The 121,896-nt window shown below is 39.3% G+C and overlaps 6 protein-coding genes across 11 annotated transcripts; 3 read left to right on the top strand and 3 right to left on the bottom strand.

The window, feature by feature from the left end:
• The first annotated feature begins 397 nt into the window (after window positions 1-397).
• On the top strand, window positions 398-43,180 carry adamtsl5 (ADAMTS like 5). 4 transcript variants are annotated; one of them, XM_088414033.1, is made up of 14 exons: window positions 4,064-4,093; window positions 7,317-7,407; window positions 16,986-17,058; window positions 23,242-23,414; window positions 24,151-24,211; window positions 26,255-26,360; window positions 27,428-27,555; window positions 30,229-30,352; window positions 33,290-33,376; window positions 33,938-34,101; window positions 34,212-34,419; window positions 38,551-38,658; window positions 39,523-39,594; window positions 39,698-43,180. In XM_088414033.1, the coding sequence occupies exons 2-14, from the start codon at window positions 7,385-7,387 to the stop codon at window positions 40,030-40,032; spliced, it is 1,662 nt and encodes a 553-aa protein (XP_088270159.1). In that variant the 5' UTR covers window positions 4,064-4,093; window positions 7,317-7,384; the 3' UTR covers window positions 40,033-43,180. The 4 variants fall into 4 exon arrangements, with proteins under 4 accessions (XP_088270158.1, XP_088270159.1, XP_088270160.1 ...); XM_088414032.1 differs by lacking the exons at window positions 4,064-4,093; window positions 7,317-7,407 and adding an exon at window positions 398-947; XM_088414034.1 differs by lacking the exons at window positions 4,064-4,093; window positions 7,317-7,407 and adding an exon at window positions 8,728-8,760.
• A 4,358-nt stretch (window positions 43,181-47,538) lies between these two features.
• serinc4 (serine incorporator 4) lies at window positions 47,539-76,263 on the bottom strand. Of its 2 annotated transcripts, none has more exons than XM_088414016.1 (11): window positions 76,050-76,263; window positions 60,793-60,960; window positions 59,690-59,868; window positions 56,843-56,922; window positions 56,583-56,676; window positions 54,820-55,031; window positions 53,938-54,033; window positions 50,979-51,105; window positions 50,746-50,858; window positions 50,411-50,564; window positions 47,539-48,749 (listed from the first exon to the last, which is right to left on the bottom strand). In XM_088414016.1, exons 1-11 carry the CDS (start codon window positions 76,095-76,097, stop codon window positions 48,542-48,544), a joined length of 1,479 nt encoding a protein of 492 aa, XP_088270142.1. In that variant the 5' UTR covers window positions 76,098-76,263; the 3' UTR covers window positions 47,539-48,541. The 2 variants fall into 2 exon arrangements, with proteins under 2 accessions (XP_088270142.1, XP_088270141.1); XM_088414015.1 differs by lacking the exon at window positions 76,050-76,263 and adding an exon at window positions 67,311-67,856.
• Window positions 76,264-79,573: 3,310 nt separating this feature from the next.
• Window positions 79,574-81,663, top strand: hypk (huntingtin interacting protein K). Its single transcript, XM_088413737.1, has 4 exons — window positions 79,574-79,764; window positions 80,229-80,284; window positions 80,589-80,640; window positions 81,436-81,663. The coding sequence occupies exons 1-4, from the start codon at window positions 79,603-79,605 to the stop codon at window positions 81,529-81,531; spliced, it is 366 nt and encodes a 121-aa protein (XP_088269863.1). The 5' UTR covers window positions 79,574-79,602; the 3' UTR covers window positions 81,532-81,663.
• Window positions 81,664-83,204: 1,541 nt separating this feature from the next.
• Window positions 83,205-87,737, bottom strand: mfap1 (microfibril associated protein 1). The gene is made up of 8 exons (XM_088413734.1): window positions 86,780-87,737; window positions 86,186-86,402; window positions 85,963-86,101; window positions 85,639-85,826; window positions 85,225-85,494; window positions 84,910-85,069; window positions 83,929-84,018; window positions 83,205-83,788 (listed from the first exon to the last, which is right to left on the bottom strand). The coding sequence occupies exons 1-8, from the start codon at window positions 86,859-86,861 to the stop codon at window positions 83,609-83,611; spliced, it is 1,326 nt and encodes a 441-aa protein (XP_088269860.1). The 5' UTR covers window positions 86,862-87,737; the 3' UTR covers window positions 83,205-83,608.
• A 145-nt stretch (window positions 87,738-87,882) lies between these two features.
• On the bottom strand, window positions 87,883-90,487 carry hddc3 (HD domain containing 3). 2 transcript variants are annotated; one of them, XM_088413735.1, is made up of 4 exons: window positions 90,278-90,487; window positions 88,666-88,721; window positions 88,331-88,571; window positions 87,883-88,101 (listed from the first exon to the last, which is right to left on the bottom strand). In XM_088413735.1, exons 1-4 carry the CDS (start codon window positions 90,387-90,389, stop codon window positions 87,971-87,973), a joined length of 540 nt encoding a protein of 179 aa, XP_088269861.1. In that variant the 5' UTR covers window positions 90,390-90,487; the 3' UTR covers window positions 87,883-87,970. The 2 variants fall into 2 exon arrangements, with proteins under 2 accessions (XP_088269861.1, XP_088269862.1); XM_088413736.1 differs by having other exon boundaries at window positions 88,335-88,571.
• A 1,933-nt stretch (window positions 90,488-92,420) lies between these two features.
• Window positions 92,421-119,537, top strand: efl1 (elongation factor like GTPase 1). The gene is made up of 23 exons (XM_088413935.1): window positions 92,421-92,462; window positions 92,741-92,839; window positions 93,183-93,250; window positions 93,744-93,828; window positions 94,769-94,902; window positions 95,622-95,759; window positions 96,068-96,276; window positions 99,473-99,596; window positions 100,438-100,517; window positions 100,616-100,752; window positions 100,833-100,955; window positions 102,639-102,738; window positions 103,560-103,690; window positions 105,066-105,211; window positions 107,019-107,154; window positions 108,288-108,419; window positions 108,499-108,646; window positions 112,039-112,168; window positions 114,110-114,236; window positions 115,761-115,965; window positions 117,216-117,721; window positions 117,818-118,002; window positions 119,187-119,537. Exons 2-23 carry the CDS (start codon window positions 92,749-92,751, stop codon window positions 119,373-119,375), a joined length of 3,324 nt encoding a protein of 1,107 aa, XP_088270061.1. The 5' UTR covers window positions 92,421-92,462; window positions 92,741-92,748; the 3' UTR covers window positions 119,376-119,537.
• The last annotated feature ends 2,359 nt before the right edge of the window (window positions 119,538-121,896 follow it).

Below are 121,896 nucleotides of genomic sequence, written 5' to 3'. Positions count from 1 at the left end.
CCACAGTCACACCCAAAGGCAATTTAGAGTGTCCAGTATTGCTGCCGTGCATGTTTTCAGAATGTGGGAGGAAGGTATCTGGAGAAAACCAGCACAGTTATGGGGATAACATGCGAACTCCACACTGGACGGCCGGATCTGGAAATTCTGCACTGTGAGGTGGACGTACGTCCAGGTTTGCCACCATTCAGACAATTTTATGATAGACCGTAAAAAAAACAAAAACAATCTTACTGGAGCCAACAGAAAAAAAGTATGGCAGAGGAGTGCCGAGCTGTGATTGGAAGGAAGACTCAGGAATGTAGCTCAGGTAGAGAGAACGAGGGGGAGAGAGAGAGAGAGACAGAGAAAGAGAGAGAGAGAGAGAGAGAGAGAGAGAGAGAGAGAGACGCGAACACCCTCGTGAGAGAGACGCGAACACCCTCGTACACGAGACAGGCGGAGGTGTCTGCGCAAACTTGTTGCTGACGGACGGTCCGTGTGCTTACAGACTTTTTTTTTGCGTGGAGCGCGTTTGACTTGTTTGGAGTGACGGAGAAAGACACAAAGATAAGTACCTTTAAAGACCGCTCTGATTAAAGAGAGAAAGACATTTACCTGGAAGCGAAAGTCTCAAAGTGCTCTCTTTAGCCTCCGAGCTTTGTTTGTTATTTACTCACATAACATCACTTTTTATTTTGATTTTTTCCCCAAACGTGGCGGTTTCAAATGTAATTTTGACATCTGAAAGTAGTACTCGAGAGTTTTGATTGCGTTCTGCATGAAGCCGGCGCCAGGAGGAGGCTGCCATGGAAGACTGTGAAATCCGACTGAGGACGCGGTCAGCTGGGATGCAAAGTGCATCTGAGTCTCGCTGTTTGACACCATGAGAAGACAAGCGAAGAGCACGTGACTGCTAGACTGCTCGTGTCCACCATCATGTCCTCCTCCTTTTCCTTCTCTGCAAGGTAATAAACTACACCCTTACTTCAAGAACGCCTTTTCATGTACAGAAGCTGCATCAAGATGATTTTCTAGCCAGGCATTCACTTTGTCACGTGCATGCTAATTAGACACTAATTAGGCATTTCAAAGGACACGATGAGCATCGTCAAATTCAAATATTTACTTGAGTCCCTTTCCTTGCAAGGAGTCGCAAAGCCATGAGCGCCTGATGGATGGGAGGTGATAAATTCCTGGGAAACTTGTGTATTTTTACCCCCATTAGTGAAGCTGCTGTGGTTATGAGCTGCCATTCTGACAAAAGATCTTACGAGAAATGAGAAGTGGTATGACATATAAATAAACAAATAAACGTCAAGGTTTTTGCCCTAAATTGCAAATCACACTAACAAAAAAACTAAGCAAAAAAACAGATAATTGCAAACCAAAAAAAAGAGTAAAGTACACAAGAAAAAAGAAGTGCACAATAAAAAAGAGCACACAAGAAAAAAAAGCATGAAAAAAGTCACATGCAAGAAAAAAGACAAATGAAAGAAAATAGACACAAGTGAAAAGAAGCAATCAAAAGTCTTTTTTCTTGTTGTTTTTTCTTTCGTGCTTTTTAAATGAAAGCTTTTAAAAGTTTTTCATTTATTATTTTATTTTATAACTAATCAGTTAAATCAGTTAAGATGGTTTGATTGCACAAAAACCACCCAAGTGTTTTTCTTCGGCATTTGCGCATCGCTGAGTACTCCATGCTCATTGGTGAGCTCTCAGTACCCACCGCTACCAATCAAAGAAAATGACACGGTACTCATTTTTTTCCACGTCACTAATTGAGTAACACCCCCGTAACACCCATGCAGACTAAACACACGTCCAGATTGTATTAGCAGTCAGTAATGCACTGGGGCTTGGCAGCCACACAGTGAGAGGCATGGTTTTTAGGAGCCAGGCGCTAATGCTTCTGTAATATATGATGTAAAATAATCATAATATATATGATGTGAATATACCGTAGCCACCAAAATAACACAAATTTTAGAAGAAATTCAGGTGAAAATCATGTAAAAACACCCTTTTATACTCGGGGAAATTTTGACCCAACTTGGGCTTTTTGAGGTTTTTGATGTGTGATATCAAAGGAAAAGCATCCAAAAACACTAGGAGACTATATAATATTGCAAAGATTGTAAAAACATGACAACTTTTGATATGCCACACTGCCGTCCTTTTGAAATGCTTGCAAACCGGAAGTTGAGAGGTACACCCTATAGGTGTCAAATTTAGCCCATGACGGGCTCATTTGCTGCCATTCAAAATTGAAAATATTGTCCATTTTGGACATAATGAAATAGTAATATTTATTATGTTAGAATTAGGGTGTTATGATTTATTATGGGAGTCCAGGCTAAGCCAACCGAAGTCATTGAAATGCAATGCAAATGTCATAAGTTGACTGCTGGCGCCACCCAGTGGTTTTGGGGTGTCGACCCAAAAATATTCTATTGCTCCCCATTTACGAGTTGCCGTTGAAAGGATTAATGCAAAAATCAGCGCAAATGTTTCTGGAACCAAACAAACAAAAAAATAATTTAAGCGAAACGCGAGTGCCCTTTTAATTCAGCAACATATTCAATTTGACAACAAGTGTATTTGTTACTTTTCAGCTCTACTGAAGTTTTGAAAACAAAAATGGCAAATTGCACACCTCCTTGTAACAAACCAGTTCAGTTCCCCCCTCAAAATGTTGCTGCCAATTATAAAATCAAATTCCGCTTTAGCTTTGCTGGCTTCATCGCTTCGTTAGCAAGCAATTGTTGACACGTTGTTGACAAATTGCAAAATGATCACATTTTAAAAAAAAATATTAAACAAAGAGCATTGTATTGGTTGCTTTATTGAAGAGTCATAAATACTTTCACAATTTAATATGAAATACAATTCAATGAACACTATTCTAAAAATGTATTTTATCTGATTCTTTTACTTTTGTTTTTCTTTAACTCTTTTGTCTGATGAGACATCATCTCGCGATACCTACAGTTACCCGGAAAGTATAACATACCAGGATACGGGCCCTATGAAGCGAAATGAGCGAATTTTCCGTAGCACGCCTGCTGATATCTCGCTGCACATTACGTGCCTTGAAGGACCTTGGCAATGAGATAATTCTGCAGTTGCCCATGCAGCATGCATGTTCACTCCCATCAATGAGGTCATGCGCCTGCCACTTTTAGGTTATTGCAACTCTTGGCTCTACCTTCCACTTATTCTGCCACATGGTGTTTATCTCCTAAATGTCACCGGCTATAAATATCACGTTCATTTTTTGACGTAAGCCCCGCAACAGTGGACACAAACGCAAAGTCAGATCCTCCGGTCCAACTGTGTATACAAACTGTGTTACTCTTTAATCTGACCTTGAATCCACCTTGGCTGCACTGCGTCCTCTTCTCTACTGTCAGTGGAAACAAAACAGGAATTTGTCTGCACTTTAAGCCTTTAAGGTGCAACATCTGATGTGATGTGTCAGAAAGAATTATTGGGGCCGTCTGCCCGATGGACGGCGCGACGTCAAAGCGATTGGTCTGCAGAGTGAAGTCGATGAGACGATAGGGTAGGATTTGGCTGGGGGCAACTTTTCTGTCTGTGATGACTCTGTGGAGGAATGTTTGTTTGGGAAACAGCCACCAGGCCCCTGAGCGCATTTAATCAACCTAGTGTGGAACAATGAGCAAACACAGTATGCGGCTTCAAAAGGGCGACTCTAATTTGGGTGACGGTGATGTCGATTTTGTTTCATGTTTTGACATGAGTCCTTTTTTCTCCTCAGGAAACAAACACACGCATTCAAAAGGGAATGCGATACATTTGACACATACACTGTATAGAGCAGGGTTCCCCAACCGCCGGTCCGCGGCCCGGTAGTGGTACCAACTGGTACCGTTACTGGTTCCGGGCCGCACCCCAAATAATGATGTTTGGAACTGATTTAGTTTCACTTTTAATAGTTCATTTATTTGTGCTTTGCTTGGCTTGGTCTTTGATTTTTGGCGCCACCTCTGGCCGCTCTTGATATTACATTTTGTGGTGAGGGAGAACAGTGTGGCTTCAGTTGAGGAGTCACTGTTTTCTGTTTCCCTGTGAAATCTGGCCACGAATGTCTGTAAGTTGTACTTTCTTTGTAGTCATTTGTGATAATATGCCCAATATTAGTGTGTTGGGTGATCCAACAACTTGTGACTGTGGATGACATGGTAGCGAATATTCTTATCTTCAGCATGTTATTTAGTCCTGCCTTTTTATACGTTTAGCTCGTTAGCATTTTCGTTTGTGCCAGGTATTTCCCTTTGGTATTTGTTAGCATATGCAAATGTTTTGCATTGATAAGAATGCATTTGCCTCTAATTAACCTTTTGTATTGAAATTAATAGCATTTGTACTTCAGTTATAGTATATGATTGATCTAATCAATGTGATTTGTGTACATTTTTGTAAGATACAGTAGAACTCCTCGACAACAAAATCATGTTTGCAGCCAGAAATCTTTTCACTACAGGAGACTTTTCACTATAGCAAATCTATGTCTCGGACGTAAACATTAAAAAAACGCGTTGTGCACTCTAAAATGTGACTGATGTTAAAAACAAAACCATCCAACATTTAAAAAAAGAAAAAAGAAAGAAGTTGCCAAATCTACAACAAGCATTCATTTTCATACTTACATCAATTTCTTGCATCATGTCTTTCACTTTGCTTCATCCATCTTTCCTCTTTATTACTTTTATCCTGTCTTCAAGTGTTGGTTCGGTTTAACCTCCACGTGGGTGCATGTGTCAAAATGATGTTATTTTGGCATCTTTGCACAGAACAGATTTTGCGCGATGCGTATTTTCCAGAATTTTTTTTAATGAATGGACAACATGGTGGATGAACTATTGCTTATGGAAGTTTGCCCCTAAAAACACCTTTATGCTTCATCTGAGAAGTAATACCGCGATCTAAATACCTTAACCACTTCTGGCTGGTTGGGTAGAAATGAGGAGTCTATTTAGACTGTTTGAATCGACTGGGATTCTCTACCTCCGTGAGAGAGTAGTGTTGTTTGTATGCTATAGACTCCATTTACTGCCACCTAGTGTATGAGAGGATATCAGCAGACTGCGGGGGAAAGCCACACCGAGTATACGGTGCTTCAAAAGGCGTGCCGGCGCATCAAATATAAACCAAGTTAGACTTTTCTTGCAGACTAATTTTCGCCGTAGTGCAACGCAAATGTAGAAATAAAAACATTTTGTACTATGCAAAAGAGGGATTTTTCCTTGCCGGGGGAAATAAGAAATGCATGAAAATTATTTCACATTGGGGAATTTTTTTGCACACGCAGGCTTCATTGTACAGGAGTTTTACTGTATATAATTCTTGCTTATGGGACTTACCTGAGAAACTGCGTACGAGGAATGTTTGGTATTGAAGAGAGAGACACTGACAGTCTTTCTTTAGAGTGTTTTCTTTTCTTTACTGTTTTACAATATAAATTATGTGTACTTTATATTTGTCATTCGCGAATTATTACTGCCACAACTAAAATTTAAATTACATGATCATTTAATATGGTAAGCCGGTGGTGAACATGAGCAATATTAAAGTGAAAAACTATAAAATTTACAATACAGTGTATTAAATTTGGACACGAGAGTTACAATGTTGTTACAAATCCTTAGGTGTGACTCGGTGCGTGAATGGCTGTTCGTCTCTGTGTGCCCTGCAATTGGCCACCAGTTCAGGGTGTCCCCCTGCCTATTGCTCGAAGCCAGCTGGGATAGGCGATAGATATTTATTACTGTTGCAAAACACAACACATATGGCCGGTTGGGTTTCTGACTATCAAGTGATTGTTAGCTTAAAACGCAAAGAGCTATTTGTTGCGTGTCAAAGCGGTGCCATGTGGTTGATGCTTGTACATGAATATTTGTCTGCTCGTTTGCAATATACTCCGTCCACATTTGTGGTTTATCTATTTAACAGAGAGGATCAAAACAGGAGTAAACACATTATTATTTATAACAACAATAATAATACAAATAATACATTTAAAATACTAACCACCATAACTCTCCAAATATAAAACACATTTTTTTCCTCAAAAATTAAGGCCAAAAGTATGGGCGCATCACATAAACAGTAACTTCATTTTTTTATTTTAACTTTTTTTTCCGACCATTCGAGGAAGATTGATCCGTCAGCCGCATTTGCTGAGTTTTGACACACAAATGTGCATTTTGATATTGGCCTTACTCTTACTTACAATGATTACCGTGAGGGGTGGATGTCAGTTGGCTGTTAGCTGCCAGTGCCTGTTACGGCAAACAGCACTTTGTGTTAGCTTAGGTTGTTACGCCATTATTTTTAATAAAAAAGAAGCGCATTGACTGAACCACCATCCAAGTTCATCTTTGTTCACAAACAGGAATATTACTAAGACAGAGAGGATCATGTAAAAGTATTGATGTCTCCAGCCGATTCAATTAAGAGTGGCAAGGTCTGGACTCTGTGTGTATCGGTTGGAGAACATAGAAAGGTATTTTGTTCGACCTGCCATAAAAACGCTACGTATGTCATCATTTAAAAACTCTTCTCATGCAAGAAATTTAAAAGAATTTCTTGATGAAAAATAAAAAGAAGGAGAAAACAAACAGAATCTAACTGGTACCATGTGTCGAATGATACAGTATGCACACAGGTCTACTTGTTATTGACCTCTGTCCAACAACCTGAAGAGGTTCCAGTCCTCTGAGCTTCAGTCATGAATTTTAAAACAAAACATAAAAACCTTCAACTCCACAGGGGAAAGTCCAAAGAAAAATATATTCTGAACTCGTCAACACCTCTGTCGTGACCCCTTCTAATCTCGTCTTTCTGCCATGTTTGTATCGCGCTTACTCGAATGAGACTACGTTCACTAGTGCACATTGGTGTCGCAGAAGATACTGACAATATTGGCTTGTGACAAGGTTCAGTCAGATAAGTGTTTACAACTTTGGCCATGTGTGTTCATAGCTTGCCTTCTCAGCAAGTTATTCTATTGTTTCAGAATGGCAAAAACAAAGTAAAGTTTATCGAGTTTTTTCCCCCCCTCATTTTCAGCCCCCATATCGAGGGGGGGGGGGGGGTCTCGACTTCCCCCCGCATAACTCAAAAGAAGACCATTTTTTTTCCACATATCTGTGTTTGAATAACATTTATTTGAATGCGGAATATGTAATATCATAACATTTTCAAGACTTAAAATGATTATTATATATCTCTAATTTGATAAATGGACTTTCGTCAAGGCCCTATTGCCTTTTTGGTGTCAACAACAAGGCTGACTGGATCTTTTTTTTCAGGAGACTTGGACCCATTATGAAAAAGAAAATACTGCTTGACTTCAAGACAAAAATGCGAGAGTAGTGGCATGGCACGCGTGGATAACAGCAGGTAGGGGGAGAAATACAGCGATGAGCAATCGATCCACGCTGACATTTCGCCACAATCGTCACTTGGGTCAAGAAGGCTTCAGCAAAGCATTTCCGGAGACCACCGTTTTAGACGGTTCCAAAGATGCCTACCCGCGGAAGAGTAGCGAGGATCTGGTGCAAATGACGATGAAATAGGAGATGGCGTTCCGGGATTTAAATGGGAGAAGCTATTTGGCGTGTTTTTAGAGCTTTTTGACAAGACACAATATCCAGCTCTGTCAAAAAATGAAGCATTGAAACTCCAATTTGTTTTATTGTTGCAGCATTAATTTCAGCATTGCGTCTTCGCGCATGCGTACATTGCCTCACGCTCGTTTCGTTTCCGCCTCCTCCCCTCCCCCATAACCGCAACAGTATGTTATTCGATACACAATGAAAAAATGCGTCTAAAAGTACTGTGACTTTGACATTTTAATAACATACACCGTGAGTTTTAATTGCACAGCCATGATATGTGTAACCACTAAAGTCAGGGGTAGACTTATACTCGCGTATTTGTATAACTCAACCAAATTGGGGTAAAAAAAAGGGCGGGGGCGTTAACTTATTCACAAGGTCAACTTGTACGTTGAGAAATACGGTACTTATCAGAGGATGGTGCAAGACAATTTTGTCAAATATTCAACACTTAAGTTACCCAGTCAAGGGTTACAGCTTTAATATCTTTTCTTTCAAAAGGAGTGGTCATTGACATGTTTGGTCAAAGTATGAATGCTTTCTCCGTGTCTTCACCTTGTGTGTTCAGATGCCTCTTGGTGCTCTGTCTCAGTCCGAGTGGCTGTAAAAAGATAATCTTATAATCCCTTAGGTATGACGGTGTGCTAACTTTGTTCTTTCTGTCGTGGAAGCAGCCAAGGAAGTCAAGTGAAGCAAAACAAAGTGAAGGGAAGGGATTGTCACTGAGCAAGAGTTTGAGTCTGGACTTTTGTTCAGCAGCAAAACCAGCAGCATGATATCGTTTCTCTTTTAATCAACTAATCGATCACAATCAAACGGTTAACCAATAAATCATGGAAAAATGGCTCGTATTATTATTTTTTTAACGTAGGCATTGTTTCATCTATTTAGTGCCTTGTAGCTTTTTCATTCTGTTGTGCACGGCAACAGCTAAAGGGAAATTCAAGAAGGCAGTCTAAACCAGTGGTTTTCAAAGTGGGCTTCATGGCTTGACTGGAGGAGATCTGTGAAATAATCTGGGAGTTGATTCAGTATATCTTTGAACAGTTACAGATGAGTTTTTTGGCGCCGCCTCTGGCCCATGTTGATTGTGCATTTTTTGGTGGGGGAAGATGGCGTGGAGCAGTTGCTGTTGGTGCGTTATTCCTTATCTTTGTGAGATCTGACCCACTAGTGTCTGTGAGTTGTTTTTTCTTCGTTGGAATGTTGTCATTTATGCTAATATGCCCAAAATTGTTTGGTGGGCCAACTTGTGACTGTAGAATACATGCTAGCTAATGTTGGTTATCTTCAGCACATACTGTATGTAGTGTTGGCTTGTATGTGTTTAGCTCGTTAGCATTTTTGATTTTGATAGGTACTGTATTTGCTTTTGGTAAATGTTAGTGTATACAAATGTTTTTGCAATGATAATCATACACTCTAATTAAAGTTTTGTATTGAAAGGAATATCATTTTTAGTTCTGTCGTATGTTTAGTTTATGCTACACAATTTGTGTACATTTAGTAAGATATATAACCTTTGCATATGGGACTTACAGTACCTGAATTATGTTTGGTGTTCTTTTCTTTGGTGTTCTTTTCTTTACAGTTTTATTATATAAATGAGTGAGGGCTGTACTTCTGGCACAATGGCACAACTGAATTAAAAAAAAAAAAGAGTTTCACTCATTTGGTGTTTGCTCTCTGTTTACCTGGAAAGAAGCCATTGGAATATCGAGGAGAGAGAGAGAATTTGTGTACATTTCATTTTATATTAAATTGTGAACGTATTTATGGCTATTCATAAAGCAATCTAGTCAAGCAGTTCACTATATTTAAAAAAATGTAATAACTTTGAAATTTGTCAAAATGAGTCTTGCGTCTACAATTGCTTGCTAATGAGGCGATGAAGCCAGCAAAGCAAAAGCTAGGTATTTTTTATATTTTATATTATAATGCTGTTTTTGACTAAATAGTTGGCAGCGACTTTTTGAGGGAAATCAACCCGGTTTGTTCTAAGGTAGGGTGCAATTTGCACTAATGATTTTCTTTCAGAAGTCCTGGTCTAGACAACAATCTTCATTCACCTACAAAATAGGACTAGAGCAGAAGGGTAGGTTTATTTTTCTTCTCATAATGACACCTCGTTTCATTAGGTAGCAGCTGCCGAAGCACAAAAAGCTTCTAATAGCACTCAACGAAGCTCATTTCATGAATACGTGCAGAGTTGGACCACAGCGAGCTCAATTGTTATTGCTTCATTCATAGTCACCACACATTCAGGGGTCAGAGTTGACCAAAGGCCCCCAGACTGAACATCTGTTAAAGGTTGTGTCAGTCCATTCAGCGGTCTACTCCTTATAACGATCAGACCCTCCACCCAGCTATCCCAAACACTGCTTGTGTCTTTGCTCCATTTCAAGTGTTGGGGTGGGGGTCAAAGGTTAAGATCTGCTCCGTAGTTGGCAGACTGCTTTCTGAACTGCCACGTTTTAGGCCGATGCCCATCGGTCTCCGTGCAGAAACACCAAAAGAACTTCAGTCAGGTGTCGAAAGTCAGGACACGTTTTTACTTGCTGTCTGCTTTTTCCTTTTCACCTCAATAGAATCTATGTATGTAATTGCATGAAAGCGGCACGTGGAGAGTCACCCATCTGGAGAGCAATCCGGATATTTTTTGCTTATTGACGAATCAGGTTAAGCAAGCAAATGTGCATATTAAGATAGATGTGTACAATTGGTAAAACATAAGCTCATAGATCCATAGATTGAAGATCAAAATCCAGCGTCATAAAAAGGATACGGTTGCATTTTTTTACTTGGTGAAAAGTCCCATTAAGGCATTTGCTCTACAGTAAATGTTTATTTTTAGCCAGTTTGGCTGCTATTTTGTTGCAAGAGTTGGGTAACTTACTTCAAAACTGTAATGCCTTATTTATTACTTATTACTGCAATTTCAAAGTAATGAGTTACATTGCAATATTACTGTATTTGAAATGTGATGCATTACAGTACTGTTACATTACTTTTGTATTACTCTCAGCATCATAACTGCAAATATGGATTTGCCATTCTAAATGTAGCTCATTATGCTAATAAACAACCAGTGAAAGGTTGGCTTAAGCATAAAATCAGTACAAATAATTTATTTTGTATGATACTGTAAACCTTTAAAGACAAGCTACAAAATCTTTTTTTGTATTTCAATCCCTTTATTACTTAGCTTCACAGCATTGTGGTGCATAGTTTATGCTGTAGGCAAAAACAGTTAGTGCGTTTCACAATTTCAAGGTTATTCAAATTCAAGCTCAGTCGGCTAGGTTAGGGACAGATGTTGCAAAAAATGGGGCTAACTTTCCCAGCTTGCCTACAGTACATCATTGTTATTGTGATTAACGTACTGTTTAAACTTTAACATGAGTTTTGTATGCTTCATCTTGATACATATTGACCGGAACTATTTATAAACTATTATTAATAGCAAGTGTACAGTGAAAATTAGCGTTAGCTTACCTTGTCATTATTGCCAGTTGTGACAAGGATCTTATTGACAAGGTTTCCAAATGCTGGTGAATCCACTGTGGAAAGCGCCAGCATATCTCCTAACTAAGCTCCTGACCTCTTGAGGTGGAAGTGGCATCCCTCAGTGAGAGTGAGCAATCCTCTGCGTGTTTTTTTTTTCCGCTAACTTCACGTTACTTCAGCACCGCTCTAAATGGTTTGTCAAATTACTGGTCCCATTTGGTGAAAGTGGACAGTCTTTTGGTGTCGCGCACAAAGTGCACCTGTATATTCTTCTTGTGTTTATCTCTCAGGAACTGAAAGTAATGGTTGTATGTCCATCTTGTGTACGTATTGTCCATTATCCTGTCGAATGCAACTGCTGCATTCCTGTCTGCTGTAGTAGATGCTAACAGCAAGTAAACATTTTACCCCACTTTCAAGCTTAAAATGCATTGTAATGCTTTGCGATACTCCGATTTGTAACAGGTACAAGATTACTATTTTTTTTCGCGGGTTTTTCCAGGAAAAATATTAATATAATATTTCAAAATAAAAAAAATGTGAAAAACCCGCAAAAATGGAAAAAAAAAAAATTTAAAAATTGAAAAAAGCAAAATAGTACATTATACATTACTTTATTCATCAAATAACAAAGTAATATTAGTTAATAACTACGTTAAGAATTCTTCAAGCGTTAAGAGTTCGTGACGTTTTTTTACATCTTATTTTGAAATGAATGCTTTTAATTTGTCGGGTCGCGTTGCATTTCCGTTTCCTTTTTTACGTTTTCTGTGCGTCATTCGGCTCGTTACGGTGACGTAGTGAATGACAACGTCAGCTCATATTTATAGTTTATTGTCATTTATGTTGATAACGCACGCTACTGCCTATGTTTAGTAGGCGATGAGTGTTTATTCTGTTTATGGGTTCTTTTGTGTAGAGGTTGCACTTTATAGTTAGTAGTTGCTGTTAGTTGTTGCTAACCCGCTAATGTCGGCTAAAAATACAGTAAATTCATAGATTAAGTGTTTATATATTAGTTGACTAAGATTGTTGTTGATTTATTATTCAACAAATACTACATGATACAGCATACATGAGCCAAAATAAATGTGAAGTTCAACGTGATGACTTGCGTACTCTCACCATCTGAACAAATTCTCAACAAACTAAAAAATATTACTTATTTAATGAATATACAATAATGTTAATAGGGATAATGTAATGTTAATAATAGGAGAAAGGAAATAAAATACGCAAAAAATACCAAAAAAAAAAAAAAAAAAGATTGTTTATGGTTACTAGGGCTATATTGGGGCCTACATAGAAATCTAGGAACTGATACCCTACTTCGCGAAGGGGGTTGACACCCCCCATTAACCGCGAAGTAAGGGGATCACTGTATTGAAGTATTGATTTCGAGTTTCAACTGCTATTTAACTGCAGTTAACTGTTAGTGTTATGTTGAAAATATCCATCCATTTATCCATCCATTTTCTATAAATATGTTGGGACTAAACATGCAAGCATGTCTATTAAAGACAGTATGGTGCTGTTGGTAGGCAATTAAAAATGATAATAATAATATTATTAATAATAATACTAAATTATAAAAAATTCATATACTTTTTGGTTAAATATCTGATTGTACTGTATGACCTGCAGCATGTAGTTCAGTGTGACATATCATCCAGTGCAGCTTATCCATGACAAAAATTGTTGTTTTTTTGCTCAATTTTTGCTGCCGCAGCATATATACTGGTGTGAAAAAAATACAGAAAATACAGTATGTACTGCATGCCTTGTAGTTGTTCTTTTTGGTGACGGAGACAGCTCTACAGCAAGCCTTTATACCAAAAAAAAAAAAAGCACAGAGCGTCTGATAAAACCCACAAATATTACTATAAAACTCAATAAGCACTATTTGCAAGTTATGTGTTTCCCGCTTCTTTTTATTTGCCATTGCTGCGGCCATTGTGTGCTGCAGAGGGGGTGTATGTTGATTCTAGGGAGGCCGTTGTCTGTCTCGGTGCTTGAAGGACATAGACCCTTATCTGCAGCCCTACCCTTAACATTCACAGAGAAGCGGGACATCTTGTTTCTCATGAAGACGCAAATCGAGGCGTAAATGAAAAGACAAAACGTAAAGGGTATTGAGATTAAGCCTTACTGTGGCATGATCAGACATTTTACATCGATAACAAAAGACTAAAGGGGCATCGGCTATAAAAATCCATAAAAAAAAATCCATAAAAATCTTTACCTATGGTTGGGAGGCTCGTCTGTACTTTGTACTGCAAAATACAATGAATGAGAATTTCATCATTATACTGGGTATCATACAGTATACTAACAAACTATTTTTTAAAATCACAACATATACTCACAAACTATTTTTTAAAATCACCACATTAAAATGAGGAAAGTAACTGTCCTAAACAACCAACCGGGCGATTCAAGTGTTTACCATTGCCTATGTTTAAGTGTAATAGAGTGTTATTTAGGAGGGTGTTTCCCACCCACGCTCTTGTCATGTGTGTAGCGAACGTCAGTTAAAATAAACAACATTGATTAAAGTCACTTCCCTCTCCCTGGCCTGGAGCTATGCACTAATGTGCTGCTATAAGCTTAATGAGAGCAAGAGGAGGCAGGCTCAGCCCTCTCACCTCTTGAAGGGCCCCTGTGGTTGGGGTGGGGGGCAATCACTCACTGTCTAAAACTGCAGTCTTTCAATCTTCAAATATAACCAAAATGAAGATCAGACCCACCCCCAAAAAATTCATCTTTACAATGATTGCATGCTTTTTTTTTTAATCCTCATCAAAATCATTGTTTCATCATGTTTTGAAGGTGGACGCTGCTCTTCAATTTGCAGCTGCTGTAGCCCTCAAACATCGGCTCGTTTACCTCGTGACCCTACTCTGACAGCTTGATTTCACAACAAATATGGCTCTTTAAAAAAAAAACAACAACATTATTTTGGAGCCCTGTTTGTGGACACCTGCTTAATACAAGTGCACAAGTGAGCCCACTACAGATTTGTTCCGATTCGGACATCTGGCTCATAAATTGATAAATGTTCACGCATGCTCAGCAGCTCATGGGGTTGAAACGGTGCACAGTACTAATTAGACAATATGTTTAGCGTTAGTTTGCCCTTTTCTTCTATTAGTTGTACAGTAGACAGTTTGGAATATCATTTGACAAACTCTTAAAAAAGAATGTTTGTACTGATTTGTTCTTCTATGTATATGAGTGGTTTTTAGATTACCCTTCGTTATGGGGTCGGATTCTGGTGTTTTCTATGTTACTGTGAATAAGAAGCACCAAGACTTTGGCAACAATGCAAAAACTATAGCAAAACTGAACAAATCTCATCTTTTGTATACTCTTCACAATTTCTTGTGTTCATGTCCGTAATCTGTTTTTATTTTTTACGGGTTTGGTGTGTTTCAGATTTCTCACATTGTGAATGGTCAGTGAACGCCTCACCAGTCCGGTTAATATGCTCCAAGCTGTTGTTTTTTTACGGTGGCCCTGAAGTGTAAATTACACAAACAAAAAACTGAGCAAAAAAAAAAAAAAAAAGATTATCCCAAATGAAAAAAAAACCCAAAACCTTACAAGAGGGACAAGAAAAATATATATGCAAGAAAATGTCTTTTTTTTTCTTGTTTGCGTCCTTTTTCCTGCATGTGTCTTTTTGCGCTTCTGAATCAGCTGGAGACATCATAACTTTAACATGATCCTCTCCATTTTAGTAATATTCCTATGCGTGAACAAGAAAGGACTGAGATGTTGGTTCAGTCTGCTCGCTTCTTTTAGTGAAAATAATGCCGCAACAACCTCAGCTAACACAAGCTGCTGTTAGCTGCATAAGGCACTGGTTGCTAACAGCCACCATTACGGTAATTATTGTAAGTAAGAATATGGCCGATATAAAAATGCACATCCAAGCATCAACACTTAGCTTATGTGACTGATGGATCCATCTTCCTCAAAAGGTGTTTAATAAAAAAAATCTGAATTTTAATTTACCGTTTATAGGAGGCATCCATACTTTTGGGGGCCTTCATTTTGGGGAAAAAAGTGCATCTTATATTTGGGGAATTACGGTAATTACATCATGTGTGGAAAATACACACCCAAAACTCCAAACCATATCTTCTGCATTTGCTGAAACGGTACAGTTGCAAAAGAAATGTGAAACGTGGTTTCCTTCCACCATGATGATTTATCCTTGGCGCTGTTTTGGTTAACGTGACCTTCCTCTTATGAATTCCCATGCTAGTCGAAGATAGGAGCTGAAGGCTCCAAAGGGAGGGCCTGCTCAGCCAAGTGTGAGCGAGATGTTTATCGTTTAATTAGACTGGCCAACTACTGACCTGGGATAGGGCCAAAAGACATCTACAAAAGCTTTGACTTTGCACCATGTTGATGGTGCAAGGACAGACAAAAGAGTCTGAGTGATGGACGACAGCCTGACTTCATACAGGATGAAAAGGAAAAAAAAAAAAAAAGAAGCTGAAATGGGCAGCTTTCCAACGCTCTTACGTCTACACTTTGTCCAAAGAGTGTGAGCCTGACATGGCGAAGAGGAGACACTCTGTCTGACAGCAGAGCACAGCCAGGAAGTGTTTAAAAAGGAGGCTGGGGGCTGTTCTTTCCAGGATCGCTGTATCACTTCTGAGAAAATACACTTGTCTTTTGATTAGTCACAGGGAGGCGTGTTTGCCCGCTGGTAAAGTGCAGCTTAACTACTCTGCTGAGTTGAGCGAAAGAATGACATTAAAAACAACATGAGTAGAGGTCTTATCTGGAAGCCCCTCAAGTGTCTCACTGTGCTGGTCTACCATAACCCATTGTTAAGTGCCTACAGTGTACGCTGTAAATAGAATAAAATTTCAAAGGGAACATTCAGTATTATGCTTTTTTTTTTTTTTTTTAAATTGGTCATGTACTTTGGTTACCATGGATATCTAGCTAGCTACTCTCCACTGGAACATCTTTATTCGCCGTACTCTCCTCTCACATTCTGAATAAATGTGTTTCTTTCTAAAAAGTGAACACTCTAAACTGTCAATGTGAAGCATGAACAACTGTTTGCTACATGCTGTAGTATGTTGCCTGCTACTGACTGAGGATATATACAGGTTGTACCTCATGGCTCTCACTTAAAATCATTTGGGACACAAATAAATAAAAATGATACAACTTTCAGCTTTTTTTTCATGGATGTAGCACCTGTGATTTTTTTTTTTTTTTTAGGCAGTTACCCTCTAACCAGGGTGAAGTATTTTTGGAATTTAAATAAACAACACTGAAATTTGCACTCATATTTATAGAATTACTTTTGCATGTAATAATGTCAACAATTTTCTTTTTCCAGAAAATTCAACTTATGGCGTATGTTACTTGCTTCTAAGTCTAGGATACTTGAAAATCAGTTTAAAAATGCCCACTTCCATGTTATCAATATACATGAAAATATCATTGGAAATATTGTTTTGGCAAGGATTACCTCAAACGTTTTTACGTACTTTAATTTGAAAATTTGCCCTAATAACTGCATATCCAAATAATCGGGTGCTTGGAATGGTTACCGATTCATCACGAATGAATTTAAATAATTATTTGCATTAGGTGATTTGTTATGGTACTTTTAGACCAAGTTTTTCAAGTCTCATGGTGGCGTGACAGCTAATTTGGGGATCGTGCCGTTGCTCTGAAAACCTCTGAGGCCAAAAACTATTGAATCAACTTTTAGCTTTCTTTGTATCACTTCACTGTTTTCGATCACCATCTCATCTGCTATTGCACCTTCACCTCTGTGTTTGTCTAACATTAGTCCATGTCCACTGTTTGTGTCTGCAGGAAGCTGACTCTGTGCGAGGCCCTGACCTTTGTCCTGCTAGTGGCTCCCGCCTGCCTGTCCTCCATGCAGAGTGTAAGTCATCAAGACAAGTCACTGCACGGCAACATCTGAAAACTCTCTGCTCATTTTCAGCGCCTCTCAGGAGCTGATTATATAATGACGTAAGCCTGAAAAGAGTACTGTAATTACACGGAGCAGACTTTTTTTTTTCCCAATACCCAAAAGAGGTAGAAAATCTACACCAACAAAAAAACAAAAATACATGTCACTTTACATTACATCGAAAAGAAACATTTTATTGTCAGCCGTCTAAGTTCAACCACTCAACCACTTGATTGTCACAAAAGGAACCTGCAGCCTATCTCTACTCTGAAAATATGTCGACTGTTGTTTGGCCTAACAGAACCTCACGTCATTATCATAATAATAATAAAAATCTATTTCATATAGAATCATTCTCCATATTCTGTTCTCTTTGTGTCATATATCCATTTGGTTACGCTCTTCCAGTGTTATAGTTTTTATCCAATCAGAATTCAGCTGACTTGTGTCGCCAGGCTGTATGAAATTTGCCGGAGGCCTTCAGAAACAACAGTGCGGACGTCCGTGCACTGTAATTGAACGGGCACATATAGTTAATAGACAATTGCGCTAGCCAATCAGATCACGAGTTGGCGACATTAAGGCCAGCTAGAAGGCCTCCCATTGAACGTGGCGTGTTTGGCTGTGACTGGATGGGAGGCAGCGCTATGAGATCAACCAAGTTAAATGATGTAGCTTGGTTGATCTGCATTAACGGTGTAGCCTATAACAGAGCCAGAGCTGAGGACCTTTAGCTGGAAAATCAAATATACGTACTGGCTTTTTCAACTCCCAATGGCTGAAGGAGAAGAAAACGTTAACCAAGTCATTGAAGTCTCCTTGAATAAAGAAAGAAGAATGGATTATGAGTTGAAATAAATGTTTTGGGGCACGGCTCTTTTGGTGAGTATTTTTAAATGTTTAATATGTTTTTGAAATGCGCCAGAAAATAGCTTGCTTCGGTATAGGATTTCTCCAGCTGTAGTGTCATAAATGATGGTATTATGAGGGGTATTTATTTGGGTTGGACTAAGACACCACCAAAGGCCTAAATGTGAAATGACCGCGACTGTAATGAATCAAAGTGAGACCAAGGTTGCCGCGCATATAATGTTCACAGAATGTTGCTGACTGTCCCTATTTTTTTATGAGTAGTGGACATGGTTGCCCCAAACAGCCCTCCGTCTCATAAATCCCTCAAATATTCCTTTTGCTTGTTTTTTTTTTCCTATTTGCCCTGCCCTTATGTCTCCATTTCTCTTGTTTGACACACATAACTGCTGCCATTTTGGTAATTTGTGCTCTCCGGTTTCAAAGGGAAAAATTCAGCTCATTTTGATAATGGACCTAATCACAGCCTCTTCACCAGATGATGTGAGCATGTCTTTCAGGTCTTTGAGTCTGCTAATCAGATTGTTATTGAATGTTTGTGTTCTGATGGTTTCTTGCACCTTGTGACCGACTTTTGAGAAGCAATACTGTTCTTCCTGTCCGTGATATTTCTTTCGTTGTTTTGCTCTGCCTTAGACCCACAGTTGTGCCAACAATTTCTGTCTTTGAATTAAATAAACCCAATAAACAGTTTGCGTGAGAGGCTGAAAGGTTCAGGGTTCCAGGCTCCAATCTGTGTTTGCTTCGTGGCAAGGCCACGCCTGGATTTACCCCATCCCTTGAAGTTAGCTACATGGCCCAGCCACTTATAAACTCGTAGATGATGCCAATAAGTGCGAAAGAAAATGAATGGATGGATAAATACGGTATTTTGTTCTTTTGCAAGTTTGTCAAGGGAAATTGAAGTTGAATTCCAAATTCTACTAACCAAATACGTTCCACTTCAGAGAATCCACTGCGCTGATTTGCATTATTTTTGTACATAACAGTAGCCTATTATTGATTAATTATCAACATTTTTCTTCTCAGTTATAATTTCTTCCAGCTGCCGACATTTACAATGACACCGGAATACTATTTATTTGCAGACAAAGGAGAGGATCTGATCTTGTGTGAGATTGCGCCTGACTCTTTTTCTGTTTCCCTTGGACCACATCTTCCATGTGCTGGTTCTAATGATTACAGTCATTTCATTTCCATTTAATTATAATGCCTATTCCAGCTAATATCAACACAAATCTGACGGGCCATTACACTAATGAGGGCAACCTCAGGTCATGGAGAATGATGAAGAGTCAACTTACTGGTTGCTCTCAGTTTGTGTGTGGTTATGAGGAGGACTCATGTTGAGACAAACATTTATTCCTTTTTTGTTTTGTTTTTGCTTAAATGTATCTCCGTTGTTTTTTCAAAGGGTTGTTTACCTTTAAACACACTTAAAAATTCTGCTTGGACTCTAGTCACTCAAGTCTCTTGGGTCCATCAGATTAAATGTTGATCAAAGAGGTTAAAGTATGGCATGTACCGATCTCCGGCAAATGAGCTCACGTCACCTCAATGTTGTGATGAAACCACGACCGCGTATACGTTTGTATGAGGCTGTCGGATTCTATTTTATGAGCCACAAAATCAAATAACTCCAGTGAACTATAGGCGCTTTTTTGTTGTTTTTTGTCCTTGGGCATTCTACTGTGACAAAAAATCAATTCGCCTAATAACTGGGATATTCATTAACTACAGTCTAAAATCTCATTTACTACCATCTCATTTACTACATTTCATAATCAGTTTAAAATGTCCCAGATATAAAGAAATGGATCCTATTCTTGTCGGTTTCCGGACAAAGTCAGAGGTGCACACTGCGTCATGATGATGTGATAACGCAGCCCGTTCTGAAAAGTCAAAATTACGTAGCAGGTGGCACGAAAACAAATGATGCAGGAAATTCAACTGGCCTCGTCCTGATTGAAGTCAAGGATTTACATCGCTTCAGTGTCATAGAAAATGATGGATTTATGTAAATGTTGCAGACAGCGGAGCCAAGGTACGCTCACAAAAGGCCTGAAAGAAAAGTTGCTATTGCCTTGACCGATATGAAGAGTGGCACTTACAGGTGTTGCATGGACGTCAAAAGCAACGGTGTCTTTTCGCGTTTTTCTAATTTGTGTGACTCGCAAAAGCCACACCACTGCAGATGTGAATGCAAGATTTCAATCAGCTGCTAACGAATGGAGTTTGACCGTCACGGATCTGGTGACTGTATAGTATAAGCCTTAAAAATCGCTTTTCTTTATTGAGGGTCCCAATCAACTTGAAGCAATGATACAGTAGATATTTCCACTGCCTTCCTTCTGAATAGATCTGATTTGTTTCTCTTGTGGGTTTGTGTCGGTTTCTCTGGTGTTGTTTTTTTTCTTCCAAGTAGTGGCTTTTTTTAGTTCTTGTGTCTTGTTCCTTTTTGGTTTCTCTCGCATCGGTCCTCGTCAGCGTGATTTGTTTCCACCTGTCTGTGTACCTGCTCTTCATGTGTCAGCCAATCAGCTTCCTCTGCCTTTTGTTCCTGTCCAGCTCTTTGGTGTTTCCTTGTTAAGTGTGGAGTCTGTTTAAGTCCCAGTTTGCCATAGTTCTCGGGTCATTGTCTGATGTCGTTGCCTTTTTCTGTCCATAGCATTCCATTGCCTCCCAGTTGCTCTTTCCCCATAAGTTTGGTTTCTGTTTTGTCTGTAACTTTACCTCAGTTTTGCTTTTTTTGGATTTTCATCTGAGTATTATTAAACCTTTATTTTTTAGCACCTCATCTTCTGACATCCCTGCATTTTTGGCTCCACCCTGCCCCCACCCTTTATCCAGCATGCCAAGCGATCATGACAAGATCAACAATGACGGGAATAGCGATCAGTCATGTCTTCTTCCGTTTTCCCTCACACCCGACAATCCTCGCTCTTTCACTCGTGCACGTGATTTAAATGAGCTTTCGAGGAACAAATGTTCATAGAGAACAGAAATAAAATGGCCCGCAATCAACGCAACACAAAACTTCAACATTTCCAGAAAAAAAAAATAAAAAATACAAAGAAATGTGTGCAAACATACATTGTTTGCTGATCGGATCAATATGCAAACATATGCTATTCACAAAAATGTAAATGAATAAAAACACTGTCTATACCAGAAGTCCCTGACTGCTGGTCCGCGGCCCGGTACCGGTCCATGGATCAACTGGTACCGGGCCGTTTGGGCTGCACCCAAAATAACAATGTTTTGGAACTGATTTAGTTTATCCTTTAACAGTTGTACATCTGTGCTTTATTTTTTTGGAACTTTGTTTTTGGTGCCACCTCTGACCGCTGTTGATATTACATTTTGTAGTGAGGAAGTATGGCGTGTATGGTGTCAGAATTGTAGCAAATATATTCACAAGTGAAACAGACGTCTTGTCAAGAGACAGGTGACGAGCCTACAACTTTGAAGAAAAAGAAAACTTTTAACAGGCAATACTAGGAGTCTTACTTGAAATAATGACTTCTTCATGGTAAGGACTAGCAAAGAGAACCTACAAAGAGACAAGGAATGGATTCTCTTCATTTTTGTTTCCCAACCAGATGAGCTTGCAAATGACGGCAGCCTCAAAAGTATTTTTCAGATTCCCGACATCGCATCTAAAAGAGAAACAAACTGAGGGCTCCCATTAGTTTGTCATTAATGGTGAGCTCATATTTTATGTGCACTATGTGTCACATTTGTGAATGAATGCTCCTGACAGGCTTGCAGTTACACAGATTAACAAACTGGCACGCGTTTCATGCTTTGCCCATATGCTCATATTTAGTTGCTCACTTGAAAAACAGTTTCACATATTTTAGCACTGCAATTTCCTGTGAAATTACTATGTATCTTGTTTTACCGCTTTTTATGATACAGATGCTCTTTATACTGTAAAAATTATTCAATTTATAGCTAGCTTCATAGAGAAGCAGTAAAAGAAAAAGACCATGTTCCTTCCAAATGAAAACTTTACATTTAAAAGTACATTTAAAAGACACTTTGTCTCATATTGCTATTCTGTCTTGCAAAGCAGAATGAAGTAATATGACGATTTTTTGCACATCTATAGATTAAAGCGGAAATCATTTTTAATTGAGAGGAAGAAAGAGGGAGAGAGAGAGACTTAAATGTACATCATTGTTAATGCAACATATTTTATCTGATGCTTCATCTTTTGCACAGTGGTGAATACATGAGACACACATCTACTTGACACAAATTTTTCACAGATTTTCAGCTTGCACATCATTCTGGGCCCATTCACCGCAGCTGACGCTGACAGACACACAGCTGTTGAGTGTGTGTGCGAAAGAAGAGTTAAGTAGGTGTGAGTCAGCTCCTGAATGAGAAACTGGTGGGAACTTTGCCAGTTTCACTGCTCCTCCAGGGTACAAGCTCTGGAATGTGTTTCGGGAACACCTCTGGGATTTCTTTAATCACTTTTATTGTTTGGTTGTGATGGTCCTTTTCCGTGAGGCTAACAAGGTTGTGCATTTTCTGGATAGTTTCTTGGCAATACAGTACTTTCCATGAGGAATCGTAAATAACTCTCCATACTCATCTTTTAGCCTCTTTTGTTCACACGCACACACACACGCACACACACACACGCACGCACACACACACGCAAACACACACGCACACAGCGGAAATGCTAAAAATGCTTCGTTTTATCTGGGCTATCAGATGAAATTAAGTTTCTACTTTCTACTTTCTACATATTTTTTGTTAATGGAACTACTCTTTTAATTTTTTTTTTTTGGGCAGGAAATCAGTTCCAAAATAAAAACTATTAATAAATATTAACCCGGGCGGCATGGAGATTCTCCCCGTGCCCGCATGGGTTTTCACCAGGTACTTCGATTTCCTCCCACAATTTTAAAAGCATGCATGGTACTGAAGGTGTGTTGGATTTTTCAAAAACATGGCTGTCTTGTCATTTTTTTGTGTAAATATGCAATGAATAAAAATGAACTAATACAATTTATGCCATGCTATGAATACTATAGAAAGTGAATCGTATTACATTGGCATTCGTCCTCTGCATTTAACTTGTCACAGTAGTGAACAGCAAACAAAACACACACCGGAGCAGGAGTGACTGAATACATACTCTCCAGCTACAGTATGTCTATCAACATTGACACATATGATGTGTTTTGCAATCATTCTTCACACCAACTTGTCCACAATTAGCCCTCAGTGCATGTAATCGCCCATTTTCATTTTCTGTCTCAGGCTTCCTGGGCTTCTGCATGGGATGCTGATAGAGAAGGCTTGTCGGGTCGTTCCACGCGAACCCAACGCCAACTACACTATAGGAACGAATGGGCTAGCTGGAGCGGCTGGTCCGTGTGCTCACGAAGTTGTGGAGCTGGTGCCGCTGTGCGCACACGAACCTGCATCACCAGGTTCTAAATATTTTATGACATATTGGGCTGTATGGGCATCGATATTCAAAGCGTTGCATGATGGAATCATTTCATCTCTTTTGGTTTGACCTTTTACATCAAAGGCATTTCACTTAACACTAGGGAGCTGAAATTTCACCCAGATGGTGACAACATGTCAAAGTTTGAATGGCATGACTACTTGATTATCACACTACCAGAAGCGTGCCATCCATTGGCCAAAAGATCAAAAGACTGCACAAGGGGTAACGGTTAGGACATTGTTGATCATGTTCAAAATCACATGTTTCCTTATCTTATATAGACAGGAAAAAAGGGGAGAATCCTGACTCTTACAAGGATTTGATGGTCAATATGATGACCAACTAGAGCAGGAGTGGGCAGTTCCGGCCCTCGAGTGCCGGTGTCCACACAATGTTTTCAAGTTTTCCCTCTCCAACACATCAGGTCATCAACAAGATCTGCTGGAGCTTGAAAATAATCCTAATCATTTGAATCAGGTGTGGTGGAGAGAGAAAACTGGAAAAAAGGCAGGACATCGGCCCTCGATGATCGGAACCGCCCACCCCTGATCTCGAGTGACTGTTCATTATCTACAGTATATTATATTTCTAGATCAACAATAGTAACTGATGCCGGAGTCTGGGAAAACAAATAAATATTTCAGGAGTCAATAGCCATTTCTGAATGAACACACACCTTCAATTTTGTCTCTTTTATGTTTTGTGTTTGTCAGAAACCCAGTGGGTGGACCATGTGCAGGTGATCCAAGGCAATACAAGATCTGCAACACTAAGGTCATTCAGCATAAAGGTTTCCTACTGTACAAAAGTGTTACAGGATTTTCAATGCAAATATTTTGAACAATGACCGATGTTTGCTCTTGACGTTAAGCATGTGGGTGTGTTCGCTGATACTGTAGCGGCTGAGATATTTCAGGGTGTGAACAGGAATTTTCCGGCCGTATTAACCTTTGCCTTCACTGCTCCACTTTGAGCGCTGACATTTCATGTAGCCGTGCTTCAGTCAGGTGCCGGGGTTGCTACCGCATAAGATGTGTTACGGGTTGTATGTGGGTGTGTTTGAGCAGGCAATCGCCACAGCCCATACTTGCATGTAGACGAGCTCAGAGATGAGTTGAAGCTTGTTTCAAGATGAATGTGACTGCATGTTGCACTTTGTACCTAGAGATTTGATCCAAGTCTCTAGTACAGTAGTAAATAGCCACACTTCCCAGACATGTTTTCTGCATTCTGATGGGAGCACACATCTGTGCAGGTTTGGTGTCTTTTTTTTCCTGGCGGCTTCATTTGCGAGCGAGCGTATTTTTCGGGGTTTGGTTTAAAATATCCCCGGTTGGGAAATAAATACTGTATCATCTTCAGCATGGGCGGAAGAGCGGTTAGTACATACGCCTCACAGTTCTGAGGTCCGCTTCCGGCACCGACCTTCCTGTGCAGAGTTTGAATGTTCACCCTGTGCCTGAGTGGATTTACTCAAGTTACTCTGGTTTCCCCCCACAATACCAGGAGGGTCGGCAACCTCTTATATTCAACGAGCCATTTTGACCCGATTTCCATCGATAAGAAAACACTGGAAGCAAGCGGACTGAATCAGTTAGGTGTTAGCAGTAGTGCTTGGAGTTTACTGCATATTGATATTATCAATATATTGTGATATGAAGTGACGCAATATGCGTATTGCATTCAGTTTCCAATATATCGCGTATCGCTTATTTTTGTGAAATTTAGTTTTTTACATCAATCCGCTCCGAAGTGGCTTTCATATCATTCTTTTTGTCATATTATGAATTGTGTTTTCCATGTAAATCATTTCAAGCACTTCAAAAACACCACATTAAATGTTACAATACATTACCTTTGGACTGAGGCCATGTTCCAAAGCAAAAGTGGTGGCAGAGGAGGAGGGCAAACAACAGACCAAAAAAAAACTTTATGATATGAAGATAGCGTTTCCTTCGTTTCTGCTTTTGTAGTCATATGTCCTCACGAGCACAGTGTTCACGTCGTCCATAGTAAGCTCCTGTATGTGTTCCCGAGAAGCGCAATAATTTCAGACTCCTACTCCTCCTCCACAGGGAACTATATTAACGAGCAGTAGAATCTCATGTAGCTTTTATTTTGAAGTTTTTTTTTAATTTAATTATTTTTCTTCTATATGCTGAGTCATTTTCGTAATATGAAGAAAACAAACCATGCAGAAGCGACTGCATCTCAAGGTTTCACTGCATTTGATCATTTATAACAATAGATTTCTCCTTGGCTTTTGCCGTATTTATTGTTTGAATCTAGAAGGCCGCGCTATATTTACATTTCCTGTTTTTATGTTTCCGAAATTGATTGGTTGTCTCGCGTCGCATTTTGTGTCCCATTGCTCCGAACACGTACAATAGATGTCACCTTGTTACCCAATCGAGCAAACTTCATTGACCGTAATTCAAATTCATCGCTTGTTATTCCATCCACGTAGTCGATCCGAACCAAGCATTATTTATTTTCTCAAACCACGGAGAATCGCAACCTAAGGATGAATGAGCCGCATGCGGCCCCAGAGCCGCAAGTTGCCCACCAAACACCATGCACGATAGGTTTATTGGGCTCTCCAAATTGTGTGTTTGTATGAATGGTTGTTCATCTCTGTGTGCCCTGTGATTGGCTGGCCGCCAGTTCAGGGCGTTCCCCGCTTACTGCCCAAAGACAATTGGGATAGGCACCAGAAAACCTGTGACCCTTGTGAGGACATGCGGTCAAGAAGATGGATGGATGGGTGGATATTCAGCAATTCAATGGTACTATCTAATGCCCATCTATTTTGTGCAGGAGTGCCCTCCCGGCTCACAAGATTTCAGAGAAATGCAGTGTGCTGCTTTTAATGACAGACAGTTGTTGACAGGAAACTCCTTCAGATGGACAACCTTTCATGGAGGTCAGTGAGACAATCACCGTACTTTATATCACGAGCAATAGATGTGAACCAAACAAAGCTATCACCTGATTGTTTTTGTACCACGAAAATAAATATGATCAAACTCTCTAATGGAAAATCCTCAAATCCTCAATCACGTTACTTTACATTGTAACTTGTTTTTTATTCATTAACTTTAGTTTAAGATCATTAATTCTCTTTTGGTGTGATGAGGACGAGTAAGAGGAATATTTCATTTGCTTAATCATTAGGGTAAAGATTTTGTCATCATAACTTGTATTGCAATGGATGTTCTTTTAACTTTTTGAACATTAAAACTTATTTTAGCTGAAGCATTCTGTGTTTCATGTTTTTCAAAATAATAAGATGAGAACTATGAAGTTGATGATGAAAAGAAAGAACTGCTTCATAAAGTAAGTGAAAGGATAACAACCAATTAATTTCTCAACATTGTTATATATAAATCAAGCACAATCCTAAGCCCCAGGAGAGAAAAAAATGTAAGCGCTGTGCCTGACGGCTGTTCAGTCGTACAGAAGAAAGGCCAGCCATTTGAGGATTATAGTTTGTTTCCACAATTATAAAATACTTATGACCTTTTTCCTGCTATCTTATACAAGACAAACATTGTTTAGCAACCCCCCCCCCCCCCCCACTAAAACTAATTTAAAAATACATGCTCGAAAAAAACTCATCAAAATGAAATGCGTTTAATAAAAAAATTAAATTAAAATAATACTCTGCCATAATGAAAAAGTATTATAATGCTGGTATGGTGCCAAAGGAATATGAAGAAATCTTTCGTTTATGAGCTTGCATTAAAAACAAAACATTTCCCGTTAAGAAATGACATACTCTATAAGTTATGTTTACCTTTAATTTATTTCTGTTGGGTTGTTAAAAGACTTGTAATATTAAAGACCACATACAGTATAAAAGTAATGACTTACCTCGCCATGCTATAGTTTGATGATGTTTTGTATTTTTGACTTCAAACACAACTTATGGCATTTTACTGCAACCCAATTAAAAGCAACAAGCCAATGACTGAACATCTCCCCTACCAGGCTCCAACCCCTGTGAGCTCAGCTGCCTGGCCTTGGGTCATAACTTCTACTACAACTTTGGACGTGTGCTTGATGGCACAGCCTGTGACAAAGTACCTGGAGCGCTGTGCGTCAACGGACGCTGTCTGGTGAGCGCAAAATAAAAGTGTCTGCTTTCCAAGGACAATTTATGGGTATTTAAATTTGTTTAACACTCATTGAATCACTAGATGGCAAAATGGGGAAAATGACAGGTGATCCCTCTGAGTGGTTTGTCCAACCCCTAGGGTTAGGAGTTAGGGGGTTAGTATTCCAGGATGGGTTAAAGTTAGGTTTCAGGTAAGGGTTAGGTTAGTGTTAGAGGGTTAGGGTTAGAGTTAGGAGGTTAGGGTTAGAGGGTTATGACTGGGGTTTGGGTTGAGGTTTGGGGTTAGGGTTGCATCTGTCACATCAGGTTTGGGGTTAGGGTTTCATCTGTCACATTGTTCTTACTCTGCTGGTATACGTGATGAGCATAACAGTCTTTGTTTATCCTTTACATCTGTTTTGGTGAAAGGTCTGCAGCTGCAACTATCTTCGGGCTTCCTCTTGATCACATTTGTGGGATGCAGTAACGGAATTTATGCGCCATAGCCCATAGAGTATCTGAGGAACATAAACAGGAACTGCAGCTTCTGGAAGATGCTGCACTTCTTTACCTGAGGTCCATATGAAAACCATATGGGTGTGTGCATGCTTATGTTGTTCTGAACATAACTACAGTTCAGTGAACAATTCTTAAATAAAACCTGGGGTGGTAGATTACTGACTTACATTTTAGCAGAGTATGTGTGGAACAGGAGTTTGACCAATCATGGAGTCTTGGAGAAAGGAAAAAGGAAACTTTTAAAAAAATGTGGAGAAAGAGATCCCTCTTTCCATCCATTCTCTTAGCCGCTTATCCTTACTAGGGTCGTGAGCCTGCTGTCTCCAGGCAGTAGGGGGGTAATGCCCTGAACTGGCTGCCAGCCAAGCGCAGGGCACACATAGAGAAAAAAACATTCACAAAAACACCAACGGGCGATTCAGAGATATGGAGATATCATCCATATCATATTAGTATACATACATATCATATTAGGAATGTGGGATGAAATTGGAGTACCTGGTGAAATCCCACATGGGTACGGGGCGAACATGTAAAAAGCATACAGAAAGGGCAGAGCCGGAATCGAATCCACGACCCCTTAACTGTGAGGCATACGCGCTAACCACTCATCCGCTGTGTGAATTAATCTAGAAGTATGTTTAATCGCTGTATGGGAAACTGGGCAACACGGTTTTGAAACACTCATGAGTATGCAGGTAATTAATGTCCTTAATGCGTTTAAGTATTGATTTTCTGAACTCTTAAAAAACAGGAAAATACGTCACTGGCATTGAATGAGTTGATATATTTCATTAAATTAAATAATTTTGAAAATTTATCAAACTTTGTTTTGTGTCTACAATTGCTTGCTAATGAGGCATTTTCTTTCGCAATGCTGTTTTTGACTAAATAATTGGGGGGCTCAGAAGCCTTGCTTTCCCTGACCCCAAAAAGTTTGAGAACCCTTTACAACCCTTTATTTAGAGAGAAAGATTAAAATTGGATAAAATAAAAGGTTGGAGCCAGCAAGGAAGTAGAAAATTTCCCCTGTTCTTAAGTTACACAAGAAAAATATATTCAGAGTCCTCTTCCAAGTTTCACAAGCTGTCCTTTGCCTGCATTAACTCATGCCAGGTGGAAAATGAAAATGGTGGAACTAGCCAAAACATCTACTGGATACTGACCAGCATGAACTAACCAATATGAACAATAAATGCCTATTTTATTACTTTATTTATTTTGTCTAATTTTTTTCATCACTTTGTTTTTTTGTTGAACATAATTATTCCCAAAAGCCAAAACAGGTGCAAAAAAGTTAAGCGGATGCCTGTGATTTACGTCATGGCCAGCTGATGGTGTCGTGTGCACACGAAGCTGCAAGAAATGAACCCCCTCCAGCCAAGTGGAGGCTCTCGAGGCTTCACCTGCAATGCATGCGTGCCAATTAAAGATATTAAAAATTATGATGAACGAAGTTGACTCAAATTGAGCACCTCTCACTTCTGTGTTCACTGCTAAATGTCACACATCATCGATGGGTGAGCGTTAGTATGTAGTGATTGTTTTCATTTTCGCACTTGTACGAAAAAAAATGTTAAAATGTCAATTTAAACTATAAACTGTTAAGAAAGAAGCTGTACAATGAATTATTTCATTTTTCCACCAGCAATATGAAACATTTTGTGTTCTTTTGGAAGTTCAAGAGAGAACTTCATTTTTTCAGAGATAGTAATATTTCGAGACATTTGATTCCTACAGATGTTTCTTCTCGATATTGTGATTTGCTGGGCCATGTTCACCCTCTCAGGGGCTTGCGCACTATATACTGTACCTTCACGCCAGGGATTCATTTCCTGTAAGGCACATAACCTGCTTGGTATGTTTTTAAAGGGGTCTAGGGGTTGATTATAGGTCTGCTAGAAGATTGCCCTGCATCACTGAAGATGAAGGCTCAAGTAAAATGCATTCACTGTAATCCATCCAGCAGCGAGGTGCTCCATGCATCTATTAACACGTCTTGCTGCAAGTAGTCTAAATGTTTCAAAGACAAGAAAATGACAGGGAGAAGAAACAGAAGGTGTGTGTGTCATCTCAAGTCAAAATTTGGTTGCAGTTGACTTCACAACATGAAGTAAAAGGGTGATTATAATCTTTTCTTGTATAGTAAACATTTCAATATTTCTGTGCTTCATAGAAGCCTGGCTGTGATTCCATCTTGGGTTCAAAGGAGCAAGAGGACGCCTGCATGGTCTGCGGAGGGAAAAACACCACCTGCCTTCACCACAGGAGTGTTTACCAGAGCAACGGCCTGGAGGCAGGTAGGATATGCACACAAACACCTACACACATCCAATAATCACCATGAGGAATCACTTTCAGACCTACTTGATGTCAAGATAATAGTGTGATTCCTCATCACTGATGTTTAGTCATCAGAGGCTTTTGTGAAACTGTTATGCCAAGAAATAACTTGGCTACCCTCCGCATCAAAATTAAACCAACAACCGGTAGTCACAATTAAGGTTTGAAAGAAAAGGCATCTGCAAAGGCAATCAATAAGACTTGGACTTATTACCATATAAACATGCACCTGTGATGGCACAAACTATCTGAATGTGGACACATACACAAGTTCATGTAAATTAATTCTGTTATTGTAATTACACGCAAAGTACTGTAAATACTGAATATTGGAACAACAATTTGGATTTGGAAACGGTTTTTCCCTTGGGAACCAATGGAAGATGTGAGACTGATGTAGGCATCATCACAATGGAAAAGCATGCGACCTTTATTCATTTTCATTGTTTGAAAAAAAAAAAAAAAAGGAGTCCATACTGTTTTACCATTGTTAAACGTGACCTAAATGATAACAATAAAAGATTTTTAAATATGAAATCCATCCATCACTTAACATTAACAATATATGTATTATTATGTGTTGCCAAAACACATATAAGCATAAAAAGATGTTAAACAACCCACAACTTAATTTAGATAAAAAGGACCTAATTTGCTCACACAGAGCAGTAGATGACTGAACATCAATGGAAAACATTGACAGATGGATCCAATAACATCATACTGTATAATAATAGTAAATTATGTTCAAATGGGTCAGAAGGTCAGACCACATTAATAGTTCCCAAACCCAAAACAATGGGTAGGGGCAAGGTGGATATTTTTTCTTTTCAAAATATTAAATCAACTGCTAAAGGAGACTATTTAAACCTGATTTGATTGTACAGTATTGTTGAACAAATTCAAATATGCCATGTGAAATATACTGTATACATTTTAGACACCAACAAGCAACTCTAGTGAGGATAAGCAGGTATAGATAATGGATAGTTTGTTGTTTTCATAGCTTTATTTCAAATGTATAAAATAAGGGAACAAATATACTCGAAGTACATACACTTGTGAAAAAAGAAAAAAGATGAACAAAAAACAATTCAAACTACATACAATAAACTCAACCATAAATGAAAACAAGTTAGAATCTTGAAAGATGTTCATCGCGGTCATTTTTATTAATATAAAGATACAGAACATGTTTGAACAGCAGTAGGAAGAAGTATGATCCTTGATGTCATCCATCCATCCATCCATGCATCCTTCCAGGCAGCAGCTTGAGCAGGGAAGCCCGGAGTTCCCTCTCCCCAGCCACTTTGTCCACTTTGTCTTTCACCATTTAATTCACAAGAGCAACCGCTATTCAATCTGCAATTGGATGATTAAGGATGCGAAGGTTGAACTTCTGCCTGCGTATGTGACAGATTACCACTTTACATCTCAGAAGGATACACCACGTTTTCAGTTAACACCAATAAGATATGCGTGTTGAATGATGAAGAAACTCAACGGACTGTAGATCCAGCCTGGATAAAAGTATAGAAATAAAGATTATTTTTCTTGAAAATTTTGTATAGCTCATAAAAAGGGACATTTGTAACATCAAGTTCCACCGTAACCCTTATCCTCAGGAAAATTAAGAACATTATTAGAATTCTATAGGCATTGACAGACCATTTCTTTCCACATAAATAATAAGATGCAAATTGTTGCTAGATAGCATCCCAATCTAACGGTTTCACAACAGCTCTGGCGTGAAACTGTGGCCTCTGCACCGTGTGTGTGAACAGGCAGGGCCAGGCTACAAGCCATAATGGGTCAAAGTGAGCAAGGAGAAAAGGAGCTGATAATTTCTCCTTTGTTTGGGTGACTCTAATTCCTGGGAACTTTTCTCCCCACCAGCAGCCGTGCTTCCAAATAGAGTCGATGGAGGGTGGTGACACAAAACGCTTCCTCAAGGTCGGTTGCTTGAGAGTTCATCAGGGCCTTTCTGGAATTCTGGCATTGGAAGCTTACGGAATATTGTGCTTCCATCCATCCATTTATTATGACCAATTTTTAGCAAGGAACCCCGACTTCCCTCTCCCCGGCCACTTCGAACAGCTCCTCTGGGGGTCCCTAGCCATCCCCATGCTAGCCGAGAGGCATAGTTTCTCCCGCGTCCTGGGTCGTCCCCGGGGCCTCCTCTCTGTGGAACATGCCCGGAACACCTCACCAGGGAGGCGTCTGGGAGGCATCCTAACCAGATGCCTGAGCCACCTCAACTGGGTCCTCTCAACGGGGACCGCTTGTACATGGGAAGTCATTCTTTCAGTCAGGAACCACAGCTTGAGGGTTGGAAATATAGATCAACGGGTAAATCGGGAGCTTTTTCTTTACCGCGACAGACCGGTACAAAGTCCGCATTGCAGCAGACGCTTCAACGATCAGCCTGTCGATTTCCCGCTTCACCTTACCCTCATTCGTGAACTCCTCCACTTCAAGCCAAACTGTAATTGAGCATCTCTTTGGCAACAGCAACAGCTCATTAAAGTTAAGTGATAACTTATGCTTCAGCGGCCCTCAAGGTCTCCAGTGGCAAAGTAAAATCTTTTTTGCGGCCCACTAGTTGAAGCACATAGCCTGCCCCATGGTTAAAAATCTCTTCCCTAGACTGAAGTCATTACCTGACATCTATGAAGGTAGCAAAGGTTCAACTCCCATTCAGTGACCTTGTGAGTGTAAATTGTTTTCCATTTGTACAAGGGATTGACTTGGTGATAAGTCCAGGATGCAGTCAGCCTCTCACCCAAAGTTAGCTGCAATACCCCAGAATTCCATTCAAACGGTATTATATACTACAATGTGATAATAGCATGAGTGGATTCAAGACTCATTGGAGTGTGTATTGTGTTGGCTAGGAGGACCTTTTGGATACAACGAAGTAGCCAAGATTCCAGCCGGAGCCACTCACATCCGAGTCACGGATAACAGCAGGAATTATCTTGGTAAGATCACCGACGCACGCATAGACCACCTGGTCTGTTTGTGCATCTATTTCAGGTTCGTGCTTTGTCGCTGGCTCCATGGCTACGCTTGTAAAGGCAACATGTCAAATAACCTCCTGGCCTTGCTTTAACTTCCTCTCCCCCAGAGACAGTCGGGGCTCAGCAGTCCTGTCTGTTCACTGGATGTTTGCTAGTTTTTCCAGGCAACATACAGTAGTAACCACAACATCTATTCTCATCTTGTTTATGAGACCAAAATAAAAGTGGCCTAGTAGTGGCACACACTGTGGCACACTTGAGATGGACACATGAAGGCTTTGTCCGGTTAACAGGGCAAAGCAGGTTAATGTGCTTGTTTCCATTATATGTCATGGAAAATCCCTTCCAGCACTTAGTCCATACAGCTGCCTTATATGGTCATCTGGCTCGTTTCTTTCTTGATTGTGCCCCTAAACCCACCCACTGGTCTGCTTCTTTGTGATCCACCCATACAGAAAGATTAGTTGTGTCGTTTTGAACAAGAAAGGTTTGACTCCGAAATTGTCCTTTTCCCTTTTTAAGCGCTCCAGAATGGTCGCTCCCAGTTTGTCATCAACGGTAACTGGAAGATCAGTGTCCCGGGCGAGTACAATATAGCTGGAACCAAACTTCTATACCGACGGTCAGCTGACATCTGGGAGAGCTTGGAGGTCCCGGGGCCAACCCAGGAAGACTTGCGTCTGATGGTGAGATACCCAGAAGCATTTGGTGACCACATTTGCACCTTGTATCATGCAATAACCAGAAACTATAACAAGACTGGGAATATGTTTGGATGTGGTCATTCTGTGTACAGGTTCTTGCCACAGACAGAAACCCGGGCATTGAGTATGAGTACTGGTTACCACCAGATCAGTATGACCTCTACCATGGGAGGAGAAGTCCACTGCGCCAGGCTCACCACAGTGCCAGCTACCTCCCGTGGGTAACGCCCACCATTAAAAGCAATACCATCACAACTACCACTACACGGCCTCCCCCAGTGAGCACCCGTCCTTACTGGTGTAAGCTTTGTTTATCCTTTCATCATCACTAACTACATTCAAATACTTTGGTTTAGTAACCTAAGGTCAAACCTTTTTAAATATACACACTTAGTATTTTGTCATCACATTGATACATTTTTTAATGTGGATCTTTATTCTTCTGGTAGTATATTTGAATAACCCTGTACTACCACTGAGGTGGGGGGAGGTGGGCAACAGGGAGCTATTCATAAGAACTTTGGAAGACGAAGTTTAGGGTCCGAATCCCACTGAATCTGAATCCAGACTCAACTTCAGCAGCAAATATCAACACTGACATACAAGCATAATTAGAACAATAACAATTATGACATCATAATCTTGGTATTACTGTTCACCCTAACCCTATTGGCCAGGCATTACATGAACGTTTTTAAACGCATACAAATAAACCAATTGTGTTCTTGAGGGCTTATAGGAATCCCATCTCTTTAACTACTTGTCACCAGAGTTTTTTGAGGTCACAGGTCACGATCTGCCTGGCCATTCTTTGTGTCTTGAGGGTCACATGAGCCAAGAGCCTCAAGTACCACAGTATACAGAGAAGCAAATAAGTAATTTGTCTGCTTCTGTTAATTGAATTAATCACTGCACAGAGAAGCAAATATCCAACATGCCTGCTTCTGTTATCAAATTTACTGACTGATTGATTGACTGATTTATCTACAAAAGCAGTGACGTTTCAAGTTTTCAACAATGCAGCTAATCACATTTTAGAGACCACATGTTTTCCTATGAAGACAAAAAAATTATTCATGATATCACTCAGCTAAAGTTTTTGACGTGAATTCATTTTCTTTTTCCTGTCACAATGTTAAACACAAAGTTCAAACACTTTATTAAACAAAAAATGTAAGGCCTGTCCAACCAACACCAACCGTATTATGTAAAAGCTTTAGTGCCGTTACGCCCAATGCACTAAGTAATGAAAAATTGAGAAAATTGAGAGGTGAAAGTGGGACTATGCAATAGTGTTTAGTGCATATGGTAATACTTTATCAGCAGAACATTGATGGTACATAATGTACACAACACACAAAATTATTGCACAGTGTCCAGACATTTTTCTTACACAGAGGGCAGTTGTCCCTTAAATGAATAATAAATGTTAATCCATTCTAATGTGTTGTTCACATATGTCATACTCTAAAGCACTGGCCTCATATCCTTCTGCTTAATATTAACTGGCTGAGTTGTGAGTCATCATCTCCCGCTTTATTGGGGGTCAGATCGCGGGGGAAGCTTCAGCAGGGAAGCCCAGACTTCCCTCTCACCGGCCACTTCGTCCAGCTCCTCCAGGAGGATCCCCAGGCCTTCCCTGGCCAGCTGAGAGTCATAGTCTCTCCAGTGTGTCCTGGGATGTCCCTGTGGACCCTTCTCAGTGGGACATGCCTGGAAGGAAATTTTGACTGGTGGTATAGGGGATCTTTTTCTTCCCGTCACGACCCACAGCTTGTGACCATAGGTTAGGGCAGGAGTTTTTATTGACCGGTAAATAGATAGCCTTGCCTTTCAGCTCAGCTTTCTTCAACACAACAGAATGGTACAGAGTCCACATCACAACAGACGCTGCTCATATGCGCCTGTCGATTTCCTGTTCCATCCTACTTCACTTGTGAACAAGACCCTAAGATATGTAAACTCCTCTGCTTGGGGCAGGGCCTCGTCCCAGACCGGGAGCGAAAGTGCACGCCACCTTTATCTAACTGGGAACCATTGTCTCAGATTTGGAGGTGTTGCTCTTCATCCCAGCTGCAAACCACTCCAGTGAGGGTTGGAGGTCACAGCTTGAAGATGCCAACAGCACCACATCATTCGCAAATAGGAGAGATGCAATGCTGATGCTCCTAAGCTGGACCCCCTTGATGCTTCAGCTGTGCTTAGAGATTCTATCCATAAAGGTAATGAACAAAATCGAGGACAGAAGGCAACCTTGGCGGAGGCCAACCTCTACTGGGAATGGATTCGACTTCCTGCCGGCAATGCGGACCAAACTTTGACATCGGTGGAACAGGTACCAAAAAGCCCATATCAGAGGGTTAGATACCCCGTTCTCCACCCATAGGACTCCCCGCAGGGCACGGTCAAACACCTTTTCCAAGTCCACAAAACACATGGAAATCTATTGAGCCTACTCCCAGAATCATTCTGCGCACCAGCTCATGGCATCCCGAGTTGAGGTCAGCAGCGCCCCATCTCCACTATACACAGTGAGCGGGTTAATAGTGCACGGCTTCCCCCTCTTGAGATACTGGATGGTGGATCAGAATTCCCTAAAAGCCATCCGAAAGTCGTTTTCCATGGCCTCATCCAACTCCACCCGCCTTGGTGACTGCTGAAGCCGCATGTCACTTGGCCATTTGGTATCTGTCGGCTGCCCTTAGAGTCCCACAGGCCAAAAAGGTAAAATAGTGCAATAGGACTCCTTCTTCATTTTGACGAGATCCCTCATTACTAGTGTCCACCAGCGGGTGCCGCCACAACATGCACCAACCACCCCACAGACAAAACTCTGTTCAGCCCTATCGGCACTGGAGGCAGGCTGAGCCTGGCCGGGCCCCATTGATGCCGGCCGACCACCAGGCGCTTGTCGTCAACCCCCACCTCTAGGCCTGGCTCCACGGGGGGCCCCAATGACTCATGTCCGGGCAAGGAAAACTTTTGTCCAAAATTTTAATTGATCATAAGGGGTCTATGAGCCATGCTTAATCTGCTGGCCTGTTTGCCATGGGTGACACTATCAGGGGCATAGATCCCCAGACAGCTTAGTTCCTAGAACCATTGGGACACACAAACCCCTCCACCATGGTAAAGTGACAGCTCATGGAGGTGTTGTTCTCCTAATTTCTCCAACCAGCCCTTTAGTTTTCTAACGTTGCGGATTAGATACACCAATAATGAAACACATATTAGTTGCACCTTTGGTATCACAAAGAAACAGACAACAGTCCATACACGGCCACACATTCGTGACAATGAAAAGCATGTGGGTGGCTATTGACGAGTGTGAGTGCTGAGGGCCAGGAAAAAAAATATTAAAACGCAAAATACAAATCTGCAGGCTGTTTGCTGCTACTAAAGAATGCATCTGTTTTCTGTTTCCAGATAAGCCTGTTATACACATGTGCAGTGTCCCGTGTTAAATCTTAAACCCCTCAGCCTGAGGCATTGTGCTTTCTGTCATTTTTTTCCAAAAATGCAAAATTGGGAGACAAGTGTTTTAACATGATGACCTTGAGAACAATATGACAAACAAATACAAATCTCAAGTTTAGTTTTTCTCCTGCAAATATCCATCGCGATCTATCTCACTCATTATGATCCACGGTGAATAAATATTAAAGCTAACCCTAAAGACATGTACTGAGAAAACATATAAGACTGAGATTGTTCATCCTTAAATTACTTTTGTGAATTGGTTTGTGAATTGTTTGTATATATTTGTTTGTTATAAACGAATCAAAACTGCATTTTGACTGATATTAAATTATGACTGTATCATGTTACAGTATATCAGTGATGGACAACAGTAAGCCAAACAACCATTCACACACACACACACACACACACACACACACACACACACATCTAAGAACAATGTGGAATGTGCAATATACTACCATGCATGTTTTTTGAAATGTGGGAGGAGACCAGACTGACCGAGGAAGACCCACGCGAGCACAGGGCGGGTGGGGATGCAAACACCTATTATTATTATTAGTAGTAGTAGTAGTAGTAGTAGTAGTGGTAGTAGTATTTCCTACCTTTAGTAATGTTGTGATTTATGTTCTGCAAAAGTGATTGGTTTGAATGTTATTTTTGATAAATGTCCAGGTTCTCAGAGTAGCCCAGTGAGCTGGTTAAAGTTTGGGCAGAAATGGGTGAAATCAGATTGGTGAATGGAGAGCTCACTGAAATTGAAAGAGGCTGCTTTGAAATGCCTCATGATGCTGCATAGTCTGTTAATGAGTCAAGCGCTGTATCTACACTATATATGAAGAAATTCTTATCGTTAATAGAGAAATTCAAAACGGGTCAATCTTAACTAGAAGTGTATGGGATATTTGTACCGACTGCCTTGAACAACTGTGCGTCTTTTGTGCCAAGCAGTTGTAAAGCCATTGAAGCCACCACGACAGCCTTTCCGCCATCCCATTCTGCCTCGCCTGGAACGAGAAGAGAATCATAGAAACCACCTGCCTCAACCATCGCCTGGAAGTAAGTTGATCCTCCAACCACATGACAACAATGGCTTCAATCTACAAAATGATTTGGACACCTTACCATTCATTGGAACTACAGAGAGTCTGTGGGTATTTTATTCCATTCGCAAGAAGATCACTGATGTTGGATGAGAGGGCCTGGCTCATCTCCGCTGTCCATCTCAAAATATTTGATTGAGTTCATGTGAAGACAAATGAGTTTGTCAACACCAAGCTCTTTCATCTATGTCAGTGTTTCTTAACCTTGTCGGAGGTACTGAACCATATGTACGTACGTTTCATTTGTGCATTCCTCGAACGCGCCTTTCCCAAATTTCAAGACATAGGTACGGTATATGTTTTTATTGGTTTTCCTGCCTCAATTTGGCTTTGCAAATCAAGGAGACAGGATGCTACTCCCATCAGGTTCCAGGATCCATGGAAATCCATGTTGTACATTTTCGTCCGACCTCTATTTCTCGACATAGTATGAATTCAAATGATGTACTACCACATCAGTCACGTTGACTGCGCTCTAAAATTCCCTGCAGCACTGATTGGCCAAGCGATGTAATGTGATCATTTGCGGTTAGTGATGGGCAAGCGGGATGAGTCACCTTGAATTGACGAGATGAGTCGGCTGTGTCTTGACCTCCACAGCTCAGTCGAACTCTTGAGACCGACTCACCAAATCCTTAGGGTTCGATCAAGAACCTCTGATTTATGTCTTTATGGATCTTTGCGCTGGTAGATCAATTATTTGACTAAACGGGTCTTTTGTATGACTATTATCACCTCAGTTTGTACGCAGCGACATTTCAATTTGTCCACAAAGGTCTCGTGTTAATAAAATTAATTTTTATTTATTTTGATTTGCAAGGGCATTGTGGGAAATGCCGGCGGGTTAAGGGTCGAAGAGAGCGCCAGAGGCAGTATTGCCAGAAGGATTTCAGTAAGTCTTCTTATCTTATCTCACCTAATCTCACGATATCTTATTTGATTTTGTTTAAACAATGTCCGTTTTCATTTTAAAATGTACTTTTCCAACCAATCAGTTTTTCGGGCCAGAGTCTTAGGGAAGCTGCACAGAGGAGAGGAGACACGTTACGACGTCCAGATCCTTCATACTTATCGGAACAGCTTCCGCCTGGAGCGTCGCGAGTTCCTTTGGGTCCCAAATGTGTGTGACTGCCCCAACCTGGAGCAGGGAAAGCAATATATACTGATGGTGCGTCGACACATAAACTATGAGCATACACTGAACCGCATCTTACTGGACGAGGACAGTTACGCGGTGCCGTACAGACCCAGAGAGGACGAGCTAGTGCGGCAACTGGAGAGGCTGTGCAACAACAGCGGAGAGAAATATCCCGCGGTGTCAACTGACTGATGCACGGGATGAGGCTTGACTTTTGCCTTTCTGGATGTTCAAAACATTCATCGACCCGAGGCCTGACGAAAACCAAAGCAGCGTCATTGGAGAGAGATGACAGCCAGAAAAACACTCTCCATAAGAAAACAAAGAGACTTTGTTTATTTAAAAGCCTGCATGGTTTACTATTATACAGAGCACTTTAGGTGGACACCTGCAGCCACCTGTAAACACGAACCAAAAAGCATTGACTGAAATAGCCCCGTGTCATTGCTGATTTTGTAATCTAGTTTACGTTATACACAATATTATTTTTGCCAACTTTAAGTAGAGATCCACCTCATGCCATTTTACAATAGAGGTTTGTCTATTGTATATGTAAGGAATGTCCCCTTTGTAGGACTTTGATCATCATGCCTTAAAGCAGGGGTCCCCAACCTTTTTATTATCAAAGCGAGCCAGTCAATGTTTGACATTTTTATTGTGCAGGGGGGGCTTTAACTACATGCAAATGAGTACTTATCCATGCAAAATCTTTGCATATGCTAACATGCATCAAAGGGAAATACCTAGCACAAACCAAAATGCTAATAAACGCATACAAGGCTGCGCTATATTACACGCTACATTAGCTACCATGTTCATAGTCACGAGTTGTTGGATCAACAAACAAACTAATTTAGTGCATATTATCACAAATGACAACATTCTTACAAAAAAATACAACATATAGTCTTTCGTGGGCCCGATTTTCAGAGAGACAGAACAACGTGTGCGTCACTGACAGTGACTGCTCTCAATTAAAGCCACACCGTTCTTCGTCACCTCAAAATGTAAGATCATTAGCCAAAAGACAAAGATCAATCCGAACAAAGCACAAATGAACGAACTGTTAAAGGATAAACTTATTCAGTTCCGAAACATCATTATTTTTGGTGCGGCCCATGCGGCCTGGTCCCAGTTGATCCACGGACCGGTACAGGGCCGCGAACCGGTGTTTGAGGACCCTTGCCTTAGAGGATCTATGACAAACTGAGATCAACAACATCGTTTGACAAGGTCAAGCTACAAATGCCCTGACTTTATATGACTTATTTGATGTCACTGTGGTTATATGAACATTCACCAGTATATGAAAATGAAATAAATGCTTTAAACTCATTACTCAGTCAAGTTGGACATGTTTATTTAATGTCAAATCTGTCTAGAACAGTTTATTCACAGTCTTCAAACCCTTTGTATTGGTGCATCAATCATTCTTACATTCTGCATTCAAGTCTGAAGTGCAGTGCAGCTGACACTCAATTAAAACCTGTCCTCATTTTTAATGGCATGTGGTTGTTGAAAACGAATTGACTTTTTTAAAAGAAATATTGGTGTGCTTTTTATGTGCCATCAATTTGAAAGCAGAGGCAATTATATGAAAATATGCTTTGCAAAGTTGCAGCTATGATTTCAGCTTGGAACTTCATCAATAAGATAAAGGGAAATTTGTGACATCGGTTTTTCTTTTGGTCATTGCTCAATAGTTTGTATCATGGTTTCTCAATACTTATATTTATGTGTCAACCAAAACTTTATGCGACAGTTGTGTGGAATCTTGAGTGTCATGCCTGTTCACCGTTGCTTTTTTTAGTTTTTTTTTAAATAAGAAATTAGGTAACCATTGTTATGCAAAGAATTTGTTTTATTGTATTGTATGGCACTGATTCACTTCACAAATACAAAATATGTATCGCTGTTTTTGAAGACAGTTGTATGCTTATGTATTTCAAATGGCATATTACTTCATCAACCTCATCTTCCTATGCCTAAGTATTACACACAATCTTGGCATTTAAAGTTTAATTGCAATAGCTTGTTGTTTCACTAACTACTAAAAAGTTCGAACAGGCCTCCAATGACAGCGAGACAATAATAATGACATAACCATGGTATATAGAGCGTGGGTTAAATCCATAAGAGATTTTGGGTTGTTTGTTTAGCCATTTAGTTTCTATAGTTTCTTCCCCGCGTCTGCCTCGCCTCTCTGTCTCATTAGTTTGATCGTGTCCACCTGCCTGTTTACCTGCCCTCCTGCTCATCCAATCAGCTTCCCCAGCCTTTGATCTCTCCCCCAGCTATGTCTTGTCTTCTCGTTAAGTGTGTAGTCTATTTAAGCTCCCAGTTTGCATTCGCTTCTTGTCGGGTCATTGTTTATTTTCCGCGCTGCCTGGTCCTTGTGGTACGTCTTCCCCCCGCTGTCTTGCCTCGCGTTCCCTTGTGTCCATCCTTCCCGTGCTGCCTCCCGTTCCCTGTTGCCCCAGTAAGTTAAGTTTAGCGTTTTTGGTTGTACTTTGTATTTTTTGGTCCATTGCAACCCTGCTTTCGTTTGTCATTAAATATCCTCTTTTGAGCCTCTTCCCAGTCTGTCCTGCGTCCTTTTGGTTCCACCTTTCCCACGTCCCACACTGCCTCAATCCGCCATGCCCAGACATGACAATAACTGGAAACAAAAAAATGCCAACTAGTGACTGAAACTGTAACAGTGCATGGCTAAAGTGATACATGTCGTTCTTATTGTTAGATTCACTGATCTGATACTCGCTAAACCTAATAGCCAAAATAAGAAGTAGAGAAGGCACGTATTTGCTCATGCATGGGGAGAACGCAACAGGACCACAAAGGCTGCAGTGCTGCCACGCTCTGAGGCCCTTCCTCGTTCCCCCTAGTTTTATTATTTTAGCGATCCCTAGGTTACATGAAGGTTCCGGCCCTAAAGGGTAGAAACGCATGGAGGAGCAATATGTGCGGCCGGAACCCAGAATCTTGTAATGCACATTTGTGAAAGCTGAGTGCGCGCCTGTGTGCGAGTTGCACAATGCAGTATGCAGCAACATGTTCCAGTAAGTCGAACGCTCAGGTCCACAACACTTCCTCAACCAGCTTCTTCTTTCCGGGGGAGCCTTCAGGTGACCCTGGGCCCTGGATGCTGTTTGACAGGGCCCTGAAATGACTTCAACAACCGTTAGTTATCACTAACATGACCTGGAACGCGCCTGACATGTGTGGGACATGTATCTACTAGGGTATTAATGACTTCAATTAACATGTCATAATTGCTTGGCACACCATTGATTAATTATTGATTTATTACGCAATAAAAATAAAAGGTTTATTAAATTTCTCCAACACTCATATTTTGTTTCAATCCAGTCATCAAATAGTGTGAACATGTGACATATTGCCTATCATCAGGTAAAGTTGTGTTACTCTATGGTGTAAGATGTCATACAGAATTTTGCAACTATTAGAAGAGGACAAAAATATTGATTCGCTCTACTTTTTTTATTTGAAAGTAGACTGTGATTTTAGGCACAAAATGTTTAGAGCTCACCTTGAAAAGCTGATAGATGATAGTCATTGAATTGACATTGACAGACAATATAATGCAACACGCAGGATATTTAAGTTTCGAGGCACGTAGGCCATGGCTCTCAGCCTCAGATGCCTCGTTTCCCTTCCTTAAACGTTTAACGTGAGACTGAAAAGAAAACTTAAAAAAAAAAAAAAAAAGTCTTTGAATGATGCTTGGCATATTAACTAGCCCTAAAATGATCCATTTATAAAGACTTCTTTTTTCTTCACTTTCAGGCTCATCATCCAAAGAACGGCTTTGCCCTATGGACAGCGATTTGCCATTGGGCTATTCTTTGCATTGATAATTTGATTTGATAATTTACATGACCCAAAATGACTGAGACAATGCTGTCCCAAACTACCATGCTTGCTCCCAGCTCTAACCTCAAGTTACAGTAGCTTAAAACAAAACATTGACTGAGGTATGACATGGTAACTGAATCTCTCCCCCGACAAATCCATACAGTATGTATTGCTCCAACAACCTTCATTCTGTCTATGGCTTAAAATCAACTGTTGTTTTCTTCTTTATCAGACTGTGAAAACGCTTTAAAATTTGAAAATTCAAAAATAAAAACTCTAAAATCTTGAAATTTCTAAGAGGTTTTACTCGACGGTTTTTGGCGTTAATCACCTTCTGAGTGTCACCAAAACAAGTGACACTCTAGAATTTGAATCTGGATGATGCGATAGGCAGTCCGGTGCTACTGTTGGAAGGTCTGTCACTGACGGTAGTAATGGAAAGAATGGAGCAGTGTTCTGGTACGTACCGAACCTCAGGAGGAACGTCTAATTCGAAACTCTGTTCCGAGGACTGTATCAGAAGCACGGTCTCACTCCATTTCACGAGCCGATATACCCACAATTGTTTCAAAACATCGGAGTTGTCTCAGGAAGTGAACAATGATCTTGTGATCACTGATCCCTTTTCTAAAATTGAAGAATAAAATCATACCATTACACCATATGGAAAAGCTAATTAAATGTGAATGTATCCACTTTTTTGTTGTGTACTCTGCTGGAGACGATAATTGCAATGTACCAATTTCCTCATCACAACAAGCCCTGGTCTCCTCTACTTGTGGGAAATGTTTTCTTCCATTAATATATTGATGTAATGTGTTTCTCAAAATTCACGATTGTATGTCTTTTTGTGAGTTTAATGACAGTAATAACCAGAGGTAGGCAACTTACATTTTTTCTGCTGGTCTGACCTTCGTCAGAGCCCCACTACTTTTGCGTCATCGTTGTCCCTCATTTTTTCAAGCCAGACTAAATTGTAATCCTCGGTCTGTCAGTCCATTGGAGTATTTTTGCCCAAACGTCCGTCACAACTAGAGGGCGACATTTGACTTTTTTTTCTGGTTCGTCATTCATCAGGCGCTGGACTACGTTTGTCTGCACTGTCTACACTTGAAGTTAGCCCCATGTCTGTGGTTCTACAATTACACTGCAATTGGAAGCACTACACAATAATATAAGTGCAACATGTAAACAAAGCCAGCTAAGGGATTTAACCCTAGGGTAAAATGCACCATCAAGTTTACTATCCCACATTTGAGAAATGCAGGGGACCAGAGTGCAATTAACAAACATTCAACTCTTAAATGGTGAATGTTGGTTATTATAAGAGCCTGACCTACAACTATAGAAGATGGTTTCATGAACATTTGTCTAAATTTCATCTGATACATACACTACAAGTAAAACAAAGTACTGCTGATGTTGAGGTCCTTAATTAGAGAGTTAAGAAAACTTATATCTTGCATTTGGCCCGGATCCTATCCGAGAAACAATGCAAATTGTTGTCTAACCCGTTCCCAGAATGCTCTTATCAGAAGAAACCCGAAAGCAGGACTAAGAAAGGGAGCAACTACAAATAAATCTCTGGTAAAGTCAGCTGTTACAGCTGTGATTGACAAGTAGAGAATTGAACCCACTCAGTTTTTTCACTTAACCGAACATATTTCTCCACTGGTTCCAGTGGTTCTGTAAAGTGACTATTGTCACATTGACTGTAGGCTGATTGCAGTTTGTACTATAAAGATGCAGCAATATGGGAGGTAAACATTTAAGTTATTGAATTATATCTCAGTCAGCAAAAAAGGCCAATGACGGACATCTGACGTCATGTCTGTCCCGCCGATTATAACGACGGAAGAAAATTGCAATTCCGACATCCTTAATTTGCTTTTTTTTTTGTTTGTTTTTTAGCATTCTTGTCATTCCTTTTTCCGTCGGCAAAACGGGCATTAGTCCGTGCTGAGGAAGTGCCCACCTCTGGTAATAATAGTTCAATATCAGGATTCGTCATAAGAAACAACAAAGAAAGAACAGACTCCTGATTTGCAAGAAAACCCTGTATTTAAAAAGGAAAAAAAGCAAAACAGCATCATGTCAACAATAATGAATACAACTTAACTAGGGAGACTTAAACTGAACCACTGCTGTTCATCAACTGTAAGCAAGTCATCACAGACGGGCTTGGGCTCTCTTCACTAGCAATGCGACACGTGTAACACAAATCAGCGTCTACAAGAATGTTCAGTCTGGGAAGCAAGTACTTTGATTTACAACAAACTTTGTCTCAGTATTTCAACAGTAATTTCTCCTCACACGAATCTCACACTGCTACATTTAAACTATTTTACTGTGTGCACTGTGGTAATACTGCAGTACTGTATTGCCCATACACAGGCATGTTTGCCTCAATAATTTCACTAATGGAATAAGGTTTTATCGATTTTGCAATAATCACAGACTACTTCTGAAGGCAAGAGGCAAAAAGCTTCTATCCTTTCTGGAAATAAATTCATTGAGCACTGCTTGCTTGCAATTTGCATTATCAGGGTAGCAAATGCACAAATATATTGTAAACATAAACACATTTGATTCTGTATGTGGAATATTTATCCACCTATTTTCTATTTTCAATTATTCTGTTCTGACTGACAATAAAGCCAGAGCCTAAAGAGTGGACTGATCAGAAGTAATTCACATGATATAAGCGATGGCTTGAAACTTAAGCCCTCAAGAAAATTCATCTTCATTGCTTATTTAGTCTTATTTTCCCCCACAGGAATTCCCTTTTAGCTGCCTTGTCATACGATAAAATCTTAAATGATACATAAAGGTTTAGAATCCTATTTGTAATACCAAAAAAATAAAATCTTTGGCTATTGGCCAGAATATAGCATGTTTAGCCCCGATGTTACTTTTAATATTCATTCAAATGATACTTGAAATTGTTTTGACAAATTTATTATGATAGTATGGAAATTCTGTATTAAAGTCGGAAAAACTGTTATACAGTGATCCCTCGTTTTTTACCGATAATAGGAATGGGGACGGGAATCCTCCCGCAAAAAGTAAAGTAGCGCCTACACTTTTCCAATTAAAAAAAAAGTTTTTTTTAAATGTGAAAAGTCAAATTGCTATACATATTATTTAAGACAAATATGACTGCAGTACACATATTTACTTCACTCTTAAATGACTAAATCTTATACACTGTACATTAAGTGAGCAACTAGCCTTTTCCTTTGAAGTCTCCCGCAGCTGCGGTCATATTAGCAGCAAGGTCAGATCTGCACATGATTAAACAAGATCACATATTTGAAATACCATTTTATTATAAAAGAAATCTGGGTAAGAGACATCCAAAGGTCTGGTGAACGTCATCTTCGCTCCTCTGCCAGTAGACGTTCTCCAGCACGTTGGAAATGTCTTACCTAGATTTCTTTCATAATAAAATTGTATTTCAAGTGTAAACTCTCCATTGTAATCATGTTTGATCATGACGTTAATCTTTAGATCTGACTTTAGTTCAATGTCCAGACCGCTGCTAATATGACCGCAGCTGCACGAGTCCTCGAAGGAATGGGGGAACTGTTCAATTACTGTACATTGTATGAGGTTTAATCATTTTACACTTAAGTAAATATGCGAAATATGTGTTCTGCAGTAGTTCCACGTCCAAAGAGGGCCCGTGGCGTGAACTAGCAAGGGACCACTGTATATATATATATATATATATATATATATATATATATATATATATATATATATATATATATATATATATATATATATATATATATATATATATATATATATATATATATATATATATATATATATATATATATATATATATATATATATATAAGTCTACCACACAGTTGTAGGGGAAGCCATAGGTCAGACTAACCCTGCTGTTGCTTTGATGACATCTTAATTTGAGTGTTATTTTTCAAATACAGTGTCATGAGTGAGAGGTGCTAATGTGCAGATGCTCTACAAGTTCTAGCAAAGACAGAGCAAATGGTGCTTCTCGTATGACATTCCGAGTTTGTTCTAATAATGGTTACCAGTTTAATGAAGTAGATATTATGAACTATTTTTTCATATAGAAACATAGTCTTAATAAAGTCTGTTATTTTTCTTTTAGTGTTTTAGTCAAAACACCATTTTCTATTCCAAGAATGAAAAATCATAATTGGAACGTATCTCTCTCACTTGATTGAAGCAGTGTCGAAAATGATGCCAAACTGTTTACAGTTTCAAACCATTAGACCTGTAAAGTGTAAACAATGTTTGAGCTAAAATATTACGTCCAGTTGTCATACCAAAACACAAAAGTAAACATCTATACATATAGTGTCATCTGGGCATGATAACATTTCATCATTTACATCAGTCAGGGTCCAATCTAAAATGGCTGACATCTGGCTTCAAGATGAAAAAAAAACCCAAAACAATAAAATTGTCTTTTCCGAAAGGACAAAAGAAAACAGATAATGTCACAGTGGTGAAGTCTTGTTTTCTGTTTCCATAGCAGTGTAAAAATTCTCTTTAAGTGACAAAATATGTGCACCTATTCATTGTATTTTCCAACACCTTACAGAGCAACAGTTGATCTGTTCTCGTTCACTTTGGCAATTTATACAGTCAAGTCTTCATAAAGTTTGCGACTTCAGGCTTTACCATTTGGCCCGCTGATTAGACCATCTCACAGCACGGTGAGTCTTTGACCTGTGAGCCATGTGACCTACATCGGCGCCACCTCGATGGGGGCATCTGTGAAGAGGAATAAACTCACAGGGCATCGGATCGGAAATGCCCAATGTCAAACGCTGACGGTGACGTGACGCGAGGATGGCGAGCGTCGTTTGATGCGTGATCTGCGTGGTCTGGAATCATTTTGGCAGCTGCACAAGGGGGCCAGCAGCAACCAGAGGTAGAGAACCACACAGGCCCAACACGACGACATCTTCACCCAGAAAGTCGACCAGCTCCCATGGGTGAAAGTGGTCTCCAGGACTGCCGACTCATAGCTGGGAGAGGAAACACATTTCAAAGCTCAACTTAAAACTGCTCACAAATTGTTAATCAAATTCAAATTTTGGGAGATTTTTAAACACGTTTACAATATTCATTTCTAAATTGTAATCATCATTCTGTCAGGATATTTTTGTCGAAATTGTACAAAAAAAAAAAATCTGGTCCATCATTTGTCAGGTCTACGTCGATCCGCACACATACTATTTCTTTTTTTTGTTTTTGTACAAAGTCCTCAGAATATAAATTATGGTTCTACAGGAACACAGCAATTGAAACATAACACAGTAATTCAATAGCAACACAAAGCCAAGTTTACTAACCCACATCTGAGGGAGAGTAGTGGACAAGAGTGCATTTATCAATCGTACCCACTGGAAGGGTTTATACTGCTGTGGTTGGATGTCAGTTCTCATTTATACCTGCCTACCCTAGAACTATGAAAGACGGTTTCATTAACACGTCTTAATGTCTAAATCGCAAATGCGTATACATTTAATCTGTTATATCCACTACAAGCAAAACAAAGTATTGCTGGGGATGAATTTACTAAAAACAAAAGTCAATGATTAGGGAATTAAGAAACTTCTATCTTGCATTTTCTGGCCATGAGCCACTCAGAGAAAGAAGGCAAACTTAGGTGCAGACCATTGGTTGCTTGAAAAAGTGCCTGCCTTGCAGTGGAATTGCATCCCAGAATGCTCATATCAGCAAGCATTTTCTTGACGTAAAACATATTCAAAAAGCAAAATAACTCAAGAAATCTCTTGACACTTAATTCTAAACATTATTAACTTTTATAGTGTACGGTGCAGTACAGTATACAGTGTGAGTTTTGTGTTTTAAAACCAGGACTTAAAAAGGAAGCAACCACAAAAAATCTCTAGTAAAGTCAGCCATGTTATGGCTGTGAATAATAAGCAGTAAATTGAATCAACACTGTTGATTCAATCAATTGAACATGTGACTGCAGTTCTTTGCGCCACTGTAAGGCGACTGTTGTCACATTGACTGCAGGCTGATCGTAGTTCAAACCAATAAGATACAGCAACATAGCAGATGATTATGCAAGTTAATTGAATTATATTTAAGTATGTAAAAAGGAGAGTAGCAGGCTGACAAACGTCTGACGGACATCTGCCGTAATGTCTATCATGAGTATGACAAAGGATAAAAGATGCACTTCCGACATTTTTAATTCACTACAGTTTTAGTATTCCTGTCATTCGTCGGCCCGTCAGCAAACGTCTGTGACGGATTGACAGACGGTCTGTCAGTGCTGACAAAGTGCCCACATTTGAACATGAATATGTTTGTTTCCTCTGGCATACTGACAGATTGACTGGCCAGTCAGGTGAGAACGGTACTACTTTTTACTACTGTCATTGCGGAGGAAGTTCTTTGAGTCAATCCCACACGAGCGGCTGGATTAGACCGGCAAAGAGGAAAGGAAGCTTTGGGATCGTCCTAACTTTTGTAATACATTGGAATTTCAAGTGTAAACTCTGCTTTTCAATCATGTTTGGTCAGCTACTTGCTTGACTCTACGTATTTAAACATCCGAGCACCTACTCACAGGGCGACTCGTGGCTATGAAAAAGGAGCATTGCTGCATGTGGGAATGTTGACCAGCAAAGCCACACTGCCATCGACTAACCTGAACCAGTTGGTGAGGGTCATCATGACATAAAGTGAGGCCAAGAAGAAGACAAAATGGAAGAAGAAGTAGCTGTAGGCTACTCTCTGCGTTTCGTTATGGATAACCTTCTGACAGCCCTTGTTGTCATCATCAATCACAAACTCTTCCTCGACTGAAAGAGCATAAAAAGAAGCCGGAGACATGATGAACCAAGTCACAAAACAGAACAGAACAAAATATGAATGTCTGATCAACAAGCTGGCAATTTTGACAATGTGTACGACCTGGTTCTGTTATAATGATGAGGGAAGCGGCCGTAGTAAGTAAGGCATGTTTTTTACCCCAGTACAAACCTTCCTCCTCCTCTGGACAGCAAAAGCAGCAGGTAGCTTTCTGGAACTCATAACGGTAAACTTTGATCATCCAAAAGGGACCAAATACCTCTGCAAGGTAGGATGCTTCATTGCTGGGGAAACATAGAATGCATTCATTCCAGAAATGTGTCTTCAAAAATGGCTTTACTATGTTATACATTGCGCTCACTAACTGTTCACTTTTGTCTGATATCATGGTGTGTCTTAGTTACCATGCGAAAAGAACACAGCAATACATAATCGCAGCTCCGATGATGGCCACAGCATTGCTCTCATTCTGGATGCCATCTTGCCCCATGCTGGGGTAACAAACTGTCATGTTCATTCCCTGGTACACAACTAACACAGAAAAGAAAACAGAAACTTAACATGACGCCACACAAAGGCGGACTTGTCCATTTTAAATATAGCCTACAGAAAACCATGTTAACTCTTTGTTGAAAATTACACATTGACACGATCTCAACACAGGGAGAGCATGTCTTACTTTTTGAGTTGTCTTTTCCATTGCAACTCTGATGAATGTGTTCTTTGTGTGTATCTTTGTGTGACTGTGATTCTGTGTGTGGCTTAGCTGTACATGCATGCAAGTCAGGTATGCAAGTAGCTGAGTAGCAGGTACTGCGATAGTTACATAATGTTTTTGCTCATTGTGCCGGGGAACAGAGTGCATAAAAGGTCCATATAGTTGTCGAGGTTGTGTGTGTGTGTGTGTGTCCGCGTGTATGCATGCGAACAAAAGAGGCTGAAACGTGTGTGCGAAAGTAGTGTATTAGCCAAAAACTAAAACTTACACACACTCACACAGATGCACACATACACACTAGTATGGGGCAGCACACAAATGCACATGCCCGCATATAGAGCTCATAAAAAGAGAAAAGAATAGAATAGAATACCTTTATTGTCATTGTACAGGGGCGTATGATGAAATTAGGAGCACTGCTCCAATTGGTGAGTGTTAATTTTATAAACAATAAGGAGAATAAGTGATATATAAATAAAGAATAAATAGTGTAGAAGTCATAGCTTCTCAGGAGTGCCCTCACTATTATTTTCAAGTTTTTCAGAGTGTTAATAGCTCTGGGGAGAAAAGATTGTCTAGAGTCAGGAAAATTGAAGGTTTGCGCCCTGAATGTGAAGTAAATAGCGTAATTAAAAGTATGAGGTATGTTTTTTCCCTCGATCTTATGTTGCAGCTGAGCCTTCTTCACCTGTCTGAAGCCAGCTAATTGCAGTTTTTATACGGCATGTAATGAGTTTTGTGCCTCTGTTATTATGTTGTCAATGGATTCAAGAGGAATGCGAAACAAATATCCGTCAGTCTAGTCTAGCCACAGGCCACTAGCCCAGCATGCATGTCAGAGCACATCTCATCTCAGATTATCTCCATGTGTGTAAGTGTGTGTGCTTGTGCACCAACACCTATTTGCATGCCACCATGGAAAAGAGGACTCTGACGCAAATTTTCATTCAAGTCTCTAATATTTGTCCAGAGAACCACCAGCTAAACCAGGGTTGTCCAAACTCGGTCCTTAAGGGCCGCCGTCCTGCATGTTTTCCAGGTTTCATTCCCTCACACACCTGATTCAAATAATAGGGATCATTATCAGGCTTCTGCTGAGCGTGTTGATGTGTTGATCATTTGAATCAGGTGTGTCGGGGGAAGAAACCTGGAAAACATGCAGGACAGCGGCCCTTGAGGACCGGATCTGGACAACCCTGAGCTAAACCAATCCATAGAAATGATTGTGAAATCGCAAGACACCAGCGCTCGCTCGCTCTAATAAGATCGTAATGTAATCCATCATCACAAACAACAAACAAACACTGAACACTTCGTCTTGAATCGCTAGTTAACTAGCGTGCTGTCACGTCTGACGTCAGCATCTGATGTTAGCACGTTAGCGGCAAGGTTGAACATTACACACAGGAAGTATTTTGCTTGACCTTAACCCCTGGGGGAAATTTTGACCCAACTCGGGCGTTTTGATGTTTTTGACGTGACGTGATATCAAAGGAAAAGCATACAAAAAACACTAGAGACTAAAATATTGCATAGATTGTCAAAACATGACGACTTTCAATTTGCCACGCTGCCGTCCCTTCTAAAAGCTTGCAAACAGGAGCTTGAGAGCTACACGCGATAGGTGTCAAATTTAACACATTTAGCTTTGTGTTGACACCCCAAAACCACTGGGTGGCACTAGCACCCAATATATGACATTTGCAAGCCTTTCAATTACATCAGTGATTAGCTTGGTTTGGATGCCCATAATGCAATAGTCATAATACTATAATTATGACATAATAAATACTGTATTCCTATTTAAATTTCACAAGTATAAAAATATACAACGTAGTTACTTTTACTATTAGGTACCCCCACTCCTCTTTTTTTTTTTTAAAGTTGAAACTAAATTTAGGTTTATATTTGAGGACGTTATGACCCTTTCACAGTCACCCTCCTGTGGACTGATGCCGAGATCACTAGAAATGTAAAATAAAAAAAATGCTAAATGACCAAAACAACGTTAGGACAAACAAATGAACTGCATTGATATTAACTGCTAAAATTAATATTATCAATTTGAGAGTTTAGGAGCTTTTTGGGGGGGGGTTGGAACGGATTAGGCTTTTTACATGTAAAAATCGCCTCTAGTTACGAAAAAATCGCATTACGAAATGACTTCCGGAATGTATTAATTTCATAAGTAGAGGTACCATTGTACGATGTAAAATGTTGACTCGCTGTGGCATGTCAATGCCATAGTAAATTCTCTTCAATCAGAATTGTTCATCAACTGTGTTTGCAACTTTATGCTTCCAACTTGAAGCCCGACAGTTTAGGGAAGGTCCAACAGACACACTCCAACATCTTGTAGAATGAAAATGTAAGCCATTGTTCCAACAAAAATGGCCAACTTTGCTTTCTTCCGTTTTCACAATCTGAAGGTATAGTCATCCCCATACTATTATCAGATTGTTTTTTAAGGGTCATGAAATAACTGGCTCCAAACCAATTTATACATCCGTGTCTGTGGTATTCTCAAGCAAGGCACCATAAATATTAATTGCTTCCAAGTGCATGAGTGCGTGTGTATGAATATGTGTGACTTGCTAACAAATAAAAAGGATTATTCTTTTCTTCTTCAGTTCAATTGAGCTTACCTTTTTCTGGGGGGCGACTAGATAACGCAGAGAACGTGAGATACATGACATAACAGCTGATGATGGATGCCTGAAGAAGCCCTGATCGCGGTTGCTCTGAAAATACATTATACAACACCCAGTCAGAATTTGAGAATTTATTGTGAAAGTACAAAAGAATTCAAACATAAAACGTGTGTAAATTGTAATACGCAGTATGCATATAATGCATATACACACACACGCGCATGCACCGCACACACACACACACGCACACACACACACACACACATATATATATATATATATATATATATATATATATATATATATATATATGCTTCTTCTATTTTTCAGTCTTATTTCTTGTTTGTTTCTTTTTTTGTTTTCTTCTTTATTCTTGAGTGCTTCTCTCTTGTAAGGATTTTTTTGTTGTTTTGTTTGCTTAGATTTTGTTTGTGAGATTTGCAATTCAGGGCCACTGTAATTTTGAGCTCTTCAGCATTCAAACACAGGTCACATAGAGTTCGCATTTATTTGGAAATGTGAATGACCTCACCAAAAAAAAAAAAAAAATCGGAATAGAGCATTGAGCCCTGCAGCGTGAACCTAGCCTCTGATCACATATCACTTTGTGGGTCTTGCGATACAAATTATAATTTAAAATTAATGATCTCAAATCAAAATATTGAGGTTAGAAGTTTCTTAGCAGCTGGTGTTTAAATCCAACATGTTCAGGCACAACAGGTCTGCTGTGTTTGTGAAGGGTGAAACAGATCATTTAATAATGATCATCCACAGCCCCAGATGTTTCAGTGAGGAACATGATTGCATAGCTCGAGATAGCCAGAGTGTTATTTAGCAACTGTGAGTCAAGACTTACAAGCGTGTTTCTGGACTTACTCTGTTTTACGCATGGTGTGACAGCAATGAAGGACATGAAGCAGCAGAGTCCCAAGTTGATCCACAGTAGGGCCTTGTTGAATTGGCAGGCGATGGGGTGTGTGTAGTACTTGTACATGAAGGTGAAGGCCATCGTGGCAATGGTGTAAAAGAAAAGTGTGGCGCACATCACCGCCAAATACCAACGTTTATTTTCTGCTGCTCCAGTAAGCCTAGAAAGAAGAATTCAGTTAAGGTGCTGACTCGATCTTAACTTCACATAACTGAGGCCATCAGTGACTTTTTTGAGGTCACAAATGCATACAGTATGCAAGCAGTATTTAATAAGCGAAATGATATCATTTGTATTCACTCTATTCAAACTAGAAATAGCAGGTCTGTCGTTGCTATGGTCACCCCAGAATGTCAGATTAATTTTGAGCAACATCAACTTCTACCATTTGCAGACAGAGTGCTGTGCACTGCCTTTTTTGATGGCTTAGTTTGAATGTGGGAATTTGAGGATTTGCCTCGGGAAAAGTCCTGAATGAATAAATCCTCTTAGCTGCTGGAGTGATGACGCCATATCACTGCAGATGTGACTCGGGGTGAAGGACAGGAAAGCAAAAGCAAAAGTGGGTTGGAATAAAAAGAAGACAATGGGTTCCGATGAATGAAAAACAGATAAGTGATTCTTCTTGGGAGATGATTTCTTTGTTGTAACCAACATTTGTAAGCAACATGCATTTGTTGGAACAATACCAGCTTGGAACGTGGACCACTGTGAAAAAACATTAAGAAAAATGGTTCTACATTATTCTGCTCTCACTGTTGACTTTTGTTTGATGTTTGATAGATTGGAGTATTGAATTTTCAATGAACAAAAACATAGTTTTAACAAGTTTTGATGATTTATTTTCTGACACAATTGAATAAGAATTTGTCAAAAAGCCCTCAAAATCATCATCACTATCTGACACGCCAAATAGCTCCTCCCATTTAAATCCTGGACGCCATCTCCTATCTCTTTGTCATTTGCGCAAACATCCTTGTTGCTCTTTCATGTTCGTCATTTTTGGACCCGTCCAATTTGTTTGAAATGGAAGTCTCCAGAAATGCTTTGCTGAAGCCTTCTTTACCCAAGTGACAACTGTAGCAAGATCAGAGTGTGGTTCGGTGCTGTGGTTGCTGTGTTCCTCCCCCCGCTTGCTGACAACGTATGCCTCTTGCATTTTTACCTTGACAAGTTAAGCCGTCTTTTCCTTTTCATAATGGGTCAAAATACGCCGGAACAATGATCCACGCAGCCTCGTTGACAACAAAGAGGCAATAAGAATCCATACTAGACATACGACATACTAATACATACTAAAACTGTATATACTAATACTAATACGGCATACTAATTAGACTTTATACCGTAATCATCTTACTCCTTGTAAATGACATGATATTACTTATTTCACATCCAAATTAATGATATTCAAACATAGATATGTGGAGAAAATTAGTCTCGTTTTGAGTTATGCAGGTAACCTCCCCTGATATGAGGATTGAAAATGAGGAAAAAAAAAACTTGACTTATACACAGACTAAAAATACTAAAAATACTATATTTGGAATCAATCCATAGTGTAAATTTTACATTAATTTATATATATATATATATATATATATATATATATATATATATATATATATATATATATATATATATATATATATATATATATATATATGCTAAGAAATACACTGTGTATTTTCATAATTAACTCCACACTCACCAGTTTTTGTTCCAGGTATGTGCAAAAGCTGTGATGAGGATAAGTTGGATGAGGATGAAGGCAAATCCACCCACCACACCAACGTAATGCCAAGCTGAGTGTCAAGGACAAGGAGAAAACTTTCATTCGTGTGACATTTTTCCGAATTAACGGTCATGATGCGCTTCTCAACCTTGTACTGGAGCAACAATTCAATATAAGAAATTCTTTGCTGCCCTCTAGCGGGTTTTAAAATGATATACAGTGCATTGAATTCTCACCATGAAGAAATGACTCTGTTGGGATGAAGAAGGCAGCAGCACACATTCCAAGCAGGGTGATAAGTTTCAGGAACCAGAAGCTGGGTGATGACATAAAAGGGTGTTAATGGATTTGTGGGAGGGGTCTCTGTAATGATTTTGACGTACAGTAACTGTCCTGCTTAATGAAGGATGCCTTAGGTGAGTTATATATGCCTGTTGTCGTTTGCTGATAGGATAAAAAAAAAAAGACTATAGGTGGAATTAATTTACAATTAACAGAATGGATTATCATAAGTGGTCATGGTCCAATAGCATTTAATAAATTTAATTCAAATGTATTTTTGTGAAAAGTAGATACAGCACTTTGGTTTGCTACTGATTTATGTAAAGTTTTATATATATATATATATATATATATATATATATATATATATATATATATATATATATATATATATATATATATATATATATATATATATATATATATATATATATATATGCACCAAAAACACGGCGGTTGTAGGACAAAAGTCCAGGAAAAATGTGTACTTCAGAGATGAGTGCGGCAGCAGCAGACGGCATGTTGAATATGGACAATACATACACAAGATGGACCTATGGCCATTACTTTCAGATCTCCAAAGATAAAGACAAGAAGAATATAATAGTTAGGTGCACTTTGTGCGCAACACCTAAAGAGCAGTCCACTTCAACAAATAGCACCAGTAATTTGACAAAACATTTAGAGCGGTGCCATACTAACGCGATCTTTGCGAAACGAAAACAAGTGGAGGATTGAGAGTGGGGACAAAACAAACTTAGACGACTGAACTTAAATTTGAATATTAACACTGATCTTGTGAAATGCACTAACTGTGTTTGCCTAGAGCACGAACAATGCTATGCTTTGAAGCTCAATTATAAGGGGATGAAAATACCCAAAACCAAATTCTGTGTATTGTCTTGCATTACAACTTTGAAATAACTTGCCCAACACTGGTTACAGATATACCTGACACACCATTTTTATGATGGACCTTCCACGAAAAGTTGATATTGTGAGGAGAGGTTGGCCTACCCCCATGGAAGCAGGTCTGCCTCAGCAGGAAAAACGTTTCATATAAGTAACTAGGAACGTTACCCGTGGCTAACAGCGTCTGTGAAACGCTGCAAATTATATAGCTGGAAATGTCTGTTGTTTGCATCTGATTGGTTTGATGTTGGCGCCTTACTGGGTTTGTCAACTTGAATGATTTCACGAAAGCCGCTATGAGACACAAAATATTGTCTGGGCACTTAAAAGCTACGGTACTTTCAAAAACGTTTGGCCGCCCTGCGTCCAACAGATGCTCCTATTCTCAACATTGATGCCTCTTCAAACTTATGCCTGGAACATGACCGAACAGACACAGCTTACAGCATTACCCAACCGTGTCCATTGAAAAAGATGTACTAATGGACTTTCAATTGAGCCATCAAAGTCCTCTTGGAAAAAAAAAAAGATGGATTTTATTTTCAAATATGAGGCACAGTGTGGATCCGCATTGGTGAGTGCAAGAATGTTATTTGTAATTTCAATTTCAATAGTTCTCAAGTCCTGGTATCATATTGATGATATTATGAGGCAAAATCATTTAGATAGAGGTAAATATCACGTCACTGAAAGCCCGTGGTGGAAACGCAAAAATTCTATGAATAAATTATTTTATAACTCCAAGATTTTTCATTAGGACAAAGTTACAGTTTGAACTTTCTTTTTATCAAGAAAGCTATGCATATGAAAACAACAGTCTCCCCCTGTAAACTAGCTAACCCCTTCCACCCCTACCCACTTTGACCTCCTTGGTCTATACGTGCTCAATAAAGTTTGCCAAAGAACCTGGAATCTTCCGTTATGGCCCAGATAAAACTTTTACTCTGAGCAGATTAACGGCAGAGACGGCCAGCAACCCAGCATGTCAAAACCTAATCCGAAGCACGTCATAGCTCTAATCGACCAGGCGGCTGCGGAAAGTGTGACAACAAAGAGTTTAAAATAGACCAGCTGGAGGTCAGGTGAGCAGAAGGGACAAACGCTTTCCTCTTATAGACTGTAGTAAAGCGTACCTTTCACAGCTAACGAGGTTACGTGAGATTGGATTCGAGTAAAGGTGCGATAAGACCGAATACAGACATATACTGCTATTCAAATTCATGAAGATTTTCTATGTTAGATGAACCGTGAATGATTTTTACTGTATTTTCTAATTCATCGTTAAGCATTAACTATATTTAATTACACTGTAATTTTATCATTGGGCACATCGTAGTTATAGTTTCTGTCAGGGGGCGGAATACATTTTAAGTGTGTAAACTGTTGAAAAGACTGATCAGGAACAAAATAATAATGCAGTTATTTTTAAGACGACTTGGAAGTCAAATCAGATTTTCGCAGGTCACATAAAATGATGTGGCAGGCCGGATCTGGCCTTAAGTTGTAGAATCTAAAGCAGGTGCGTCAAACTCATTTTTACCATGGGCCACATTGTGGTTATCGTATGTGTCAGAGGGCCGGAATACATTTTAAGCATGTTTGTCACACACTTACCTAGTTTTGAAATCAGCGACTGATGAAAACACATTGGGAAAGAAAAAAAAACTTTTTTTTTTTTTTAAGACAACTGCAAGTTTGGTATTTTAGTCTGAAACTTGAAGTCAAATCAGGTTTACGCGGGCCACAACAAATGATGCGGCGGGCCGAATCTGGCCCCCGGGCCTTAAGTATGACACCAGTGATTGAAAGTATTATACAGTCTATTCTTTCATTTCATTTTAAGGAGTCACATTTGAAGAACAAAAGATGAGATAAACATTACAACTGACCCATTGTGTATGAGGGCTCGGACGTCCTGACTAGACTTCACATCTACAAGGAAGATGGCCAACATTAGGTAGAAACAGGATGTGCCAAAGCAGACCCTGTAGACTGCTGAGTAGCCTACGAGCATCTCACAATGGCCTCCACCATGTGCCTGATCACACACCATGTTAAAGAAAGGCACCTGAAACAAACACAAACAGTACATCACTCCGGTCTTCACATAATCAAATTGCTGCATTTTTACATGTGGAGAATCTTCATTCACCACCTTGAATAAAACATTCAAAAAACACTTGCATAGCTGCTAGTGAAAGGCTCGATTGCGATTAACATTCTGTTCCATCATCTGTTCCTTGCCCCCTTTTTCTTTAGGGTGGCGTCAGTGAAAAAAACAAAAAGAAACCAGTACGGCTTCCCCAAAGGACTTTCTTTTTTTTTTTTTTTTTTTTAGAAAAAATGTCCTTGTACCTCTTTTACAAGACTTTAAAACTTATTATTGAAAGTGTGAGACATGTTATATGAGCTCTTTAATATTGTGGTACTGCTTAAAGCTATTGAACACTTCAAATTGCCCTTAGTTGTGATTGTGAGTGTTGTTTGTCTCTGGGTGCCTTTCGATCGGCTGGCAACTAGTCCAGGGTTTCCCCGGCCAATTGCCCGAAGACGACTGTGATAGGCACCAGTAAGCCTGCGACCCTTTTGAGGATAAGTGGCTACGGAAAATGGATGGATGTTTAAATCTGTGCAGCATTCCTCTGTCTGTCACGAGACATAACAGCTTATTCTCATGGGAAAATTGCAGTGTTAAAAAAAAATCCTAGTACAATTTCACGTTTGTTCAGTGATTTAAAAAAATGAATTTATTTAGCAAAGAATGTCATCAAAATATTGCCATAGAAATGGAACAACTCTATGTAATTGTAAACTACAAACCTAATTTTTAATTAGTTATTTAATAACAACAATAATAATATGGTTTTCTAATTTCTTTTATTATTACTGTATGAATTTGTTGTTGATTGTGTATTTTCGTTTACCTGTACAGTATATGAAAACTGCAAAGTATGTCAATTAAGGAATGAAGGCCACAAAAGACCACACTCACATTTTCTCTGACAAGTTCAGAGACGGTACGTGACAGCATGAGGCATGAGACAGCGCAGCTCATAATGTGAAAGATGGTATACATGACCCGTGTGCTGGTGGACGATTTGACTGGAGGACAGAAGGCACAGCAGAGCGAGCAAGGAGCAGGCCCACAACAGCAGCATATCTAAGGAGGGGAGAAAACACAGGAACTATTAATCAATTATCAGTTATATCTGGCTGACCAGATGGCGCTGATGAAACAAGTGAGGACTAGAGGTGTCACAATATTTATTGTGTTAAAAGTGACCCAAAAACGCTATGGTCTTGTCTCTGTAGAGAGTTATGAGCTATTATACCATTAGCATATTGTTTGGCTAGAGGTATGTAACTTTAAAGCGCTACTGTACCGCACCATGTCCGTGTTATGGTTTATATGGCCAATCAGGTGCCTGTATTCAGGATAGGCGTCTGTATTTAATGTGCTGGCACCCAATTGGCTGTGTAACCCAAATGCAAGGGTGCATATAAGTTTTACGCAGGTACGCATGCGCAACAGAAATCACCGATGCGTAATGCGTAATGCTTCACTCTACTACTTAACTTTCATCCATGACACCCAAGAATAAGCTGAACTTTTTTTCTTTTTTTTTTCCGGAAAAATAGCTCCAAGATGTGCCGTGGCTTGACACTGGTCCTCAGCAAGCAAGCAAAACAGGTGCGTTTGATATGGGGGCAAAAAAAGTCAGTCATTGTTTATTAAACAATGTCATAGCATGTGAATGTAGCACAACCAATTGCTAACAAACCAGTTAGTGGAGAGGCAATAGTTAATTGCCCTCTTCCTGGTGAGACAAACTGCAGGAAAAATGCAATCCCTGTGTCATAGTTTTCTTGTCTCCCTTTATTTGCCTGAGCATGCACATCCCATGCCTTCCTATTTGCTTACTGAGGCGGCTTGGACTGGCCGTTAGGGCTGCGAATCATCCTCGTGATGGTGCTCGTTTACAATGTCACTTCACAGTGATGGAGAATTTACCGATGACTTCCTTGGACGAACTAAACCGGGTCCCAAACGGAATCATTATTGATGGACTTATGAAACTTCAAGGAAGCATACATACACATATATATGCTTGTGTGTAGGTGTGTGTTTGTGTCTGTGTGTTCTTGGTGAACTTGATGAAGTTACAGCACTTTGAATGGTGCCAAGTTGAAATCCCAAGTTTTGAGACACGTGTTTAAAGTTTTGTCACATTCAACTTTTAAATGTCCATAGCAACGAATACCTTGAACGACCTGAAGGCATCATAGCAGATGTGCAGGATATCTACAAACGCCTTGCAATTCCACAGGCAAATAGCAATCGTGAGGACACATGTGAGTCAGCTTCAGCCAAATACCCTGGCCACTGGAAGAGGTGCAAGCCACTCATGTCAAGGCCGGGAAGCACCTTAAAATGCACCGAGGGCTTCACCCCAAGTCTTGTTCCCTGAGGCTGTATGCCAAGCAGAAAGTGGAGAGCCATAAACAAGTGAGTGTCCATGGCATTATCCAGAAGGAGGCAACAGGCCTCCAACTGTACAACAAGATGACGATGCCCAGAGATGATTTTTTTTTTAGTCAACACTTCAAACAGAAACCAAGTAAAGAGAAGGCTTCTGCTGGACTGTGATGGAAAGACAAGCCCCTGCGTGGAATATATCATCAAACATTGAATGCCCTGTAAAAAATACAATAGTAAAAAAAAAAAAAAGAAAAAAACTTGCCCAGTATTTAGTATTTGAAAATGTCTTTTTGACAATGACTACAATCGGAATACAAATCTTCATAGTGGATTCAGAGCCTTGTTTTGTCTAGTCCCTAATGAATGACCTGTTTGCTGTGAGTTATCCTGTCAGGGAAATAAAGCCCTAGATAACTCATCTCCCAGGATTAATAGGACACTCATAGCCCTCCAAGATGATAAGGTGACAGCTCTATAAGGGGACATGTTAATCTGTGTTTATAATACCACATATCTTCAAATATGTGTAAGAAAATATGAGATATAAAACACTTGCTAGACATTCTATGAGTTTATTTGCAAGTATATGTGCTAATAGCAGGTGTGGCATCTCAGTCATTACACATTTCAGCCTTGCCCAATCATAACATGAATGTGATTTCCTTTATAATTTGCTCTTCATTCAGATGAAAGTTCACCAATTTCAAATGGTGAACTGAATTTTGTTTGTTCAGGTCCTCTTTCCTGAGACTCTTTTTACATGTTAAAAGCCTAATGCTCCTGCTCGTCCTCCTAATGCTCCTCCTGCTCCTAAACCCTTCAAATAAATAGTATTAATAAATTATAAAAGTACATCAAAACAGTGACCGATACCTATTAGAGTTATATTAGTGCAGAGTAATCATTTGTTTGCCCTGAGATGGTGCCGGTGTGTTGATGAGCAGAGAGTGACCTTTTTAGGTCGTTTTATAGGTAGATTTTTATTTTACATTTCCAGTGCTCCGGGCATCATTTACAAGTCTACAGGAGCAATAATATTTCTTTTGGAATTATTTTGAGCATCTAAATTTACTTAAGTTTAGTTTGGGGCCATGCAAAGTGCTTACTTTGTGATGTCATTCAGCCCACCTGTTAAAGAGTTAATGTTGTGCTAACAACGCTAACATCAGACGCGACAGCCCAAAGTGGTATGTTACATAGGTGTTTTTATGTGAATATGTACATTGTTCTCCATAGCTGTTGTCAATTTTACGTTTGTTAGTTTCACGGTGTGAACCGTTGGTGGAAAATGTGAGTGAAAGTGTGAAAAGAAAAAAAGTATATGATCACAGTAAACATCGGTGCAAAAAAATAGTGTCTCATTTTTGGGCAAGCTGGCATATTCATAAATCACAAAAATGCATCAAAAACTGTAACAAATCCTACAGTAGGCATCAAGGGTTGAGATAACATTTTACATTACAGTCTTGTTGAAGCGAGCGCTGGTGTTTCATGTCTCATTATTATAAACCAAGAATTTTCACTTTCCATATCCTGAATTTTCTCTTGTTACTAGAGCAATATTGCCAAGGCATTTCGTAACCTGAATTTTTCTTAACAAGAGGCGTACGGATGTAGAGGTACCACTCCAGTCATGGCTCTAATACCTTTGAAAAAAAAAGAGTTTGGGAAGATGATGTAAACTATCATTTTAATCAACAATAGATTTAAGCAGCTGGTGAAGATACTGTATGTATAGGTAAAACAAAGTTTTGACATTTAATGCCTATTTAACATTATTTTATGAATATGAACAACTCCATTCAAGCCCACTCAGCAAACAATTAGGTCATTTGCTGTTATGCGATTTGCAGGCCTGTTTTCTGGCCCAGTTAAATGGAAGCAAAGGAATTAAATTCTGACTGAATGGCTCTAAAACCAGCCATCTCTGAAAAACATTTGTGCCATCCTGGCAGTACTATGTTCTATATCTATGATGTGTTTTAAAAAAAAAAAATCAGGTTTTTGTCTCCAAAAATGAAACTTGAGATATGATCAAGGTATTTTAATTCTACAATTAATTCCCGTTTAATATGATAAAATATGATACATGGTGGGAGCTCAAAAATTGAAGAAGTTGCAGCTGTGTGAATCTTGCCAAGCTGTGTGTTTTTTTTTTCAATGTCAACTCATCACAATGGGAATTTTCATTCAAGATTTTAGTATCAATGAAAAGGACCAACAGAACTGTAGATTTGGTCTGTCATTTTAACCTGTCATTGTAACCCTCACCACCTGTATCATCTGTCACTGTTGGTGACCTCACTCAGTTAATTCTTCCAAATTTTCCAGTTAAAATTTCCAAATTTTAAACTGTCATATAGTTGGGTGTATGGAAATTTAAACACACTCTATACTTATAGGTCGCAAGCATAGACACATGCACCCAGGGAAAACGGCCTAAGTGCTCAAGCATTTGTATGCAGCAATCACTATTAAGAGAGGAAAAGTCTTTAATGTGACTACTCTCCTCATTGAAATTGCCCAGCATTGGAGAGGTCATTGTTTGTGCATTGTTTCAGTCGTGGTTTCAGAAAGCATACTGTACACAATCTTGCTCTTGCGCAATCTCGTAATGTTTCAAGTACGTGTACGTGGGTGGATGGATTGTGAGAGTTTTGTGTTATTTTGTTTTACAAATATGATTTTTTTTTTTTTTAATGGTTTTCGTGGTTTGAAATCTGCGTTTGGCTGGCACAGGGGGATAGGCACGCAAAAGCCTGCAACCCTAATGAGGATAAGCGGCTGTAGAAAATAGAAGGATGGTTCAATTTTTTTTCAAGCGGTAAAATGGATAATTGGATGGACTGCAGGGGTTAAACACTATTTGAAGTATAATAGTGCTCTCTCCCAACCAGAGTGTGTTACAAGCCCCACAAACAGAACATCTTAACACAACTGTGATTGAGTGAAAAGATCATTAAGTCCTGGGGGAACTCAACGACCTTCTGTTTGTCGAGGCTGAAGTACCATTAAAAACACTACTGAATGATGTCAACACTGTGCTGATAAGTACATCACTTACAGATACACACATATACAGTAATTCCTCGTTTTCCACAGTTAATGGAGACCATAAACCCCCGCGGTAAGTGAAAAAACATGAAGTAGCGTTAGTTACATTTATTACTTGTCATTCGCAGCAATAGTACAACTGACTTTACCAGAGATTTATGTGTAGTTGCTCCCTGTCTTAGTCCCGTTGCAGGTTTCTTGCTGAAGAGAATTTTGGGATAAGATTCAAGTAACCACTGAATGACCAAAGACCAAATTTGCATCTTTTGTATTTATTGGCTCTGGGCCAGGAAAGGCACGGTATATGTTTCTTCCCTAATTAAAGACAAGTTCAACCACAGCAATACTTTGTTTCAATTGTAGTGTATGTGACAGATGAATTTTAGACAAATGTTAATGAAACTGTCTTTATTAGTTGTAGGGCAGGCAGTTATAAGTGAGAACCGATATCCACCATTTTTAAAGTCATGTAAAGCATGATAATGCCATCTAGTAGACATGATGGTTAATTGCACTCTTGTCCGCTATTTTGAACATGATGGTTTATTATAGCTGAGGGTTAAACCCCTTAACTGGCTTTGTTTTTGTGTTACCTTTCTACTTCTGTGTTGCGTTTCATTTGCAGGGTAGTTGTAGAACTACAGACACGGTGTTAACCTTAAGTGTAAATACTAAAACAGAAAAAAAGAATAAGTATGAGTGCAGACAGTGGCAGACCAGCGCCTGACGAATGTCAGACCAGATAAAAAAAAAAAAGTCAAATGTCGCCCTCTAATGGTGGCGGAGGTTTGGTTAAAAATACACTGACGGACTGAAGGACCGACGATTACAATTTCGTCTTTCTGATGATGACAAAAAGGGGGCAGGGCTCTGATGAATGATGAATGTCGAACCAGCAAAAAAATGGAAGTTGCCCATGATGGTTGTTCGGTTGGCTTCACAGAAGAATTTGTGTTTTAATTTAATGCAAATTTGTGTGTACTGGTAGTTTTTTTTCTTAAACTACTCTGACCTACTCCCATCTTTAAGACAGGTTTAGGACAAATCTAAATTGCTCATTGGTGGGAATGGGTGATTGACTGGTCAGAGTATGATGTAGGTTAACCGTGAACCTGAGAAACTGGTCAAAAATGGCTGACTTGACTTGCTCAGCAATGTCTTTCAGCCTGTTGACAAACTTCTCAAATTTTCTGAAAAATACTATCATACAACGTATAAGTCCAGTGATCTTTTAGAAAACTACAGCATATGCACTCACACTTGTAAGACAATTAATGCTGTTTTATAATCTCTTGATTTATTGGCTAACTAGGAAATAGACCTTGTTCCATTTTCGCCCATTCAGAAATCATGTCATCCCTTTGCTATGAGACAAAGCAAGACGTCTATTGCGCCGGTTGCATGAGGACAGCTGATAAGTGCCTGCTCATGATTTTCTATATGCAGATGCTTTGTAGAAGCAGCCAACAGGTTGGAGTTGCACTGTCTCTTTGCATGCAAGTTTTTATTCAACTACATACTCATTATTGTCAAGCTTGTTGTGTGTCTTTCTCCTACATAAAGAATGTAACATGTTTCCCTTGACAGCTAAAGAGGCACTAAAAATGGAAATTTAAGAACTCTGAAATATACACTACTTGTTGAAAAACGGTGAACTGCACTAATTTATCTACAATACTTATGCATTTTAAAAATTGTAAAAAAAATCTAAATAAAATTTAAAAAATTGTAAACAAAATCTAAATAGATGTATTCAAAATACATCTTGACTTGTGCTTAATATTAATGCAAAAATATACTGACTTATTAGTAAGTGTACTGCTTTCATATTTTAATAGAAAGGCTCAAGGTTCAACTTGTTTTATTCATTTCAAAATATAATCCAAAACCTTGACTAAATCACTTTCTGACCTTGATTACATTTCAAAGACCAGCTCTGTTTACGACCAGTATTGCTACTTCTCACCAGCTCTCACCTGATAGGCCACCATGTTGAGGAAGTAATTGTAGACACTGCGACGGTTCATGCCCTGGTTGACGGACATCGTGCCTCCCAAATGTTTTTGCTCACCCACTACGACTTTGCATTTGGCCATAAATTTCCACCTCAAACCGATTTTCTTCAGAGTGTCTCCAAAGTCCGCATGGTTACATCCTTAAAGCGGCCCAAAGTTACAACAGGCCTGAAGCTCCCCATAGGAAAACATCGTTTTGGAAAAAAAAACAAAAACAGCAAAAAGAAAAACTATGCAGCCGGGTCCGGCAGCGGGTTGTTGTGCCTGCGCTCTCCTTATGATGGATTAGAAATAAATCTAGTTGGGCTGCATTCTCTGGAAGTGAAAACCTCAGCATGAGTGCTACTTCAGATCACGTTAACTCCCTCAGGACAGGGGAAGAAGTCCTGTTTTTTTCTCCCACATCCTGCGTGCTTTGGCTCTGTGGCTCTGTTGGTTGCTGCCAGAAAAGCGAGAGAAGTGGTGGCCAATGCCCAGCACCCTCCCCCAGCCTCTCACCCCATTCTACCCGGTCAGATTAGACACAACTGCGAGGGGAGGGGGGGTGAGAAGAGGAGGCTGACAGGGACCATGTGTCAATCCCATCTGTCCCTCGCTTCCCTTCCCCCAATGTCCCCTCCCTCCGAAGTGCAACAGGGAGATCATCAATACTTCAACTTTTTGACAAAATAAAATGACCCTGTCTCATTTTAAGATTCAAAATGACTGGCGGCCTCCAATCCCCCACAAGAATGAATATCACTCGGATAAAGCGAAGGCAGGTATAATCCCATCAGTTATCAGGTGCATTACGACCTACAAACATTGAAGTGGACTGCATATGCATGGTCTCATCATGGAATGAACGACAAAGGCATGCATTAGTCAAAGTGCTTGTGAAATAGGCCAATGACTATCTGGGACTCCATTGGTTAATAACATCGTTGCTTTACAAAACAATACGACTAGTCAGCCTTTTGCTTGGGACTATTGAACAATTTAGCTTTAGCAAGATTGATCATTCTGTCTTTATTACCAATTTTATGTTGCTGTGATGATGATGATGATGATGATGATGATGATTAGTATCAGGGGTGGGAATCTTTGTCGAAAGATTTGATTTGATTCCAATGTTCTGCTCTCGATTTTCAATTCAAAACATTTCGGTTCAAAGTGATTTTTGCTTCGATCTATAAATGTGCAACCAATTCATTCTACTTCAGTCTGCTTTGCAAGACAGGATAACAAAGACAGAGGTGTGTCTTTTTTTTCTTTCATTTTTTAAGTTCTGATTTGTGAGGAACATGTCTTTTTCCACAAAAAAACTCTTTACACTCGACCACAACTCTTTAAACACTGTTTTACGGTATAAAATATGATGAAACAACATTTTTGTTTAAAAAAAGGATAACATTGTCATTTCAAAGGAAATTACAGAACTAAAATATTATTTGAAAAATGTTACTATATCTCAATACATTTATACAATAAACAGGATATGACAATAAACTTTTTGTCGTGATCAGCTAAATTTAGAGGATGGGCAAAGCATGAAACATGTGCCAGTTTGTTCTACTCAGAGCATATCAGGAGTATGATCAGTCAACAATTGTAACATATTATTTAGTACAGACATAATTTTTATTCATTTACACTTATGTGAGTAATCATGTGTGTATTCATTTGGAATCTGCATACATAATTTTTGTATTTTAATTTGTTTTGGGGACATGCGGAAATTTTGTGTTGTGTTGATTACAGACCATATACTTTCTGTTCTGTAAGAATGTTTGTTCCTGATTAGCTCAATTAACTCAAACACAAATGTACACAAAAAAAGTGCATTAGAATGAGGAGAGTCACTTGTGAGAAGGGAAAGAGGAAGAATAAGAGACATGACTGAATGCTCTTCCTGTCGTCAATCTACTTAGTAGGAAGTTGGCAGGAATATTTTTCACGGTTTCAACATGATAGGGACCCGCGATAGGGAAAACCACCTTAAATGCTTACACAATGACAAGATCTGTGATGGTCAAACTCTGTTAGCAGTGGCGTGAAGTGTTGCATTTATATCTGCAGCCATGTTAATGGTAAACAGTAAATGGACTTTCACTTATATAGCACTTTTCTGCCTTTGGAACTCAAAGCGTTTTACACTACCTGCTCATTAAGTAACTGATGAAGCAGCATCTGGAGCAACTGGGGTTTCAGGGTCTTGCTCAAGAAATATAAGGCGAATTCACCGTATGGCAGACTATCCAAACGTATGTTAAATAGCTAATGCGTTTAGAACCGCGGGTAAAAACATCAAAATTGTACATATATATTAAAAATTGGTACCAAAATAGTATCAGGAGTGCTATGTATATATAATATACATGTATACGATCAGAAAACAACATAAAAAAATATATATATAGAAATGATTTATTTACCTTTGCGTGGGGCTTGTTATGCCTATATTCCCTAGTTTGTTGCCGTCAGCAACAGAAAATAAGTGCAATTATCCAAAAACGCCTGCAGATGGAGACGAAACAACACAAATACAGGTAACTCCCTAGGGTCATGACAGTTGTTTTTGTCGCAAAGCCAGAAAACTACCATAAAGAAGGGACGAAAAAACTCAGTATTCCACATTCCACGCAACCTTCCCTCAATGGAAATTGAGCAAGTTTGTTACTAGGTGGCATGCAATTTGCAATATTTATTTTTGGAACTTCAGCATAGGAAGTAAGTAACAAATATACTTGTCAAACTGAATATGTCGCTGAATAAAAAGGGCACTTATGTTTGGCTTTAATTACATTTTTGTTTGTTTTGTTTGCAATGGGGTTCCTTGGAAAGTTTGCTTTCAGAAAGTGGTCCCTGACTCCAAAAAGTTTGAGAACCCCTGGTATAGAGTGCATTATATATATATATATATATATATATATATATATATATATATATATATATATATATATATATATATATATATATATATATATATATATATATATATATATATATATATATATATTCAACTTGAATTTGACATCCATACTTAAGGCATGCCTGATCATAAGGTGTGTTGTCTATTTTCGAGAAAAATCAAAGGATTTTGTGTGCACTTTGAAGTCTAAAAAATACATTACCGTACGATACATATTTTGTCAGGTACAAATCATAACAATAAAAATACAATGTTTCAATCGAGCATTTCATTGTTTCTGTCTGTGCTGAAGATGAGATATGAATTGAAACGTGCGGGCTGGCCGTTTGAAAGCGCTGTGTGCAAGAAGAGAGAGTCAGATTGGATTTGGGTTAGTGTGCAGGGCAGAGTGTCTGGATAATCCTGTCGTTGTTCAGTCCTCCTTTCAGTGAGGATAACCTTCACCGTCATAGACAGATAGGTCTCTGTCGCCACGCTGTCTTAAAGACACATTAATGGCTCAAAGAAGCAAAGACTGTTCTAACAGCTGCGATCAATGTGTTAACACAACAAGCAGTGATCAATGCATCTCACTCCAACTCATTTCATCGGCTATGTTTTATAGCACGGGTGTCAAACTCAATGCCTGGGGGCCAGATCCGGCCCGCCTCATCATTTTATGTTGATTTGACATCAGGTTTCCGGCTAAAATACCAAACTTGCAAGTTGTCTTAAAAAAAAACACATTTTTTTGTTCCCAATCTGTCTTTTGAACAGTTTTTACCGGCCTCTGATTTCAAAATTAAGTGTGCAACATATACACTTCAAATGTATTCCAGCCCTCTGACAGAAACAATAACTACAATGTGGCCCACGATAAAAATTGGTTTGACACTCCTGTTTTATAGCCACAACAGCAATGGCAAAGGTAAACATATTCCTTGACCAACGTTACAAGATTTAAAGTCTTCATGGGAGTTTTTTGCATTCAATTAGTTTTAATTTGCTTATAAAATGGGTTTTTTAGTTTGTATAAGTATCATTGTTTATTATCATTTTAGAAAATGCTTAATTTAATTTCAGTGAATTGCCGTATTGAAGAACACTTAACTAGCGAGCCAAACAAAGCGGCATCATTTTCATTATATTCTTTGGCACTGGACAAAAGCAATGACTGATATCAAGGACACTGCTCATTTCGAGGCAATGGAGGACTTTTCGGATATGGAATCCCTGAAAGAAAAAACAAGGGGAGAGGACTTATTTACCAGCATATCAAAGGTCATGCAGAGACACAAGTTCCCTTGGAGTACGCTCCGCAATGTTACCAGTCAGCAAATCTGACAGGAAAAATTTTGGGATGCTCAAGAGGTATTGTTCCTACACCGCATAATTCACTAAGAAGCACTGCGTAGGTTGACCACGTTGCAAAACCTGTCAACTTAATTTGAGCATGGGGACCTTCCCATCACCAATTTATTCTTTTTCTCATAGAAACTAATGCTGATCACACAAAGTTACTGTCCCATTAAATGTCTGATTAAGTGTAGTCAACATGTCTGGGAGCTCAAACAGGAAGATTATTCCATTTTTCGAGCTACGTGAAAATACTGACGATTTTCCAGAGCTGAATGACAAAGCTTGGCTTTGTGAGTTATGAGTGTTATGAGTGATGAACACCTCAGATCTGTTCTGAGAATTGTCACAACAGGATTACCTCTAGACTTTGATGCACTGGCTAAAATGGGTGATCAACAACACTGTTATCAATTAAAAGTATATGTTATTACATTAATACTTTAGCTATGTTTATGTTTGATATGCACTGTTAACAAATGCAGTTTTTTTTTTTTTTATATGTATTGTATCTTGTTGCTGTCCGGCCCAGCTGTCAAATTCTAAAAGTCAATGTGGCCCCCGAGACAAAATGTTTACCCACCCCTGATCTAGATTCTTGAAAAAGAAGAGGACTGATCAGAGATGCAGCCAAGATGCCCATGATCACTCTGGTTGAACTGCAGGGGTCTACAGGTGAGGTGGGAGAGTCTGTTCATAGGACCAAGGTCGGTTGTACACAGCACAAATCTGGCCTTTATGGAAGAATGCCAAGAAGAAAGCCATTTCTCATAGATATCTGTTTAAAGTTTGCCGAAAGCCACCTGGGTGACACACCAAACATGTGGAAGTAGGTGCTCTGGTCAGAAAAAACCAAAATCAAACATCCTGGAAAAAAAGCTGTTGGAGTCTGCAATAGAGATTGGGGATTTCTCTTTCAAAAGGAGTCTGGCCAAGTCAAAGTCCAGACCTGATTCCAATAGAGAATCTGCGGAAAGAGCTGAAGACTGCTTTTCTCAAACGCTCTCCACCCAACCTCACTTCGAGCTATTTTGCAAAGAAGAATGGGCAAAAATTTCAGTCTCTTGATTTGCAAGGGGGACGAATAATATTGGACACCCCACACTTCAATTTTGTATATGTTAAAATGTTTAAACTAGCCAATAAATTTCATTCCACTTAACGATTGTGTCCCACTTGTTGTCGGTCATTGGCAAAAATTGTTACACCTTTGTTTGAAGCCTGAAATGTGACAAAAGGTTGAAAGGTTCAAGAGGGCCAAATAATTTTGCAATTCCGTGTAAATATAACTTTTTGATATAACAAAGAAAAGTGAAGAAGAATTCACAAACTTGCACTAACTGGAGGGTCACATTATCCCATGATAATTATAAGGCTTTTGTTGTTTGTTTTTTTCTCGAACCACAATCATCATTTTTCTGTCAATGGTGTATTAAAGTTTATACCGTATGGTACATTTTCTCCATGAACGAAATAATTTGCTCATGCACTATACCACTGACCCCTTCCACCTGATATATACTGAGTGAGGTTCTTGTTACTATGACGACTATTTGAGCTTTGCAAACACAGTAGACTAGAAGACCTTTCTAGGAACTGAGGAACAAAGAATAGGTTACACTCAGCTAAGAAGATTAGCACATACAGAAGGTGAAATCACCAACATCTTTCCACTAAACTCTCTGCTGACAAGAAAACCTCTGCTAGCACACCAAGTACAACCATGCATTAATTTTTTGGCATTTACCTTGTTATTATAGACCTCTTTCCATCCATTATCTTAACCACTGATCTTTACCAGGGTCGTAGGGTGTGCTGGAGCCTATCCCAGCTGTCTTCAAGAAGTAGGCAGGGTACACTTGGAACTTTTGCCCAGCCAATTACAGTATTAAAGACGTATCATTGGAAATGTTTAGTGAGTGCATTTAGGAAACAAAATAATTATTGTGTTTGCTGGAATTGTTATTACATTTGATTAAATTGTTATTAATAGTTGTTAAAGCAGACAAAAACATGGTATAAAAACACTGAAATTGAACGTAAAGATAGAGCTAGCATGAGGCTAATCAATGGGAAAATGTAAACAAGGAAGCATGGCTAGTGGCTACAAACTGGTGGTGTCTAAAAATAACGATAATAAACCAAATCTAATCCGACGACGGTTCAGGAGGACAGAGTCAGTGCGGAAAGGAAAACTGGTGATAGAATCAAACCGACATTATTCTAGATGGTTACACTGAAGTGTGGAAATAGGTATGAAAGATACATAGTTTTAGCAGCAGAAAGGTAAATGGGTGAATAACACAACAACCCCTTCCCGTTGGGACTGGGCTTTTAAAGTACTCAGCAGGAGCTGCAGCTGACTCCACCCACCAATGGTCTCCATGGTGACTGAAAAATAAGGAAGTCACATAAAAAGCAACACAGGCCAATAACACAACTCTACGAGAGTACAGCCACACTCGTACATGTTCTGTCCCATATACGGTAAATTGCCAGCTGAATATTTTTTGATCTACTTTTTTATCGAAATCAAATTCTGTTGCAAAGTCTGCTTTTTTGTTAGTTTTTCTTAAACTTTTTTTTTTTTTTTTTGTAAAAGTTAAACTTTTCTTTAAAACAAACCATAGGGTTTGTACACCTTGCCCCCCATACTTCACCTAACATCTAACAGAACGGGTCAGTCCACCATAAACGGTTGTAAACTATTTTGTCCCAGTGACAAACACATATTGCTCAGAAAGATCCAATCTAGCACTCATGCTCCAGCATTCCTGGGGGCCCCTTTCACTGTCAGATAATTACTTCTGCCTTGTGGAGAGGGGGCAGCGCCAAGGAGAACAAACAAAAGCAAATTAGAGGCAGTAAATCACAGTTCAAGCTATGGTTTCAATAGATTTGGGTAATAACTATTGGCTAGCATCCAAGCTTTGGTCGGAGAAGCAATCCATTCATCCGCCACCTATCATCATAAGGACGACTTTACTGTACAGTATACTGTAGACCATGGTACTCATTTATTTGTTTTTGCTCATTGCTACTTGTTTTATTGAAGCTGAGAGCAGTAGACAGGTAGCATGACTGAGTATCAGAATTAATGGGAGATTGATCATTCATTAAGAGAGTTTTAAAGTTTTGTCGAAAAAGTTATGTTGAGTGTATTTGTTAGTACTGTCTATGTTGTACCGCACAATTGTGTACAGCAATCCATGGTAGAGATACTATTAGATACTATGTATGTTCATTACAGTATATGTACTATATGTGTACATCAATGCCTTTAGACACTAAACTATTGGGTCAAAACTCAAAATTTTCACAAACTGAGTTGCATAACCAATCAAGTTCTGGGTCCAAATGAGGAACAGTCACTGCTGAATTCGGTACACCTTGCACATGTGACAGAGAATCTTAGCCAATTTCTTGCAAAAAGCTGTAAAAACTACCCATGCTGATGCAAGAAAGCTCGCAAAAAAGGATTTCCCAGGTAAAGATATTTAAAAAAAATACATAATTTATTACCACCATATTCGAAGATGCCGAAGAGAGTTTTAAAGTTTTGTTGAAAAAGTTATGTTGAGTGTATCTGTTCGTTAGTAGTGTCAAAATTGTACCGCACAATTGTGTATAGCAATCCATGGTAGAGATGCTATTAGATACTATGTATGTTCATTACAGTATATGTACTATATGTGTACATTAATGCCTTTAGACTCTAAACTATTGGGTCAAAACTCAAAATTAACACAAACTGAGTTGCATAACCAATCAAGTTCTGGGTCCAAATGAGGTCAGTCAATTCTGAATTCAGTACACCTTGCACATGTGACAGAGAATCTTGTCCAATTTTCTTGCAATAAGGTGTAAAAACTACCCATACTGATGCAAGAAAGCTCGCAAAAAAAGGATTTCCCAGGTAGAGCTATTTTAAAAAAATAATAATAATAATAAAATACAAAATTTACTACCACCATATTCGAAGATGCCTAAGCAACTTTCTAAGTCAGTTCTTCCTACTAACCACCTTATTGTCAATGGTGAAGTCATCTGGCATGACCAGGATTTGAACCCCAATGTACAAGTATACAGCGCTAGTCAGCGGTATTATCCATCAAGCTGTCCAGCCACTACTAATGTTGCATTAAATTTACTTAAACTTCAGTGCGGAACAGAAATGGCAAAAATGCTTCATCTATTCAGCCTGTCAAAATTAAATCTTCAATCCCAACTTTTGGTAAAAGTAACCCAATATGCATAAAACCCATAATTAGCCAGCAAGTGGGTCAGTAAATCCGTCTGCATTTTTCTTAGGGTAGATTGTAAGCGTGACATATTGAGGAAAACGTGCAAAACACATCCTAAATATTTTGCCAATCCAATTATTATTATACAGTCTCGTTGAGCTTTTTGTTTCAGTCCACGCATCGTAAGGAAGACAGCAAGAGAAATGTTACCTGCGCTCGTATGACGTGACCCGACATTGCGTCCGTGACTTCCGACATGAGGCGACCCTCAAAAACCCACAGCTTGACTCAGTCATAAAGAAGGATAAAAAGGTTGGTGCAATCAAGGCATTGTTTCACTGGCCACAGAGCCATCCTTCCAGTTATAAACCGATAGGCACATTGCCTCAAGGACGAAGAACAGAATCCCGGGAGCACCCGTGTGATTTTTAGTCTTCCCTGGAAGCCGTTTTATTCTTTCTTAATCTGATTATGCTGGGTGCACTGAAAAGTGTGCACCCACAAAAGAGCAGGAAACGACTGGACAGAAAGCTTAGGTGCCACGGTGGCTGAAGGGTTATTTCTGTTCAAAGTCACGTAAACCACTTATAATAGACAGAAAAAGAACAACCGTGAAAGTAACAGATAATCCGGACCATTGACGATCTGCATAGTCCAACAATTGTTTTGCAATCAACAAGTCATTGTCAAATTCATGTTTGCATCTATCACAATTAATTCTGCCAATACGTTTTATTTATATTTCACTTCACATTTAAACTCACTTTAGCAGCGCACTTAAACCAGCACAAAAAGAAAGAATTTACAGTTTATAACACTAAAAGAAAACTCAGCAAAGGGGTAATGTGGACAGACAGATAAACAAGCAAAAGTGCGAGATAATGCCGGCCACCAACAATACCGAGGCGGCCTTGGGGTAGAGTTGAGACCAGGAGTTGGTGCTCGGCACCCCTGCTGTTATTACTGTTGCATTTGTGTGTATTAATCATTGTGCCTACTCATTTTGGATGCTATGAGGCCTTTTAGGATCTTCCATCTGATGTTGTGGCAGGTAAGAACCATATTCCTGAACGAAATAGAATCTTCAATGAAAAAAATCATAAACTACTTGTATTACCATTTACAACCCTTAAAACATTGGAATGAGTGTGGATTTGTGACCAGCCGCATCGCCAGACATATTTCACTGGGGCACGTGCCCCAATATAGATCTGCAGTGCCCCAGTAAAAATTTCGCCATTAAAGAAATAAAATCACTTCGTTTGCATACTACTTTGTATGGTAATTCTTTGCTACTGTATTCACTCCACATAAACAATAGGCACGTGGCTATTAATATGGTAACTTATTCACATGTAGCGACTTCAGGCTATACTTCTGTGTCAGCAGACTCGAATTATAAGTTCTAGATGGATATCAAAACGTTTTTTGCCCGCAGTAAAGGATAAAGTAGCGAGGATTGAGAGAGGTATGTGAGTAAACTCCTAGCGTGCCAGGCAACGTAAGTCTATCTTAAGATAATGCTAATTTACAGTAGCTAACGCTATTCCTCATATCAACCATATTAATGTGCTGTAGAAGCTGTTGTGGGAATTTCCAATGACTTTCATCAACATAATGTTGGTTATGGTCTGATGGCTCTACTCAGGACTTCTGCATCACTGATCATTTTGAGGAAGCTTATGTCAATGCCACATACATTATATTACTGTGTATAATTAAACTGGTATCTGAAAATGATACCATAAATTAGAGAAAACAAGGAGTCGGACTCAAATTCTTGAAAGTCGTCCAACTTTTGAACTTGGAAGCAGTTCCGAACTGTGATAGCATCTTTAAATACCGACTAAAAACACATTTCTACACTCAAGCATTTAGTTAAGGGGTCTGTCTGACTGCAGCTTTCTTCTTCTCTTTCCTGCCCCTTCTCCTGGTTTGGAGAGGGGGCTAGATTGTGAGAGATGAATTGATTGCTGTCATGCAGACCTGAGCCGATCGGCCAATGCGGGTTTTCTAGGCCAGACTGTGGAGGAGGATCTTACCTGATGGCATCGCCTGCCATCAAGGCATCTTTGCACTGGACACTTACAGCTTAATATGGCACAACATGTTATTTTTAGCACTCGGCATCTAGTGCTACCAGTTGAGCTTGGAGGGGGGCTCCTCCCACCTGTAGTCCCATCTGAAGGTTTCTCATTCTCCCCAGATGGGGTTTTTGAATTTTTCCTTTTTCTTCTGGGCATTTTGTTCAGGGGATGCCATTGTGTATTTGTGATGTTATGTATGATTTCTTTTTCACCCGTGAAACCCTTTGAGACTATGTTGATTCAGAGCTATACAAATAAACTTGATTTGATTTGTTTTGTCACCCAGAAAAATGGCTATAGCTAAAGCATCAGGTTTTGTTGCCAGAAAAAAAAAAGAAAAAAGTCTGTATTGGTCACCAGAAACATGGCTAATAATATGAGGATTTGTTGTCCCTATTAGATTTTTTTTTAAAACATATAATTCCATGTCTGTCCAGACAAGGAAGGACAACCATCACTAAATCCAGGAGACTCAAAAGCAGCTCGGCTTAGAGCCAACTGAGCTTGTGCAACTCTCTTAAGACATATGCTGGTCATGCCAGTTACGTCGTTCTGTGAATGCCATGTTAGACAATCACCCTGCAGTGCTTTGGTGCCTATCCAGCATCAACAACAATTTGGCAGTGGGCCTCCATGTCAAACTCACTAGGTTCTCCACAGTGTATCTGTTGATGATTTTTCACTTGTTTTTTTGTCTGCGACTGAAAACCTATACATCTGCAAAGTCAAATAATAGACCTGGCCACACAAATGTGATGTGTGTGCCACTCTAACAAATATGAGGTAGAGATAGAGGCTTGGAATATCATCACAATTTAGATAGAGGTTTGGAATAGCGTCACAATTTTTAACTGAAAAATGAAGAGGTCCAAAAACTATCTGAAATGGAAGTAATTACAGCTAACTTTCCCGAATATTATTACCTGAAGAAACATGCAATAGTTTTTTGTCTCCTATGGAAAAAAAAATCCTGCCTTTTTTTTTTACGTTTGAAAATGTTCAGTTTTCAGAGGCTTAATGAAATACATGTTTCAAAAACATTCATTGCTTTTCCTTTTTGCTTTTATCAGTAATGGTTTAGAAGTCTAGAGTAGAGTGCACAAGTAGGACAGATGCATTGCATGTCATGTACATGTACATACAGGTGATCAAATCAAAGGTCTAAAGAGCAACTTAGTCTGATATGATTGAGTGGTTTACAGAACTATTTGTACAATAAATATGTGCTGAATGTTTTTTTTCAGACACTTTGAGCGCTCCCATGAATACGTTGTACCTCAGTTGTGCCCCCATTAGGTCTATTGATGCCCCGTTTATTTTATTTTTATTTTATTTTAAACAGTAACACAGATATATACAAACAATCAGACATTCTAGATAACCAGGACATCCATGCCATGAAAAAATATATTGGACAGACTTCACTTAAACTAATTAGAATAGACGACCAGAATCATCGTTGTATATGAAATATGTAATTTCATTTTTATCTTGAATTTCAATTCTGTGATTATTTTATTAAGTGACGCCCCCGTGCAGTTCATGACTCAAAAAAGTGACTCAAAAAGATGCAATAGCATATACTACCTCTAGAGTGAACTAATGCATCAACTAGCTGCTAGTTTGCCAGAAAACGAAGAAGAGTTTTTAAGTTCCCAGCCACCCTCTTTGCGAACATGGCGGCCGAGGGAGATGTCGATTTGGATCTGGAAGCCGACGAAAACTGCACTGGGAAGCCAGCAGAAAAGCCCCGTAAGCATGACAGCGGTGCCGCAGATTTGGAGAGGGTCACTGACTATGCGGAAGAAAAAGAAATATCCACTTCCGATCTTCTAACGGTAAGAGAACCTGCTGCATGAGCATGCGGTCGCTTCTGACTGTATTGTCCCGGTGCTTTGGCCATTTATGAGAAATGGCGTTACATTTTACTATAGAATTGTTCTTAATACAGTAGTATTGCCAACTCTGTGGAATAAACGCTTCATATACTTTGAACAAAATAAATTAGCATCATTAGTTAGGTGTCAGCCGTCCGGAACAAAATTGTAGCTTACAACCATATACTGCATTATCTTAAAACGGATCAAAATACAGTTGGGTGCACGTATTCGAAAAACCTGCTGTATTTTTGACACTATAGACATTAATTATTATTAGTCATTATGATAAACATTTCAAATCGTCAGCCAACTCATTTGAGAACTGGGTCGTGTTTTTGTCCAGTGTCAAATATTATATCTGTTCTGCACAATTATGCTGATCTAATATTTAAGTTTTATTTATTTATTTTGTTCCTCTCTAGGCCATGTCAGTAATTGGAGATAGAAGGTCACGGGAACAGAAAGCCAAACAAGAAAGGTAAGGTCTGGGGGGAAATAGAAAGTTTCTCACTTCTATTGCATTAATTTAGGAATCAAACACATTATAAATATGAACATTCGTTTTCATACAAACAGACAGACAGACAGACAGACAGACAGACACACACACACACATATTATATATACACTTAGAATCAGATGGCAGTGTTGCATCATACTTGTATTGTACACTGGTAATCACATTATACACTTATGAAAATGTGGCTGTTTTTTTTCTTCCTGAGTAGAAGGGAAGCTGGCAGTGAAAACGCAAGGTGATTTGATTGCCTTCTTTCTTTCAGAGAAAAAGAACTGGCCAAAGTCACTATCAAGAAAGAGGACGTGGAATTAATTGTAAGTTTGTTATAAACTCTGGAATTCCAGATGCCTACTCACGTTTTAAGTTCAAAGTATCAAATACAAATTAAAGTGTCATGTAATTGCACATCCACCACAGGAGGTGGCAGTGGTACGCCAATTGTCAGAGTGTACCCAAGAAGTATTAACGCTGCAGACAGGTGCCGCAAGTTTGCAACATGATTATGAAATGAGAATCCCTTAACTGTTCCATGTTAACATTTAATGATCCTTTTTTTTCAGTTCAAAAAAACCCATTTTTTACATGAATTTTTACATTGACTTAATGTCATGGAAAATAGTTAAAAGGGATGCAACAAAAAGACCAAAAAAAAGTTTATAAAGTTAATATTTTTTATTCTATTTTTGTGTTAAGTTTTCAATATAAGATTACAATGTTATTCAGATGTGTGGTTATAGGAATTTTATTGCCAAATTATACTATTTATGGTCGTGCGTGGAGAGTTGGTGGAAAATATTTTCTTCCTCCTTGGGGGCTTAAAACATAATTGAGAAGCATTTGGTTGAAGGTTTCTCCAAACTACTTCAGGAATTTGGTGGACACCTCCATTTAAATGTCTTTTACTGAAAAAATATGGTTGTCAACTTGTGGTTTTTAACCTTGTGGGTATAAGAATAAATAATTCACGTTAAATTTCAGTACTTGGGTCTGAAATAAAGAGCAAAAAAAATAAGTAAAAGTTATTCTTGAACAGGTGCTGTTAATTTCCAAATGGTTTGTCTTTCCTTGACACTGAAGTGGTACATGTGGTGATGTTCATATCGTGACAGATGTCAGAGATGGAGATTTCGAGGTTCGCAGCTGAGCGCAGTCTGAGGGAACACATGGGCAACGTGGTGGAAGCTCTCGTGGCCCTGACCAGCTGAACACCCGCATGCAAACACAGGACTCTTTCACCAGTTTTATTCGGGCCAATTTCATTTGTGTTGAACTTAAACGTGTTGTGGTGTCATCTTTGGGTTGGGGGGGGTAACAATAAAGTATTTTGAAGAACTTAATGTCGTGTGATTGTTTAGATTTATGCTGTACCCTTGACTTAACGCCTGGGTGTCTGGGTTTTTTGCTAGCCTGGCCTCAGGCATCAGACCTATCCATACATATATAGTTTTAATGTTTTTATTTATTTTTGATACACTCTATGGACAATGTACTATAGCTATAAGCTAAAGTACAACACAACATGAACAATAAACAACTTTTTTTTTTCTTTCTAACAATTACTGCAAATAGGCCTCACGTGCTTTTGGCATACTGATATGCCGCATTTCGAGCAGACATTGGACGCTCTCATTGGGCTGTCACAAAGTCCACACTGCTTTCTCTGTGGTGAAGGTCCCGGTGGCCTCTGCAGCCTGCAAGCCTTGGGTCTTTAGTGGCCCTCTGTGCAACATTTTTGGCTCAATAAGTGCCATACCAAGTTCTTCAAAGAAAAGTCTCCGCTTTTACAGCTTTCGTGATTTCCAATCCGGGTTGATTTTAGTCAAGAGCACGAAAGCAGTGTTCCAACCAAGGACATTTTTTTTTTTTAGTTCATCAACCAGGGTGAATGATGTAAAAAAAAAAGATCAGTTGTGAGGGTGTGACCCTCAAGAGAATCACACAACCCTAACACTGGCCAGGTTTTTCTCCCGCCGTCTCCCAGGTGGCTTGCCTGTGTAGACATCAAGTTTCCAGGCATATGCGGTGTTGACATCGCACAATGCCCAGATTTTAAGGCCATTTCTGGCCTGCTTTGAGGGCATGCACTGCCGGAAGGAGCAGCAGCCCGTGAATTAAATGAATCAATACAGACCTCCCTGCCAAGATTGAACAAGCGGGTCAGAAGTGTTCAATGTCCTCCAGTTCCAGAATAGGCCACATCTGTTTCATGATGTCACTGTGGCCTCCATAGCTCGTCATCAAATCGCAACATCCTATTTATTAGCCCAAATCAGGTATGCCCTAATGCCTCTGCAAAAAATGTGCGACCTGTTTTCTTGTTCCACAGGCTGCTCGTTGTCTCATGTCTTGATTTATATAATCCAGACAGGATCAAAAGCCCTAAATAGGTCTGCATCACTTGCGTGGTCATCGCCATCCACCCAGTCCTCGTACGGTTTCCTTGTAAATTTGTCATCTCAACAATAAGATTGATCATGTCCTCAGTAAAAAGCAAATTGAAAGCCGACTTGGGGCTGCTGATTCTGGCTGTGCCGCAACAGGTTGGACACGGGAAACGGAATGGCTGGGGGGATGTAATGTCCGGCAACATTGGCAAAAAAAATCAGGGGAAATGCATGATAAAACATTGGGTTTTCATTATGTCCAAAATTGACAATATTTCCAATTTTGAATGGCAGAAAATGACCCTGACATGGGCTAAATTTGACACCTATAGGGTGTACACTCTCGTTTGCAAGCATTTGGAAGGGTCGGCATATTGAAACTCAGCATGTTTTGACAATCTAAGCAGTATTTTAGCCTCAGTTTTTTTTTCCCATGCTTATCCTTTGATATCACACATCAAAAAGCCTAATTGGGTCAAAACTTCCCGCGGGGGTTAATCAAAAAATACAAGTTTTATTTGTAATGTACAAATAACCCTTTTACAAACACGGAAGCACAATGAAAAAACAAGCAAGTCTGTGATACCAAGTCATACAATAGTGAATATGTACAAAATGACTGTACATTTTGACTAATTGACACACTAGCTCTCAAAGAGCTCTTGTGTAATTAGCATGTTGTTATTGATGCCCTAAACGAGATTGACAGTTTTGTATTTCATCTGGGGCTAAACATGGTTATTAGACAAAATACAGGGAAAACTAAGCTCACATGTGTTCAAGCACATCTTAATGTTTTCAGTCTTTTAAGATGGATTGAACAATCCAAAAAGAATGTTGTCTTTTACAAAACGTAGTCCAAACAAAGATGGCTGAAGTGCACTCCTGCACACAAATTTTATGTCTTCTTCCTTTTTACTGTGGGTCTGTCAAACACATCTCTTACGCCTGCTGCCTTCTGCTTGAAGAACTTGTTGTTCTGAGCGCTTTCCTGAGCCCACGCAGAGTCAAACGATGTAGTGTCCTGATCCACCAGGTGAGTATACTTGGTACGTCCGGACCGACCAAAGTTTTTAACCTTATTGGGACAAAAGATGAAAATTGTGTCAGAGGAGAGTAAAGCGGGCGCTTGTGTTCCGAGCCCTAGAGGACCAGGAATAAAAATCCCCCGCCCCCAGATGTCCCAACCAGATTGGTGAAGTATATGTTGCCACTGACCTGCATGACTTTGGGCAGGATGGTTTTGTTGAAGTGATCCTCCAGAGTGGGTGCACTGAAGTCTCTCTTGTACACTTCGTCCTCCTCGTCCTGCAACACAAATCACATTTACTTGTATAAACTAGTACAATTTCCTCGAGACAAAGGGTTGTCCTTTGCAAATAATTGTCATTTATAGAGCATGAGCATTTTTGTTTCACCGTGACGACAATTAATTTGATATACAAACATGACTAACCAAATAAATGTCATTTATTTCAAAACTTAGTATTTATTCTGCCGCCAAAATAAACGCATGTTTATTCATCCCACGTATGACCACGCTCATACATCAAGATATGCGTCACTGCATACGTCACTAAAATGCTGGTCTGCTATAGGTCAGCGTCACTGAGATGCTGGTCTGTCATTGGTCGGCGTTACTATGATGCACTGTTAAGTCACCGTATATACATGTATATTATATTATATATAGTATATTTTTATATAAACTGTACTTACTATATTATTGTGTTACTAATTTGTAATATGCAGATACAATTTTGATGTGTTTACCTGGGGTTGTGCACACATTAGCTAATTAGCACAGGTTTCTATTGCCTGCCATACGTCGATTTCGCCTTACGAGCCCAACTCCAGAACAGATTAATTTCGTATGGCGGGGGACCACTGTACTATAAAACATAAAAATAAACGATGGCTGATCCTGCTATGTGCGCATTGGGCTCTTAGAGGCAGTGTGTCGCCAAGCAAGCATGAAGTTTGCACATTGCGATGAGATTAAGATGAAGTACCATTAATAGAACAAATTTCTCATAGCGTGATGAGAATGTATGTCTTTGAGTATTGTTACTATATATTACGTGCCAATTTAGTCCAAAAGTCAAACATTTATGTGGCCCACAACATGTAAGCAAATAAACTATATGCCACATAAACATTAAAGTGACTAGCATGACACAAATGTGTGTAGAAACTCACCAAGAAAAAGGCTCCTCTATGGTAGTACTTCTGAAGAAACTTGTATTTGCCTTTGGATGCTTTGTTGGTGATGATTTTGCCGTTGTTGCGGAGCTCAGCCCTACGCTCCTCATCTTTCATATTGCGGAATCTGTCAATTTCTGCCTTTTCTTTCTCCATCCTGCCAAAACAAACAATTTATAAATGGAACAGAAATGTATCACTATTATTGAAACATTGTTTCAAAGTTAAAACACGTTGGAATTGTAACAATATCTTTCACTTAAAGACACCGTTGCAACATTTTTCTCAGTAAAAATGTCAACTTCTACTCACGCTTCTCGATCTTCTCTGTCCTTCTTAATTCGTTTCAGTTCACGAACTTTCCAGGCTTCGTACTCCTCCTCCTCGTTCTCGCCGTCTGTGTCGAGGGCTTCCAGAGCAGCCAAGGAGCGGCGATTCTCCTCAAACTCCTTCTTGGCCTCCTCTTCAACTATCTTCAGAGTGTAGCGGCGGCGCTCCTCCTGCTGCCTCTTGGCTTCGGCCTCCAGTTCTCTTTGCCTTTGCTGCTCCGCTTCTCGCTCTGCCACTGTCACTCTGTCTTTTCTGGGATGCAAACACATTCAGGGCATCAGTGAGCTGACATGACATTTTTGGCTTGAGTAGGCTGGGATTTTCTTTAGTGAACAAAAAGGTTCCCACGGTAAAAAATGTGGCACTAAGTTGTGACATTAGAGAAGAAGCTCTTACTTGCGGATGAAGACTGGTTTGAGTCTGGGCTCGGCTTCATCTTCACTATCTGTATATTCTTCATACTCAGACTCGGACTCTGATTCTTCCCCAGATTTGCCTTCCTCCTCCACCTCCAGGATCTCCATCTCTTCAGTCTTACGTTCCAAAGCCCGTTGCCGCATCAATGATCGGCGCCTTTCAATTTCCTTCACAAAGAATATGTTGAGCATTTAGCTGCGCCATTGTAAAAATGTGTTTTTAGTTTCAACTGAGCCGTTCAAACAAAGGTACCAAAATTTCAAGGAAGCTTGTAATTGTACAAAGTTCAACTTAGATGCAAACCTCGTCATCAACTTCTTCTTCTTCCTCTTCTTCATCCTCGCTGCTCTCCTCACGTTGTGGATGCCACGTCCCCTCATCAGAGTCTTCGCTACTTTCAGCAACCACTTCAGGCTCTACGATCTGTCTATGTCTGGCGAGCCTGAGCACAAACGAACAGAGAGGTCAAATTTTCATCTAAAATCCGACATTCTGAGGAGCTCAGAATCCAGAAGACCCGTGATACCTCTCCTCAACGTCCTCAGAGACACGGTTGAGCAAACGCTTCAGACGTGGGTCAGAGACATCTTCTTCCTCCTGTTCCATCTCAGGCTCCATTTCCTTTCCCTTTTTGACAAATTGGAAATCCTCCTCTTCTTCATCTGATGACTCCATGGGTGCATAGTCTGGACGTTTGCCCGACACGTATCTCTTCACCTTCACCTTCTCCATTGAGAGCTCACCTGGAAAAAGACACCCAATTGAGTTAAAAATGTTTTCCAACCACATTGTTTCGGCTGTCCGCTGATTTAAATAATGAATAAATAAATAAATAAAATACCAGCACAGTGACTCTATGCAAAAAGGATTTATGCACCACTATAAAAGTACAATCTAAACTAAAGATGTACGCCTTAATGTCAATCAAATGTGAACAGATAAATTATTGGATTGTATTGAACAACGTAATAACTATTGATTATTTTTGAATTGTTTATTACGAGTCAATATCCAAGGAGTGCAAAGAAAATTTGTTATCAGGTCGAACCAAGAGTTTCCTTGGCTTGGCGTTAGCATTAGCTTACGTTGCTAGTACGCTAGCTAGCTATTTAGACCTAACCTTTCTCATTCCGGACCGGCACGGCTCCAGCCGTGGACTGTATAGGTGGAAGCTTCATGTTGCTTGAATCGTGGGTCGACATGGCTGCCTGGCGGACAAACCAAATTCAGATGAATGTAATATTTCACTAGAAACAAGAACGTGCCAGTACTTCAAATATTGAACATTGGGAAGCACGTAATACGGATGCGCGGAGTGGGCGGAGCCTGAGTCTTCTTCGCCTGTTTCTTCTTCTGCTATTGCTCCTTTTTTGCCTGTTGTTTCCTCTTCCTGTTTTACATGACCCAACAAGATAAACTTTTGTCGTCGTCTTTTTTGCCGTGCTCGAATTTCTACAGTTACATTCGCTTAATGAAATTATCAGACCAGTTTCTCCGGTACAGGGATTTAGCCTAGGTCTAGAATAATTCGCATTTAATAGATTAGCTTTCTTTGCGATGGCTTTAAGTAGTTTCGGACAAGTTCTAGTTTTGAGTCAAATAATAATAATCTTGGTCTAAATTATTACGTCAGTAGAGGCAGGTTTAACCTCAGTTAAAGGCTGAATGTTACACGGTGCATGGTCAAACAGAATGACCTTGATTACATCAAGGAAGTTGAATGACTTGAAAGATTACATTTACACAATAAAGTGCATTTATCCATTTGACTTTGGCTGCAACAAAGTGCTTTACAATGTATATATACAAACATTACTGATGCCTTTATAAAACAAATTTTTCATGCAGTCGTGCTACCCATTAACTATTCTTGTTCAAATATTTTCAACGTCCTTTTCAGCCAAGCTTTCAAGTCAACATTTTTGTTTTCCTGTTTTACCCTAATTTAAGGCAAAACTGTACCAATGATGCACCATTCAATATGCCCCTTTTAATAAAATGTTAGATACACACTTAAAAGTACTGCAGTTGACCAGTGGCTCTCTAGCAATAATACAAACCCACCCTCCTCCTTTAACCTGCCTTCATTATTTTAGTCACTTTCTCCTTTTTAATATATATTTGTGTTGAGAGTTGGTGGCACGGTGGATGGGTGATAGTTTATAAGAATTGCTTTAACTTTAGCGCCACAAAAAGAACAAGAGGAAATGGATGACATACAAATGATGTACAGCAAATGGATCTACTTTAATATTTACAATAATTTACAAAACCTTAATTCACACAGGTTCTTTGTCACCTCCCTTCCACGTTAGAGTGGCACTCCTCTCTGTCTGAACAACTCCTCCAGTTTTTCCTCCAGAGCTGAGTTGGTACCTTTCAGGCCTTTTACAACATCATAGGCCCACACAAAATACTGCTGGACCCGCTCTGCTGTCCAACCTGGAGAAAAAAAAACAAACAAAACAAAAACGAAGAAAAAAAACAGAAGGTCATGTTGTATCTAAAGGAATTTTTATTTATGTTTTTGTGCCATAATATATCTTTCTATATAACTCTACGCAAAACAGAGCTCTAGTCAAACTGAATGGATATTCAATTCAAATCTATCCTACATTTATTACACAATAGCCTTAGAAAAACAAACAGCTGAAGAGTGAAGACGGATTACCAACAGGCGTGCAGCGGTTCAAATCCCTGAGGTTGTACAATTTGTCTGCCAGTTTGACCAGTTTGGCCTGGTGGCTACAATGAGGGGCATGTTCCACCTGTAGACGCTTTCTCTCCTGTTTGGGCAAACTCTTATCATCTGTCACCTCCCCAACAATGCGACTAACAATCTGTCCAAACTTTGTCTCCAGCTCTTCAGGTTTTGTGTCTGTGTCCTCCAAAGTGTCATGAAGAATTGCAGCCTTCCGGGAAAGAAATATCGGAAAATTAATTGGTTAGTGGGTGCAACAGAAGAGAAATTGCGCGAATCAGATCATCAACTACGAACATTCATACCTGCAATACCACAACGTCAGTGATGCCAGCTTCATGGCTGAGAATCCTTGCTACTCCTTAAAAAGAAAGAGATAATGAAATCAGAGAGTAATTGTGGAAATTTTTCATCCATCTATTTATTTCCACCCCTTAATTTGCATAATAACATACAATACAATGAAGCTAAGATGTCCATGGCCTTATCCTATCACGAAACAGCATACTTTAGATATGGAGGTTAGAGACCCAAATGCAGGGAAGCTGGGAGTCAGGGAGTTCTCCAGATAGGCAGTTTAACCCTTGGGGGAAATTTTGCTGTTTAGATGTTTTTGATGTGTGATGTCAAAGGAAAATTATACCATAAAAAAAAAATATTAGGAGGCTAAAAGACTGCATAGATTGTCAAAACATGGTGAGTTTCAATATGCCGTTCCTTCTAAATGCTTGCAAACAGGAGGTCGAGAGGTACACCCGCAGATGTCAAATTTAGCCCATTTCAGGCTCATTTACTGCCATTCTTTTTTTTTTTTTTGCTTTAATTCTTTCAATGGCAAGTCGTGAACAGGGTGCAATAGAATTTTTTGTAATGAGATGCCAAAACCACTAGGAGGCGCTAGTAACCGAACTTATGACGTCTACAAGCCTTTCAATGACTTTATTGAGGCTTAGCCTCACTCCCATAATGTAAAATGTTGGTATGTTTTTTATTGTGGGACTTGTAGTTGACAAAAGGCTTCAATCCAAGAGCTAAATCTTGCAGGAAAGCTTTTATTTTATCCAACACATAACATAATCAACTACTTTAGTAATGGCTTGTTTAGCATGATGGCGTCCCCAGTGGCTGCCGTCTTATGTTCGCTGAGGTGGACAGAGTAAGAATTTCACTGTTTGGTTTAGTGCTATACATGTGACAATAATTCTATACAATCTACAATTGTATCTGCAAATTCTCATCTGCAAAATTTGCAACATTGAATAGCTGTTAAAGACGATGACGGGTTCCCAATAGAACCTTCTGGAAACTTTACAAGTGAAACCTTTATAACGGGTCCTAAAGGAACCAAAAAAAGTCAAATAATATTTTATGGTTCTAGCCAGTACGTTTACTTTTTAAGGGTGAACCATGACATATGAGTAACAAGATTAAAATTAAATGCATAAACTGGTCAAAAGAGTACCAGGCATTGCACATTTAATAAGTTGTTAAAGGTCATCTTCTTTTGCTTGAACACATATTGCAAGATTAATTGAATTGACTGGTGTTTACAAAACAGCTATTGTAGTATGATAAATCAACTCTCAAATAAAAGGCACTGAGTTTGAATAACGCATTTTAAAAGTGTTATCTGGCGACCAGTGAAAGTTAATAGTAAAAATTACAGGCCAGCTATATAACGTTGAGTAAAAAATGATTTTGTTCTTAAAATATACATCTATGTTTGGTTTTCTTCAATGCATGAAGATCAATGTATAATTCACCTGAAATTGAGTTTGGTCTTGGGCTTTGCGAAATCACTCAAGTAATGTAACTTTTTTTTTTAAAATAAATTTGTGCAACTTGCAAGCAAGCACAACTGTTTTGGCAACTTAGCCTATGGCTCTATGCCATACCTTGTAGCAAAGCGCAACTTACCAATTGGGTGGTTAATATACGGAGTTTGCTCTGCGTCTTTGCGACGCTGATGTCGATGCTTTTCAGCGGCGAAATTAACCGTCTCAACCAACAACACGGCCTCTGAATTCATGACGTTTCGTTGAAGCAAGTTTAGGACTCTTCAAAATTTTAGTTGGAATTTTACACCACTTCTGTGGCACTGGCAATGCAAGTGTTCGTTTTTATTCGCTATCCGGTGGGAAACACCTACCAGAAGGAGGTGTTCCTACAAGTTGAAACATGTTGGGCCCATCCACGGTAAATAACAGGTTGCGTAAAGTGAGGGCGAACGCAAATTTCGTTTCATTTGCTCTTACGTCCTCCCTATAACTAGAAACTTGCACACGAATATATTTGTCCCAATCGTTTAAATACAAAAAACTACAGTATGTCCTACGTATACAGTACGTTTAATAATAATAATGAATTATTATTAATAATAAGAAGAATAAATTATTATTATTAAAGCAAAATACAATCAAGTAATACATGGCGCATTCATTGAAACAAATGGAAACAAAATTGCAAAACGGCATTTTGAGAACACGATGACCATATGATGTACCTTACGTTTTGTTTATTTTTTTATAGAAGAGAAGTATACGTGTCTTGAAAAGTATTGGTTTAATAAGGGCTTTATTATTTCGGATATACATTATATAAAATTAAATGACAAAAGGCGGTGGTGAAATGAAAATCATCCATTCATCCATCCATTTTCTTCCGCTTATCCAGGGTCGGGTTGCAAGGGCAACAACCTCAGCAGGGAAGCCCAGACTTCCCTCTCCCCGACCACTTCATCCATCTCAAGCGGGAGGATCCCCAGGTGTTCCCAGGCCAAGAGACATAGTCCCTCCGGCATGTCCTGGGTCGTCCCCAGGTCCTACCAGTAGGCCATCACTTGCCAAGGAGGCGTCCGGGAAGCATCCTAACCAGATGCCCGAACCACCTCAACTGGCTCCTCTCAACGCAGAGGAGCAGCGGCTCGACACTGAGTCTCTCCCGGATGACCGAGCTGAACCGAAGGGTAAAGCTCTCTATATACCGGTCGATGTACGTTCCTGCCCTCACCTATGGTCACAAACTGTGGGTCGTGACTGAAAGAACAAGATCCCGGATACAAGCGGCCGAAATGAGTTTCCGCCACAGGGTGTCCGGGCTCTCCCTTAGAGAAAAGAAGATCAGTTGAGTGAAAATGGTGGAATCAAATAAAGTTCATAAGTAGTTAGTTAGTTAGTTAGTTAGTTAGTTAGTTAGTTAGTTAGTTAGACGCCTCCTAGTGGCCAATATACTGCACTTTCCGCCTCGTCGTTTTACACTGGCTGTGTTTTTGCAAGTGTTCTGTGGTTTGCAACTTTGTTTTTGTGAACTTAGCACATATTTTCAACTAGGACAACCAGTCAGAGTTGTCTTGCTTTGTCTCGTACTGTTGGATTGTCTTGTCATATGCTGCTACTTATGTCTTGTCTTGGGGTACTCTTGCCATACCTGTTTTTTGTATTTAGTTTTTAGTTTTAGTTATTAGTTTAGCAACACTCGGCAAAGTAGATATAACATACTGCACATTACATTACTATAGATAAGAATCTAGTTTTTAGGATTGTCTTGTCTTGCGCACCTGCACTTTGTTATTGTACATGTAAAACGCAGAGGATAGTGAGAAACGCAATTTCGATTCCTTTGTACATTAAGCACATGTGAAGAAATTGACCATAAACTTGACTTTGACTTTTACTAAACGTGTTTGAATTATTTTTATTTTTATTTCATTTATTTATTTTTTACATTATTGTTATTAGTTTCATTTGCAGCGTTTTGGCGGTTGCAGTTGTGTTGTTTGGAGCGTTTTTCGAATTGCTTTTGTTTTATGTAGGTTTTAGTTTGCCGAAAGCTAAACTGTTTTGTTTCATTTTTTTTTTAATCCGAACTTCAAAATAGAGCTTATTTACCTCTTGAACTGGCCCAGGGGGCCCTTCATTTATTGCTTTTTGTTTTAGTTGTTTTTTGGTGATATTATTTTATTGTAGTTGAAACGTAATGTCTGAGGCGGCAGTAATGTGCCATGTAAACGTCTACACTGCCGAAAATACGACAGTAGAAGACACACTACGTCATCCAGCGCCTCTTCAACCCGGAACAAACTGTTTTAGTTGTGGCGATGCACGTGAGTTTGAATATAATGTCGCTATAATCCACAGCCATTTCAATGTATTGTACGTCGCTACCTCCCATGAAGTCTTGTGTGGAGCCAATATCAGTCGTGTCGTAATTTAAGTTTGTTTGTCTCTTTTATACAAATTTGGGTCGCGAGTGATCCCACCGGCTGGTCACATAGTTAGCAGCTTTGTTTTGTGCAACACTGATGGCTTTGATTATCATAATACACTGACTATGTATCATCGTCGCTCTCATATTGTGTGTGCTGTGTACCTTTACCTGTAGGTTTCGAAATGGGGCATACCAGTTTGAATAAGATAATTGAACTGCAAAAAAACCCAGCCAATATTAGAAATCTTTGCATATTGGCGCATGTTGACCACGGTGAGTTTAGTCTTTGACCTTCCCATTCATTTTACTTCATATTTTGATCATAGAAACTATACAAGAGTAGTAAAACATGTTTCTCCTTAAAGAGTAGACCCATCCAATTATTAATGCAGTAAGCACATTACAGTAATAACAGTATTTAGCACTACATTGACTTGTATTATCTGGGATGGAACCTTCCATCCATCCATTTTCTTAACAGCTTGTCCATCTGTTAAAATTCAGTTCACCACTTTCAAGTTCGACTGACATTGGTTGACAAAGAAACACATGACAAGCTTGTCTTAAAATTGTTATGATATCAAAATGTTTCAATCCACGATCTCTATGTGTTCAGGTAAAACCACTCTTGCGGATTGCTTAGTGGCAAGTAATGGTATCATATCAAGTCGCCAGGCAGGAAAGGTAAGATTTTGTCTACATATATCCTGTGTGTGCCGTAAAAATGTTCTCGCTTCCATGTTTACAAAAAATGGAAAGCCAGATACTTGAGGTGTCAAAACGAATCCAGTAGTTAATTATCAAATTAATCAACAATTATTTCACGTACTCATGACGCAGCATCAGGAGCAATTTGTGATTCAATATCTTGCTCAAGTTTACGTCGACATTTCCTTGTTGGGAGACTAGCACTCAACTGCTGAGCCATGCCACCCCCATGAATTTATTATACCTTCTGCATTGTAATGGAGGTTTTGGCAAATTAACATTTGTAATTTATAATGACTTTCAGTCAAATTCAGTGGAATTGAAAGCTTTCTGAGAACACCCAATCTCTCACACCACACTCTGATGCCGTGGCACTTTAGTTGGTAATCAATATTCATTATAACGTGAGTCTTAACTTGACCTTCTATCCGTGTCCTCCATCATGCTCTCGCTTATGGTAATCTTCCAGCTAAGGTATTTGGACAGTAGAGAGGATGAACAAATCAGAGGAATTACTATGAAGTCCAGTGCCATCGCTCTTCATTACCAAGAGGGTAAGAAAAACATTCAGCATTATTTCGAGATATGGAGTAATTCTGCCAGTATTATTTACACGCTATCAGAAATGTTTGCATTATAGGGAGTCTCTCTTTCCACACTTGATGCCTTTGTAAATTCAAGTTAAAGGACGCCTAAAGCCAAGATGTTAAAAATTTTCACTAACAAGCGCAGTGTATGTATTTTTTAATCAGGAATATGATTTTTAGCTTGCATTTCAATTTTATCTATTTGCTTTGGAGAAATCAGTAAATAATAAATAACTTCCAAAACGCCCTCTGGAAATGCCCCCCACGGCTCTGATGAGCAGTGGCCGTCCATGCCGTGTATCTCCTTGGTAAGAAGACTCTTCAAACCCGATTACTTGGTTGCATTGGTATTTGATCAATGTCTGGCGACTGTGGCAGTGGACAGTTAGCTGTGCTAGCTAGGTAGCTCCAGGATTTAGCATACATGCCAGAGAGCTGCTGGCTGTTGTAAAAACTTTAGGGTCCCTTAAATGCATGGAAACTGACCAATCGCCACCAAAATTCACATGCACATTCCCACTCTTGTGTACTTTATAATCCCAATAGTTTTGATTTTTTCAACCAGTAATGTTTTTTACTTAACTCTGCTCACATTTGCTGTAAAAAATAAATAAATAAATAAATTAAGAAAAAAATCCCAAATATTGTGCCAATCATTTTCGGCACCAAAAATAGGAACACAATTAAAGCAAGCGTTGGTTAGGGGGAAAAAAAAAAAGACTTTTTTTTTTTTTTGACCAGTTCAGAGCTGGTTTGTGTGACATGTACAGTAGCTCGCTGCTGATTGGTGAGAGCAGGGGGTAAGAGCCTTAAAAAAAAAAAAAAAAAAAAAAAAAAAAAATATATATATATATATATATATATATATATATATGACTGATAAATACCCTTTTTTTGTCTCTGTCAGGTGATAACAATTACTTACTGAATTTGATTGACTCTCCGGGGCACGTTGACTTCTCCTCTGAGGTTTCCACTGCTGTCAGACTGTGTGATGGCGCTATTGTTGTTGTTGATGCTGTGGAGGGAGTCTGCCCTCAGGTATGATTTTGAGTATTTTCCAGTTTCACTATTTGGCTTGATCTTGCTTACTGTAGAGTAGGCTTGTGCTGATAGCTGGATTGGCGGTATGTTGTGATTTTTTAAAAGTCCTATTTATTAAAAACCATCCAAATCTGTCAAAACCGTTCTTTTGCTTCCCGCATCACCTGCTTAACAGGCAACTGCACTGTACAGCCGTAGCCTCCTTTCATTGCGTATCATACGTGAGTCCTCTTCGGCTGCAGCAGCCTATGACATTACAGTTGCTGTTATCCGTTTTCTGCTTTGCTGTAACAGTATCTGTATAAGTTTGCTACTGCGCCTAATACTGTGGCTAACATGCTATCATATGCTACTTTCCTGGAGCGTGCTATGTGTTATCGCTCAAAGTAAGATTGGAGGGGGGGATTAAGGCGCATGTGGGTGTGCAGAAAACGCTCGTCATCATGAAAGGAGTCCACATTGTACTATTTATTATTTGATACGTAAGTAGTTGGAGTGGTGCTAGGTTAATTTTATCGATCATTTTTTTTAAAAATATGGTTGTTCTGTATATTTATACTTGCATATTTGAGTTTTAATTGAATGTGTTCAATCAGAAAGAATTCAAGTATACATTTATTGTTGAAGAAAACCAGTTTTGCTCACTGAAAACTTGTTCTGATCTGAGCTTAATTTTCATATTCTTAATATTTGTTTTGTCTCTACCGTCATGATAGACCCATGTTGTGCTGCGACAGGCTTGGTGGGAAAATATCAGGCCAGTTCTGGTTATTAATAAAATTGACCGACTTATCTTGGAGCTTAAGCTTACCCCTCAGGAGGCTTATACTCACTTGCAAAAAATCATGGAACAGGTGAGGATCGAGCAATTGTCTATCACAGTGGTCCCCAACCTTTTGGTGTTCTAAAACCCACATCATGCTTCTCCCTATGTATGTAATATCAACAGCGGCCAGAGGCGGCGCCAAAAAACAGATAAACCACAAACGTATGAACTGTTAAACTAAATCGTCTCCAAAACATTTTTCTGGATGCAGCCCACACGGCCCAGTGGGCCTGGGCCAGGGGTTGGGGACCACTGGTCTAACACACCCCATTGTAGCCTTAAGAAATATTTCAACTACAGTACAGTGATGCTATTACTGTATGTATTTTCTTTGAGGTAAATGCGGTCACAGGAACCTTGTTCACATCCAGAGTGATGGAGGAGCATGCAAAGAAAACAGAAGAAAAAGGAAGTGAGACTCCGTCGGGAGATCAAGTATATGACTGGAGTGCAGGGCTAGAAAAGGCTGATGACTCTCATCTCTACTTCTCTCCGGACCAAGGAAATGTGGTATTTGCCAGTGCTCTGGATGGATGGGGTTTCAGGTGAGCCTTGTCTAGTTTCATTTTATGTATTTGTTAATATTTTATATGTTGTAGGTAAATTTGATTCTGCATTTGATTCTTCTTTTTCATTGCAACTATGAAAAAGTTAGCAACCAGCTCAAAAGTTAAAAAAGAAAAGCAGGTTTGTGATGTCCAGGGGGGGCACGGTGGACAAATGTTTACATGTCCGGCTCCGGCATTCCCGTGTGGAGTTTGCACTGTGTGTCCATACCCGTGTGGATTTTCTCCTGGTACTCCGGCTTCCTTCCACAGCCCTAAAAACACACATAGTAGGTCAATTGAACACTGAAATTTCTCTTAGGTATGTGTGTGTGTGTGTTAGAGTGGTCATTAATTTCCGTGTGCCCTGCGATTGACTGGCAAACGGTTCAGGGTGTCCCTCTGACATACTTAGTCAGTTCCAACTTTGAGTTTGGATCTCCACCAATCCTTAACACTAGTTGCCAACCAAGGTGGGCGGCTAGAAGGATCAGACCTCGCAAAGGGACCCCATTGCCACAGCGGGGTCTCAAGATCAACACAGATGGGGAGGACCGCGGGAGTAGCTCTGTAAATATTCATTGTCACCGTGACATCTGAGTGAGAGCAGAAGCCAGGCCCAACCAAGAGAAGCGGCTGGAGGGGACAACTGTGTCGCAGCTTCAGTGGCGGGAAGAGTTACATACCGTACAAACACTTCCGCGTGCCTAAATTCAGCACCGCCATTTCAAAACCAGATTGATTATGTGAGAACCAGAATAATTGTCCTGGTTTCACTCAATTATCAATTTGTCTGATGCCAATCCTAGTGGCTTGGTCTTGCCACCTTCACTAAACTGCATGTGGCCAGACATAGTCACGTTGGGGCCATGGGCCCCCTTTAACTCCAGTGCCACCAACAAGTATTTTCATCATGTCAAATACTTAGGTTGTGACAAGAATTCTCATGTGCTTTGTGTTTTTTTTTTTTCTAATGAATGGATATATGACACTGACACATGATGGCCAATGGTCCTCTTAATGGGATGGTGTGTAAGATTTAGACCGTTTTTCATTACATACAGCAGGAGGTGCTGCAGGTGCTGCATTTACCATTGTCTGTAGCTATAAGCATGGCCGCCTCCTGAGAAGTGCCACCCTCCATGTAATCTAATTTAATGATAACTAGACCTATGATTATATTTAAAAAATATGGTTGGTCATTAGGAACACATTCATTTGCAAGTGTTTGAAATTTGAAATCATTTAATGTATTTCTGTTTAATGAAATACAGTCTAAATCTTTCACACTGTCCCTTTAATATTAAGCCAATGCCAATCAAGCACTCTAGTAGTGGAGTTATATATACGGAAATTGTGATATTGCCAACATATTTTTATTGTTTTTATTTATGTTTTATCAAGTTAATGGACTGTTAAGAGGTTTTAGATGCCACTAAAAAAAAAATATTCGTGTCAAAGTCACTGTTGTACAGAAAACTCTTGTTTTCACAAAAATTACTCAATCAATTTTTTATTTTGTCCAAAATAGCTTAGTGTCAATCAAATGACCTACTTTCAAATAGTGATTACTAAAGAAATACATACACGGAATACAATTCTTAATTACTGTTTTTTGGTGTAGATGAAATCCAAAATATTTTGTCGTCAATGGAAGATGTGTCAAAATACTCAAAATCAACTGGCACTCTTGGGGGTTGCCTTTTTGGATAAGACCTGGCACTGAAATAGTTACTGTAAAAAAAACAAACAAAAACAATAATTAAAAAATTGAAATCATTTGAAAAAATCTTTGTTAAATCTTTTGTGCAATTTGTTTAACTAGCTCAGCTGCAGCTGGACAGTGAAACAAAAATAACTCTCCTATTTGTTTACATTTGCCTGTCATGATGTTAAGTTTGTTGCAGTCTGCCCAGTTCAAATAAACCATTTTGAAAATATTAAAAAGTTATACAAGGCATTATTTTGTATCACAAATTTTGCAGAAATCTTGCCTTGCCTTGTTCTTGTAGACTCAATTTTGTGAGGCATCTCTTCTCATTGGTTTTGTGTCCTGTCAAACGATGTGGAGTAATATTGAATTACATAGAATGACATACAAAGACCTGGAATAAAGAGAACATCCATCCATGCATTTTCTATCGCAGCTTATCCTCACTAGGGTCGCTAGCTTGCTACTGCCTTATCCCAGCTGTCTTAGGGCAGTCGGCTGGGGTACGCCCTGAACTGGTTGCCAGCCAATTGTAGGGCACACAGGGACAGACAACCATTCGTGCACCCAATCACATTTAAGGACAAATTAGTGTGTCCAATTTACCTGCCATGCATGTTTTTGGAGTGTGGGAGGAAGCCGGCGTGCCCGGAGAGAATCTACGCGGGCTTGAGGAGAACATGCAAACTTCACACAGGAAGGTCACAGCCAGCTAGAATTGAACTCAGGACTCTGAACTGTGAGGCAGATGCGCTGACCACTCTACCAGGAGCCACCCTGAGGAGAACATGGAAGGAGCGATTCCCATTCCAAAAGGTGGAATGGGTGGAATCAATCAAAAAATGTAGAAAATATTTTTATGACTGAGTCAAATAAAAAATAGCACACGATATGTATTAACCATAAATTAACCAACTTTGCTACATGACTTGGTTGTTTTTCGAAAACAGAGAGGGTTGTTACAGTTTAAGGGGCACGTATTAAAACTAATAAAATGTGTGTTTCTGTAAAAGGTGTTAATTTATGGGACGATGGCTTTAAAAAAATGGGAACCATTTGGGAAAAAGGAACCTGTGTTCAGGGAGGTTTAAAATGAACAAAAATGTATGAGTCAGTCATTGACATGAGAACCTGTAGAAATTTCCGAACTGTTAAGAGGTGTGTGTTTTTGTTTTATAGTTGGATACATTCGGTTAATTACTATATACAAATAAGCTAGTGTCTAAATTTAACATGTCGGTTAATATAGGGAACAAGGGGTAGGACTATTCGTGCTTCTGCTGAACTGTAATACCTGTAGATGGACCTGTTATTTCTTTTTGACATAATCATAGTTGAGATATTCAATGTCAAAATGTGCCCATGAGTTTTGGAAAAAGGTTGGGATTTAGTATCTTGCGTCAAATTTATTTCTGTTGGCAAGCATTTTGACCAGGACCTTTTTTAACTTGAGATTTTGCAATTTTTATTATTTGTTTTTTACAGCATCCAACATTTTGCCCTCATGTACAGTGAGAGGATTGGCATTAATCCAGAGATTCTTCTCAAAACCTTGTGGGGGGACTTCTACCTCAATGCAAAAGCTAAGAAGATCATGAAGGGAGCTCAGGTAATGTCATCATGGTGCAACACTCATTTAAGTTAATTTTATAGGTTTAAGTTTTAAAAATTAAAATTCATTTTTAAAACACGAGTGTACAGTACGGTCATATTATTTAACACAACTCTCATTGCGTGAAGGCTGAGTATTTCACACGTATGCTATACACTTTCAACCTTAATTATTTGGGAAGGCTTAGGCCTTCACATACATGCTATTTTTATTCTGTTATCAGAAAAATAAGATTCACTGCCATTGAGAAGATTGCTTAGGAGTAGAATAAACAAGTTTAGGTCAACAGCCACAACTTTTGACTTTTCAATCTCGTGAGTAACAACTTGTTGCTTGAGTGCGCTTTTTCAAATGATCACACACTCAACTACAGTCTAATTAAGTCAAATGTTGACCAGGGACAAAAAACTAAGAGCTTACCTTACCTTTATTGCCCAAAACCTGGCACTCTTGAACACAAATGAACTTTTGTTCAAAAACCATAAATATCATCAATTCTATCTGTTTTAAATGAGGTATTAAGTCCAAAATTCATGTCGCAAAACACAGTATAAAACTTCTTGTTTCGAGTCGTTTACGTGTACCTTTGGCCACTGCCCACCCTTGTCAAAAAATAGATGAATTCCGAATGGGAAATATACGTGTTCGCAACAAACCAGAGCAATTGCTTTAATGTAGAATATGCACCTGCTGTCTCACACCACACCTATCCCCAACCTCATTGCACATATTTTCGGGCCCCCAAAAAGTTTGTACTTCAATTAATTGGTCTGTGGTGAAACAGGTTGGGGACAACCTCCCTGATACAGTTCATGGTTTTTTTTTTTGTTTTTTTTAGGTCAAAGGCAAGAAGCCTCTCTTTGTGCAGCTTGTCTTGGATAACATTTGGAATTTGTATGATGCTGTTGTTACTCGTAGGTAGGTTATAAAATCTACTGTTGAAATTGTAAAAATCAACCATTCTTACAACAGATTTCATTATCCATGCCAAGTTGTCATTTTTTTTTCATTCACAGAGATAAGGAGAAGATTGAGAAGGTACTCGCCTCGCTTGGTGTCAAGGTGATGGCCAGGGATTTGAATCACTCTGACCCTAAAGTTCTTCTTTCTGCTATATGCAGCCAGTGGTTGCCAGTGTCTCAGGCTGTTCTCTGTATCCTTCTTTGTTAGATAATTAACTCATTGGTTTTCTGGTCCTGTTCAGTCAACATTTTTCTTTAACACTGACTGTAGCAATGATATGTAAAAAGCTTCCAAGTCCACTCGATATAGCGGAAGAGAGGGTGGAGAAACTAATGAGTGTAGGAGTGCGCCGATTTGACACCTTACCTGAGAGGACACAGGGACTGAAAAATGGTATGAATTGGAATATTTATTTCCTTTTTTTTTCTGTTTTTTTTTTGTTTTATGTTTTGAGCCGTGGTTCTCAAAGTGGGGTCCATGAACCCCAAGGGTGTCCATGGCCTGACTGCAGGGGGTCCATAGAAATAAAGTGGGTTTTTTGCAAGTGATTTAGTTCTTTTAACAGTTAAAGATTTGTGCCTCGTTTAGCTTTGTCTTTGTTTTTGGCGCCGCCTCTGGCCTTTGTTGATAGTGTGCTGTGTACCTTGATAGAATATATATATATATATATATATATATATATATATATATATATATATATATATACACAATTCTGTAATATATGTTATGTATAGTATATTTGTAAAAATGTAATAATTTTGAAATTTGTCAAAATGCATTTTGCGTCTTATGATTGCTTGCTAACGAGGCGATGAAGCCAGCAAAGCTAAAGTGGCATTTTATTTTATAATGCTGTTTTTGACTAAACAATTGGCAGCAACCTTTTTAGGAGAAATTGACTCGGTCTGTTATAAAGAGGCGTTCAATTTTTATTTTCTAAACTTCAGTATCGCAGAAAAGTAACAAATATACTTGAATATGTTGCTGAATAAAAAGGTCGCATATGTTTGGCTTAAAAGATTTTTTGTTTGTTTGTTTCCACAAACATTTGCAATAGTTGACGCAAACATTTTCATTGGGGGTCCTTGAAATTTTGCTTTCTAAAAGGGGTACCTGATGCCAAAACTTTTGAGATCCCTGATTTAGTACCCATGAAACACACACGCTTTTAGATAGACTCCAGGGAGAGGAGGAAAAAGGGTTCACCGGAGCATTGTAAATCTCTTACCTAGATTTCTTAATAAATAAATGAATTTGTAATAAATTGGAATTTTAAGTGTAAACTATGATTATAGTCATGTTTGGTCAGCTACAGGGTTCACTTTAATTAGACTTCCGGGCGTCGCTAATGTAACCGCAGGTCTCTTTGAGACTACAGCCAAATGGCTAGGAAGGGATGAGATAACATTACAGTTAATGTATAAGGTTGAATAATTTAAGATTTTAATTTAGGATTAGTAAATATGTAATATAATATAGTATAAATACTTTTCACATTCAAAAAACTCAGGCACTTCACCGTTTTTCACTTAACGTGTGGAGGTTCCGGTCCCAATTATTTGCGAAACCAATTAACCCCCCATTCTAGAGGCCCATGAGCTCAGCCCATGATCTTGTCAATTTCATGGCCACAACAAACTCAAGATGATTGAAACAGACAAAAGTCAAACTTAAAGGAACAATGTGTAAGATTTAGACAGTTTTTCATTACGGACAGCAGGAGGCGCTGCATTTACCATTGTCCGTAGATATAACAGACATGGCGGGCTCTGGAGGAGTGATGCCCCCCATGTAATATAATTTAATGATAACTAGACCTATGATTATATTTAAAACATACTGTTGGTTGTAAAGAACACAGCTATTTGCAATTTTTTGAAATTTATAATTTATTTTATTCATATTTATTTTTAATGGACAAAAAAAAAGACAAAAAAAAAGAAAAAAATGTCTAAATCTTACACATTGTCCCTTTAAACATGGTATCAGATATCGTCATTCTGCACTGTATGTCTAATGAATATTTTATGTTTCTTTTTGGTCTTTTATTTTATGCTTCTTTTGGGTGTTTTGCAGCATTTCTCCAGTGCTCAAGCAATGAAAATGCGCCGGTCATAGTTTTTGTTTCCAAGATGTTTGCTGTTGACACAAAAGCCTTACCTCAGAATAAACAAAGGTAAGTGTGAAATGGTGTTGGTAAATGACTATTATTTTTATTTCATTTTTATATTTTATTATTTTAAATATCATAAAGATATGGATTTGTGTATACAGTGTAAAACTCGCAGGGTATAGGAACTAAGCAGGTTTGGAGATATCTAGCCCTTTTTTAGGGGTGCTTCAACACACTCAACATGAATAATAGCGCCCCTAAAATTTTGGGAATCTCAATATTATCATTTTTATCATACAGTACAGGCACAAATTGATAAAAAGCTTATTGTACAGATTTGAAAAGTAAGCTTTTAACAGCAAAAATACAATACACCCAATTTTGCTAAGTAATAGTTTATCCACCTCACCCCTCTAGCCGCTGCTTCAGTGTGCCGAGCTGTGTTAGCACCACAGTACCGCTGTATGATCATGTAGACTGAAAATGTATGTTATGTTTTTCAACACATTGTCATTACTAAGCTGCTGTTTGGATTTACTGTTCGATCAAATTTGCTTGTAAGGACTCCTCTTTTATTTTATTTTCTTTTTTTTCTTTTTAAGTTTTTCATTTTTCAAGTTAGGAAACATTACAGGCAGCCAAACAGTAGACCTACCACTGCCCTTTTTGATTGGAATAGAAGAAACACGCTTCTGTGTTGTGTATTTGTAGATAAAGTTGACAGTTTTTTTACTTTTGTCACGCTAATTGACAGATTCGTAATTTTGTCTGTGCATTTGCAGATTTGTGTGTATGCTTTCGTGTGTAGTCTATAATTATATTGGATGGTTAGGTGCATGGATGGATGTTTTACTTGTCTTTGTAAACTGTGTGTCTAAATGCAGACCATTAACTCAGGCAGAGATTGCCCAGCGCAGGGAAATTGCAAGGCAAAAGCATGCTGAAAGGGTGGCAGCTCAGCAGGTAGCAGCAGTAGGGCAACAAAGCCAACCACTGAATGTTCCCGTGGAAACAGGTACATTTTACGCCAAGCTTGGTTTATCTTTTGTTTTCTTTCTCATTCAATTTCTTTGCAGTATTTTTTTTCCCCTGAATTTTAATGTTATCTTCCCACATCACAGTTTGTGACCATTTTTTGTTGTGTTGTGTTGAAAGACATTTGTGTTCAGTCAGTCAATGATTTTTCAGACGACAATAACATAACGAGAAATACGTTGTGTGTTTGCATAATATACTGTTATCTACCAGACATCTTCTAATTGTGCATGTTTTCAATAAATGTATTGTGTCCAATAGACCATTCTGATTCTAATCATAATTTAAAAAAAACAAAAACACTTGATTGGATTGTGTATACAGTGATCCCTTGTTTATCGCGGGGGTTACGTTCCAAAATTAACACGTGCAAAGTGAAATCCGTGAAGTAGCCAGCTTTATTTTTTTTATTATTTTACAATGTAACACTACACTATAGAATAAAACCAAAAATCAAAACTTGTTTTAAAGCCCCAAATTTGTTTAAACGACGCGACTTGAGCTGGGTGGAGGCGGAGGGGAGCAGAGACGAACGCGCAGAATTTATTTATTTTCTTAAACGAGAACTTTTCTCAAACTAGAACATATCACCGGTGATTTCCTTCTTTTTAATCCATAATAGAAGAAGCCTCTCCATTTTGTTGTCGATCGAGGTCCGTCCCCTGGCAAGGAAAGTCTTGCCCTTAGAAGATTGCCGAGCGGTTACGGCCAAACTCACTAGCAAGGTTAACTATGCGTGCGCCTCCTTCATATTTTCTTATTATCTCCTGCTTCATTTCTATTGTCAACATCCTCTTACTTCTTCCTTTACCGCCACTAGCAATTTTAGAAGCAATGTCTAACAGATTGCAAGAGTTTGCAAAGTCTTCACAACACACCGACCAGCTGTGCCATCAAGCTAGATGAAGGCGTTCGGCCAATAGCAATATCGGCATTTCTGTGATTGACGTGACGCCGGCCAATAGCATATCCGCATCTCCGTGACTGAGACGGAAACTGTTACCTTAATCGACCAATAGCATATTGGCATCTCCGTGACTGACACCGTGACTGAGACAGTGACTGTGACATTGTAAGAGCAATAGCATATCGCCGTTACCGTGACATGTGAGAACATTTGATTTTATTGATGCAGCAAAGTAAAAAAAATAGTAGGGACACTTTGACCGGCATGTTGGATTGTTCGTAAGACGAAAGGTTTGTGCGTAAGAGGGGGACAAAAAAACGCCGCGGTCCATGTTCGTAAGATGCAAAGTTCGTAAAAGAGGGAGTTCGTAAACCGGGGGTCCACTGTAGTCATGTTTTTTATCCTCTCAGAGAATCACCTTGAATATTTATTTTCTCATTCTTGGCAGGTGAGCTAGAAACTCAAGTGATGAAAGAGAAGGAAGAAAGGGAAACCTTCATAGCATTTGCCAGGGTCTACAGCGGGGTGGTGAAGAAAGGACAAAGAATATTCATTCTTGGACCCAAATATGATCCTGCCCAGGGCCTGAGCATGGTAAACAATATATTCTCACAAAGCTTTAGTAATAGCCAAATTAATAAAAACACAAAAGGAGAAACTAGAGATGCTGTATTATCTAAATTTTTCAAAAAGAATTATTCAATATTAATAGAAACATATCAAGCATGGGAGAAAAAATAAACTCCAAATTGGTCTTAGGTGTGTTAGTGAATGTCAATATTTGATTGTTTATGTATGCCCTGCAATTGGGTGGCAACCAGTTCAGTGTGTACCTCATCTATTATCCAAAGACCGTTATCTCTGCTGTCTTCTTGCTCCGGCACCCCTTGTAAGGACAAGCGTTTGGATGCAAAATGGATGATTATAACCTGGGGCCAATAAGTACTGGGCAACTCAATGTAAAGGTTTAGCAATTTCAAAAAGATTGATTTGAAATTTTCATCATAAGTACGCATCAAGTGTGAGAGTTCAATGTGAAAAAAAAAAAGCACATTGCATGTTTTTGAAAAAAATCTTGTAGTTGAAATATATTGGGCAGCCAGCGAACGTTGCTGCCTGACTCGATACGTGTTACAAATTTGCTGCTCAAGACTTTTTGCTCTCTGCCCGAACACAGTTCCAACCTGCATTTTGTGTAAAGTCTGTGGTACACATAAGCACTTTTTCTTCCCCAACTCTGGATTTCACTTTAGCAATTTATACGCTTAGTGACTCCTCCTAAGAAGCACTACTTATTAGGGTACTTTATTTGTTATCGCGGAGAGGATTCTCACAACACAGCTTTTTTCGCTGAATGACATGCATGAATTCCGTTCAGCTGCATAGCTCGCTAGTTTAGCCCCGAGCATTGAGGTAATGACTCGAAGGACCTATAACAAGGTATTTTATAGTTTCCACAGTGTAGTATGTGCATATAAATTACATTTGGTACACTGGTAACTTAATGTATTAATAAATAAGAGTTTTATAATACTGATATTTATAAACAGGAAGAAAAATGGCTTGTTTGCACAGACCCCAGCCCTTACCATGTGGATGCCTTGCCCCCTTGTCACTCAATGTCACGGGCCACGCAACATGCATCCATCCATTCATCCATCCATCATCCTGACCGCTCGTCCTCACGAGGCACACGGCTGATTGTGACTATTCCAACAACAAATAATGAGGATAAAACTAGGTGTTTTACTGACATTAAAATGCAAAACTGCTTTTGAAAGCTAACAAGCAATTTTGGTCCCAAAACATGGTAACGCTCAGCCTTAGCAGCTGCGGCAATGATTTAGGACTGCCGGTCTGCCACTGCTGAGTGAATGTATTTGAAGCACAGGTTGGATTACCCTGGAATTAATGTTTGAAGCGTTTGTGCTTTCCTGTTTATGCTGCTGCTCCCACAAAAAAAAAAAAAAAAAAAAAAAAACTTTTTGCCTCAGACATTCAGTCAGACATCCATAATCAATTCAATATAATTATTTCAAACCACAACAATTTGAATAAGTTTTACCTTGTTTTAACTGTCTTTGAATAAGAGTCTCATCATCTCATCCTCACTCACCAAACAAACATCCCTAAAAAAATCTATATACTACTACTATAATGGTACGTGCCACTATTGAATCATTGAATCAGACAGTTAAATTTACAGTTGTCTTTTGTCTGGAACAAGAAGAAATTCCCAGAATCTTGTGATTTTTTTTTTTTTTCCATATGTGTATCCCGGTGAGCCAATTCATATTAGCTTGACAGTAAGACTTGTGAAGAAGGGGAAAAATTGTGACTAAAGGTGTGATTCTTTGGCAATTCATGTTTGTGTACTTGTTCCTTCTTTTGTGCCTGCCAGCTGCCTGAACAATGCAGTCCCTTTGACAGTTTACCCGAGGTGCCTCATCTATCCTGCTGTTCCATTGAAAATGTCTACCTGCTTATGGGCAGAGAACTAGAAGAGCTTGAAGAGGTTCCCTCTGGCAATGTGCTTGGTACAGTAGACAATTTTATTACTTTTTGTTTTTTAGCTGTTTAATGATGTGTTTACAAACAGCACAAACACAATAAATGGCCTTTGTGTCCATATTTATGTACTTCTAATAAAGACACCTAACAAACACTGTAAGTTATGTCAAACTTTTCTTTACACCCAGATACAATCAGCCAGAATGAGTTTCTTCTGCAGGGCGTCCAGGCGGCCCCTTATACTGCGTTCAGACCCAACATATGAAAGGCGAAAAAATTGCATGTTTTGAATTGGTGTCAATGTAATTCGTGCAACATGGCATGAAGGTGCGTTTGGCGACGCGAAGGTCACGTATGGCGACAAGAAATTACGTTTATTTCGCTCGTCGCAAAAAGTTAAAAAGTTTTGCAACTATGCAACTGAGAGAGGCAACACAGCCAGCTGAGCTTTCAATACAGAAATGGAGCCAACCAAGCGCATTCACCTGGCTTGTAGAATGGTGGAGGAGAAACTAAGAATACTTGGTATCTGCAGTATTTACTTCCATTTCTGACAGCTCTCTAGTGAGGTGTTCCAGGCATGTCCCACTGGGAGGAGACCCCGGGGATGACCCAGGACACGCTGGACAAACGATGTCTCTCGGCTGGCCTGGGAATGCCTAAATATGCCTTCACATATTTACTTAAATCTTAGATTATCAAACATTATACAGTAACTGTACTGTTATCCCTTCCCGTTTGCTTTCCTCGGCCATAGAACGGATAACATGGAGTGCCAGAGTTGCCTTCAGAGTAAAGTGGAGCTGTTCTCTTTTTGTTGTTTACACACAAAGTTAACGATGTATCTGACATTACTACAGTTACAATAAGTGTTCTGAGTTTTTACATATAAAAATAAGTTTACCTGGCAAAATCAGAATGCATCACTTGTTTCAAAAAAGTGACTTGGTATTTTTAAATAAGGCCAAAGAATTAAACAATGATCATTTATTGCTTGTGTCGGGCTGGAATCTCATATCACATTTTGGTGAATTTCATATTTTTAAACCCGTTCTGACATTTATGATAACAAATGGCACAGTGATGTACAGTATATCTTTGTCAAAATGTGTTTATGTCAAAATGTTTTTGTTTATTAATTGCTCACATACTTTTATAGGTATAAAAGGTGTAGAAGAGTTTGTTTTGAAGTCAGCTACTATTTCCACCACTCCTGCTTGCCCACCTTTCACCCCACTCAACTTTGAGGCATCACCCATTGTTCGAGTTGCCATAGAACCGAAACACCCAAGTATGTCTTTGACATTCCCCCTTTCTTAAATGCATACATTTTGAATATATATAACCCTTTCTTTTCATTGATGCAACAGGTGAGATGCCAAAACTTGTGCATGGGATGCGTCTGTTGAACCAAGCAGACCCCTGTGCCGAAGTGCTAATCCAGGAGACAGGCGAGCATGTTTTGGTCACTGCTGGAGAGGTTCACCTACAACGTTGCCTCGATGACCTCAAAGACAGGTATGGATGAGAGCGTCATAAGGAACTCCTATATACTGGCATATCTAAAAAAAAAAAAAAAAAAATTGAGATAATACCTGTAATCTTTCTGTGGCATCTTTTCATGAATTCAATTTTAAAATATCTATAAAGACCCAACTTGAAATGTTTGAAGTGATTAGATGCATAAGAGATACCTTCACGCACCTTCACACTGTTATACTCAAGTCTTCACCATGATTAAGACTAGGGAGCTTCCCAAAGACACCAGAAATAAGCTTGTACCACTGCACAGAGCTGAGATGAGTCAAAACTGCAATTAGTAAACAACTTTGCGAGAAAAGATCAACAGTTAGAAATACTATTAGCTAATGGAATATGTATACATCCTAGGAGTGGTGCTCCATGAAGGCAGCTGGGAAATGGCTTCCCCTACTGCACAAAAATCATGTAAAGGCCTGTCTGAAATATGCCAAATACCATCTGGACGATCCAGAGGAGGGATAATGTGATGTGATCCGATGAAACCAAAATTCAGCTTTCTGGTTTAAACATCACTCGCTATGTTTGAAGGAAGGAAAATGCTGAGTTGCATCCCAAGAACAATATCCCATCTGTGAAGCATGGGAGTGGAAACAACATGCTTCGGGGATGCTTTTCTGAAAAAGGGACTGGGAAGACACGTATCTGTATCAATGGCAAGATGAATAGGGCCATCTATGGTGACATTTTGGATAAAAACCTTCCTTTGGTCAAGGTGAAACATGGCTTGGTCTTTCAGCATGATAACAATCCAATCCACACAGCCAGGACAACCAAGATGTGCCTTCATAAAAAGCATGTCAAGGTTCTGGAGTTGTCTAGCGAGTCTCTAGACTTGAACCTATTCAAAAATTTGTGGAGGGAGTTCAAACTTTGTGCTTCCAAGCGACATCAAACGTCACAGTTCTAGAGAAGGTAAAAAAAAAAAAAAAACGTTTCACATTGTCATAACGGGGTATTGTATATAGAATTTTGAGGTATCAGATTAATTTAATATAGGTTGGATTGAGGCAGTAACATGACTGTGGAAAAAGTGAGGAGATGTGAACCCTTTCTGGTTGCACTACTCACAATAAGTTAGAGATATTATTACCGGTACTCTTATTGCAGGTGCTGAGTGCCTGCTTCTGGTGACTTTTGCTCCACTGGTCACTTTGGAGAGGCTCAGAGCTGTTGCCCCTCTTGTCCCCTAGAACCCTGCGACCCAAGGTCAGAGGTCTTGGGGCTGGCCGTTGATTTCCCTCAGCAGCTCAGTCTAACAGCTACTATGGGGTCGATCTCCTGGGTTTATTCCACCTTGCCTCGGGCACAGAATGCAGTTTAAACATGTCAGACATCAATGGCAGCAACATAAGCATTATTTTGTTCAAGTGTGGAAGGAAAGTGCCCTAGATCAAGGAGAGACTGCAGGGAATCCAAAACAGCAGGAACAGGACAAGTCACAGTGTTCACGTCATGGGTCGGATATCACAAGACGAACAACTTCCATCTGTTCTCATATAGCAAACGAGTGGAAGGCGTCCATGAGACACTCAAAAGCACCGTTGCATCGACCAGTTGCAATGACCAGTAACAGTGAGGTCACGAAGAATTAATGGAATGAACCTTTATGACAACGACCTCCAGCAGATGGGGAGCAGCAACATCCACACAAGAAAACCTGGCAAAAGTGGCGTCGACCAGGAAGCAGCGGCACAAATATCATTCAATTGTACCCTTCGGCGGATGACTGCCATTGTCTTGGAATCTTTGTCTCTGCGTTGTTCGCGCAAGTAGGTTCTGAGGGACAGATTTCTGGGTAACACAGTCTTTCACCTTCTGAAGGTTTCTTATTTTCCCCAGATGGGGTTTTTCCTTCTCCTTCTGGCAGCTATGTTCAGGGGATGCTGTTGTGTATTTTTGATGTTCTGTATGACTTATTTTTCACCTGTCAAACCCTTTGATGATTCATGGCTATACAAATAAACTTCATGCGTTCACTCAGAGGTCTGTATTTACTTTTGTTGGTAGGCATTCTCGTCCTGTGCTTGTGTGAAGGTTTATTACACTCTTTTTCCTTGTCATCTGTTCAAACATGCTCGTTACTCTTCCACGAGTAGTCAAATTGTTTGCTAATCATCTTACGTGGGATATTCTCTACGCTAATGACGACTAGACCAGAGCGAATAAGGTAGCCCTTTGCTGTGTCTTACACACAGTCCACCTGTGTGTCCACCTAACATCCACTTTTTGTCATTTTTGTCTTCTAATGGCTTGTTTAAGCACGAGTCCAAGGACTGAAGGAGATAAGTCAAGTCTTTTCCCTTACATTATGCGTCAAACGTTTTCAGAAAATAATATCCACACAGCCTCTTTGTTGTTAACAAAGAGGCTGTGTGGATATTTTTTTTCAGTTGAGCGGCATTTGACCAAAGTGCATTTTCACGATGTTCGTGTGAAAAAACTCTAAAACGGATGCACATTTAAGCCTTGTAAATGAACTGATAATACTTATTTCGCATTAGAATCAATGTGATTCAAACACAGATATGTCAAGAAAATTGGTCTGTTTTGAGTTGTGGGGATAGGTCAACCCCCCCAATATGCGGGATGAAAAATAGGAAAAAAAAAGGACTTGTACATGAATAGGGTAGTTGTCGTTTTATTGTCATGCAATACATTAACAATTGTTGCTGCAATTGGTTTGACATAATTTTTTCTGACGCATACACAACAACAACAAAAAAACATGACTCAAATTTATTATAACATACTGGCATTACTTGAGGTCATTTTTCAGGTTTTGGCATTTGGGTGAGCGAACCACACTCAGACTCATGCAGTGAGTGACCTTAACCCCAATTTGGATGCCATTTGTAGAAATTAGAATGGAGAAGTTGGCGTCTCGGCTCAAAGAATTGATTGCTGAGTCATTTGAAGCTACATTCAGATTTTAATGCTATGGTCTCAAGGTCGATCACATAGTTTAGTGACCTGCTCGGAAAACAATTATCTGCACACTTGAAAAAAAGAATACTGCAGACACTACAATCTCCTTCTCCCCTCTTCAACCAAGTGCCCTCCGACTGATAACATAAAATGCTCCCTTCTTTTCTAACGTATGGGCTGAAGGACACTTGTGCGCAACATACACAAGCCCTTGCTAAGGAAATGGCAGAAGACTTTTTTTTTTCTCCTCCTCCTCATCCCCTGTGTTATTCTTTTCTTATCTAAGAACATTGAGGCCTACTCTTGAGGCTGCATGTCGACAGGCCTTGCAATAAAGATCTAACTATCGAGCTAGCTATCTAGACTATTGTACAGCAGCAAGTAATTATCTTCTGTCATTTTGTTCAATTAACATACTGTAAATTTTGACTTGTTTTTTAAAGGTTTGCAAAAATTGAGATTAGCGCATCCAAACCCATCATTCCATTCCGAGAGACGGTTGTGCGCCCCCCAAAAGTGGACATGGTGAATGAAGATCTTGGCAAACAGCAAAAAGTGGCCGTCATTCACCAGGTGGGCGAACCTTTCTGAAATTATACTGCATGTAAAACCGTGGCTGATTCGGTAGTTGAAAAGCACGGGTTATGTTTTTAAAACCAAGTGAGAAATGTCTGTCTTTTACAAACCCAATTCCAATAGAATTGATAAGATGTGTAAATTGTGAATAAGAATAGACTACAATGATTTGCAACTTATTTTCAATCAATATCCAATTGAATACACAACAAAGACAAAATATTTAATGTTGAGACAGTTGAGCTTAAATTTTTGGCAAGTATTAGCTCATTTGGAATTTGATGCCTGCAAAATGTTCCAAAAAAGGCTGGGACAGGTGGCAAAAAATACTGGGAAAGTTGAGGAATGCTAATCAAACACCTGATTGGAACATCCGATCGGTGAACAGACTAATTAGGAACCGGTGAGTGTTATGGTTAGATATAAAAGGAGCTTCTCCGAAATGCTCCATCAGGGGTGAGGTTGTCTCTTTGTGAAGAAGTGTTTGAGAAAATAGTTGAAACGATTAAGGACAATGTTCCACAATATGCAATCGCAAAGGGTTAACGGATTCCACTATCTACGTTTGATGATACAGTATCTTCAAAGGGTTTTGAGAATCCGGAGAAATCTCTAAGTTGAAAACCACCATTGATTGCACATCACCAGCGATCCTTCAGGCAAAGCTGCATCAAAAACCAACATCAATGTATAAAGGATATCACCAGACAAGCTCAGGAACACCTCAGCTAACCACTGTCAATAAATACAATTTGGTGTTACATCTATAGATACAGTACAACTTAACTCTCCTATGCAAAGCAGAAGCCATTCATCAACAACACGGAGAAACGCTGCCGGATTCTATGGGCCCACGCTCATCTCAGGTGGACCGATGCAAAGCGGAACAGTATTGTTTGGTCTGATGAGTCCACATTTCAAATTGTTTGCAGAAATTTGGGACATCGTGTCCGCCAGGCAAAAGAGGAAAAGAACCACACTGACCGTTATAAACGCGAAGTTCAAAATCCTGCATTTGCAACGATATGGGGCTCTGTTTTCTCTTAAAGCACCATTGACATTCAATACACAACACGTTTATAAACGTTTTTTAAAAGCATAGTCCTTGCGTACCAAACATATACACATAAGTTTGTTTTTTTCTCCCCGTCACGGCCCATGTCATAAGGTGAAAAAACCATAAGGCAGGGACGTCGTAAACTGGGCGTCCACTGTACTAATAATCAACTTTGTTTTCAACAATTATATTTGCTAGAAACAAAGTTAAATCAGTTTGAACGGTAAATATTATGTCTTTGTAGCAAATTCAATATAGGTTAAACATGGTTTGCAAATCATTTTGTTCTGGTTTTGTCTCACACATTGTTCCACATTTATTGGAATTGGGTTTGTAACTGTAAAAATTACCGGTAGTTTTAAAAATTGGAGTGCTTTGCAATCATTGGGAAATAAAGCTCAATTCTCCAAATCATATGGTAAATGCACATCTACACCATAGCACTTTTATCTACACCATATATGGTGCTTTCAAAGCACCTTTCAAAGCCACACATTCACCCATTCAAACACACTTTCATACATGCACCACTGGGAGGCTGCTGCTGCCACGCAACTTACTGCCTTTGTCCAGTAGGGTTCAGTGTCTTTCGCAAAGATACTTTGACGGGTTTTAGTCTGCTTTACTTTTCATACAAGTTCTACACTTATGTAGTAGCATTGTTTTTAACGTGCGAGATCTGCATTCAGCAGCATTGTTTTTAACATGAAACAATGTTATTTAGCGCTTTATCCAGTTCATTAACAACTTTTCTCATATGCAGTTACTAATTTGTGATAAATGCAAATAATGTTCCCGCTGTGATTGACAAAACTGTAGACAATTTCGGCTGACAACAATAAACAAGTAAAAATCATCGTATGTATTTTCCTGTACGATAGGTAAAAGAAGAAGGTTCTCACAGTTGTTCTTCAGATACCCTTCATGTTGACAGTAGTGGTTTGGTCACACTCACCACACCAAATAAACTGGCCACTGTCAGCGTCCGGGCAATCCCCTTGCCAAAGGGTAAGACCTAATAACATACCAATAATTTATAACAATTATTTCCTAGTTTCCATTGTTCTCACTGCTCTTCAACAAAGTAGGCACTATGGGTGTTTTTGTTTGTTTGTTTTGAACATATGCTCAGGCAATTTGTAGTCCTATTGAGCACATTTTTTCATAATCTGATTTGTCAGCTCCGTTTGTCCATTCAATAATTCATCCATTCATTCGTTTGTTGAATGTAGTGATCTTGCCCCACATCTAGGTTGCCTGATTTTAATATGTATTTACTTTCTACCTGGGCAACCATGTGGTTCGGACATGGGTCGAGTGGTTTGCGTTTTAAGGAATTTGGGTTCAAATCTAGGCTTTAGCCTTCTCATGTGGCCTTTGCAATTTCTGTATCTGCTCACGTTTTTTTAAATGTTCTGACTTTTTCCCACATTCCAAAAATATGCGTTTTATGTTCAGTGATGTTTTAAAATTCCCACGATCCTATGTTGTCTAGCTACACTTGCACCCACCACTACTTTGCAGTCACTGATCGTAGGGATTACATCGTCTTCACAAGATGTTGTCTGTGTACTCTAATATTTCATCCTGTTTTCGTGCGAAAGACTAAATCGACTACACTTATGTAGTGCATTCTACCTTAGGTATTCAAAAGCACTTTACACTTCCAACTCATTTACCTACTGAACACAACACCTGGAGCATTTGAGTTCAATGTCTTGCTCATGGACAGTTTGTTATGGTTACATGATCAGGAGATCAAACTCACAACCTCTCTGTTGGGAAATAACAGATCTACTACTGAGTCATGCCACCATGCCTCTTCTAGAAGAAAGTATTCAATACAGATTTCCATTTTCTTTGCAAAGTCAACCACCGTCTGACCTTCTGCATTGAATACCACACCAGCCATCACCTCATCACCTCCTGCACTAACATGAACATTATAGTCTGCACCAATAATACAGTACCTCTCTCGTTTCTACAAATGCCCTGCATTACTTCATCAAGGTCCAACCAACCAATTTCTCCTTTCCCTCTAATGCACATGCTCCATGTGGGGCATACCCACTAACAACGTTGAATATCACACCTTTTATTTTAGCTTCAGAGTCTTCACTCTATTGGATACTCTTTCACCCTCCAGGACATTACCAAAAAACGCCTCATTCAAGCTCTGCTGGCGGTCGTTAACCCAGGCCTTGATCAATCTGGTATGAAAGTCTTAGTTTTGATTTGCATATTTGATAGGGCAAAAGTTTTACGTCGTATGCCCTTCCTGAAACAACCCTCCTTATTTACCTGGGTTGTCACCGGCACAAGAGGGAACTGGCTTGTACTCCCTCGCGGCTACATTCAAATCTTCCTGAATAGATCCTTCATAAGAGAGGTACATGGTCATTATTCATGTGGGGAATGTCTGTTTTAACTTTTTCTTTGTTGTTTTCCGAAGGGTTTCGGGGAGAGACATGTATACTTCTATGTATGTATGTATTCCATGTATACAGTGGTAACATGAAAAATTTCTTTCAGAGGTGACGTGTCTTCTGGAGAAGAGCTCAGGACTAATTCGAACTCTCGAACAAGTCAATATGTCCTTGAGGGAAGGCAAGAATCTAGACATTACTGTTCGGACCATGGAAGCCATCGCTGACCTCAAGGCCCAATTGGAGCTTTTGCTCCAGGGAAGGAAGTGGAGGAATGCTGTGGAGAACATCTGGGCCTTTGGACCTCGCAGGTTTGAAACATTGAAACATATGAAACATATTTTTGTTCCTCATTATTTATATATATTTTTTATTTCAACCTATGCTATCTTGATCAAATTAGAAATGCATTCAGTCTTCATTCAGTTCAGTTATTCAGTTCCAGGCATGTAGAGAGGCATTTCAGTTGTTGTTTTTCTTTTCATTTTTATGCAGGCCTCTTCATCAGTTTTGTAAAATGTTTCTGTTGAACACACGGCTTGATTGAAAATGTCCTTAGTCAAATTATTTTTAATTTTCTAAGGGTACCATCATTTGAGCATGTCTGAAACATTTCATGAAAAAAATTCTTTAAAAAAAAAGTGTAAGTTTTTAAATGTCAAATGTCCGCCTCTACACAGCAGCGCTAAGGCAATTTTTGCCATGTGGTAAAGATGCTTTCACTTTTATAGTTCTTTCTACCCGCAAAGTGCTCAAACCACCTTTCACCAAGTGAAGGAGCATCAGGAGCAACTGGGGTTTCATTATCTTGCTCAAGGAAACTTTAGAGTTGCCATAGCAGCTCAGGGTTGAACCAGCCCGAGTCATGCCACCAACTTCAAATGAGATGCAGACAAACTATGCATGAAATAAGTTTCGACCGGTGAGAGTTGTTGAGATGACATCTGAAACCCATCAACTGGGACAGTAATTATTTTTCACTCTACGCCAAGTTTTAACAAATGAATTATAAAAATGTCATGGCACAGTGCTGCATAATTTAACAAGAAAAAAATAGAGTATACTGGTGTTGTGGTCTGATGTAGAAGCTGTTATTAATGAGTCCAGTTTTAAAAAAGTTTTTTAGATCAAAACTATTTTATTCAATGTAAGATGGACTGAATTTAATAAATTATACCAAGATGAATGTCAGCGAACGTAGTGGCTTTTTTATCTCGTCAGAGGTCATTCAAGGTCGAATGTGTTCGCCAAATGTCACCAGAGATCCGCCGGTACTATTCTTGTCGCGAAGCAATTTTGAACATGCGCAAACATTCAGAAACATTGCCTAAAAGTTCCTGTAGTGCTCGTCAAAATTTCTTGCAACACTGGCAACCTTGAACAACCCTCTAATGAGATTTTAACAAAGATAAAAAGCTGCTAAATTGGCTGAGTCACCATCGTTCGCCCCTCAGTGGGATAGGGCCCTTGATCATTTCAAACAGTCCCCTGTAAGGAAGCCTGAGTAGAAAATGTGCAATGGTTTGTTGGTTTGAACTTGTGAATTGTTGTTTTGTTGAAGGTGCGGCCCCAACATTCTGCTGAACAAACTGGAGGGTTATCAGCGTCCATCGCTGTGGCAGTGTCTGCGTCAAGAAGATAAATGTGGGAAAGATGGCACAAAAACTATACGAGAGTTTGACAACAGTATTGTCAATGGTTTCCAATTAGCGACCCTGTCAGGGCCAATGTGTGAAGAGCCCCTCATGGGTGTATGTTTCGCCATCGAAAGATGGGACGTACAGTCCTCACACTCGCCACATCAAAATAACTTTGACGAAAATTCCATGTTGCAAGAGGACTTGGCGAGCAAAGTACCAGAAACTACTAATGCAGCAAGCGCGCCTATTGAGCAAAGTGAAGCCAAGCGCTGGCAAGAGTCTACCTCTGCAGATTGCTATGGACCCGTTTCAGGCCAACTAATTGCTGCCATGAAGGAGGCATGCCGCCATGCTTTCCAGGCCCAGCCGCAAAGACTTATGGCTGCGATGTATACTTGTGAAATCATGGCCACTGCAGAGGTGCTGGGTAAGAGAGTGATAAATATTTTGCCCTGACGGTCTCAAAATCCATGATCACTCTGTGTTTTGGTGCGGTCTTACCCAGCATCTTTTTCATACGCAGGCCGAGTATATGGCGTTCTTGGGAAGCGAGAAGGCCGTGTCCTCCATGAAGAAATGAAGGAAGGAACTGAAATATTCATCATCAAGGCTGTTCTGCCTGTCGCTGAGAGTTTTGGTTTTGCCGATGAAATTCGCAAGAGGACCAGTGGTCTAGCGAGTCCACAAATGGTATTCAGTCACTGGGAGGTAAGTAATTCACCACCCACCACTTGAAATGATCTGGATGTATGCATAAATTGGTCATGAAATGTGATCTGATCTTTGACATTTTCTTCGACTAATCTGAATCAATTATATGCTTTCATGGATTTCTTGGACACAACATGTAAAGGACATAAACAAGCAGGGAAATTGTACAAAAAAGCAACAATGAGTACCGCCTACAAACAGGCTAGCATTAACTCTACTGTCCACTCTTGCTTTCACAGACTTGTATACAGTATACACATGGATTAGTGGTGGTGTAGTGTCTAGCAAAATTTCTTTCCAAGGGATAAGTCCAGATAACATACGTTTTGGGGACAGGCCAACAGTGTGGTCAACCTTGAGTTTTTATCACGTGACTCCCAATAAGGCTTCATTTAACCAAATTAGCAATCGGTTTTTCGAGGTGACACTAACTTATCCACCTTGATAACAGTTTTGCATGAGAATTTTTGCATGGAAACTCAGTTTTTCTCCAATCCAGTCGTGCCTATCTGGAAAATTTTGCAAAAAATCAGGAACCCACCAACTTCAATAAAGAGGATCCGTATTTTTCAGAATTTCAATAATGTAGATCTCCTCCACATCCTCTATGGACAAGATGGGCTCCACTTGTTCAAGTAATCCATGAGTCGATGAATTGCCTCCCATCCAGCGGCGATTGTCCCAGAGGGGCAAAAAACTGAGTAATTCCACGGTTGAATTTGTGAAAGGAGACTAAAATAATAATTGAGACTGTAAAGAGCACGGGGCGAAGTCATCAAAGCAGCAAGATAAGTGTGGGAGAGGAGCAGAACAAAAAGCATCCACCTCCATCAAAAAAAATCGAATTCAATGTGCAAAAAAGATACGCTGCACTTCATGAGGCAGATGACGGTCATGTGGTGGTTTTCTGAAAGTCTTCGATCTTTGACTCCAGCTCATGAAAAATGACAAGTATGGAAGACCAGGAAGCTTTAGAAACTGTAGCATAAGATTCTCACCTGGAGACAAAATCTCCTCCCCCTAATGTCTGACATGAAATCATACTCAACTTTTTTGTTGTACAGTTGGTCAATTATTACTAGTTATTTTTCTCTTTACTAAATGTCATTTTTATGACAATTTACCATTAATCTCCAACACTGGGTTTCTAGACTCACCATCAATCTGCTTTCCTTTAACAGGTGATCAGCAGTGATCCATACTGGGTTCCTACCACTGAGGAAGAATACTTGCATTTTGGAGAAAAAGCAGACTCCACAAACCAGGCACTCAAATACATGAATGCTGTCCGCCGCCGGAAAGGCCTCTATGTGGAAGAGAAAATAGTGGAACATGCGGAAAAACAAAGAACCCTAAGCAAAAACAAATAAAAAAGCAAAATATACTTTCGGCTTAGTCATTTGGTAGGAATCAAAATGCTAAATGGCTTACTAGCTTTGAGCTTTTTAATGTACTATCCTTTCAATCATTTGGCATTGCAAGACAAATGTTGGATTTCACCTGATTAAAGTAATGATATTTTTACTAAACAATTTGTTGTCATAAGTGCTTGTCCTCACAAGGGTCGCGGTCTTGCAGTTGCCTATCCCAGCCATTTTCGAGTACAGTGATCCCTCCTACTTCGTGGTCTCATATCGTGGTCTCAGTACTTCACGTTTTTTTCCAGGAAAAATAAAACATATTTCAAAATAAAAAAATCATTTAAAAAATGTGCAAAAATTGAAAAAAAGCAAAAAAGTACATTATACAGTACTGTATTCATCAAATAACGAAGTAATATTAGTTAATAACTATGTTAAGAGTTCTTCAAGCGTTAGAGTTCGTGACGTTATCTTATTTTGAAATGCATGCTTTTAATTTGTCGGGTCGCGTTGCATTTCCGTTTCCTGTTTTATGTTCTCTGTGTCATTCGGCTCGTTACGGTGACGTGAATGACAACGTAAGCTCATATTTATAGTTAATTATCATTTATGTTGATAACGCACGCTACTGCCTATGTTTAGTAGGCGATGAGTGTTTATTCTGTTTATGTGTTCGTTTGTGTAGAGGTTGCACTTTATAGTTAGTAGTTGCTGTTAGTTGTTGTTAACCCGCTAATGTCGGCTAAAAATACAGTAAATTCATAATTAAGTGTTTATATGTTAGTTGACTAAGATTGTTGTTGATTTATTATTAAACAGATACTATATGATACACCATACATGAGCCAAAATAAATGAAGTTCAACGTGATGACTTGCGTACTCTCACCGGAGTCTTGGTGCAGATAACCAGTCCTGAGAACAAATTCTCGACAAACTAAGTAATATTAGTTATTTGATGAATATACAATAATGTTAATAAGGATAATGTAATGTTAAAAGAAGAAAGGAAATAAAATAGGCAAAAAAATACAAAAAAAAAAGATTGTTTATGGTTACTGCGGCTATATTGGGGCGTACATAGAAATCAAGGAACGGATCCCCCATACTTCATTGTTTATGGTTACTGCGGCTATATTGGGGCGTACATAGAAATCAAGGAACGGATCCCCCCTACTTCGCGGTTAATGGGGGCTATCAACCCCCCGCGAAGTAGGGGCGATCACTGTATTGTATTTGTCTAAATATAACAGATAAAAATAAAGGTCACTTACAGTCTGGTCCACATCAGAGTACTGCACATTGGGATAATTGTGCATTGGAAATTGATTTTTATGAAAATGACATAGTTCAGAACAAAAACTTATTTTGATAAAAATTACCTCCAAATAAATGGGAAATTCTGAAAGGAAATTAATGATAACCTGCCTGCTGTTGAGGTTACCATAAGTCTCCAGGGACGTTTTTTAGATCGTGAGCTGTTAATAAAGCCTCCAACTTTTCATTTAGCTCAATAACATGTACAACTGGGGCTAGTTCATTAGACATCCTAAGGGGCGCAACTGAAGACTTTTTTTTTTTTAACCGCAAAAAAAAAAAAAAAGCCTAAATCACTCAAACCTTAACCTACTTTGAGGCAAAGATCCAAGAAGAAATGATCTTTCCTTTAGCTACCCGGTGCTGCTACTCCCAACAATGAAAATACATTTGTACATGGATGTCTTCGGGCCTGAACTTCCAACAAATGTTTAAATTTGGACAGAATTGAATGGAATAGTATGCCTTTATTGTCACTGCGTGTATAAAAAAAAATTGGAGATCTGAAGAGCTAAAAGCTGCAGCACTATGTGCGTCGCCATCCTTTACCTTTAGACACATACAAGATAATACTGTACATAACTATACCAAAGAAAACATTTAACATAGAAAAATAACAACACTTAAGAACTATACAACAGAACACAAAACATGTGACATTCCCACTAACGCCTTGTTGAAGCAGTAATACAATGTTTTGCCAGAAACCAATCACCTGTCATGTTGGAATGCCGGTGAGCTGATTTACCTACGTGCTGTTTTGGTAGCCCTCGCACTTGATGGGTCCAGTGGCGATGTAAAAGCGCTTCTTTTTGTTGCTTGCTTATCAGAAGGCGTTTTTGAAGAGCTGGCTTGCTTCATTTTTTGTTGGTAGTACTGCAAATGCCTTTGCATATAGTTCGTGGTAGCTGTGGTGTATCGCTTTTTTTGCAGTTTGGCGCGAGATTTCGTCGCATCCCGAGTCATTACTGTAATGCATTACTTTTTGCGGTAACGTGCTAGCGTATGCATTACACACAAAGCAAATAGAAATATTGTACTCTGCACAATTGAGAGTAATGCAACGCACTGCAATGCATTTTTAACCTGTACCAAAAAGGCCGCAAAATCAGAGGAGAAAAGTCTGGGGCAAAATGTTTACTTTCTGTTACTTGTATTTACTACAGCAGAGATGAGTGCTGTATCAGCTGACAACAGGTTGAATATGGACAATC

Source organism: Hippichthys cyanospilos, chromosome 4, assembly GCF_059441005.1.
Source record: "Hippichthys cyanospilos isolate Australia breed blue-spotted pipefish chromosome 4, RoL_Hcya_1.0, whole genome shotgun sequence".
NCBI classification, from domain to species: Eukaryota; Metazoa; Chordata; class Actinopteri; order Syngnathiformes; family Syngnathidae; genus Hippichthys; species Hippichthys cyanospilos.
This window is presented reverse-complemented; position numbering and strand designations above follow the sequence as displayed.

What these genes read in the sequence shown, in the direction of transcription:
- adamtsl5 (XM_088414032.1), top strand. Translation starts at nt 919, where the DNA reads ATGTCCTCCTCCTTTTCCTTCTCTGCAAG. An exon ending in GCCTGTCCTCCATGCAGAGT is followed by an intron (nt 17,059 to 23,241) that starts GTAAGTCATCAA and finishes TTTCTGTCTCAG; the next exon opens with GCTTCCTGGGCTTCTGCATG. An exon ending in TAACAGCAGGAATTATCTTG is followed by an intron (nt 33,377 to 33,937) that starts GTAAGATCACCG and finishes TCCCTTTTTAAG; the next exon opens with CGCTCCAGAATGGTCGCTCC.
- serinc4 (XM_088414015.1), bottom strand. Translation starts at nt 67,430, where the DNA reads ATGGCCAAATGCAAAGTCGTAGTGGGTGAGCAAAAACATTTGGGAGGC. An exon ending in CTGAACTTGTCAGAGAAAAT is followed by an intron (nt 59,869 to 60,792) that starts GTGAGTGTGGTC and finishes TGTTTGTTTCAG; the next exon opens with GTGCCTTTCTTTAACATGGT. An exon ending in ACCCTCACCAACTGGTTCAG is followed by an intron (nt 48,750 to 50,410) that starts GTTAGTCGATGG and finishes TTCCTCTCCCAG; the next exon opens with CTATGAGTCGGCAGTCCTGG.
- hypk (XM_088413737.1), top strand. Translation starts at nt 79,603, where the DNA reads ATGGCGGCCGAGGGAGATGTCGATTTGGATCTGGAAGCCGACGAAAAC. An exon ending in CAGAAAGCCAAACAAGAAAG is followed by an intron (nt 80,285 to 80,588) that starts GTAAGGTCTGGG and finishes TCTTTCTTTCAG; the next exon opens with AGAAAAAGAACTGGCCAAAG. An exon ending in AAGAGGACGTGGAATTAATT is followed by an intron (nt 80,641 to 81,435) that starts GTAAGTTTGTTA and finishes ATATCGTGACAG; the next exon opens with ATGTCAGAGATGGAGATTTC.
- mfap1 (XM_088413734.1), bottom strand. Translation starts at nt 86,861, where the DNA reads ATGTCGACCCACGATTCAAGCAACATGAAGCTTCCACCTATACAGTCC. An exon ending in AAACCAGTCTTCATCCGCAA is followed by an intron (nt 85,495 to 85,638) that starts GTAAGAGCTTCT and finishes TTTGCATCCCAG; the next exon opens with AAAAGACAGAGTGACAGTGG. An exon ending in ATAGAGGAGCCTTTTTCTTG is followed by an intron (nt 84,019 to 84,909) that starts GTGAGTTTCTAC and finishes TTTGTGTTGCAG; the next exon opens with GACGAGGAGGACGAAGTGTA.
- hddc3 (XM_088413735.1), bottom strand. Translation starts at nt 90,389, where the DNA reads ATGAATTCAGAGGCCGTGTTGTTGGTTGAGACGGTTAATTTCGCCGCT. An exon ending in GTATATTAACCACCCAATTG is followed by an intron (nt 88,722 to 90,277) that starts GTAAGTTGCGCT and finishes TTTCTTTTTAAG; the next exon opens with GAGTAGCAAGGATTCTCAGC. An exon ending in CTGACGTTGTGGTATTGCAG is followed by an intron (nt 88,572 to 88,665) that starts GTATGAATGTTC and finishes CTTTCCCGGAAG; the next exon opens with GCTGCAATTCTTCATGACAC.
- efl1 (XM_088413935.1), top strand. Translation starts at nt 92,749, where the DNA reads ATGGGGCATACCAGTTTGAATAAGATAATTGAACTGCAAAAAAACCCA. An exon ending in GATGCTGTTGTTACTCGTAG is followed by an intron (nt 100,518 to 100,615) that starts GTAGGTTATAAA and finishes TTTCATTCACAG; the next exon opens with AGATAAGGAGAAGATTGAGA. An exon ending in GAATGTTCCCGTGGAAACAG is followed by an intron (nt 103,691 to 105,065) that starts GTACATTTTACG and finishes CATTCTTGGCAG; the next exon opens with GTGAGCTAGAAACTCAAGTG.